Source organism: Hypomesus transpacificus, chromosome 17 (genome assembly GCF_021917145.1).
Source record: "Hypomesus transpacificus isolate Combined female chromosome 17, fHypTra1, whole genome shotgun sequence".
In the NCBI taxonomy this organism is placed as follows: Eukaryota; Metazoa; Chordata; class Actinopteri; order Osmeriformes; family Osmeridae; genus Hypomesus; species Hypomesus transpacificus.
This window is the reverse complement of record NC_061076.1, coordinates 10,436,610-10,560,294: the sequence shown is the minus strand read 5'-3', so window position 1 is coordinate 10,560,294 and position 123,685 is coordinate 10,436,610. Positions and strand designations below refer to the sequence as shown.

General features: G+C 42.1%; 1 protein-coding gene and 2 long non-coding RNA genes across 7 annotated transcripts; 2 read left to right on the top strand and 1 right to left on the bottom strand.

Annotated features, from left to right (window-relative positions):
* Nucleotides 1-52,507: 52,507 nt before the first annotated feature.
* Nucleotides 52,508-55,735, top strand: LOC124478958. Its single transcript, XR_006957340.1, has 5 exons — nt 52,508-52,841; nt 53,637-53,764; nt 53,848-54,013; nt 54,336-54,487; nt 54,763-55,735. It is a non-coding gene; the product is annotated as an uncharacterized LOC124478958 (long non-coding RNA).
* Nucleotides 55,736-59,819: 4,084 nt separating this feature from the next.
* Nucleotides 59,820-112,188, top strand: mettl22 (methyltransferase 22, Kin17 lysine). 5 transcript variants are annotated; one of them, XM_047037557.1, is made up of 12 exons: nt 59,820-60,067; nt 73,471-73,616; nt 74,043-74,271; nt 74,551-74,675; nt 74,899-74,939; nt 77,230-77,374; nt 88,622-88,693; nt 88,956-89,009; nt 89,188-89,268; nt 89,492-89,594; nt 98,742-98,910; nt 111,200-112,187. In XM_047037557.1, the coding sequence occupies exons 2-12, from the start codon at nt 73,511-73,513 to the stop codon at nt 111,314-111,316; spliced, it is 1,242 nt and encodes a 413-aa protein (XP_046893513.1). In that variant the 5' UTR covers nt 59,820-60,067; nt 73,471-73,510; the 3' UTR covers nt 111,317-112,187. The 5 variants fall into 5 exon arrangements, with proteins under 5 accessions (XP_046893513.1, XP_046893511.1, XP_046893512.1 ...); XM_047037555.1 differs by lacking the exon at nt 59,820-60,067 and adding an exon at nt 64,082-64,166 and having other exon boundaries at nt 111,200-112,186; XM_047037556.1 differs by lacking the exon at nt 59,820-60,067 and adding an exon at nt 64,198-64,255.
* LOC124479064 lies at nt 111,442-114,566 on the bottom strand. The gene is made up of 2 exons (XR_006957352.1): nt 113,543-114,566; nt 111,442-112,864 (listed from the first exon to the last, which is right to left on the bottom strand). It is a non-coding gene; the product is annotated as an uncharacterized LOC124479064 (long non-coding RNA).
* Nucleotides 114,567-123,685: the final 9,119 nt, after the last annotated feature.

The window sequence follows — 123,685 nt, the reverse complement described above, 5'->3', positions numbered from 1 at the left end:
ACACCCACACCGCAGAATCCCCTTCCTGAGCAAACTGCTCGGTGAGGGAGAGGTAAGTGGGCTGACAAGAGATGTTTTAGGAGAAGGGGGGAGCAAAGCAGAGTTCATTGCAATATGTATAGCACAAGCAGTCACCCAGGTGATCCACTTCAAACTAAACCAAACCACAGAGAACCTCGAGGAGGCTCCTCGCAAGAGGCGGGCTTTCACGTCTGATGTAACTATCGATGCCATAGGTCAGCCAAGGGGGGTGCCCAATGATTTTAAAGCTAGAAATGAGGTGGCGTCAGGGTTTGAGTCCATCTTACCCTGGATAACGGTAAATAAGAACACTGAATGGATCAATTACCTGTACTATAACCAGTTAGCTTCATTAACTATACAGACGAGGCTCTCACCGCCCTGGGCCAGCAGCTGTCAGCAACATCAGCAATGACCTGGCAGAATCGACAGGTATTGGACTGGCTGCTGGCAGAGCGTGGGGGGGTTTGCACTCTGATTGGACAGGTATGTTGCACATTCATACCGAACAACACTGCACCTACAGGAAGATTTGCACAAGCCAGGACTGATTTAAAGGCACTGAGACAAATCAAATCAAATTTATTTGTATAGCCCTTTTTACACGCAAGCATGTCACAGAGGGCTTCACATGCGCCCATAGAACTGCCCCTCAACCAACCTAAACTTTCAAGGAAGACAAGGAAAAACTCCCAGAAAAACTCCAAAAAAACCAAAAAATGGAAGAAACCTTGGGAGGAGCAATTCAGAGAGGGATCCCCTCCTCCAGAGACGGTTGGTAAGAGAGAGGAGCAGAACACAAGCTAAACATAGTCATACAGTGTCAATGGGTTTTGAAACACCAAAATCCATTGTTCGGCTTTATAGACGTTGGATGGGACCGGGAAACTCGCTGTTGGCCGTCATGGAGACTGGATTCCGGGTGACGACCTGGTTCAGCGTTGGCAGACCGACGACCAAGCAGGTCCTGACAGCTCAAACCCCCCACACCACAGGGAATGTGTGGGGGGGGGACAGAGAGGAGAGCAGGGATTAGAGAATGCCAGGAGCAGCTAACAGTAACAGTCATAATAGAATGAGATCCCCACCGGTCAAGTGTGGACTAGTGCAGCAATTTAACAGAGCAAAAAGGGTATTTGATGCAGCCCCACACACCAAAACAACGACAGCCCCCCTCAGTTGGAACATGAAATCTGTTCCAGGGGAAAGAACTCTAAAGTAGGTTATACTTATACGAATAAGGATGAAAACAACCAGTCCCCCGTTGTCTCCAACTAGTAATAAAAACTATAACAGTAACAATATACAGCAACGGAACTATAATAATAATAATACTAACAATATACAGTAACAGGTTTACTTTATTTGTAACATCTAGCTGGGCAATGTGAACACAAGCAATAATTAAAATTTAAAAGTTACATGTGATACACACATAGGCAAGCACACACCCCAGGTTTACATAGAAAGTACACACATACTTCCCTTTAACAATCATAGAATTGACTAAACAAGAACGTTTTTAATCTAGTTTTAAATGTCGAGACAGTATCAGCTTCCTTAATTGAGATGGGTAATTTGTTCCAAAGAAGAGGTGCTCTATATGAGAACGCCCTACCTCCAGCAGTTTTTTTCTTAACTTTGGGTATTACCAGATAGCCGGCATTTTGAGATCTTAGAGTCCTTGCGGGGCAATAGGGTGCAAGGAGACCGGAGAGGTACAGTGGTGCCAATCCATGCAGAGATTTGTAAGTTAGTAGTAGAACTTTGAAATCAGCTCTGGCTTGGATAGGGAGCCAGTGTAAAGAGATAAGAGTCGATGTTATATGATCAAACTTTCTAGTTTTAGTCAATAGTCTAGCAGCAGCATTTTGCACCCGCTGTAAGTTTTTTAGGTAGGTAATTGGGAGGCCAGAGAACAACACATTGCAGTAGTCCAATCGGGACGTAACAAAAGCATGTATTAGTTTTTCAGCATTATCCTTTGAGAGGAATTTTCTTATTTTGGCAATATTACGTAGATGGAAAAATGCTGTTCTGGTGATTTGCTTAATATGGTACTCAAACGAAAGGTCTGGGTCCATTGTGACTCCCAGATTTTTTACCAGCTGGCTTTGAGATACTTTGACGCCGTCTAAGTCTAAGGTTAGATGGGATAAATTATTTCGGTGTTTTTTCGGACCAAAAATTTGAACCTCGGTTTTATCCGAATTAAGAAGAAGGAAATTTGCAGTCATCCAAGTTTTCAACCCGGAAACACAGAGGTGAGACAGGAGAGGTGACAAGACAAGAGGTGAAGGATAATGCTGGACACAAAACTGAATGGTTTGAGATGATGAGACAGAGCTTCGGAGATTGGGGGTTTAGCTGGGTAAGGATAGGGATAGCTGTGCTGCTAACCTTATTGGCCATTGTATTGATTTTCTGCTGTTGCATACCCATTTTCCGGTCTCGTGTCAAAACCCACTATGCCTTCCCCATTGTAGCTAAGAAGCAGGAGTCGGATGACTCACATACTCTTTTTCCTTTTAAAAACAGGCTTTCTGCCCCGGACTTGTACCCTGTCCCAGCGTGGAGCAAGGGAGGTCAGGGAGCGGAGGGTCAAAGTGGCTGAATGATGTTCCAAACCAGGCCACACCAGGCGTTGCCAAATCAATCGAGCCGCTTCGAAGTCGTGGAACATCACTCAATGAGTATGCCAAGCACATAATTTTGTTTGTTTTATGAGTTTAATTTCTGTTTTATTATGTATAATTGAGTGATGTATATGTGACTCAGTGATCTGTGTATTAATCAGTGTAGGTTTGAGGAGGACTGCCCTCCCAAGCCCATTTATGTTGAATCATCCATGGTTTCTCCCCCAAAAAGAACGTGGCCTAGCAAGCCAGGGGGAGTTTTACTCCAGGATCTGATAATACAGGGGAACAAAGGCAATTCTGAACAGATATTTGGGCACTGCATATGTTGTTGTAAACTTCATATGTGGACTTAATGTTTGATCATATACCATCGTGTTTTTGTGAAACTGTGTTTAAGGATCAGGGGTACTTATCACGCCAAATGGAAGGTTATATACTCACACATATTGCAGGCTTACAACCATATGAGTAGACTGAACCAAGGTTTCCTTAAGACTGGGCACCTTGTTTACATGACATTAATCTGGACAGCTCCATGACAGACAAACACTAGCTTATTATTTAACCATATACTCACCTATAAGTCAAAAAATTAAAAGAAATTGTTTCTTCTGTAAGGTTTGTTTTTTCAATGTTTAAATGTTTAAAGGTTACCCAAAAAATAGATTGTTGACGTAGTATGTGAACATTTAGTTCATAAAGGGAGGTATGTTGGGGTCTTTTTTGGGCCTAATGTAGGACGAGGTGGTACGTGCAGGGAGTAGCCCAGGACAGAGGTCAGCTGAGGAGGAGAAACAGCCCCTTGTAAGGAATTAGGCTAAGTGGAGACAGTGGTGTTGTCCCATATTCACTTATGGGGTAAGAGCTCTCTGTGTGAGTCACTCTCCCCTCCCGTTAGAATGTTCTTTCCAGCAGGAGGTCAGGTCAGGATGACCTGATAGTGTGTTGCCTTTTAGTTAGGGCCACTGGTTGCACAAGAACTCAACAAACCAGAGTCGACATCTGTTTATCTTGAACAAAGTATGTGTTGTCTGATAATTGCCAAGATATTTGTGTGACGTAGGTAGGACTGTATAAAAGTACTTGTCTATTGATGACATGGCACGACTTCTCTGGCTAGAGAAGTTCCGCGTGTTCCCAAGAGCCTAAGCAATAAAGACGAAAGCCTTTGTAATCAACTTCTCGACTCCAAAGCCTGTTAATTCTTACACCACTAAGAACCACTTTTGAGCCTCCAACAAGGACACAACCTGAACTATTTTGAGGAAACTTAACCTCAAGCACTGACTATTTTGAGGACACTTAACCTCAAGCACTGACTATTGTGAGGGACACTTAACCTCAAGCATTAACTATTTTGAGGGACACTTAACCTCAAGCACTAACTATTTTGAGGGACACTTAACCTCAAGCATTAACTATTTTGAGGGACACTTAACCTCAAGCACTAACTATTTTGACGGACACTTAACCTCAAGCATTAACTATTTTGAGGGACACTTAACCTCAAGCACTAACTATTTTGAGGGACACTTAACCTCAAGCACTAACTATTTTGAGGGACACTTAACCTCAAGCACTAACTATTTTGAGGGACATTTAACCTCAAGCACTAACTATTTTGAGGGACACTTAACCTCAAGCACTAACTATTTTGAGGGACACTTAACCTCAAGCACTAACTATTTTGAGGGACACTTAACCTCAAGCATTAACTACTTTGAGGGACACTTAACCTCAAGCACTAACTATTTTGAGGGACATTTAACCTCAAGCACTAACTATTTTGAGGGACACTTAACCTCAAGCACTAACTATTTTGAGGGACACTTAACCTCAAGCACTAACTATTTTGAGGGACACTTAACCTCAAGCACTAACTATTTTGAGGGACACTTAACCTCAAGCACTAACTATTTTGAGGGACACTTAACCTCAAGCATAAACTATTTTGAGGGACACTTAACCTCAAGCACTAACTATTTTTAATTATAAAACGGTTGATTTCCCACTACTGATGGTTTGACTAGGTACGATGAGACATAGTAATCGTCTAAATTTGGTTCTGAGTTCCGAATAGCAGTACTTTGAATTAACAGGTGTCTGCTTACCTTTTTTTTATGTTGACGATTATGTCTGCCTCCTCGTGCCGGTGTATGGGTCTCTCTCCCGATCTGTCGGTCGGGCCGGAACCCTCTGGACTCCCTCTTTTCAGCGTCGGGGTCACCATTTGAGGGATTGAAAATCTTTGTGTCTAATCCAATATGTAATGATGATATCCAATGACACAAATATGTGTTCTAGAAAGAGTGATCTGGAGTCGCAGAGGTCCGATAATATCAGCTTTAATGCAGCAGTTGGAAATCAACAAGTACAGAGCTCTGGGGTTGTCTACGTTTCCCTACCCGCAACAGAGTTTGGGTTGGTTCACGAAGTCCAACTGGCTATCTGTCCCTGCCCCAGCATATATTATACAGTGCAATTGAAACAGAAATATCAAAAAGGGTTGAGCTTGTTCTCTCGTGTATCAAGGAGTTTGTTCTTCCCTACACATCCCTTCTGCTCGGGTGCTGTCTCAGCCTGGATTCAAGGTTGCTTCTGAAATGGAGAGATAACACACAAAATACAGCCTGTTTCCCACACCCTGTGTGAGACACAATGTTTTAAGCCTGAGCACACTTCTAAGTTCATTAGACATACATTTAATAATCACAATACATAACTTTAATACATGCATTCTTAATAAAGTCTTACGAGCATTCCCATTGCTATATAGTGCACAGTGCCTGTGATGTATTTGGTGATTAAGTTGCCAGAAATATTAATAACTGGTAATTATAGATAGTGCCATGCCCGTGATACAGCTAATGATTATTAATGACTGGAATTATAGATAGTGCCATGCCCGTGATACAGCTAATGATTATAGTTCTGGAGTTGTACTTTAATGTATTATAAATTCTTTACTACGTCAATGGAGTTTAGAAACTGTTTGGGGACAAAATCCAAAACAAATAAAACTTTTTATCACTGGTGGAGCAGGCACAGGAAAAATCCATTTGATTAAAGCTATACATTATGAGTTGTCAAGAATTTTAGCACAAGCATGTACAAACCCTGATGACACTACAGTGCTGTTAACAGCTCCTACTGGAGTTGCCGCGTATTACATTGGTGCAGCTACCATACACAATACTTTTTGTATTGGCACAGATGTGCGATTACCTTACCAGCCGTTAGGTGAAGAAAAGATCAACTCTTTACGAGCTAAGCTTTCCAATTTACAATTACTGATCATCGATGAAATATCAATGGTAGACACCAGACTGTTTGCATACATTCACGGAAGACTAAGACAGATAAAACAATGCGGAGATCATTCTTTGTTTAGAAAGGTGAGCATCGTTGCTGTTGGAGACTTTTACCAGTTACCGCCGGTGAAAGGGAAACCACTTTACAGTGATATGCCAGGACTGAATATTTGGAACGATCACTTTGAAATTACACAGTTGACACAAGTTGTAAGACAAAAAGATTCTACTTTTGCTGATTTGCTAAATCGCATACGTGTCCATGAAAAATCAAACCCCTATGTTGCCAGCAGACATTAAAACATTGAAACAGTGCGAAACAGGAAAAGAAATGAATGTGTTGCACATTTATGCTACTAACAAACAGGTTTACGATTACAACTCCAACATGCTAAATTCAATTTGCCAAAAAGCTGTAACCATTGAAGCACAAGAATTTGAGCGTAATCCCAAAACAGGACGTATGGAAAGAAAAAATGGCCACCACACCAAAGTTTTTAATACTTGTCTTCAGCCAAGTGTTTGGGCATACAAGCTCGAATCATGCTTACTAAAAACATTGATGTTTCAGGTGGACTTGTTAATGGTGCCTTTGGGATAGTTGTCCAAATAATATATGATACTGACAAAGATTTTCCCTCCCTAATACATGCTGAATTTGATGACAGCAAAATTGGACAGCAACAAAGAACTAAAATGCACAAACCAAGTAATACTACACAAAACATCACAATCATTAAACCTGAAGAAGAGAAAGTCTCTAACTGTGATGTATTGGTAATAGCATTGACGCACCACACCAGTAGGGGATGCTATGCTATGTTTAATTGTAGATTTATGCATGAAGAAATAAACCAGTGTAGAACTATAACCAAATGTGGTCGGTCGTCACTCAAAGTTGTCTTGCATACTGATGCTAAATAATAGTGGATAAGTACACTATAGTTGACTCGGAAAGTCACTACAAATTGGCGACGAGAAAGGTAACCTACTCATGCAGTCGGATGAGGAACGTGAGTGAGCCCCAACGCGATTTTCAAGAGGGAACCAATGCGAAAATGGCAGCGCTAATCGGACACATTGAGGCCTTCGATGAAGCCACGGAGCAATGGTCGACATATGTCGGGAGGTTTGAACATTTTGTCAGTACTAATGAGGTCCCTCAAGCGAAACTTGTGGCTGTGTTTTTGAGTGTAATGGGAGCCACTACGTATGGATTGCTGCGTAGCTTGCTAGCTCCTGCTAAACCAGCAACTAAAACATTCAATGAGATAGTGGACACTCTGAATGCTCACTTTTCTCCAAAGCCCATTATTATTGCGGAAAGATTCCGTTTTCACAAACGTAATCAGGAGGAGGGGGAGAGTGTTGCGCAGTATGTGGCTGTTCTGAAGAAGCTTTCAGAACATTGTGATTTTGGCGCTTATTTGCTGGATGCTTTGAGGGATAGACTTATGTGTGGCCTAAGTAATGAAATGTCAAAGGAAACTTTTGACTGAGGAAATGCTCACATTCCAGCGTGCGGTAGACACCGCAATGTCGATGGAAGCTGTAGCAAGAGAATCTCAGCATTTGAAAAGTTCGCTGAAACTGCACGCTGTGTCGTTCTCATCGCCACAACGCCACAACGGGGTGACAAATGCTTTAGATGCGGCAAAACAAATCACAACGAACGGGATTGCTACTTTAGGGAACAGCAATGCCACAATTGCACGAAAACAGGCCACATTGCTCGTTTATGTAAAAATAAAAGAAGTGATCAGAAAAGGAGTGATCAGAAATACACAAAGCAAAGATATGAGGCAAAAATTAAACACAAGCATGGAACTGCTAGGACAGGAAAAATTAATAAGGTCGAGGCCAACTCATCTGAAAGTGAAGGGGATTCTGATTCAGACTCTGAATTAAGATTGCATATGGTTTCAGCAATAGTTAGCGACACTGAGGCAGTGATGGCAGTAAGAAAAGGCAATGCAGCATCTTCTTCAATGATGATTAGGCCAAAGATCGAAGGCCATGTCATTGATATGGAACTTGACACTGGAGCAGCTGTGTCTTTGATTTATCTGGAGCTTTACAAAGCCAAATTCGCCCCGATACGATTACACAAGACTGATGTAGTGTTGAAAACATACACAGGAGAGTTGCTGCTTCCCGAGGGAATGTTGAAAGTATGGGTGAAATTGAATAAACAGAAAGTTTGATTGCCCTTATATGTTGTGAAAGGGAATGCACCACCACTGTTTGGTCGTGAATGGCTAAGGAACATTAGGCTGGACTGGCGTGAAATCAAGACTGTGAAAACATTTCCCAAAGACAAGGAGACTCTTAAAGACGTCCTAAATCACCATGCAAACGTTTTCAGTGAAAATTTAGGAACTCTGAAAGGCTTCCAAGCTTCCAACAGCCCAAGTTTTGTCAAGTGTGTGTAGTCCCATACGCATTAAGACCAAGAGTAGAGGCGGAAATTGAACGATTGCTCCAACAGGGAGTGATTTCCCCAGTTCAATTCAGTGATTGGGCGACCCCCATTGTCCCTGTCATTAAGAAGAATGGTGGTGTGAGAATTTGTGGGGATTTCAAAGTCACAGTAAATCCAGCTTTATGCGTTGAACATTATCCAATACCTCGCATTGAGGATTTGTTTGCATCGCTGTCTGGAGGACTTCGTTTTAGCAAACTGGATATATCACAGGCGTATCTGCAGGTGCCTGTGAGTGAAGACTCGTGGAAATATCTCACCATCACCACTCACAAGGGCATGTTTTGCTTCAATCGCTTACCATTCGGAATTACATCTGCACCCTCAATCTTTCAGAAGATCATGGACCAAGTGCTACAAGGGCTCCCCAATGTGCACTGCTTTCTTGATGACATCCTCGTCACAGGCCGAAATGATGCCCATCATCTGGAAAACCTGGAGGCCGTACTCAGTCGGTTGGAAAAATTTGGACTAAGAGTCCAAGAGGAGAAGTGTGAGTTTTTCAGAGACTCTCTAGAGTACTTAGGCCATATCCTTGATGCGAAAGGACTTCACAAGTCACCTGACAAAATGTGTTCATAGTGAATGCTCCATTGCCAACCAACACAAGCCAGTTCTTTTCTAGGACTCATCAATTACTATGCACGCTTTGTTCCGAATCTGTCCACGCTTCTCCACCCTTTAAATGGTCTACTGCACAAAGACATTAAGTGGGAATGGTCAAAGGAATGTGATGAGGCATTTACCATACTGAGCCCTAGCAAGGCAATTCCTTCAATGGCTGCAGCGAGACTGCAGTGATCGGCACTCATACTAGCAGCACATAACTATACTATCAAGTAGGGAGTCAGGTGGCTCCCTAGGAAGGCAAGTAGGGAGTCAGGTGGCTGAACGGTGAGGGAATCGGGCTGGTAATCTGAACACGCCAGTTCGATTGAATCAAATGATGTTGTGTCCTTGGGCAAGGCACTTCACCCTACTTGCCTTGGGGGGAATGTCCCTGTAGTTACTGTAAGTCGCTCTGGATAAGAGCGTCTGCTAAATGTAAAATGTAAGTACAGACGTGCTGCTGACCATGGCAACACTGACGATTTGTCTCGTCTGCCGCTTCCTGTGCAACATAAGGAAAGACCAGGGACAATTGACACGTTCCTTGTTAACCACATAGAATATCTACCAATTCGCTGTACTGATGTAAGAAGAGAAACCAGGTCGGATCTCACACTTTCACAAGTCTTGGAGATGGTGTCACCAAAGGCTCTGACAGTAGCCTGATGCCATATCTAGTACGGAAGGATGAGCTGACAATGAGTCAGGGCTGCCTCCTGTGGGGTAATAGAGTTATTGTGCCTCCAAAGTTGCGTCAACAGGTGTTAGAGAAACTTCATACAGGGCACCTCGGAGTGGTTAAGATGAAAGCCGTGGCGCGAAGCTACGTGTGGTGGCCGGGCCTCGATGCTCAAATCGAGGAGAAATGCAAGACCTGTTTGCCTTGTCAGCGCACGCAGAAAACACCGTGCCTCACTCCTCTTCACCCATGGCCATGGCCCACAGCCCCATGGCAGCGTATTCACGTTGATTTTGCTAGCCCATATGAGGGGCACATGTTTCTCGTAGTGGTCGACGCCCACTCCAAGTGGCCAAATAATAATAAAATAATAGGTTAGATAGGCTAAATAATAGTGGATAAGTACACTATAGTTGACTAGGAAAATCACTACACTAACAATGGTGGCATACGTCGTCAGTACCCATTAAACTTAGCATGGGCTTGTACCGTTCACAAAGTCCAAGGTCTAACAGTCAACAACGCAGTAGTAAACTTGAAAAAAATATTTGCACCAGGACAAGCATATGTAGCTTTAAGTCGTGTTTCTTCTCTGTCAGGCCTAGTAAATGAAGACTTCAAAGAATCCGTTATTTACTGCAACAACACCATCAAAGATGTTATTAAAACAATGCTTACCTTCATCTCAGACAACCCACCTTCAACTGAATCATTATTCACAATTGCTTTTCATAATATCCAAAGTCTCAATGCACATTTTACCGATATGCAAGCAAACAAGAGTATACTGAAATCACAGTGCATCTGTTTAGCTGAAACATGGCTGCAACTAAATATTCCAACCAACCATTTACTTTTACCTAACTTTACCTTCTACAACAACACTCGTTATAATTGCTACAGTCCTATGAACGTTATCACCAATACTTTAAAACATCAGGCAAACGGTGGGGTTGGAATATATTGTCAGACTGATCAAAACATTAAAGTCAACACACCATGTAATACTAATCTAGAATCATTAGTCTTCCACATTCCACAGTTTCAATTATTTGCTGCAGTTGTATACAGACCACACACATACCAAGTTGATCTATTCAAAGAACATTTATTACACCTTATTGATGAAATGAATACTTTTCCAGAGGGTAAGATTATCATAGAAGTTCAACGATAATCTTCTAACTTCTCAAACACTATTTGAAAAACACAATTACATTCAATTAGTCAACTTTCCAACCACTGATGCCAACACTATAATAGATCATGTATACACAAAAGATGTAAAATTCCACATATCACTTGAATTGTTGTCAAACTATTACAGTCACCATAACGCTATTCTTATTCATATAAAGTAGCCAAAGCATTATCTGCAAAACAGTAGATGTTTAACCAGAAACAAAACACAACCTAGACACATTACTATTATTATTCATTAAATACTTTATAATTTGTAATGTTGTAAACCTGCTGACAGGACATTTAAACAGTGGACCGGTGACACTATGGAGGATCTGCGGGCATGCTTGGACTGTACTGACTGGGATATGTTCACGACTGGTACCAACATTCTGGATGAACTCACAAAGGCTGTAATGTCGTTCTGGGGCGGCTGTGGCTCAGGGGGTAGAGAGGGTCGTCTGTTAATCGCAAGGTTGGTGGTTCAATCCCCGACTCCTCCCAGGCCATGTACCGAAGTATCCTTGAGCAAGACTCTGAGCCCCAAGTTGTTCCCGATGGGCAGAGCGGCACCTTGCATGGCTGCTCGCCGCCGTCGGTATGTGTGAGTGTGAGTATGAATGGGTGAATGAGAAGCAAAATTGTAAAGTGCTTTGGGTAGCGCTAAGGTATAAAAATGCGCTATATAAATGCAGTCCATTTACCATTTACATCAGCTTATGTGAGGACTGCTGTATTCCAACACGCACCAGGGTTAACTTCAACAACAACAACAAGCCTCAACAAAGCTCAGAAGGTTGCGGTCGGAAAAGGAGGAAGCATTTAGGAATGAGTCCATTCCATGTACCAGTCTGTCTTGAGTCCTCCACCATCATCCCTGTGCCCAAAAAGCCAACAGGATTTAATGACTACAGACCTGTTGCCCTGACCTTTGTGGTAATGAAGTCTTTTGAGCGCCTGGTGCTGGCACACCTCAAATCCATCACAGAGACCCTCCTGGACCCCCTGCAGTTTGCCTACAGAGCCAACAGGTCTGTGGATGACGCAGTTAACATGGCCCTCCACTTCACCCTAAAGCAACTGGACTCTCCAGCATCCTAGCATCCCAGAACAACTTAGAGCTCACTTAAGACAGTGGAGATGGTTGTGGACTTCAGGAAGAAGCCACTCACCCCCACCAGCCTGTGCGACTCCTCAATCAACACTATGGAGTCCTTCCGCTTCCTGGGCACTATCCTCTCCCAGGACCTCAAGTGGGAACTGAACATCAGCTCCCTCACCAAGAAAGCACAACAGAGGATGTACTTCCTATGGCAGCTGAATAAATTCAACCTTCCAAAGACAATGATGGTGCACTTCTACACAGCCATCATTGAGTCCATCCTCACCTCCTCCATCACCATCTGGTATGCTGCTGCCATTGCCAAGGACAAGAGCAGACTAAAGCGTATCATTCGCACTGGTGAGAAGGTGATCGGGTGAAATCTGCCTACCCCCAAGGACCTGCACACCTCGAGGACCCTGAAGCAAGCAAAGAGGATTGTGTCCGACTCCTCCCACCCTGGACACTCTCTGTTCCAGCTACTCACCTCTGGCAGAAGGCTGGGGTCCATCAGGAACAAAACCTCACGCCATAAGAACAGTTTCTTTCCATCTGCTACTGGCCTCTTCAACAAGGCCAAGGACTCCAACTGACATTTAAATATGATCTATTATAAGTCCATCCGTCCACACAAGCCACCTTGATCTCATTTGCACTATGCTGCCCATTCATATTTGTATTCTTATTTTATATATATTATTTTAAATTGTTTACATGTTTTGTTATGTCTAGATCTAAGAATTAGTTAGACTATTGTACTTTTTGTATTTTTTATTTAAGATCCGTATATGTTTAGTGTTTGCACCTTCCTGCCACAGTAAATTCCGTGTTTGTGTAAACCTACATGGCGAATAAACCTAATTCTGATTCAGATTTGCTGAAAGAAACATTACTTCATATTTATACAGTTATTTATCATTCATGTTCATATTTTTAGAGCTTCTTGTCTGACATAAAACTCTACTGGACCACAGGCTCCTATTCATATCACTTTTTTTTCTTTCAATCTTGCTGGGCACAATGCACTACTAGGTTATTGAAACTCCCTTTGCTTAACCCAATATCCAACAGTTCAGGGACGCAAGTTTGATATCAACTTTGTCAGGGACATCAATAGTTAATGCGAGCGTGCACATTTTTGTCGTATTCATTTGAGCGCAAATAGTGTTTTTTTGAGCTTCATGTAATAATGATTGTATGTTTTAGTCAAATTAACATGATCGGTAAGTCTCATTTAGAAACCATCTTTACTTTTGTAATGTTTTCTTAGCCTACCTCAATGTTCTGACATTCCATGTTCGCTCTGACATGGAATTCTGTGTGCATGGGGTTGTGTTTTCGGTTAAACACTTTTACAAGCGTTGATTGGGAGACTGCGTTTATTTTTTCCGGAGTTATCAATCTAAATTAATGCACTGACTAATGAACTAAATTGTTAGAACTCAAACTTAAGATTTTACTGGGGCACAGCAGATTTATACTTGGGCACGTGCACCAGTAAAAAAGGGTCTAATGACGCCCATGAGCGTAGTATTTGTAGCCCAATGGTTTGAAGTTCAAGCAAGGTGAAACTTGCTTTTAAATTTCCTTTGCCTTTTTGCAAACACCCAACACAATGATCAATACTACAAAACTACAACCTGCCTGATACTAACCAACCGATTTCTTACATGTTGATAAATATTTTTTATACTTTATTATTTTTACTTGGAACTTTAAAATATATTCCCTTGCCATAGGGTCTACCTTAAAACACAAGGACAAACATTTATCATTTACTAATATTTACAATAATGCAGAAAAACGTCCATGAAGACACTGGCAACTGATTACAACATCAACAACTGAAATTACAAGCCTCTAATTAGTCTGTGGCCACCTGGACTCAATGAAAACAAATTCATATAATTGATTTGAATCACTGTCAGCAAATCATACGAAGACATTCCGTGTCTTGGCAGCATGATATAGTGCCACAGTGTTAGTGCACAGGAGACAAGCAAGACAAACGTATGTTTAATTCATCCAAGACAAGCAAGAGAAACATAGCCTGTTTAATTTGCCCCAAGACTTGCCCGATGCAATTTCCAGTTGTTGTACTACATTATACAAGTAAGAAAACAATGTAGTGGTAATAAAATGTGTGATTTGAAATGTCCTATTGTTTAACAAGAATGTGCTAATTTTAGCTGTCCATTGACTCCAAAACAATAGCCTAGTTTACTACAATTGAAACTGGGAAAATGCATTACAAAAATGTTGAACTGATGCTGTGAAATGTTTTGATCCTAAATTTCACAGTAGGCCTATGTGTATTATAACTGTTATTCCTTTCATGTTTGCTTCACAACAATAGTTTTCTTGAAATTTATCAAATGGTGACTAATGGTGTGTTTCCCATGTCTACACAAGATGACGTCCCCAAAGAAGCTGAAAGTTTAGGTCGAAGGCTTTATACATGGGGTCTCTGATTTAAAGGAATCAGCCTCCAGGAAAAAGTACTTTACTGCAAGAGGCAGATAAAAACACCAAGATGGTGATATTCACACCACAACGACACAACTGCTTCAAATGCGTAGAAAAAGATGAGTAAGTGTTCTGAAAAGTATCACCTCTGCATAAATTGATCTGCTAGTCTGTTACTTTTAAGACATTGAATGGGCTCATGGATTTGACTATGCTTTGGACGAATCCCAATACTCCCCCTTACCCCTTCCCCTTACCCCTTCCCCTTAGTTTTGCGCGTTCCCGTGAGAACTAGTGGTGTCCCAATACTCTTTTGGAGCTAGGGGAAGGGCTAAGACTAAGGACTATACACCCCTTAAAACCAAGTAAGATCGGGAGCTTACTTGAAACCTAGGGCTATGTGAAAACTGCGCGACCGGCAACAATGGCGACCAAATCATCCAGAGAGTCCGATAAATGTAATATTTTCGGCTTAATTCATTGATAAAAAAATTATGACAGTCTTGTTTTGTGTTATATACAGTCATGAACATATATATTTGCAACCATTTTCCTAATTGAAACGTTTCTAAAAATCGGTAGTTTGGTACGCTAATTTTACAGTTCTGAATTGCACAACAGTCCCGCATTTTTTTGACTAGCATGTCTACAGTTTACATTTACATTTAGTCATTTAGCAGACGCTCTTATCCAGAGCGACTTACAGTAAGTACAGGGACATTCCCCCCCGAGGCAAGTAGGGTGAAGTGCCTTGCCCAAGGACACAACGTCATTTGCCACAGCGGGGAATCGATCCAGCAACCTTCTGATTACTAGCCCGACTCACTCACCGCTTAGCCATCTGACTCCCAGTTCTAAGTAAACTCCATTTGGAGCGAATTTCGTTTAATATCAGTGCATAACACTACTTGCTTTGGAGATATCAATACGTGCTAGATGACGTACCTGTAACCAAGTGGCATCCCATTTCCTAGGGCTATGTAGCCCTTACCCCTTACTTTGAGGGCCTAGGGGTAAATTAAGGGGAAGGGGTAAGGGGTAAGGGGGAGTATTGGGATTCGGCCTTTGTGTCAATTGTTTCCCTACACCCTTTATTTATGATCTTTCAGAAGCCCAGTAAAAGCTGAAGATGTCATGCTCACTCCCTCGCGCCAAAAACATGGAGGCCATGACATCCTCATTAATGAAACATCAAAGCTGACTTGCATAAGGAACCTGTCATTCATATTTGACAGAAATGCCAATGCAGACGTGCAATCTAGGAAATTGGCCGACATCTTGGCTGACCCAAGAGAGCATCAAAGAGTGAGTAAATTGAAATGCTTGCTATTATTTTAACAGTAAAACAATGTATGAAATTGAAAAGTTTCTATTTTGGCCCTGTTGTGGTTTTCAAATAATGCTGCTCATTAGCCAATGCTAAGCATTAAGAATTAAGACACTTGTCATGCAAAGTATTAATCTTGTTTCATTGTTTGCCTTTTAAGGTAAATGTGGTGGCGAAAATAATGGAGGAGAGGGAAAAAGGCAGCAGCATTACAAGATCAAAGAAACCAATGAACGGGACATCATATGCCATCTCAGACAAAACTGGCTCAATTTTATTAACCGTTTGGGGTGACGAGTCACTGAAAATCAACGAGTGGTATGAGTTCAAAAATGTTTCAGTGAGGTTTTTCAATAGCCAAGTGACTCTTACTACAACAATGGAAACCACGTTTGCAATTGTGGACAGTTAAGGAGAAGCTTTACCAGCTGAAGACAACGACACCACACAACTTCAAGGAGTCATTCTACAAGTAGCAGTGACAGTTAGCTACCTTTGTCCACGACGCCATCAACTTGCCAATGTCAACATGTCTACCTTGATGACAAAATGTGAAGACTGCAAGGCCTTTTGTAAAAACACCAAATTGACTAATGTCAATATGGGGAAAATTGTAATTGAAGATGAAAATCAAAACCCAGTTGAGTACACAATGAACAATGACTTGATTCATTCACTAGTCACCAAAAGAGATTCTGGATAAGGAAGAGAGAATTATTGCAGACACAATGCAACATCACATGGCTGAAGTGACGGCAAGAGGAAGTCGTACCATTTCTATAACTTTCTGTGAACAGCCTGAAGGTTATACGCAGACCCCAGAAGAACAAACACAAACATACCCTGGGTCTCAGGATGACACAGGAGGACTTGCTAGAAAAAGATGGCATGGATTTTACAGACTCTCTCCAAAGGATCTTTAAAGAGAACACGCCATCACCCATCTAACACACCAGCAAGACTAAAATGGCGCAAAAGTAAAAATGGCCTTGGTCTCAACTTTTTACATAATCATTGTAAAAGTGCCTTTTTGTCATTTAAAGTCGTTCACTATGCTGAAGCACTTGCCTTGTTTTAATTTTTATTTGTATAATTGCACTTCCTTTAAGCTAATTGAAGCTACCTTTTTGTTATTGCTTAACTGCCACATTGTTAGCTGTGGCCATTATTTTGGGATTTTGTCAGTGCAATTTAGACAGACACTTGTGGAATAAATACTCGTTAACTGTAATTTTTGGTGGATTTCACTTTGTTTTCAATAATGACTGTTCTCCAGTTTACAGTTAAGGTTTAGACCTAGAAGCTATAGAAATATTGCACAAACGGAAACATCTCTTATGCAGTGTTTTAATATCTGAATTTACAACACATTATTTTTATCATGTCAGTTCTTTTTGGGGATTCTGACTGATTTCTGGTCAGTCCTCCGGTTGTCATAGCAGTAATTAGTGTCACAACACTTGCAAGACTAAGCCAATGCAAAAGAAGCCTTTAGGCTACTAGGAAATTGTCATAACGGTTATGTTTAGCTGTGATGGGATTACTACAGAGCCAGAACTTTCTATTTGGTAGATAATGTCATCTAGCTAGCACATCAGATTTTTTTTCAATTGTGTGTAAACCTACGTTTGTTGTACATGTCAGAAAGCTAAGTTATTATTTATCAGAAGGTTGCCGTTTCAGTTTCCGACTGTGGAAAATGATGTGTCCTTGGGCAAGGCACTTCACCCTACTTGCCTCGGGAGAATGTCCTTGTACTTACTGTAAGCCGCTTTCTAAGAAGTTATGTAAATGTATACATGTCTTTCAAAGTAATATTTATCATAAATAAGCCCAATACAAGACAATATGGTTGGATTCAATGTCCACATTGTATGTGTTTTATAATATTTTCCAATCTTGCGGAGGAACCCGCATCGCTGCTTGCAGCTATATTTATTATTATTATTATATTTCTCCGCTAAATGGCCCAATAGCTCAAAAGGTCCTGGACCCGATTTTTTCCAATTTGGCCCAATGATACAACCGGTCACTCATTACTCCCAGACGGCTAGTGGCCCATGTACGCACATAGGTGGCGCTATAAAACACGCCCAAAGTCTACGTGATTTCCCCAGCGCCCCATTAATCCAAAATGCCTGAAAATTGGTATACATGCCTTATTTCTCATGGGGAACAAAAAAGCCTAAGGACCTATATTGTCAGACTTATGAATTTTCTTGTACTGTCCAAATTTGGTACAACCTTTAAAACCCGTGTACTCATAAACCATAGACCCAATCGACTTGAAATAAGTTACAGATGTGTAGAATACATGTCTTTACATGGCTTGGCGAGACGCACACACATCCTTTCTGGAAATGGTGTGCTGACCAAGCCCCACCCTCACCCTCATTTCGCTTCCAATCGCAGCTCGCCGTTACGAATCTAAATAATTTTTTGGCGGCCATTGTTGTTTTCAACTGGAATCACCAGAAAGCCGTGTTGGAGGCAGCCACGTTGGGTAAGTCCTATTTTTACACATTTTAAGCTAGAATCAATGATTGGGTTCGTGAAAGTACACTACTTTATTATGGAATTATGGTGAAGGTTTGAGCACTTTGTGACCTTTAGATTGTGAGTTTGAAGTGACGGAAAACCGAACTCGAAAAGTAGCTAGCTTTTTCCCTCTGTGTTATTACTGAATCATGTAGCATCTCAGCGAATACATCTAAAGGTAGAGGAGGGCAGCTTTTAGGAGAACAAGCAATTCCCCACAGAACTGTCGGCTCAGAATTTTGATTTGGGTCGAGAAAGTCTTTGTTATAAGCCTATGCGCCAGGGAGACCGCATAGGCTTGGACGGCAGCCATGTTTTGGTCGCGTCATGTTCATAAGTTCACCATTTTACAGTTCGGTCAACACCAAAAATGTGTTTGTTACCAAACCTCGAGGAGGGAAGCCTTTAGGAGATGTAGGGATTGTGCTTGTAGCCAGATGCTCTGATTATTTTTGTGATTTGCGGAAAACTTGCAAGTGGAGTGAGACTGCGTCCCGAGGGTACATTGTTCTGACTTAGCCTCATGACAGACTCGGCTCGCTCACTCACTGGCAGTGTGTAAACAATATTGTAATTCACTAAATTCTAGTCCTAAAACGTCAGGGAGGGCTGCTTTTTGTAGACAAGAGTCTACTGAAGATAGCCAGTATATAGGATCTTTCAAAACAAGCCTATTTAATTTGCCATTTTCCTGAGAAAGCGACCTACGTAAGCCAGGCTAGTTTCACTCAGTCAGCCTATTTAAAGGTCTCTGACGGTCAGAATCACTGTTTACAGGCAAAGTTCGAGCTGGTCTTTGGTCAGATGTGAATATTGACCAGTTTAGAGCTAAATACTCTTGCCAGAGCCTGGAATCGAGCCAAACGTTTTGAGTGACTATGCATGGCCGGGTCTCCATCAGTTCAACACATTTGGATTCAAGCTCAAGTAATGCCACTGCATTTCACAGTCAAAACTGTAGTTTATGTCAAGTGTAGATGTAAAAAGCTTAATTTTTCCACAACTGACATGGATCCTTTCTTCACTTTTACATGTCTGGAGGGTCATGCAGAGGCCTGCTCAAAAGAGGATGCTGAGAGAAAAACTGATCCCTTGCTGGACTACCTCCCTCTATCTGGACAGAATCAGAATCGGGACAGCTTCTCTTCAGCCCTGAACCCAGGACAGCTTCATCCAGCTGGCCTGCCCTGACTGCCTGCAGGCCCTGCTTGCCCCTGCCTGCAGGCCCTGCTTGCCCCTGCCTGCAGGCCCTGCTTGCCCCTGCCTGCAGGCCCTACTTGCCCCTGCCTGATGGTTTTCAAACCTTATTGGGTTCAAGATGACATCACTCTGAAGTACCATCAACAATTTCACCTTGGTATGTCAAAATATGATTGAATTTGAGTAGTTTGGCTGAATTCAACAACTCTTACCACAGAAACAGTTTACTTTTTTATGCAGTAACTGAACATGACAATATTCAACACTAAGAATAGCTCAATGGACAGGGACAGTGACCTGCAAAGTATAAGGTTGGCGGTTTGAATCCAGCCACAGTCTTTTAGCCTGTCTTAAATCGGAATATCTGTCTAATTAAACAGGATGACATCGTTATGAAATACCATGCATAATTTCACGCAATTCCACTTTGAAATGTCAACCGCTTCTTAACCTTTGTCCCAAAGCTAATACTTTGCCCTTTCTACTCTTTCATTCTCAACAGTTGGTGTGTAGCAGAGAGGATAGAGAGGGTGTCTTGTAAACTTATGCTCATGAGTTCAAATCCCCATTCAGCCTATTGTAGTTGGCCCAACATGAAGTCGTTTTGCTCTCTTGTTGTCCAACTCTTGACCTTCTACAATGTACATTTTTATAATATTTTGCCATTTTGCGAAGGAACCCGCATCGCTGCTTGCAGCTATATTTTATATACTATTTTTGTACTAAGTAAACTTAATTGGCCAACTTTTTAGGTCATTTAGTACACTTTAAAGTACACTCAGTGTATTTCAAGGTTTACTTTTGAATACTGTAAAGTAGCCCCTGTAGTGCACTTTCAGTTCATCAAGTATACTTCCCAAAGTACTTAAAAGTATACCTTCGAATACTCAAAAGTAACCTGTGTAGTGCACTTTCAGTTAATAAAGTATACTTCCTAAAGAGCCTCAAAGTACACTTTGCAATACTTTCAAGTGCACTTTCAAGTACCTTAGAAGTAAACTTAATACATGTAATTTTACTATGACTTTCTAATAAATTTTAATGTTTAGGGACCCGTCAAACCCCCCAGGCCCCACAAACCCCCCAGGGCTGTGTGCTCAGCCCTCTCCTGTTCTCCTTGTTCACCCACGACTGTGCGGCAACGCACAGCTCCAACCTCCTCGTTAAGTTTGCTGACGACACAACCATCGTGGGCCTCATCTCTGACAGTGACGAGTCAGCCTACAGAGAGGAGGTTGACACCCTGACATCATGGTGTCAGAACAACAACCTCTCTCTTAACATCAGCAAGACCAAGGAGATGATTGTGGACTATAGGAGGCAGCGGGAGGAGGAGCATGCACCCCTATTCATCAATGGATCGGAAGTGGAGAAGGTCAGCTGCTTCAAGTTCCTCGGGGTGAACATCAGCAATGACCTCACCTGGTCTGTTCACACGGACAAGGTGGTCAAAGCGGCCCGTAAGATCCTCTTCTTCCTGAGGACACTGAAGAAGTTTGGTATGGATTCAGTCATCCTCACTAACTTTTACAGATGCACTATAGAGAGCAGTAGAGTATATAGAGAGTTCATCATCGGCAGGAAGCTCCCAGCCCTACAGGACACCTACCACACACGTTGCCTAAGGAAAGCCAGCAGGATCCTAAGAGATTGTTCCCACCCATCCTTCAGTCTCTTTACCCCGTTGCCTTCTGGCAGGCGTTACCGCAGCATCCGGTCGCGCACACGCAGACTGGACAACAGTTTCTACCCAAGGGTCATCAGGCTTCTCAATGGACACTGATATGGACATTTTTACTGCACACTAGTCACTTATACACTGTCACTTTCAGCTACTGGTTGCTCTTTCAGTAACATTGCACTATTGTACCTCACTGTACCTCGCCACCAGGCTCCTGTTTGGTCATTGACATAGTCACTGATCTGCAAATTTGCACTATTGCACTGTACTCCACTTAGGTTCGAATAGGTTATAGGGTTGAAACTGTTTTTTTTGTGCATTAGGGTTAGTATAGCGTACTATTTATTGTTATCTGTAATTTAGGAAGTTTTAGTGTTAGGGTTAGTATAGTCGTTTATTTATTGCTATCTGTATATTTAGGAAGGTCAATTATCTAAGCTCAGCATAGATGTAAATTTGTTCCGTGTACTTATATGTTATGTTATGCCCGGTGCTTGCGTTGTCTTAAGAATTTCAGTGCCCAGTCTAACCTTGTGTTGTTCTGTGAATCTGACAAATAAAAGACTTGAAATTGAAATGCCTCAGATCTTGCGTCACATGGCGAGAACGGGGGCACTCACAAAGTCACACTGCAGATGTTGAAAGAAGCTACTTGCTGTATAGGCATTAACATTTTATGAATCAATGTCTTCTTGTGAAACAGTCATTTAACTCATGGTTACAATGGTAAACCAGCACAACAATGACAATTAACATGCAACAAAACACTACATTCTAAGCAGCCACATAAAAAAAAACGAAATTCATGAGGTTACATTTGTATTTCGAACAAACGGCAAACTTATCAGCACATTTTTACACTATTTATCGCCTTGCATCATGGGAATTGACTTGCCAATGAGCCACACTATCTTCATTATTTCGCATCTTTATTTCGTTCTTCAGTTAGTTTGACAGTATAACCTTCAAATTCTCAAGTAGTTTTTGCGTTTTTTCCATTAATACTACAATTGATAATTATAAGAGTATAGGGCTTTAGAATGTTTTGGCAGTAATTAAGGTTACAGCTTCAGTAACACAAAAAGATTCAATGTGCAATGCATAATAGATTTTCATAGACATGAAAATTAGAATGAGATGGATCAAAAAAAAATTACCTGTAATGTGCTTTAAAATTATTTTGACTGCTTTTGCTGTATAATAATAGAAAACGTACATCTTACTCCAGAAGAAATGTATAGCATTTTCTGTTTCTAAGCTAGATGGCGCTGACGATGGCAGCCGCGGTAGCTAGGTGTGCTCTGTTTTATCTTGTTTTGTCTGTTAATTCAGTGTTCTGCCAAGATTTCCGGGGTTCTCAAACAAGAGAAGCACTTCTTAACATCAGGACTACAACTCCTGTGGATTTATTTCCCACTTTTCTGCTTCTAGCGGCAGATTTAGTGGGAATTATAGTCAAAGCCACCCTCGGCTTTGTCCTAGCAACGAAGCATCGCAGGAGAGGTAAACGGGCCGGTGCTTTGGTGCGACTTCGTCGGCGCGGAGTGCGCACAGCGTTACCGGGGATATTTTTCTCCAACGTTCGTTCACTGAGCAAAAAACTGGATGAACTTCAGCTACTGATATGGAAAAATAGAGACTTTCGTTCATCTTCCGTTTTGTGCTTTACGGAGACATGGCTGAGTGAACTGATCCCAGATTCTGCGCTACAGCTAGCAGGTTTCTAACTGCTGAGAGCAGATCGTGACTTAAAAAAGTCACAATCTTTTTTAAGATAAAAAAAGATTGTGACATAAAAAAACAAATACCACTGCCTTTCCTTTTGCCAGAAAGCAGGGTTCTGGCAAAAGGAAAGGCAGTGGTATTTGTTTTTTTATTAACAGTGGCTGGTGTGAAGATGTGACAGTGATTCTGCAGCATTGTTCTCCTGATCTGGAAACATTTTTTATTAACTGTAAACCTTTTTACTCGCCACGTGAGTTTGCTTCATTCATACTGGTCGGTGTCTACATGCCCCCTCAGGCTAGCGCCAACGAGGCTCAACGTGTGCTCGTGTTAAGGAAGAATTCGTACACTCGCCAACCAGATATTGAGTGTGGAGCATGAAAATCCAGATTCCTTGGTTATTGTGCTAGGCGACTTTAACAAAGGCAATCTCACTCAAGAACTCCCCAAATACAGACAATTCATCAAATGCCCTACCAGAGAAGAGAACACTTTGGATCACTGCTACTCTACTATCAGTAAAGCATACCATGCGGTTCCCCGAGCAGCACTGGGTCACTCAGACCACGCCATGGTCCACCTGATTCCTGCATTAAGGCAGAAGCTTAAGCGCTGTAAGCCTGCTGTGAGGACATCGAAACAGTGGACCAGTGAGGCTATGGAGGAATTGCGGGCGTGCTTGGACTGTACTGACTGGGACATGTTCATGACTGCTACCAATAGTCTGGATGAGCTCACGGAGGCTGTGACATCATACATCAGCTTCTGTGAGGACTGCTGTATACCAACACGCACCAGGGTAAGCTACAACAATGACAAACCCTGGTTCACAGCTAAACTCAGAAGGCTGAGGCTGGACAAAGAGGCCACCTTTAGAAGTGGGGACAGGGACAGATTCAAGGAGTCGAAGAACAGGTTTAGCAAGGTGGTGAGAGAGGCTAAACGACTGTACTCGGAGAGACTAGCACATCATTTCTCTGCTAACGACTCTACTTGTCGACTCTGAGAGGCCTCAGACAGATCAGCAACTTCAAGCCCAGAGCCCCCCACTCCACTAACGACTCCCGCCTGGCCAATAGTGTTGCTTTCGTCAACGAACATTATGACTAAATATCGTCGTCAACGAACCTTTCTCAAGTGATGAAAACGAGACGAGACGCAACGTAAATGCTGGTGATGTGACGTTGACTATAATTAAATGTATAATGCAATATCGTTGACGAATAAAACGAGACGAAATGTAGTTTACAAAATTAAAACGAGACGAAATGTTATAACGTTATTTTGTCTCGTTTAGTCGCGTTATTATCATTATTAGCTAACTCATAAGGCCGTGCTTAATGTGTCTCATTTTTATGTTAGCTTTAGACGTTAGCTAGCTTTAAACTTTAGCCACTGGAGCTGAAACCGACTGAGAGTCTGAGACAAACGTGTGTGAGTAGCGTGTGTGTTTGTGAGAGAGTGTAAAGTGGGTTACCATGTGTGATTAGTGTGTGTAGCTACTGTGTGTGTGCCTGTGTATTTGTTTGTATGAGAGTATCTAAAGTGGGTTTGGCATTGACATGCTTCTCGAGACTACTGCTTAGACTACTTCTGTTTTGATTAAAAAGAGACTAAAATACAATTTTCATTGACTTAAACTAGACTAAATGTCATTAGTTTTCGTCGACTAAAACTAGACGAAAATAGTCATGGATAAGTCTGACTAAAATAAGACTAAAATACTCAGACATTTAGTCGACTGAAACTTGACTAGACTAAAAAGAGTATGAACATGACTAAAACTAATAAAAACCAAAATGACAGCTTGACTCAAAGACTAGACTAAAACTAAAATTAAAACAGGCCGCCAAAAACACAGCTTCCTGGGCACTATCCTCTCCCAGAACCTCAAGTGGGAACTGAACATCAGCTCCCTCACCAAGAAAACACAACAGAGGATGTACTTCCTGCGGCAGCTGAAGAAATTCAAACTGCCAAAGACAATGATGGTGCACTTCTACACAGTCATCATTAAGTCCATCCTCACCTCCTCCATCACCATCTGGTACGCTGCTGCCACTGCCAAGGACAAGAGCAGGCTGCAGCGTATCATCCGCACTGCGGAGAAGGTTATTGGCTGCAATCTGCCTTCCCTCGAGGACCTGCACACCTCGAGGACCCTGAGGCGAGCGAAGAAGATTGAAATGAAATTTTTTCTAAGTATACTTCTTTCAAAAGTGAGCTATTTTCAAAGCATATTTAAAAGTACATCAAAAGTGAACAATTTTCTAAGTATACTTCTTAAAAGTGTATTCAAAGTGAACTATTTTCTAAGCATACTTCTTAAAAGTATATCAAACGTGAACTTGCAGTGTCCTATCCATATTTTAGTATACTTATAGTATACTCTAATATACTTCTTTTCTGTAAGGGAACCCAACACTAGGGTGACCAGATATGAGTTTGTGAAAAAGAGGACACGGGGGGGGGGGGGGGGGGGGGGGGGTCATATAGTCAAATGCAATATGCTATATGATCATTTATTTATTGAACCTTAACAAAATTGCAAAGTGCAGATGTAAAACAAATCTTTTTGTTTTGCATTTAGTCCAGTGCTTATGTGGCTTTCAGTGGTTGTTTAATGTCTTTAATGTGTCTTGTTCATATATTAAAGCAATAATCATAACAAATAACACATTTTAAATAATTAAATAATACATTTTGTATATGGCCACATATTAACTTTAGAAAATAAAGACACTTTTCAGTCCTCATATATTGAAGCAATAATGATAACAAAGGCGGCAAGGTGCTCACAGTGTTGCCAGATTGGAAATGGCAAAGTATCAAACCAAAGGCTCAAAATGATCGTATTGAAAGGATAATTATTGTACATCTGGCAACATTGAGAAGGCGGTTGACCAATGACAGTTCTCTCTACAGTCAAAGCTCGCGCAAGAAGGTGGAACGTAACGGTGCGTTCACACTGCGGGGTTTTTTAATGCTCTGCACCGCTGGCCTTCCCATAGTGCACCACGCTCGGGGGTGTTTCAGACAGATTAATTCAGAGCTGTAGTTATCTTAAATCACTGTTGTAGTTCGTATAATGTCATGGCAAATGTGCAGACAAAATACAACTTTTGCACACAATAAGCAAAAATCCAATTCACGTTCTAGATCTGACATGATCTTATCTACAGCACACAATAGGTTTTAGGTGTTAGGTAAGATCTGACACCCCCCCAAAATTATTTTGGTGGCTCTACATGCCCTGTCAAGTGTGCCATAAAAAGCTTTTGATACTAGTTGCAAAAATGAAAAGGTTAGAAGGGGAGTAGGATTTTGGCAACACTGTTTTTCATACCTGCCGTAATCCTCCCCCCCTCATATCTTGGGACTGTAAGATCTGACACACCCCCAAATTATTTTGGTGGCTCCTCATGCCCTGTCAAGTGTGCCTTTTAATACTAGTTGCAAAAATGTAAAAGTTAGAAGGGGAGTAGGAGTTTGGCGACACTGTTTTTCATACCTGCCGAAATCCTCCATCCCCCAAATAAAATCTCAGGTTGGCTGTGACTGCTTCCTCAGAAGGTTCCTTCACTGTTGTGCTAAAATCCAACTGAGAGGAATATGTCTGTGCTGCCTGCCATATATCCCTGACCTGTTGTCATGGTCAAGCCTCAAACTTGTTAAAACTCTTATTTAAATGATCACAACTTCTTTCTTTTTCTTCTACCCTTTGTTAAATATATCATTATAGTTTTTGTTTGGAACCAATCAAACTGTCATCCTTCATTAGATGTTTTTCACTAGCCATTCACAAAGGGAAGGTCCAGGCTTGGCTTATCAGGTACTAAAACCAAGCAATGTACATTGCAAGTTAGAATTTACGTTTTAAAATGTTACGTTCTAAAACTGGTTGTTCCCATCCTTGATTGTGATTGGCTATATCGCGTTCCATGCCGTTGTAAAATCCAGCATAACCTCACAGGTTGTCCTCATAACATTCTTTAACATTCCATATTAGGCCTACTGCGCATCGAATATTTCAAATTGAAAAAGACGGCAAAGATGTCCATCTGGCTGTTGCGTGGCAACGATTTATATAGGAACTATACTTTGTAGTAGCGGAAGAATGACAGTTTATTATTAAACTATTTTGTTTCTAATTGTTTTTATTGATGAAACCATATCAAATATTTGTAGTAACAGTTTTAGAAAAGCAATAAGCCCCGCGAGTCCGTGGTTTACGCTGATTTTAGAACAGGTAAGGGGGTTTTCGGCACTCCGCTTCGCGTCGTGCCTAACTACTCCCCTTACCTGTTCTAAAATCAGCGTAAACCACGGCCTCTTGGGGCTTATTGCTTAATTCTAAAACTAGTTGTTCCCATCCTTGATTGTGATTGGCTATATCGCATTCCATGCCGTTGTAAAATCCAGCATAACCTCACAGGTTGTCCTCATAACAATCTTTAACATTCCATATTACTGCGCATCGAATATTTCAAATTGAAAAAGACGGCAAAGATGTCCATCTGGCTGTTGCGTGGCAACGATTTATGTAGGAACTATACTTTGTAGTAGCGGAAGAATGACAGTTTCTTATTAAACTATTTGGTTTCTAATTGTTTTTATTGATGAAACCATATCAAATATTTGTAGCAACAGTTTTAGAAAAACAATAAGCCCCGCGAGTCCGTGGTTTACGCTGATTTTAGAACAGGTAAGGGGGTTTTCGGCACTCCGCTTCGCATCGTGGCTAACAACTCCCCTTACCTGTTCTAAAATCAGCGTAAACCATGGCCTCTTGGGGCTTTTACTTAAATACTTACTAGGCTGTGGGAAGCAGGATCTATAAAATGGATATGATTGTAAACACAACAGTTGTGTGGCAAGGACTTTACTGAGAGGGAACTAGGAGTTGAATTCTGGTATGAGGGACCCGTGAGCAGGGGCCTTATATATACATTTGGAAATAATGTAGCTATACTCATGTAACAGGCGATTATATTAAAATTGGCATATAGTGCATTTAGTAAGTAGCCTATAACAGCAAGTAGGTACAACGTAATCAAGAATCAGAAGTGAATAGTTCTACTAAAAGTGATTTGTACAAATGAATACAAAGAAGGATGCTCGCTTTAACCAGACAGTGACATAACAGCAGTCGCAACTACAACATAATTCCAATATTACCCTCATTCCGATAATAGGACAGTGTAGCACAACTTCGACATCAACATTGTTTTTCAAGTGCAGCTCCAAATTACGTATATTTTCGTGAGTGAATCATTCGGATTTTACGAGTAGAATGACATACAAATCGTATCGGCTCTCAATTGCAGCACAACAAAAACGTATATTTTGATGAAACATGAATTAAATATCCTACTGACAGTTTCCTCAAAGTCTAAGACGAAGGAATTTAGGCTTGTAAAAATCACCTCGGTTCGTCAAACTACAACTAGCAATACGCTAAGAAGGCAGCCCAGCTAACACATGACGTTGCGTTACGTCGTGGCAATGTCGTAGCAATGTTATAAAGGGAATGTTGCCAGTTGGTCTCATGGACAATGTTGCCACGACGTCGTACCTCGGTCGGCTGGTTACGTTATTTTTTATGGCGAGCGGATATGGCGAGCGGAATGCTCGGGAAAGGGACATTCCTAGGCTTACCAGGAGAAGGAGGCGACGTGACGGCGACGGCATGTAAGGAACGTCTACCGGCAGCGACGTCGCGGCGACGCATGTTCGAAAGTATACAAAATTCTTACGCCTACTAAGTACGTCTGAGATAAGTACGTCGTCATTAAGCCGTCGTCGCCAAACAACACACCTACTAAGTAGCTACGTTGCCGCCGTCACTGACTTGTTTTTTCAAACCTTACTGAGTGAAATAAAGTCGCAAAATTCGCCAAACAACACACCTACTAAGTAGCTACGTTGCCGCCATCACTGACTTGTTTTTTCAAACCTTATTGAGTGAAATAAAGTCGCAAGGCTACATGTTTCATATGTTAAAATGTCTTTATTTAGAACTATAGTGTAAGAGTAGCCAACTGTGCACAGTCTGAGGATTTTACAACAGGTGCAGGGGGTGCTTTTGCACCCCCTACTGTTGGGATGAAAAAATTACATTTTCAAACTAATGTACACAAACGATTAAAGGTTTTTAGAACATGTTAAAGTGATGTCGGAGTTTTATGTTCTATCATGGTTTGTTGTACTCTAATAATTAATTATACATTGTAAGATCCAGTATTCATTTTGAGCATGTTTTAAAACCTAGCCTGTAGTATGCTAATTGTTTGTAGGCTTTTTGAACATTTTGACATTTAATAATTATAGATTGATATGTGGATATAATCATTCAAACCTTTCAAAGTGCCAAAACACACATCTGTACAAGCCCAGCATGAGGTGTGTAGCCAACCAGTGCTTGTTTAAAGCTGTCATAACCGGGTTCATATATGAAGGAAGAATAGATAGATACGTAGGCACTTCAGGCAGTGACAAGGCACAGAAAATAAGGATAACAGTGTATTTATTCAATAAAAAGGGCTTCCAAAGAAACAGTTGGATGTGAGGGTCATGTAAATTAGTAGTGAAGGGAGTGGATGTGGGATCAGTGCAAGTGTAGAGTGTGTAGAGAATCATTACAAACTAAAAAGCAAGCAGTGATGATGTTTCTGCTATAGAGAGACCCAGCATATTAAGAACCGAGGCACAGATCCCAGGTGTACCCTTGCAGCAATCACAGCTCCTCTACCTGCCTGCCGTCCTGCAACAGAAACAAAGACACAGAAACAGACAGGGAGAAGAGAACCAAACAATGCTCAGAGCCAACAATCTAACATGGTTTATGCCATCATCAGAACAGGCATAACCTCCCGATCACTACAAGTCATTCAGGTAATTGTAATGTCCTATTGACATCTGTGAACATATGCTTTCTCAAGTAGTATTTAGCCAACTGAAGAAGCTGTGCTTTCACTGAACCACAACCTAGAATAGTCTAGGTGACCACAATACAGTGTATTTGGTGCTTGTAAAGTTTGCATTCATTACAATTGTTATATTGCTTGTATTTGGTTATTTCCCAACATGTGGCAACAGTATAGTCTAGTTGTATTGAGTTTGTTTCATGTGTTTGCTAACTTGGTGGTTCTAATAAATTACTAATGAATGTAGCCTATTGCTAATGGAGTTTTAATTGATAATTTTGCCTTCTGACTACACTTTTCTGCTTAGCTATGGTGTAGAAGTGCAAAACAGCAAATTAAACATATTCAGACCATCAGTGAAGGTTTTCATTTTTTTGTGTGGACGCTACACTAACAGAACCTAGCACACTGTTATAACAGGATACCAAAGTTTATTTGTCACTAGCCTATTGATATTGCTTTAAACATGATTCTATACCATTAAATTCACAACTTTCAGGGTTAATACTGAAGATGTATTAGATAGTACCCAATTGCTGTGAAAGTACCAAGTCAATGAAGTGAATCACCAAGTACAAGTTCAAGATAAATTCAACGTATTTATTATAGATCTATAAAGTGCAGGTGTCTGCACCTTTAGTACTGGTGTCTTCCAGCTCCTCAGCTCTCTCAATACCTAGATATGTTTCCGTAACTTTTTTATTTACTAGGGCAAAAAAGGCTGCAATGTCCCTTCCACAGTTCATGATGACTACTCGAAGAAGAAAAACAATGTAATGTGTAAAATGACTAGTGAGTGTGTCGACAATGTATCAATATACATATCAATGTGCATTCAGAAGGCAACAGGGGGAAAAGACTGAAGGATGGGTGGTAACAGTCTCTTAGGATCCTGCCAACTTTCCTGAGGCATCGTGTGTGGTAGGTGTCCTGTAGGGCAGGGAGCATCCTGCCAATGATGAACTTAGCAGGCCGGACCACACTACGTAGGGCCTTGCGAGTGAGTCCCATTAAGCAGAGACTGTCTCCAGATTTTAGAATGAGAGGTGGGGACAGGGTGACACCCAGCCTTACAAGCTCTATAAATTATAATGGTGTCCAACCATCAATGTGCTTTGTAAGTGAGATGAAGGATTTATTATTAGATTCTGTATTTACAGGGAGGCAGTTGAGAGAAGCTATTAATGGAAGAAATATGATCTCTCTTCCTAGTTAGATTTACATGTTTAGCAAAATATTAGCCTAATCGTTTATACAGGTCTATCTTATTATAAGGCCTAGGCTATAAATCAGTTATTCTACTTAGTCCATAGATGTAAAGTGAAGAAAACTTAAGGCCAACTCTAAATGATCTGGCAGGCTAGTTAGTAGGCCTATCTAGCAATAGATAGAATAGGCTGTTACTTTCATATGGGCTTCTCCCGCCATCCACTCTTGGAACTGGAGTCCTAATGTTTCTAGTAATAGCACCACAATAGACATTCTCAACCAGTATTTTATCCACTGCCTGTCTTGTCCTTCTGAAGTTGTTAAATTGAATAGGCTGAACATCAACATGTAACATCAAGTATAGCCTAGACATTCCAAACGAATTAGCTTTCAATTTTACGTATGCCTAGGCTACTTGGACCGTATCCTGGCAATACATATAGAACATTATGTTACATGTTTTGCCATGATAACTGGGCTAGACCATTGAATGTTCATCATGTTCCTGTGTGTTTATTCCTTTGACTGGGTACCACAATGCGATCAGTCAACCGACTATAAAATGTTTTTAATGTCGAGCTACGACTAGTCATCTTCTGACAATGCCTTTTTTTCGTGTTAAAAGCTCCAAAATGATGAACTGGCAAAAACTTTATAACTATAAATTTACTCTAAAATGTAGGAAAGTATGGCGACAACGTTATTCAAAAGTACGTTATCCACAAATAGGTGCGACGACGTAGCAACTTAGCTCCAAAATGATGAACTGGCAAAAACTTTATAACTATAAATTGACTCTAAAATGTACTTAAAAGTATGGAGACGACGTTATCCACAAGTACGTAATCCATAAATAGGTCTGACGACGTAGCAACTTATCCAGAAGTAGATGTCAAACGTTCACACTGCAGCGACGCGATGCGAGCGACAACATGTTTTCCATTCATTTTCTATGGAGCCAGGCGAATCGCTTACGTGGTGCATTGTGGGTAGCGACGCGACAGAGTTGAGATTTTCTCAACTTTATGCAAATGAGGAGCGATTTTCGCTAGCAATGGCCAATTGGAGTGTTTTCTTGTTTCTAGTAACGTAACAACTATGGCAAACATTTCTAGCTTTCTAGGTTTCAAGGTGGAGGAGAAACTAATCGTTTGTGTGGCTGCTTACCCAGTCCTGTAAGATACATAGCTGTATTTGTACAGAGATATTAATTTAAAAAAAAAACTATGCATGGCGCAAGGTTTGCCGAAGTTGTGGGTGCTTGTACTTTCAAATTCAGTTTAGTCACATTACGTAACTTCGTTCTGTGGTAACTAGCTAGCTAGCCTGGCTGGAACTCCCTATCGTATCGACAGATTAGCACAGACTGAGGAATATATTAAAACGTTTTTTACACATGTCAACGTGTATGTCTATTAAACAGTTTTGTATGTTGTATACAAGTTGTATTTGATCGATGTTGCAACTACGTAAACCCAAGTCTGCACACTTGGCCATGACAACTACAACAGTGACTTTAGAGAACTACATTCTACATGTATCTGTTTGAAACGCCCACGAGCGTGGTGAACTGTGGGAAGGCAAGCGATGGCAAGCGATTCGCGTCAATGCAATTTGAACGCACTGTCAGGCAGGTTATCCATGTCCCTTTCCGCTCGCCATAAGTGGAAAGGGACATGGATAACCTGCCTAAGGAGACTGTCATTTCATCATTTTGGAGCTAAGTTGCTACGTCGTCGCACCTATTTGTGGATAACGTACGTGTGAATAACGTCGTCGCCATACTTTCCTACATTTTAGAGTAAATTTATAGTTATAAAGTTTTTGCCAGTTCATCATTTTGGAGCTTTTAACACGAAGCAAAGGCATTGTCAGAAGATGACTAGTCGTAGCCCGACATTAAAAACATTTTATAGTCGGTTGACTGATCGCATTGTTGTACCCAGTCAAAGGAATAAACACACAGGAACATGATGAACATTCAATGGTCTAGCCCAGTTATCATGGCAAAACATGTAACATAATGTTCTATATGTATTGCCAGGACACGGTCCAAGTAGCCTAGGCATACGTAAAATTGAAAGCTAATTCGTTTGGAATGTCTAGGCTATACTTGATGTTACATGTTGATGTTCAGCCTATTCAATTTAACAACTTCAGAAGGACAAGACAGGCAGTGGATAAAATACTGGTTGAGAATGTCTATTGTGGTGCTATTACTAGAAACATTTGGACTCCAGTTCCAAGAGTGGATGGCGGGAGAAGCCCTAATGAAAGTAACAGCCTATTCTATCTATTGCTAGATAGGCCTACTAACTAGCCTGCCAGATCATTTAGAGTTGGCCTTAAGTTTTCTTCACTTTACATCTATGGACTAAGTAGAATAACTGATTTATAGCCTAGGCCTTATAATAAGATAGACCTGTATAAACGATTAGGCTAATATTTTGCTAAACATGTAAATCTAACTAGGAAGAGAGATCATATTTCTTCCATTAATAGCTTCTCTCAACTGCCTCCCTGTAAATACAGAATCTAATAATAAATCCTTCATCTCACTTACAAAGCACATTGATGGTTGGACACCATCATAATTTATAGAGCTTGTAAGGCTGGGTGTCACCCTGTCCCCACCTCTCATTCTAAAATCTGGAGACAGTCTCTGCTTAATGGGACTCACTCGCAAGGCCCTACGTAGTGTGGTCCGGCCTGCTAAGTTCATCATTGGCAGGATGCTCCCTGCCCTACAGGACACCTACCACACACGATGCCTCAGGAAAGTTGGCAGGATCCTAAGAGACTGTTACCACCCATCCTTCAGTCTTTTCCCCCTGTTGCCTTCTGAATGCACATTGATATGTATATTGATACATTGTCGACACACTCACTAGTCATTTTACACATTACATTGTTTTTCTTCTTCGAGTAGTCATCATGAACTGTGGAAGGGACATTGCAGCCTTTTTTGCCCCAGTAAATAAAAAAGTTACGGAAACATCTCAAATCAAATCAAATCAAATTTATTTGTATAGCCCTTTTTACACGCAAGCATGTCACAGAGGGCTTCACATGCGCCCATAGAACTGCCCCTCAACCAACCTAAACCCTCAAGGAAGACAAGGAAAAACTCCCAGAAAAACTCCCACCGGGAGAAAAAATGGAAGAAACCTTGGGAGGAGCAATTCAGAGAGGGATCCCCTCCTCCAGAGACGGTTGGTAAGAGAGAGGAGCAGAACACAAGCTAAACATAGTCATACAGTGTCAATGGGTTTTGAAACACCAAAATCCATTGTTCGGCTTTATAGACGTTGGATGGGACCGGGAAACTCGCTGTTGGCCGTCATGGAGACTGGATTCCGGGTGACGACCTGGTTCAGCGTTGGCAGACCGACGACCAAGCAGGTCCTGACAGCTCAAACCCCCCACACCACAGGGAATGTGTGGGGGGGGGACAGAGAGGAGAGCAGGGATTAGAGAATGCCAGGAGCAGCTAACAGTTACAGTCAAAATAGAATGAGATCCCCACCGGTCAAGTGTGGACTAGTGCAGCAATTTAACAGAGCAAAAAGGGTATTTGATGCAGCCCCACACACCAAAACAACGACAGCCCCCCTCAGTTGGAACATGAAATCTGTTCCAGGGGAAAGAACTCTAAAGTAGGTTATACTTATACGAATAAGGATGAAAACAGCCAGTCCCCCGTTGTCTCCAACTAGTAATAAAAACTATAACAGTAACAATATACAGCAACGGAACTATAATAATAATAATACTAACAATATACAGTAACAGGTTTACTTTATTTGTAACATCTAGCTGGGCAATGTGAACATAAGCTATAATTAAAATTTAAAAGTTACATGTGATACACACATAGGCAAGCACACATCCCAGGTTTACATAGAAAGTACACACATACTTCCCTTTAACAATCATAGAATTGACTAAACAAGAACGTTTTTAATCTAGTTTTAAATGTCGAGACAGTATCAGCTTCCTTAATTGAGATGGGTAATTTGTTCCAAAGAAGAGGTGCTCTATATGAGAACGCCCTACCTCCAGCAGTTTTTTTCTTAACTTTGGGTATTACCAGATAGCCGGCATTTTGAGATCTTAGAGACCTTGCGGGGCAATAGGGTGCAAGGAGACCGGAGAGGTACAGTGGTGCCAATCCATGCAGAGATTTGTAAGTTAGTAGTAGAACTTTGAAATCAGCTCTGGCTTGGATAGGGAGCCAGTGTAAAGAGATAAGAGTCGATGTTATATGATCAAACTTTCTAGTTTTAGTCAATAGTCTAGCAGCAGCATTTTGCACCCGCTGTAAGTTTTTTAGGTAGGTAATTGGGAGGCCAGAGAACAACACATTGCAGTAGTCCAATCGGGACGTAACAAAAGCATGTATTAGTTTTTCAGCATCATCCGTTGAGAGGAATTTTCGTATTTTGGCAATATTACGTAGATGGAAAAATGCTGTTCTGGTGATTTGCTTAATATGGTACTCAAACGAAAGGTCTGGGTCCATTGTGACTCCCAGATTTTTTACCAGCTGGCTTTGAGATACTTTGACGCCGTCTAAGTCTAAGGTTAGATGGGATAAATTATTTCGGTGTTTTTTCGGACCAAAAATTTGAACCTCGGTTTTATCCGAATTAAGAAGAAGGAAATTTGCAGTCATCCAAGTTTTCAACCCGGAAACACAGGTTTCCATAGCATGTGGAAATTCTCCCGGCTTTATAGACATGTATAGCTGAGTATCATCTGCATAGCAGTGAAAATCTACCCCAAAACTTCTAATTATGTTTCCTAAAGGCAACATATAGAGTGAAAATAACAGAGGGCCTAAAACTGAACCCTGTGGTACTCCGTATTTTACAATGGAGCTCCTGGATGAGCAACCATCATAGTGGACATATTGTGATCTATCAGATAGATACGATCTGAACCACTGAAGTGAAGTACCAGAAATCCCAACATAGTTCTCCATACGTTCCAGGAGAATCTCATGATCTACAGTGTCAAAAGCTGCACTTAGGTCTAGAAGAACAAGGACAGAGCTAAAGCCCGCGTCAGAGGCTAATAATAGATCATTGACTACCTTGGCTAATGCAGTTTCAGTGCTGTGGTGAAGACGAAATCCAGACTGGAGAGGTTCATAGAGCTGATTTGAGGAGAGGTGCTCAGTGAGCTGTTTTGCCACAGCTTTTTCCAAAATTTTGGAGAGAGATGGCAAATTTGAAATGGGCCTGTAATTGCTAAGACAACCTGGATCCAGGTTTGGTTTTTTAAGAAGGGGCTTGATAATAGCTTGTTTGAAATCGTCAGGGACTTGTCCAGTTACAAGAGATTCATTAATAATACTAAGCATGGGCGGTCCAATAATATGGAGAAGTTCCCTACAAAGTTTGGCAGGGAGGGGATCGAGAAGGCAGCTAGCTAATATTCTGATCTGGACCTGATGAGGACTTGCTTGTACTCTATTTGGCTGTCCTTCCAGGCCAGGCGGAAAACCTCCAATTTAGTGGTACGCCACTTACGCTCTAATTTTCTAGTGGACCTCTTGAGAGTGCGGGTTTCCTCTGAATACCATGGAGCCAGTTTCTTGTCTATTCTTTTCCTTGGTTTGAGTGGAGCAACAGAATCTAGGGATTGCTGAAGAACCAAATTCAGATCCCTTGTTTTAGCATTTAATGATTTATTCGGGACATCAAGTGCTTCTAGTGCAGCGGATAGAATACTAGCCAGTTCCAGAGCTGTATTTGGGGATAAGCAGCGGCTAATAGAAATATTCTGGGTGCCTCCAAGGCTCTGGCAGAGATCCATTTTAAAGGTTACCAGGCAGTGGTCTGATAATATAGGATTGTGGGTATGAACAATGACATCACTAATCTTGATTCCCCGCGTGAGAACTAAATCCAATGTATGCGAGTGAAGATGGGTAGGTTTAGAAACCACCTGAGTGAGACCTGTGGAATCCATAAGAGCAGTAAAGGCCTTACTTAGAGGATCTTTTGGGTCATCGACATGAATGTTAAAATCACCCATAATTAAGATATTGTCAGTGTATGTCACAAGATCAGCACTAAAATCAGCAAATTCCTCAAGGAAGAGGGAGTATGGGCCAGGGGGCCGGTATAGAGTAACTATACAAAACGAAGGAGGGGGGGCAACAGTAGTAGAATTAGTCCTTTTTAAAGTAGTTGGTGGTTTCATACAAATTATCTCAAATGATTTAAAGGTATTGACAGATTTTAGGCTGAGGTTGAAGCTAGCTTTATTTAACATAGCAACACCACCACCTTTCTTTGAAACACGAGGGATGTGTGAATACGCAAAATCAGGAGGCGAAGCTTCATTCAGGGGGAAATATTCATCAGGTTTTAGCCAGGTTTCGGTGAGACCAATCAGGTCCAGGCTGCAGTCAGACATCAGATCATTAATCAAAACGGCCTTTGTGGATAGAGATCTGATGTTTAGGAGCCCAACATTCCAGTATGGGTTTTTGGCAGCTTTAGACGTAGATAATACTTCTGAAAAGGTGGCACTGTTATCAGGAAACTGAGTTGGAAGAGCAACGGGTGAGCAAGGCTGAATATATATTAAATTGGTATAATTCCTAATAATTGAGGGCCGGAATTTGGAAAAAGGGCGGGGGGCCGACACCGTCTCAATGGGAAAAACAACATCAGCAACCACCCTGGCTACACTACAAGCTGAGCTATCGGGGCCCCAACAGCTCACAGCATGCCTATCAACATACCTATCAGACTCTCTAAGAGACTGTAGCCCGGCTTGTTCTAGTGAGTGTCAGGTCTGCTTTAGAATAGCTTCAATATTCCTAGACAAAAGAAAAGCACCTCTCCAGCTAGGATGGAGCCCGTCACTTTTCAACAAGCCAGGTTTGGCCCAGAAACGAGACCAATTATCTACAAATCCTAAACCCTGTTCTGAGCAAAAGCGAGCCAACCAGCGGTTGAGAGAGACAAGCCTGCTGTAGATCTCGTCAGTCCCCCTAGCAGGTAGTGGGCCAGAGACTATTACTCGATGCCGACTCATCTTTTGAGCAAGGTCACATGCCCGAGCAATATTAACCTTCGTGACCTCTGACTGCCTCAGCCTAACATCATTGGTGCCGACATGAATGACAATATTCTCATACCTATCATCAGTGCGTGCGCCATGTGCCTTAGCTTGGGCATTTGCCTTAGCCCTAGTGCTAGCCAGCACCCTAAGATTAGCTTCTATGTCGGTAGCTCTGGCCCCAGGTACACAGTAAACTGTCGCTGGTCCCTCCAATCTAATGTTACGAGTGATGGAGTCACCGATCACTAACGTCTGCGGAGTCCCACTCCCACCATGCTGCAAAGGTGAAACCGGTGGGGCTAAACTTGAGTCCTCACTCACGCTAGGACTCCCTGTCTGTGATGTTGCGCCAGTCGCATCTAAAGTTACTAGCATACGTTCTTCCTCAAGCGACTGAACGCGACTCTCTAATAGAGTCAACTTTTCGAACAAAATGACACATGTAGGACAATGTGAGTGGGTGTGAGACATTATAATTAACTTACGTTAATAGTTTATGCCAGCCAAGATAATTCGTCAGAACGTTGAATTGGCTAGTTCAACAGGAACAGTAGCGTCGAGCTCCAAGGAAAAAAGCCGTGCCGAGTAAACCTATAATTGAGACAGTAGATGTATAGATTACATCGGTAACGACACAATAAATGAATAAATGAAGTAATATATAAAATATAGCAATAAACAAGACAAAAAAGTTTGGGAAAAGTTTGGAGCAGCTCAGGTGCAGCGCGGTAGGTCGTCAGACAGGAAGAAGAATATCTAGGTATTGAGAGAGCTGAGGAGCTGGAAGACACCAGTACTAAAGGTGCAGACACCTGCACTTTATAGATCTATAATAAATACGTTGAATTTATCTTGAACTTGTACTTGGTGATTCACTTCATTGACTTGGTACTTTCACAGCAATTGGGTACTATCTAATACATCTTCAGTATTAACCCTGAAAGTTGTGAATTTAATGGTATAGAATCATGTTTAAAGCAATATCAATAGGCTAGTGACAAATAAACTTTGGTATCCTGTTATAACAGTGTGCTAGGTTCTGTTAGTGTAGCGTCCACACAAAAAAATGAAAACCTTCACTGATGGTCTGAATATGTTTAATTTGCTGTCTTGCACTTCTACACCATAGCTAAGCAGAAAAGTGTAGTCAGAAGGCAAAATTATCAATTAAAACTCCATTAGCAATAGGCTACATTCATTAGTAATTTATTAGAACCACCAAGTTAGCAAACACATGAAACAAACTCAATACAACTAGACTATACTGTTGCCACATGTTGGGAAATAACCAAATACAAGCAATATAACAATTGTAATGAATGCAAACTTTACAAGCACCAAATACACTGTATTGTGGTCACCTAGACTATTCTAGGTTGTGGTTCAGTGAAAGCACAGCTTCTTCAGTTGGCTAAATACTACTTGAGAAAGCATATGTTCACAGATGTCAATAGGACATTACAATTACCTGAATGACTTGTAGTGATCGGGAGGTTATGCCTGTTCTGATGATGGCATAAACCATGTTAGATTGTTGGCTCTGAGCATTGTTTGGTTCTCTTCTCCCTGTCTGTTTCTGTGTCTTTGTTTCTGTTGCAGGACGGCAGGCAGGTAGAGGAGCTGTGATTGCTGCAAGGGTACACCTGGGATCTGTGCCTCGGTTCTTAATATGCTGGGTCTCTCTATAGCAGAAACATCATCACTGCTTGCTTTTTAGTTTGTAATGATTCTCTACACACTCTACACTTGCACTGATCCCACATCCACTCCCTTCACTACTAATTTACATGACCCTCACATCCAACTGTTTCTTTGGAAGCCCTTTTTATTGAATAAATACACTGTTATCCTTATTTTCTGTGCCTTGTCACTGCCTGAAGTGCCTACGTATCTATCTATTCTTCCTTCATATATGAACCCGGTTATGACAGCTTTAAACAAGCACTGGTTGGCTACACACCTCATGCTGGGCTTGTACAGATGTGTGTTTTGGCACTTTGAAAGGTTTGAATGATTATATCCACATATCAATCTATAATTATTATATGTCAAAATGTTCAAAATGTGAATAGCCTACAAACAATTAGCATAGGCCTACTACAGGCTAGAGGCGATTCTAGGTTTTAAAACATGCTCAAAATGAATACTGGATCTTAAAATGTATAATTAATCATTAGAGTACAACAAACCACGATAGAACATACAACTCCGACATCACTTTAACATGTTCTGAAAACCTTTAATCGTTTGTGTACATTAGTTTGAAAATGTATTTTTTTCATCCCAACAGTAGGGGGTGCAAAAGCACCCCCTGCACCTGTTGTAAAATCCTCTATGCTACAGACTGTGCAGAGTTGGCTACTCTTACACTATAGCTCTCAATAAAGACATTTTAACATATTAAACATGTACCCTTGCAACTTTATTTCACTCAATAAGATTTGAAAAAACAAGTCAGTGACGGCGGCGACGTAGCTACTTAGTAGGTGTGTTGTTTGGCGACGACGGCTTAGTGACAACGTACTTATCTCAGACGTACTTAGTAGGCGTAAGTATTTTGTATACTTTCGAACATGCGTAGCCGCGACGTCGCCGCCGGTAGACGTTCCTTACATGCCGTCGCCGCCACGTCGCCGCCAGTCTCTCGTTTGTAGTCCCATTCACTTCCATTCAAAAAATCCACACGGTCTGGCGGCGACGTATGGTTAGGCTGCTCCTTCTCCTTCTCCTGGTAAGCCTAGGAATGTCCCTTTCCGCTCGCCATAATTTTTAGGTCTGTGGGAAACGTTGCCGCGACGTTGTACCTTGGTCGGCTGGTTACGTTATTTTTTGGTCCCATGGACAACGTTGCCGCGACGTTGTACCTTTATCGAACGCCAACTTTCCCAAAACGTCTAAAATCACGTTCGTGTACACACGTCAATTTTTGACGTGTACAGACGTCAAAAACGGACGTCTGTACACGTCCGTTTTTGACGTCTGTACACGTTTTGACGTCTGTACACGTCCGTTTTTGACGTCTGTACACGTTTTGACGTCTGTACACGTCCGTTTTTGACGTCTGTACACGTTTTGACGTCTGTACACTATGGAAGGCCTAGTGGGCAAGTATTAAGACGCCCCCGTGTGTTAGCACGCGTAATTAACGCCGACTTGGCATGCAAAGTCGGCGTCTTTTGCGTCTTGTTTGACACGGCCTCGTCTCAACCACGCGTAAAAAACGCCGACTTCCATACAAAGTCGGCGTCTTTTTCGCCTCGAATTGAAGCGTGTCACGTGACACGTTGCATTTATATGGAAGGCCTAGTGGGCAAGTATTAAGACGCCCCCGTGTGTTAGCACGCGTAATTAACGCCGACTTGGCATGCAAAGTCGGCGTCTTTTGCGTCTTGTTTGACACGGCCTCGTCTCAACCACGCGTAAAAAACGCCGACTTCCATACAAAGTCGGCGTCTTTTTCGCCTCGAATTGAAGCGTGTCACGTGACACGTTGCATTTACACACGTAAATTACGTCTCAAACTTTGAGACGTGTCTAGCAAACCACACGAAATTAACGCCTGGTTTGGCACAATCAGCGTCTGGTTTTCCAAAATTAAAGTCTGCTTGCTTGAATCTCCGATGGGAAATTATGACAACAATTGTAACAACTAATACGTAAGCCAAGTAGGTCAAAGGATGCTCATGCGAGCTACTATCAAATGCAATGTTGGTTAGCTAGTTAGCTATTAGTATGAAGTTGGTGGTCACAATTGCAATCCTAAAAAGGGGTGCAGACTAGAGACAAATAAATGCAGTAATATCAGACTGGCTGGTTGTCTGGCTTGAAGCTTTGTGAACTTTCCTTGCACTGCGATTGCGTTGCCTCAGTATTGTGCGCGATTTGGTTTCACTGCCAACATTCCTTAATGTAAGAGGCAATGCGCAAACTCAGTTGGTGGCAAAATACAACTGTTGTTACTATTCATGTCAAGTGTATTTTATTGTCATTTTCAATTACATATGGTCGTACAAACGAAACAGAGTTTCCCCAGGACCATGATGCCATGTTAAAAAACATGACAGTAAGGTGCCAGCGTATATGTAGCCTACAGTGACAGGACAGTATGTACAGTGACAGGACAGTATATACAGTGACAAGAAACTATGTACAGTGACAGGACAGTATGTACAGTGACAGGACAGTATGTACAGTGACAAGACACTATGTACAGTGACAGGACAGTATGTATAGTGACAGGACAGTATGCAGTGACAGGACAGTATGTACAGTGACAGGACAGTATGCAGTGACAGGACAGTATGTTCAGTGACAGGACAGTATGTACAGTAACAGGACAGTATGTTTAGTGACAAGACAGTATGTACAGTGACAGGACAGTATGCAGTGACAGGACAGTATGACAGTGACAGGACAGGGTGTACAGTGATTGGAGGTAGCAGTTATGAAGTGACAGGTTCTCGTGCCAATATATTGTGATGCCAATTTGTTGAGCGGTCATCTTCCTTGTATAGACCTACAAAAGTGAAATACAATAAATAAAGGTTCATCGGCTGTCCTCACATTCACACAATGTTGTCCTTATAATATACAAATCATCTATGATGTCCTAAAGGCCCAACTCCTTCTCAGGTCACCTTCTGGCAGCAACCTTACAGGTGGGTTTCACTGTGCAACCAGGCCTACCCAAGCTGCTGCTGCTGGGCCAAGGGCTGATTGGAATGGCACACTGGGACTTGCAGATGACGTGAAATAACATTTTTATTTCTGCTGTGTAAGATGTAGGCCTACTGCTTTTAATTTGAGTTGAACGCTGTTAAACACTGCCATGGTCAGCAAACACAAGCCATGGCTCTACTTCAGAAAGGATACTGTTCACAGCTGTATGAATCAATAGGACATTACCATTACCTGAATGACTTGTAGTGGTCAGGAGGTTATGCCTGTTCTGATGTAGGAAATAAACCATGTTAGATTGTTGGCTCTGTGTATTGTTTGGGTCTCCTCTCCCTGTTTTCTGTTTTTGTGTCTTTGGTTCTGTTGCAGGATGGCAGGCAGGTAGAGGAGCTGTGATTGCTGCAGGGGCACACCTGTGACCTGTGCCTTGGTCCTTAATAAGCTGTGCCCTAACAAGCTGGGTCTCTCCATTACTAGCAGGAACATCATCACTGTTTGCCTTTTAGTTTGTAATGATTCTCTACACTTGCACTGATCCCACATCCACTCCCTACACTACTAATTTACATGACCGTCACATACAACCGTTTTTTTGTAAGCACTTTCTATTGAAGAAATACACTGTTATCCATATTCATGTGGCTTTCCACTTCCTTCATTTACTTCTGGAGCAATAAAGTATCAATCTAATCTTCCAATGAACCCGGTTAACACAAAATATCGTACACTGCTAATCGTCAGCTAACTAAATGGTAGGCGAATAGACAATCAAGCTTGATATGGTATAGTCATGAACTAGCACTGTTCAAAGATGTCCAACCCAAGTTCTCAATGTCTGCAGAAAAACACAAAAGAGAAGAAACCTGCTCTCGCAATGCAGTGTTAGGTAGAGGTTAGGTTAGAGGTGACCTGACGCTCAGGTCATTGACCCTTTAGTGACACCATCTATAAGGGTAACACCATTTTCATTATCTGGGAAATCATACCCTAACCTTTTGTTACATTTCCTTCTCATGTAATACACTTTCCCCTACATTCAGCCTTAAAACATACTCCAAACTAACACAATGTACCATCATTAGGCTACAGTGTCTTGGTAAAGGGGTGAAAAATACTAGATTTTAACTAAACTTCCATTCAGGATTACGACTGCAGATGCATTGATTAAAGAGAAGTTTAAAGAATTATAAGACATTTTTGTAAGTCCAACGGTAATATCTGTAGGTTGCCACCTACACTCAGAAGCCAATGCTACTAAGAAACCCTTTTAAAATCAAACACTCTAAAAGTAAGGTTATACAATTTAATTTTATGTCTTTAATTAATTCAATTATGCCTTATGTTTTACGGTGTGTGGTGGTAGGATCCAAACGCAGGAGAGTAGCCAGACTTTGCCTCAAACAAAGGGTTTATTCTTTTAAACGGGAAACAGCCAGGGTCAGTAGCGGTCCTAGCACATTTGGCGCCCTAGACTGATTTTTCACCAGCACCCACTCTTATGCCGCCCTAGGCGGCTGCCTATGTCGCCTATAGGAAAGACCGGCACTGGACAGGGTATTACGTTAACAAGGGTAAGGACAAGACAAAGACTAGACACAAAACAGGAACCTAAAATACACAGAACCAAACAAGACACAGGTGGACACGATAATACAAACAAGAACTGAAACCACTCAACGAGACGCAGGTGAAGACAATGGCAGACACAAGGACGCGGTAGGGCAGGGCAAAACCAAAAACGGGGGCACGGCTGTGGCCGTGACATTATGCCTGCCCAAAGGTGGGTGCCTGTATTATCCCAGACTTCATGTACTGTTTGAACTGGGTTGTGTGTATGGGCAGTCTCAGGGTTATGTCACAGGTGTTGGCCTCTGGGAACACCCTTGGTGCTGGGGGAGGACCAGGGGACAGAAAGATAGTCAAAATATAGTATTTTCCTTAGAGTAGAGGTGCTAGACATGTCGTAAATGGATACAGGTCACTACACAAACGTTGAATGTATTCATTCACACGAGGTAGTAGCCTACACTAAACCTTACAAAGTGCCAATACACACATCTGTATAAGCCTGGCATGAGGTGTGTAGCCAACCAGTGCTTGTTTAATGCTGTCATAACTGGATTCATAGGAAGATTAGATAAGAACTTCAGGAAGTGACAAGCCACGGTAATAAGAATAAACATGTATTTATTTAATAAAAAGTGCTTACAAAGAAACTGTTGGTAAATTAGTAGTGTAGGGAATGGGTGTGGGATCAGTGCAAGTGTTGAGTGTAGAGAATCATTACAAACTAAAAAGCAAACAGTAATGACATTCCTGATAGTAATGGAGAGACCCAGCTTGTTAGGGCACAACTTATTAAGGACCGAGGCACAGATCACAGGTGTGCCCCTGCAGCAATCACAGCTCCTCTACCTGCCTGCCATCCTGCAACAGAACCAAAGACACAGAAACAGAAAACAGGGAGAGGAGACCCAAACAATACACAGAGCCAACAATCTAACATGGTTTATTTCCTACATCAGAACAGGCATAACCTCCTGACCACTACAAGTCATTCAGGTAATGGTAATGTCCTATTGATTCATACAGCTGTGAACAGTATCCTTTCTGAAGTAGAGCCATGGCTTGTGTTTGCTGACCATGGCAGTGTTTAACAGCGTTCAACTCAAATTAAAAGCAGTAGGCCTACATCTTACACAGCAGAAATAAAAATGTATTTCACGTCATCTGCAAGTCCGAGTGTGCCATTCCAATCAGCCCTTGGCCCAGCAGCAGCAGCTTGGGTAGGCCTGGTTGCACAGTGAAACCCATCTGTAAGGTTGCTGCCAGAAGGTGACCTGAGAAGGAGTTGGGCCTTTAGGACATCATAGATGATATGTTAAGTATGAGGACAACAGTGTGTGAATGTGAGGACAGCCGATGAACCTTTATTTATTGGCTGTGTATTTCACTTTTGTAGGTCTATACAAGGAAGATGACCGCTCAACAAATTGGCATCACAATATATTGGCACGAGAACCTGTCACTTCATAACTGCTACCTCCAATCACTGTACACACTGTCCTGTCACTGTCATACTGTCCTGTCACTGCATACTGTCCTGTCACTGAACATACTGTCCTGTCACTGCATATTGTCCTGTCACTGTACATACTGTCCTGTCACTGCATACTGTCCTGTCACTATACATACTGTCCTGTCACTGAACATACTGTCCTGTCACTGTACACACTGTCCTGTCACTGTACATAGTGTTTTGTCACTGTACATACTGTCCTGTCACTGTACATACTGTCCTGTCACTGTACATAGTGTCTTGTCTCTGTATATACTGTCCTGTCACTGTACATACTGTCCTGTCACGGTAGGCGACATATACGCTGACCCTGGCACCTTACTTGTTATGTTTTTTAATATGGCATCATGGTCCTGGGGAAACTCTGTTTCGTTTGTACTACCATAAGTAATTGAAAATGACAATAAAATACACTTGACATGAATAGTAACAACAGTTGTATTTTGCCACCAACTGAGTTTGCGCATTGCCTCTTACATTAAGGAATGTTGGCAGTGAAACCAAATCGCGCACAATACTGAGGCAACGCAATCGCAGTGCAAGGAAAGTTCACAAAGCTTCAAGCCAGACAACCAGCCAGCCTGATATTACTGCATTTATTTGTCTTTAGTCTGCACCCCTTTTTAGGATTGCAATTGTGACCACCAACTTCATACTAATAGCTAACTAGCTAACCAACATTGCATTTGATAGTAGCTCGCATGAGCATCCTTTGACCTACTTGACTTACGTATTAGTTGTTACAATTGTTGTCATAATTTCCCATCGGAGGCCTAGTGGGCAAGTATTAAGACGCCCCCGTGTGTTAGCACGCGTAATTAACGCCGACTTGGCATGCAAAGTCGGCGTCTTTTGCGCCTTGTTTGACACGGCCCCGTCTCAACCACGCGTAAAAAACGCCGACTTCCATACAAAGTCGGCGTCTTTTTCGCCTCGAATTGAAGCGTGTCACGTGACACGTTGCATTTACACACGTAAATTACGTCTCAAACTTTGAGACGTGTCGAGCAAACCACACGAAATTAACGCCTGGTTTGGCACAATCAGCGTCTGATTTTCCAAAATTAAAGTCTGCTTGCTTGAATCTCCGATGGGAAATTATGACAACAATTGTAACAACTAATACAAGTCAAGTAGGTCAAAGGATGCTCATGCGAGCTACTATCAAATGCAATGCTGGTTAGCTAGTTAGCTATTAGTATGAAGTTGGTGGTCACAATTGCAATCCTAAAAAGGGGTGCAGACTAAAGACAAATAAATGCAGTAATATCAGGCTGGCTGGTTGTCTGGCTTGAAGCTTTGTGAACTTTCCTTGCACTGCGATTGCGTTGCATCAGTATTGTGCGCGATATGGTTTCACTACCAACATTCCTTAATGTAAGAGGCAATGTGCAAACTCAGTTGGTGGCAAAATACAACTGTTGTTACTATTCATGTCAAGTGTATTTTATTGTCATTTTCAAATACTTATGGTTATACAAACGAAACAGAGTTTCCCCAGGACCATGATGCCATATTAAAAAACATGACAGTAAGGTGCCAGGGTCAACGTATATGTAGCCTACAGTGACAGGACAGTATGTACAGTGACAGGACAGTATATATAGTGACAGGACAGTATGTACAGTGACAGGGCAGTATGTCCAGTGACAGGACAGTATGTTCAGTGACAGGGCAGTATGTACAGTGACAGGACAGTATGTAGTGACAGGACAGTATGCAGTGACAGGGCAGTATGTACAGTGACAGGACAGTATGTACAGTGATTGGAGGTAGTAGTTATGAAGTGATATGTTTTCATGCCAATATATTGTGATGCCAATTTGTTGAGCGGTCATCTTCCTTGTATAGACCTAGAAAAGTGAAATACACAGCCACGGTGACATAAATAAAGGTTCATCCGCTGTCCTTCACGTTCACACACCGTTGTCCTTATACTTAACAAATCATCTATGATGTCTCAAAGGCCCAACTCATTTTCAGGTCACCTTCTGGCAGCAACCATGCTTCTGGATTTCACTGTGCAACCAGGCCTACCCAAGCTGCTGCTGGGCCAAGGGCTGATTGGAATGGCACACTGGGACTTGCAGATGACCTGAAATAAATATTTGTCTTTCTGCTGTGTAAGATGTAGGCCTACTGCTTTTAACTTGTTGAACGCTGTTAAACACTGCCATGGTCAGCAAACACTAGCCATGGCTCTACTTCAGAAAGGATACTGTTCACAGCTGTATGAGTCAATAGGACATTACCATTACCTGAATGACTTGTAGTGGTCAGGAGGTTATGGCTGTTCTGATGATAGCATAAACCATGTTAGATTGTTGGCTCTATGTGCATTGTTTGGGTCTCCTTTCTCTGTCTTCTGTTTCTGTGTCTTTGGTTCTGTTGCAGGATGGCAGGCAGGTAGAGGAGCTGTGATTGCTGCAGGGGCACACCTGTGACCTGTGCCTCGGTCCTTAATAAGTTGTGCCCTAACAAGCTGGGTCTCTCCATTACTATCAGGAATGTCATTACTGTTTGCTTTTTAGTTTGTAATGATTCTCTACACTCCACACTTGCACTGATCCCACACCCATTCCCTACACTACTAATTTACCAACCGTTTCTTTGTAAGCACTTTTTATTAAATAAATACATGTTTATTCTTATTACCGTGGCTTGTCACTTCCTGAAGTTCTTATCTAATCTTCCTATGAATCCAGTTATGACAGCATTAAACAAGCACTGGTTGGCTACACACCTCATGCCAGGCTTATACAGATGTGTGTATTGGCACTTTGTAAGGTTTAGTGTAGGCTACTACCTCGTGTGAATGAATACATTCAACGTTTGTGTAGTGACCTGTATCCATTTACGACATGTCTAGCACCTCTACTCTTATATTTACATTTAGTCATTTAGCAGACGCTCTTATCCAGAGCGACTTACAGTAAGTACAGGGACATTCCCCCCGAGGCAAGTAGGGTAAAGTGCCTTGCCCAAGGACACAACATCATGTGGCGCGGCGGGGAATCGATCCGGCAACCTTCTGATTACTAGCCCAACCCCCTCACCGCTCAGCCATCTGACTCCCTACTCTAAGGAAAATACTATATTTTGACTATCTTTCTGTCCCCTGGTCCTCCCCCAGCACCAAGGGTGTTCCCAGAGGCCAACTCCTGTGACATAACCCTGAGACTGCCCATACACACAACCCAGTTCAAACAGTACATGAAGTCTGGGATAATACAGTCACCCACCTTTGGGCAGGCATAATGTCACGGCCACAGCCGTGCCCCCGTTTTTGGTTTTGCCCTGCCCTACCGCGTCCTTGTGTCTGCCATTGTCTTCACCTGCGTCTCGTTGAGTGGTTTCAGTTCTTGTTTGTATTATCGTGTCCACCTGTGTCTTGTTTGGTTCTGTGTATTTTAGGTTCCTGTTTTGTGTCTAGTCTTTGTCTTGTCCTTACCCTTGTTAACGTAATACCCTGTCCAGTGCCGGTCTTTCCTATAGGCGACATAGGCAGCCGCCTAGGGCGGCATAAGAGTGGGTGCTGGTGAAAAATCAGTCTAGGGCGCCAAATGTGCTAGGACCGCTACTGACCCTGGCTGTTTCCCGTTTAAAAGAATAAACCCTTTGTTTGAGGCAAAGTCTGGCTACTCTCCTGCGTTTGGGTCCTACCAACACACCGTAAAACATAAGGCATAATTGAATTAATTAAAGACATAAAATTAAATTGTATAACCTTACTTTTAGAGTGTTTAATTTTAAAAGGGTTTCTTAGTAGCATTGGCTTCTGAGTGTAGGTGGCAACCTACAGATATTACCGCTGGACTTACAAAAATGTCTTATAATTCTTTAAACTTCTCTTTAATCAATGCATCTGCAGTCGTAATCCTGAATGGAGGTTTAGTTAAAATCTAGTGTTTTTCACCCCTTTACCAAGACACTGTAGCCTAATGATGGTACATTGTGTTAGTTTGGAGTATGTTATTAGGCTGAATGTAGGGGAAAGTGTATTACATGAGAAGGAAATGTAACAAAAGGTTAGGGTATGATTTCCCAGATAATGAAAATGGTGTTACCCTTATAGATGTAAGGTCACCTCATAAAAGTAGAGGACGCATTGCGTTATTTGTTATGGAAAATTATCCCTAGTGAGCGGGCACTGTGAAGATAAATTAAAGTTATCACAATTATTTTATTGGTAGCCTAACACTGCATTGCGAGAGCAGGTTTCTTCTCTTTTGTGTTTTTCTGCAGACATTAAGAACTTGGGTTGGACATCTTTGAACAGTGCTAGTTCATGACTATACCATATCAAGCTTGATTGTCTATTCGCCTACCATTTAGTTAGCTGACGATTAGCAGTGTATGCTATTTTGTGTTAACCGGGTTCATAGGAAGATTAGATTGATACTTTATTGCTCCAGAAGTAAATGAAGGAAGTGGAAAGCCACATGAATATGGATAACAGTGTATTTCTTCAATAGAAAGTGCTTACAAAAAAACGTTTGTATGTGACGGTCATGTAAATTAGTAGTGTAGGGAGTGGATGTGGGATCAGTGCAAGTGTAGAGAATCATTACAAACTAAAAGGCAAACAGTGATGATGTTCCTGCTAGTAATGGAGAGACCCAGCTTGTTAGGGCACAGCTTATTAAGGACCAAGGCACAGGTCACAGGTGTGCCCCTGCAGCAATCACAGCTCCTCTACCTGCCTGCCATCCTGCAACAGAACCAAAGACACAGAAACAGAAAACAGGGAGAGGAGACCCAAACAATACACAGAGCCAACAATCTAACATGGTTTATTTCCTACATCAGAACAGGCATAACCTCCTGACCACTACAAGTCATTCAGGTAATGGTAATGTCCTATTGATTCATACAGCTGTGAACAGTATCCTTTCTGAAGTAGAGCCATGGCTTGTGTTTGCTGACCATGGCAGTGTTTAACAGCGTTCAACTCAAATTAAAAGCAGTAAGCCTACATCTTACACAGCAGAAATAAAAATGTATTTCACGTCATCTGCAAGTCCCAGTGTGCCATTCCAATCAGCCCTTGGCCCAGCAGCAGCTTGGGTAGGCCTGGTTGCACAGTGAAACCCACCTGCAAGGTTGCTGCCAGAAGGTGACCTGAGAAGGAGTTGGGCCTTTAGGACATCATAGATGACCTGTTAAGTATAAGGACAACAGTGTGTGAATGTGAGGACAGCCGATGAACCTTAATTTATTGGCTGTGTATTTCACTTTTGTAGGTCTATACAAGGAAGATGACCGCTCAACAAATTGGCATCACAATATATTGGCACGAGAACCTGTCACTTCATACCTGCTACCTCCAATCACTGTACACACTGTCCTGTCACTGTCATACTGTCCTGTCACTGCATACTGTCCTGTCACTGTACATACTGTCTTGTCACTGAACATACTGTCCTGTCACTGAACATACTGTCCTGTCACTGCATACTGTCCTGTCACTGTACATACTGTCCTGTCACTATACATACTGTCCTGTCGCTGAACATACTGTCCTGTCACTGTACATACTGTCCTGTCACTGTACATAGTGTCTTGTCACTGTACATACTGTCCAGTCACTGTACATACTGTCCTGTCACTGTACATAGTGTCTTGTCACTGTATATACTGTCCTGTCACTGTACATACTGTCCTGTCACTGTAGGCTACATATACGCTGACCCTGGCACCTTACTGTCATGTTTTTTAATATGGCATCATGGTCCTGGGGAAACTCTGTTTCGTTTGTACTACCACATGTAATTGAAAATGACAATAAAATACACTTGACATGAATAGTAACAACAGTTGTATTTTGCCACCAACTGAGTTTGCGCATTGCCTCTTACATTAAGGAATGTTGGCAGTGAAACCAAATCGCGCACAATACTGAGGCAACACAATCGCAGTGCAAGGAAAGTTCACAAAGCTTCAAGCCAGACAACCAGACAGTCTGATATTACTGCATTTATTTGTCTCTAGTCTGCACCCCTTTTTAGGATTGCAATTGTGACCACCAACTTCATACTAATAGCTAACTAGCTAACCAACATTGCATTTGTTAGTAGCTCGCATGAGCATCCTTTGACCTACTTGGCTTACGTATTAGTTGTTACAATTGTTGTCATAATTTCCCATCGGAGATTCAAGCAAGCAGACTTTAATTTTGGAAAACCAGACGCTGATTGTGCCAAACCAGGCGTTAATTTCGTGTGGTTTGCTCGACACGTCTCAAAGTTTGAGACGTAATTTACGTGTGTAGATGCAACGTGTCACGTGACACGCTTCAATTCGAGGCGAAAAAGACGCCGACTTTGTATGGAAGTCGGCGTTTTTTACGCGTGGTTGAGACGGGGCCGTGTCAAACAAGGCGCAAAAGACGCCGACTTTGCATTCCAAGTCGGCGTTAATTACGCGTGCTAACATACGGGGGCGTCTTATTACTTGCCCACTAGGCCTTCCATAGTACACGTCCGTTTTTGACGTCTGTACACGTTTGGACCATCTATGCTTCCATGCTATTGGCTTCGATATAGCCACCCCCCTTTTTATGTAGTGTCTGCGCGAGGCTGTACATAGTCCTACTGTGACCATGTGGGCTCTTAAGTAGCTATCATTTAGTATTTGGGACAGTCCATTTGTCTGGGGGAGAGCCACTTGTGCGGTTTATCAGGTATCATACTCCAGTCCAATAAGCACCTATACATTGTTTGCTAACCGCCATTCAAAGAACCAACGAAGAAGACGAACACTTAGTGTGTGATTTCGAATTCTGGTGGAGGCAAATCTCAGAAAATTACGACCACAAACTTTCTCAACAATTGTGCCCAGACTTTTTCAGAATGTACTCGACTTTTATCTTCAGATGACCAGGATTCCATACAGACTGTTCTAACCAGGTAAGCTATCAATTAGCAACGTTAAGCCAAGTTACTTGGTTTGGATAGCTGTTTGGCTAGTCCTGTCCTCCTGGGCTCCTGACTTTTCGTCAACACACTTGTAGTGCTAACTCTTAAATAATGAGCAAGATCAAATTAACGCCACTAAACTAGACCATAAGGCTTTGAATATTGTGTAACTGAATGCGATTATTATGTTACTGAAGCCAGCAATCTCAAAGAGTTGTTTAACAAGCTTTGTTGTAGTTAGCCTACCACTCGTCAACACACTTGTAGTGCTAACTCTTTAATAATGAGCAAGCTCAAATTAACGCCGCTAAACTAGACCATAAGGCTTTGAATATTGTGTTACTGAATGCGGTTATGTTACTGAAGCCAGCAACCTCACTGTTGTTTAACAAGCTTTGTTGTAGTTAGCCTACCAGTTATAGGCTCATCCCAAAGTTGTGTGTTGAATAGTCACCATGGTACTCCTGGTCTAGAAATTAATCATTAGTTTTTTTTGTGTATTCATGTATGTTTTTGTTGTGTGTGCGTGTGTGTGTGTGTGTCACTCTTAAGAAGTGTACGGGGAACATTTCATAAACACTTAGTGTACCACTCGTCAACACACTTGTAGTGCTAACTCTTTAATAAGGAGCAAGCTCAAATTAACGCCGCTAAACTAGACCTCATAAGGCTTTGAATATTGCGTTACTGAATGCGGTTATGTTACTGAAGCCAATAAGCTCAGAGTTGTTTAAACAAGCTTTGTTGTAGTTAGCCTACCACTAATATATTTTGTCATGCTAACAGGTTAGAGATAATGGCGACGAGCGTTCGCTGGAGCAGAGTGCGACTGCTTCAATCTGGAGTGGTGGATGAGATGCTTTTGCTCATTAGCGAGTTAGTTCGGGAAGCCAACGATCAACAACAACAACCTGGTAATGTACTCGTCAGATTAAACATAATCTGAAGAAGCAAGATTCAAAACATACTGCCTCTAACATTTTCTCTTGAACTGCAGTTGCTTCTGGTTTCACCGTACCTCGAATGGGAGGACAGACTGGAGGAAGGCCGGTTTACCAAATCGCCCAAGAGCAGTTGCAGATGTTGTTGTCCTTTAACTTCTCTGCTAAACAGATTGCGGAGATCGTGGGTGTCTCAAGAAGAACAGTGAACCGACGGTTAAGGTATGTGTCAATTGAAGGACTAGTTCAGGAGAGATCTGAATAATGTGAACCCTTTCTCACTGAGCCCTACACAATTATTTTGTTTATTTACAAAGCACTTGAAACACTGCAGAATTATGCTTTCTATACATTTCATGAAGAAATTGATATACTTTGATAGAACTCTTTCATATCCCATATCTTTGGAGAGAAAACTGTCATGCGCTTGTACCACATAGCTACCTTGTCACTGTTCCTTAAACGCATAGTTTTATTTAGAGTTACTAGGGATGAATGTAAAAAATGTATCTAAGTCCTAATATGTATACATTGTCTTCCATAGACAGCACAATTTCATCTTTTACAGACCAGATGATGCACTTGATCTGAAGGTGCTGCTATTCGGAGTATGTCCCACAGGCTTCGGAGGAGAACACATCGAGTGGCAGGGTCAAATTCGCTGTGGCATCTTGATCGCAACCACAAGCTCTTAAAGTAAGTGGCTTGTTTTACTGTGATTCGTTAATTTGCCCTAACTGTGTCCCTAGCCAATGACAAGCTGATTATTTTATTAGTTTTGAATTTAAAATAAGATTTTCGGTTTCACATGAATGGAATAGAGGTTGGACTTTTCTTTCTGTTAAACGCCCAACATGTTGCACAGAAACGTACACAAATCATTTTAGCTGCATTCAAGCCATTCATATTTTTTTTGTTATTTATAAAATAAGTGTGCAATTGAAATCTTTCGTTTTCCCTTCCTCTCTTAGGCGGAGGATTGTAATCCATGGAGGAATCGATGGGCTCAGCCGACTGGTGGTTTTCCTGAAGGCTTCTAACAACAACAGAAGTGACATTGTAATGGACCTGTTTTCGGAAGCAGTCGCCCAGTTTGGTGTCCCATCCAGAGTCAGATCTGACTATGGAGGGGAAAACAACGCCATTTGTCTCCTCATGGATGTCTTCCGAGGATCAACCCGAGGGAGCACTCATAATCAACGCATTGAAAGACTGTGGGGTGATGTCTGGAGAGGCGTGACAAAAAAACGCAGAGTCCTACGTAGTGTGGTCAGGTCGGCTGAGTTTATCATCGACAGGAAGCTCCCAGCCCTACAGGACACCTACCAAACACGATGCCTCAGGAAAGCTGGCAAGATTCTAAAAGACTGCTACCACCCATCTTTCAGTCTCTACCCCGCTGCTTTCTGGACAGCTGGCAGGATTCTAAAAGTCTGCTACCACCCATCTTTCAGTCTCTACCCCGCTGCCTTCTGGACAACAGTTTCTATCCAAGGGCTGGCCGGCTTCTGAATGACCATTTACATGGACAGTTCTCACTAGCCACTTTACATTGATGCATTTCTCACTAGTCACTTTACACACTGTCACTTTCAGCTACTGGTTACACTATCAGCAATATTGCACTAACTGTACCCCACTTGTCTTAGGTTAGTATAGGTGTAAGGTTAGTATAGGTCATTATCTGTATTAGAGGTCTAATATATTGTATACTATTTTGTATATTTAGGAGGTTTATAATTTATCATATTTTTTTTAGCTTATCATAAATGTAATCTAAGTACTTATTATGTTATGCCAGGTTGCTTTGCATTGTCTTGTCCCAAAAATGTCAGTGCCCAGTCTGACTTTGTGGTGTTCTGTGTAGCTGACAATAAGACTTGAAACGGATGTCTAGCACTCCTTGTTTACATATCTATATAGAAAATTAAGGAATCATTATTGCCAACAACGAAAGGCATCTTTGGGCTCTTCACTTTGTTTACCTGCCTCGTATAAAACGTGACCTGAGGACTGCCAGATACACGTCACCATATCAAATTTTTGTGCAAGGTTGTCTTACACAACAGTTGCAACATCACACTGGTATCCAAGGTATATTTGGAGCAGCCAGCTCCAGGGGGTGGCTGACCAAGGGGCGTCTGCACTTGCCTTTGACTGGCTACAAAGAGTTGTGGTTCCCCTAAACCAATTTCAACCAAGTTACGAACAGTTGGAACATCTCAGGCAACACCCAAATTGTTTGGGTAGAGATAGACAGTTTGGGAACTGATCAGGTCCTCAATGTCCTTTCTTAAATACAGTTCACACACACATAATTTAACTGTTGTAATCACATTGTCAATAGGTCTTGGAATGAGTAAGCAGTCTCAATCATGTCAATGTAATAAAGATGAGCAGACCATATACAATTTTGTTTGTGTTTAATGTTATTGCATTAGGTAACTACGCCTTTGAAATCCATCCATTTAAACAGAACAAAACACGTGTTCATGTAAGATAAAATTAATTTACGACTACATTAAGTCCTCCCCAAACTGATCTGCAGAACCTATTCTAACCTATTCCAAGATACACCTTTTAAAGGTGTCATAAGTCTCACCCACAGGTAAGTAGACTGCAGCGTATCATCCGCACTGCTGAGAAGGTGATCGGCTGCAATCTGCCTTTCCTCGAGGATCTGCACACCTCAAGGTCCCTGAGGCGAGTGAGGAAGATTGTGGCCGACCCCTCCCACCCTGGACACTCCCTGTTCCAGCTACTCCCCTCCGGCAGAGGGCTGCGGTCCATCAAGACCAAAACCTCACGCCACAAGAACAGTTTCTTCCCATCCGCTGTTGGCCTCTTTAACAAGGCCAAGGACTCATACTGACTTTAAATCACAATCTGCACAATGACACCCTGCACATTGCAATTTGCACTATTGTATCGTTTGCACTATCTGTATTTTTAGGTTATTGTAAATTAGGGCTACTTATATTTTATTTTTTATTCCCCTTAGTATTAGCTAGACCCCCCTTAGTATTAGCTAGACTTTGCTCCTTTTGTATAGTTAGTCCACATATTTAAGTTTCAATATTCCTATATATTTAATGTATGCACCTCCCTGCCAAAGTAAATTCCTTGTTTGTGCAAACATTCATGGCGAATAAAATCCCTTCTGATTCTGAAGTATAGCACCAGCGCGCACGTGTTTGCATTTAGGAACCTGGCCAGTCCATCTTCTGGGTAGAGAAAGGCGAGCTCTAGCTGTACTGGAAATATGTAATATATACATGTTATAACAATAATAATTAAGCCTCTATAGTGCGTAGGCTAATTAATTCCTAGTCAAGTCAATAACCTATATTTTGCTGTAGCCTTGTTTTGTGGTGTGTTCGGCCTCCGACAGTAAAAAAAAAAAAAAGCAGAGAACTGATGTTTAAATATACAGTGCATTATGTACACTGCATAATAGGCTATACTAACCCCCTTGGGTTAGAATATTAAGGTAGGCCCACATAATCTAAATTGGCCAACTTTAGACATTTCATAAACAATGTGTTCAACTTTATGCATAAATATGCAACTCTGAAGCCTACACATGTTAACTGAATAATTGACAACTGATTGAGCTCCCAATTATTGCTGATGCAACACATAAGCCTACAATTTGTTTTTGTAGTCAACAAAACAAGCATTTCATGGCAAACTGTTCAGTGTCATTAATTTTACAAAAATGATGCACCTCGACTTAGGAACAGGGATGAATGCAACCATAGCGTATAATGACTCAAGTGCAGAGCATGCAAAGAGATTGTACATAATTGATGAAAGGTCATATACACATTTATTAAAGATTAGTTTTGGCATGAAAAAGTATTATGCTAAAATTTTACAACCACCAAAGTATGAGTGAAAAAAGAAATGTGTGCGCTATGCCCCATGTATGGTCGAGGGGATTCAAACATTCAATTGCCTACCAAATAGGCAAAGGAATGCACCAGATTTCTGGCCAAAGGTGCTGCTCAGGCAATGCAACATAGCAGCATGGAGATGAAATCTGATCACATTATCTGGGCCATTAATAATGCCCTCCTTGCTCAGGTTTAATTAATGGCACTCTGTTCCTTGCTCCACTACTTTACAACCCCGTTCAAACATGCTCTGACTAATGCTGGGTAAACACCACAAGATAATTGGTCTGAATCGGGGCCGGGTTCCCCCTTCCGACAATCCTAGGTAATGTCCTGACAATCCTAGGTTATGTCCCGATTATCTACAGATTATTTTATCAGATTTTCCCTTGATGTGAGGTGTGTTAAGAGTGGCCGAACTTGCTCGGAAGAACGTCGGAGCCGCTCCAAAATCATGATGTGTGAGGGGAACCCCAAGGACAAACACCACACACTATAGGATCAGAAAGGTTACATTTAGGATTTTCTTGTCCTCATGTTTGTGGTCTCACATTTTAAAAATCTTAAAAGAAAAAAATAAATAAAATGTGTGTACCCAGCATGACACAAGTCTCTATCCTCTATAGACCTGTCCTGCATGTTTGAGATGTTTCCCTGCTCCAACACACCTGATTCAAATGAATGGGTCGTTATCCTGAGGACCAGGGTTGGGAACCACTACTACTGATAAGTTCCCATCCCTATCCTGGGGAAAAAAAACAGACCCTGTACATTTCATTTACTGTCAATTACATTAAAAGTATATTTTACATTCCCTGTGTTGGATATTACTTGTATATTGCCATGGGTATATTGACTAAGGCTTCTCTGCGTACTGTCCAGCTGTCTTCAACCCTGTGTATTCCTAACCTGTTTTATTGTAATATTATTTTGCTTGCTGTTGCGCCACAATTTATCCTTGGCTATACCCATCACATTGACCAGAGGCTCTGCCCTTACTATTTGTGCACACACACTGCCATCTAGTGGGTATTTTAACGAACTGAAATGTATACCTTTTTCGAAATGTGAAAATGATATAGTATACAAACGTAATAATTTTTTCAGTAACTTACAAAATAGCCTACAGTTGTTGATAATTTCACTGCCAATTTATATTAGCCTATTTCTTAACCTTAATTCAATCAAGATTGGTTGAGTGTGGACAGGTTTTCACTCTTGCAATAATCGTTATCTGGTTTCCCCTCAGAAAAAAATGAAGTGGTAGCACCCAATTTTAAACGTGTACGGACGTCAAAAACGGACGTGTACAGACGTCAAAACGTCAAAAATTCACGTGTGTACACAAACGTGATTTCAGACGTTTTGGCACAGTTAGCGTTCGATAAAAAATTGACGTGTACAGACGTCAATGTGTACACGAACGAGATTTCAGACGTTTTGGCACAGTTGGCGTTCGATAGTTATCAACTCTCTAACTCAACCCAGATCTTTCCAATCTAGAGACGTGCGCGTTCACATAAAGGGGCGGTGTTTGCATCGTATGTCCAATCGCAAACATGGACAAAACAAGAGCCGCATATTTCACGCAGGAGGAGCAGACAATAATCTTACAAACTTTGTCTACTCCTCCTGCGTGAAATATTGTTGTTCTGTTCAAGAAATGTCAATGTGTATTCAATTGTATTGAGACTCTTCTTATTGAGTTCTCTCACCTGCAATGCTGTTGACTCAAAAAGCCAGTGTTGCACCTGCTCCACCAGGAGACTTTAAGATCGACCACCTACACAAAAGCCAGTGGCGTCAGGTCCAGAGCCTAGCAGACTGCTTCTGGAGAAGATGGAGGCAGGAGTACTTGACCACGCTGCAGCCTAGGAGGAAGTGGACTGAGGCCAGACCTAATCTTCAGGAAGGTGATGTCGTCCTGCTTAAAGACTGTCAGGTGAAGCGCAATGAATGGCCGGTTGGGCTCATCACGAAGACCATGCCAAGCAGTGACAACAGAGTTCGTAAGGTCATGGTGAAGACTGCCAAACAAGGGACTGTAAAAGAGTACTTAAGACCTATTAATGAGTTAGTTGTACTTCTTCCCAAGGTTGGTAATTAATGGGAGAATAATAATATAGTGGCATAATAGTTATTACACCAGACGGGGAGTGTTCTGTTCAAGAAATGTCAATGTGTATTCAATTGTATTGAGACTGTTTTGTTAGGCTGCACTACACTAATTGTGGTGCAATGGCGACGCCTAGTGGCGAAAGAGAGATACTGTTTTTGGATGACGTTACTGTATAAGTAGATGAAGTTTAGTTTCAACATGTTTTAAACGGATAAGTACCAACGGCTGTTCTGAATATCGGATCCTCGGAGGAATACGTCCGTAAGTTTTCCTTTGGTTATTGTAGGTAGATATCGTAATTAACAGTTGTGTGAATATGTAGGCAACAATTTAATTGTTGTCAAGTTATCATATTATGTCAGCCTAGCTGAGTATTTCTTTGTGTAAATTAAGCTAGCTCCAACTGCATGTGCGCAGGCTAACGTGTGTATAAAATATGGATATTTGGCTCATTAGTAATTATACTTTTGTTTGTATTCCATAGTTTTACGATGAAAGAATTGGATTTCAATAAATCTCAAGAAGATAAACCAGCCTGATTCTTTGCCGTTCGCTATCTGTCTATGGCCATTGTAGACACAACTGCTAGGACAGAATAATTGTAATACAAGCAAATCAGGAATACAGACATATAATACAGGCAAAATTCAACAAAGTCACTGCTGCCAAGCTGGCAGAAAATAGCATACCTGTAAATGCGTAAGCTACATGACTAATTGAAGATGTGACCATAATTACACGGGTGCATTCCACAACGTTAAACTTTTGTTGCTGTATTATTTTAGTTGCAACCCTGCAGTGGCAAACGATCGTGGGAGCAAATGCTAAATAAATATAAAACCATAATTCAAAACGGTAAGTAGCAGTAGGCAATACTTGCACATATTTAAAGGCCAACAAGTACAGGGCTGAATTGCCTGAATTAGTCCCTTTTGTAGGATATTGTATATAGCTACAAAAGACTTATAGAACAATGAAATTGCCTGCAGCCAACAGGAAGAAAAATTAGGCAACTGGTGGCAGCAGGTTGGAAGCCCAGGCATATGTATGTTTCAAGTAATCTGTGTGACCATGTTCATTCAACAATTATTTATGAAAATTGTAGGAGTGAAATGTATTACTGTTCTCTGCAGTGACAGGAAATACAGTGGTGTTGCTGCCACCACCCACTGTCGTCCCACTGTGCCATACAGAGGTAACAGTGAAACTAATAGTCATACGCCAGTATGTATGCCATATGTGGTTGCTGAATATTGATCAAATATACCATTTACTTGCTCAAGTGGAGGTCCTAGATGATCAGGAAACTGTGTCTGCCTGCTCATTTTGGGGGTACACTTTTGAGTTTTATTTACCACTTGCAACACAGATGGTGAGAGTGTGTGAACGTGTGGCTGTGATTGAAGTGTCTGTAATGACTTACTAATGGTGGTGGTTTCAACATAAGACACAAGTCCTTAAAGTGCTCATTTCAAATATGACTCAATTGATTACATTTCTATGGTGTTAAACTCAGCAGGAAGAGGAACTTCTTCCTCCCCCTGAGCCTAGGGCCTCCACTTTAAGGCCAAGACAAAGACACAAGGTGTAAGCACTGAACCACAGTAGTCAAATGGACACCTTCAACTTTCTCCAAGTGTGCCTTGCAAAGGGACAATGTTCTTTATTTGTTTCAGGTTGGAGCAGACAATGTGAGGGCCCTGTATAAAAGAACCCTGGAGCTCGATTATAAGAGGCATTTAATTAAAAAAAACAAGGCTGGAGACAGAAAAACTGGAATATGAGGAGATAGTACATGACTGTATGAATGACACTAAACTAAGTTACACTGACATATTTTTCTGTGTTCCTAGGGGAGGGAGAACACATGAGGATGTATTTGTTAAACTTTTGTCTACGTTTTGATCTTATTATACCTTTTTGTGGATTTTTGTTGTGCCTTTTGAATCTTTTGTGGAGGTTTTCACCACTTCTCTCTTTCATTGTCCTATTTATTATTTTTGAAAAATGCTATAAAAGTGAATGAAACATCAAAATTCAATGAAAGTAGTGAAATGATCATTTATGTATCACTTGTGAAGAGCTTTGTACAGACAGCCATTGTTCTTTTTGGTTTGAAAGATTTTGGTTGAAAGAAACCCCAATTTTCTGATATGGAAATGATTAGAAAATTGGTCAAAGCAACCCAAGGACAAAGGGGTTAAGGGGAGACACCCCAGTGAATAGGGATAACATATCAACATGAAACCAATAGTAGGTCAAATAATGTTTTCATTACTAGTTTCCTGTAAATGTTTAAATGAGCAAAGATTAAGTTGTAAAATATGATATTCTTTGCATACATTTCCAGAACGGAACATCAGAACATTGAGTGAATACCTTGTTTCATTTTGTCAACATATTAGAGTCTGTTTTTACAAAGGGCACTTTGGATAGCCTATCTATTTTTCATCACTCCGCATCACCCACACTATAAAACTACCCATAGCGAAATAACGAAACGCTAGAAATAACGAAAAGCTAAAAATAACGAAACGAAACCGCAGAATAGCTTTGCTCGCAATCTTTCTCCGCCGCCATTACTGAACTGCTCAAACTAGTGCACGACATTAACGTCATCGTTCTCAGCCACTCCCTCTGTTCGCTGATTGGACCTACAAAAAAATTGTTTCTGGAAACCGACTTCAAAGTCAAGCTCCCAGACATAGTACAGAAGCAAAATCCAAATTGAGCGGAAGTACGTAGGAGGGCAGAGCCAGGCTAGGCTAGCCCCACCACGCTCTCCTTTTTGCCGACTATTGTTGGCGCCAGAAAGACAGATAGCCAATCAGGTCTGAAATACGAAATGACGCTGTGGTGGGGCAACTGGGTCTCAGCCCCACTTGGCATCAAATTTGTGTGATCTACTTTACATTACATTCTGAGCATGCGTATTAAAACTTTCCCACGTCCAATGTACATTGCATTGTGAGAGAGGGGCTAGCCCTAGCCTGGCTGCCAGCCCAACTTCTCCCCGCCCAAAAGAAATTTGTTCGGGAAATTGGGTCTGGAGGGTCTCGTATTGGGGACCAACTACAGAAAACCAGAATCTGGGCGAACCAGTGAAATTGCCAGGGCGGGCTTTATACGATGATGGACAGATGATCAACAGTAACGTAATCACCCACGTCACAAAAGAGCGCTTAAGTTGAATTCGTTTTGAACAAACATGGCTACCGCTGGAGATCTGGCATGTTGTGATTCTGCCATCGAGTCTGTTTTAGAAGACATCGACAGCGCATTAATTTTGAAAGAGGAACAGAGAGACGCAATCAAGGCATTTGTCGATGGAAAATATGTTTTTGCCGTCCTTCCTACGGGATTCGGTAAAAGTTGAATTTATAAGCTGGCCCCGATGGAGTTGTAATCCTAAACGGAGAACTTCGTATATGCATTGCCCTTTATTGTTTCGCTCAAAAAGGTTGACCGTGTGAACAAGTACTCTCCCTACCCTTAAATTAATTTTACAACATCGGCAAAAATCGTTTGTATTCATTCTTCAAGCATACTTCAAGTCTGCTTGTAGTTTAGTTCTGTTGACAACAACTATGCGGTGCTTAACATACGTCACATACTCTGTTGCTCTGATTGGTTGTAGATCTATCCAATTGAGCGAAGAGGCATTTGTTTTCCAGGCTCGTTTGAAACACGCCCTGTAGTCAAAGCCCAACGGAGAGTTCTCAGACTCATATTCTGACTAGAATTATGAGTATGACAACGTCAGGCTAGGCTAGCCCCACCAGAGCCCCACTTTCACGATTAGCCTATGCTAACTCTAATTGGCAGAATGCAGTCTGAAGCAGCAAGGCAGGGACCAATGAACATGAAATCAAATCTTAACACAAACGAATGAAACGAAACAATTTAGGAAGACGCTATATTCATAGATAGTAAATTATTCGAAGTAAACAAAAATACAAATGTTCGAGAAATAAAAAATAACATAATTTTGTTGCAGTTCTTTCTGTTGATAACAGGTGGGGCACTGCCACCTGCCCCTAATGACCAGTCGCCACTGAATGTGACACAATGTATTTAATTCAAGTCATAAGCAACCATTTTCAATTAGAATAAACAATGATAATTTGCCTAATGTCTTGGGGTTTCACAAAATGTGTAAAACATGTGAATTGTAACTGATTTTCTCGCATTAAATAGTTAGCATAGTTCACCTCATACTTCCAAACACTAGCTTTGTGAAAAATATAAAATCTAGTAATTTTGGTTCCGGGATGTGGTCTGTTTCTGTTTGTCGGCATGGCGTATTACTATGTTGCACTCAACCCCAGGACTTCGACGGACCTGGTTGGTGACATTGGAAGTACGCACATCTATTTGTTTCTTTTTTTGCAGTCTCAGATTTGTTTGCATAGCGCTTATCACACCTTAATGACACTATTGTACGCCAAGGTAGTATTCCTTGTAGTTTAATTATTCCTTTGCCCGCTTAGTCGTGACAAGAACGCTAGTGCTAGTTAACCTTAGTAGGGTACAGTAGCTAGCTACCTGTCGACGCCCCTTCATTAATTCACTAGCCTACATCTGCCCTGATGCTAGCTTGTCTGTTTGTGAATTGGATAGCTAACAAGGGTCCATTTAGAATAAAACATAAGCAAGTGCGCTTGTGTTCAGTTTAAAGGCAGTCCCTCCAGTCTCAGAAGAGAAGCCTCGAGGTAGCTGTATTGGCGAATTCTCAAGATACAAATTTGTGTAGGCTTTAGTGGATTTGTTGTGTCATGCAACTAGTGCTGCTCAACTTCTAGGATGAATCTCTCGTCGTCCATAATGTAAAATACTTCGACTTCTGGCCTCCTTTTGCCAATGTAGTGAAGTGAATTACGATCGGGAATCTGCACACGGTGCTTGAACGCACACAGTGTTTGAATGCACTTTAAAGTGAAAGGGGGCATGTTCCTAGCCTGACGTTGTCATACTCATAATTCTAGTCAGAATATGAGTCTGAAAACTCTCCGTTGGGCTGTGATTACGGGCGTGTTTCAACCGAACTCGTAAAACAAATGCCTCTTCGCTCAATTGGATAGACCTACAACCAATCAGAGCAACGTAATATGTTGTTTGTTGAAAACGAATTCAACCCAAGCTCTCTTTCGTGAGGTTGTTGATTACGTTACTGTTGATCATCTGTCCATCATCGTATAAAGCCCGCCCTGGCAACTTCATTGGTCCGTCCCGATTCAGATTTTCTGTAGTTATCCCCAATACGAGACCCTCCACACCCAACTTCCCGACCAAATTTTTTTGGGGACGGGGAGAAGTTGGGCTGGCAGCCAGGCTAGCATGTTCCATCAAGATTCAAAAAACTTTATTGTCTAATATGTTGCTATGTTAGAAAATGTTATTTTGATTGAAGGCAGAGTGTGTGTGATGTGTCAGTAGCATGAGCTTTGTATATGTATTGCATTGGGAATTAAGGATTTTTTGTGTAATGACTTTTTAGCCAAAGGCACTTTGAACCTTCTTCCTGATGGTAATACTCAATGCTTTGGTGGAGGGGTGTGCGGGGGAGGCGGGGGAGGCGGGAGGCATCCTGGATGAGGAAGTTGGATTTTCTTTTCACTGCTTGTATGTAAAGATCAGATGGCTGTTTTTGTGGAATGCCTATGAACTTAACGGCTTGCCTGGCTATCCTAGCCAGTTTTCTCTTGCATATGTTTGGTAGGAAGCTGTACCAGATGTGATGTTGAAAGCAATGACAGACTATCAGTGACTGGTATACTCTGGATGGAATGACCTCTCTCACTTCAAATCCTTTAAGCCTTCTGAGGAAACATGTGTGCTGTTGGGCCTTTTTATAAATTGTGTCAACATGCAGGGTGAAGGTGTGACCGTGGTCAATCAAAGTACCAAGGTACTTGAAACTTTCAACCTGTTCCTAGGGAGGACAGACCAAAAATTTCCTATCAGTTTTGCTCCGTTTTTCTTTCAATTCCGTATGTAACCTAACGTAACTTAAACTTATCCGAAGTCAGATTTCAGTTACCTCTATTAGTTTTCTCACAAATCCAGTTTTTAGGCGTGATTTTAGGTAATTTTTTGAAACGTTCCACCGCTTTAAGCCTTGAGTTTTGTGGCACCGAGAAGCTGTAAGCTTCCCTTTAAGAACGCCATTGTTCTACGTCACAGAGCTCTGCTTCTAGCCAGCGCGGGAAATATGACTTGCATTTGTCATTTAGCAGATGCTATTATCAGATTATCTGCTCTTATCCAGACTTACATTCTTTGTACATTGCGAGCTAATGGGGTGTCCAGTACTTCGCTATAAATAATTATGTTAAATCGAGACCACGAATATGCAAATGTTTGTCACGTTTAGCATTACTGCTGTAATGTAAATTGGGCCACTTGGGGGTGTATTTAACATTGAACAGGGTTTTTGTGTGTGCTTGTTGAGACATTGCCCATTATTTTCAAATACCTTGATTTGAACACGTCTGTTTGTTTATGATGGAAAAAAAGTATACACTAATTGTATTATAAATAATATACTTTATTTATAGGGATATGAAACTTATGGTCCAAAATGTAGTCATTGCCTGTGAAAAAAACCTACAGGTTGATAGCTCTCAGGCAGCTCTCTTGGGCACCTCTGCATCCATGGTGAAGGTTCAGGGGAGCAACTTGTATCTATTACTTCTATACTAGCTAGACAGTTTGGCTTAACAGGGAATCACCCCATTAATTAATATTGCAAAGCTAAGTCTGTCCTTGCCGCACAGGCCCACTTGATCAGACAACCAAATGCTAAAACCAAACAAATACTACTAGTACTTACCCAATGCAGCTATCAGATATTATGGCAGACCATTTGGCTTAACAGGGAGTCACCCCCTACTGGGGCCCCCTGTCTCATATCACAAAATGGTCCATCATGAATATCCTCAAGCTACCACAAAGCCTGAATATTACATACCAATAGCTAAATGACACACTGCAAAGCTAAGTCTGTCAGTGCCGCACAGGCCCACTTGACCAGACAACACAATGCTAAAACCAAACAAATGACTACTTACCCAATACAGTCTGAATATTACATACCCATTGCAAGACTACAAACCTATTTATAAATCCTTTCACAGATGTCCGAGCTGAGGCGAGAACTTCAGCTCTTCTATCTGGATCTAACCCTGACAACCATTCCCAGGACCTATTCTTCTTAAACATGACCATACCCTCTAATGCTATTTTACTTGCCCTGAACTTTGATCTAATCAAATAATCAAATATCACAAAATCCCTCTCGCATGAAACATTTGTTTTGGGCACTGATCTGAGGACATGATACTGATCTTCAGACACATCATCATACCGTCCTTGTTCCAAGTGGTCCGCTACCAACCTACAGCAAACTTTCACTAAACTAGCAAATACAAGTTCTAGAACTTGTTGAGTCATAGCATCAAACTCCTCTGACGTTGACTCCAACAACTTATCTAAGATGGGTCCTCTGTGGATGTCTACATCCTCAAACAGAGTGACCCTTCATAAACTGCCTGCTGTCTGCCTGCCAGTCGCTAAGCTTATAACAAGCGTTCTACACCTATCATTCATCGCTAATACATGTTCAGTAGGCAGGGCTGCCCATATATGGGAAAACTTTCTGGGGCCCTGCCGTGGTGGGGCCACACCGCGATGCCAGCAATAATCATGTTCGTCCCAAAATATTTTAAGAAATTATAACCAATTTTATTTTGAACTGAAATACTCACGATTAGGGTCTACTTAAAAAAAGCAAACATAAACATTGTATTGTTGACTTAACCGGTGAAGTCAACGAGTGGTGCGAACGCAGGGTTGGACCAAGTGTTGATTATTAAACAGAGTCAGGGTACAGGACAGACTACACAACATAACGCTAGACCAAGTTAGCCGCTAGATAATGGTTGTTGTTGCTTGCTCTCCAGTCAACTTCAAAAGATGCTCCCAGCCAGGCTGCAGAGACCATCGATATATCTATGGCAGAGACGAGCAGCAGTAGTCACGTTGCTAGCCAAGAGGAAGCTAGTTTGAGCAAAGCTGACACTGAGAAAGCGCATGTTCTGCATTGCTCATTGCTCTGAGGATATTCTGCACTTTACCTTAACCAATTCACTGTGGCAGGAGGAGAAAGGTCCTTAAGTAAACTCAAAGTCTTGCGCTCCACAATGAGCCAGGAGAGGCTCAATCACAATACTTGCCATTGAGTGTGAAATGGCTAAACAAATTGACTTTAAACACATTATAAAAGACTTTGCATCCAGAAAGAAAAGGAAGATAGCTGTATAATAGGCAAAGATGAAGGCAGGTAAATTGCATTTTATACTAGAAAATGTGGTGTGAGTGTAGCAGATCTCAGTATGTCAAATTCTTATTTTTATGTGTGTGTGTCTGGCCCGGCACCACACAAGTTGTTAAGGCCTCTCAGTTATATTTATTAAACTTTATGTTTAAGTTTTATGTATAAAGATGTATTTGTTTTTCTATAATGTAGCACCCATCGCTGAGTAAGTATCTCTCTGTTTACATATGTTTAATGTAGAGAGAGAGAGCACACACGTACATGCGTTAATATAAGTAGCCTAAAGACCTATTAGGGGGGGCTCATTCACTGGACCTTTTCAGGGGTCCAGCCATTTCTATGGGCAGCCCTGCCAGTAGGCCTACAGTATTTGGTCATTTAAATTGGTCATTTTGTCCGGTAAAGTTACATCTTTTCAATGCTTGTGGAGTTTAAAGTCATTTTTAATTATATTAAACGTTACAAGGTGCGCTGGCATTTGAAATACTAATGTGTGACAAAGCGTGATAATGTCGATCATGATCCCATTTGTTAATGTTTCTAATGGTAATTTACCACAAACCCTAAGACTATTTGGATCTAAAATGATACCTAAACTTTTGCAAGTGGCCATGTGTTGCTCCCCCTCACCTGTGAATGCAATTTCAGTAGTTCTTGTCTTTTTATCTGCCATAGAATTTCCTGTCTTGCAAAATTGATTGCTGGAAAAAAAGAATATTCGCGCTTTTTTTTTAAATAGATTTGCATTTCCTGACAGACAAAAGGGTAATGATTGGTTCCGATTGGTGCTACGTGACAACAACATTTGCATATCACGACCATGAATCATTTCGATAGAAACTTCTTTTTTTTTAAATCACCAAGAGAGTGGTTTTTATATCATCAATGTTTGTTTTTTGTTCTGCACACTGAAAAGATGCATGTAAAGTGTCAAAAATATTTATCTTTCAAACCAGTAACCATGACCGATACTTACATCCACATACGGGTATATATAATAAGGCTAGTAGTACACCAATACTGTCAATCAATTGATGTGAGCATTGGAAGCAGCCTAGCATGAGTCAAGCGCGGGAGTTCTAGAGGCTCAAAACGTCTGACGTCACAGGTTTCTGAAAGACTCATTCAGGGAGCCAAAACACAAAATGTATGTCTTTCGATTTTCTTTAAAATTTGACTGATGACGTCTTTCTACGTAACCTTGCTTTCAAGGAAGTATCAGGGTGGTGCCGACATGTGGGAAAAAGTTACAAGGGAAAAACCAACCTTTTTCTCGATAGAACGTTCAGATTTCAATGCATTCCTATGGGATTTTCAGCAACATGTCTTCAACTTGATTTTTCTCAAAATGTATATGTTTTAAAATTGACTAAATATACCTTATTTTGAAGAAAACAACCTACTCTTTCATTTAAGATATGTCTCCCGGTGGTGCCGACCTTCTATGAAAGGTAGCCAAAGCAGCAAAAAGTATAAACATTATTTTCACACACTTCCTCAATATGTATTGCAACCAACATTTGATAGCATTAAGGGGTAAGTGTCTACATGTTAACTGGCATGTTTGTTTTTAATATCTCGATAGTAGTCGCTAGTTATAGAGCTAAGAAAAGGACGTGGACCTTAAAATTCCGGTGCCAGAATTCTCAGTGGCGTTCTTAGCTACATTCAGGCTAACTTAGCATTCGATTTAATGCGTTTGCTACCGGCGTTCCACAGTATTTGACAGTTGGTTAGCCTAGGCCAAAAATGACGCGTTCTATTGTCCTCCCTACTGTTCCACTACACCTTCCAGTCACAATGGTGTGGATGAGGAGTATCAAGCAGTCAGCCCCTATGGCAACACAGTTCCTTGGTCTTGGTGATGTTGAGCTCCTGTGAGCTTCTCTTGAACCAAAGTGCCATTGTGTTGACATACTGCTTGTAAGTGGATAGGGAGTCGTCATCAGTGAGGTTGGCCACCGAGGCAATGTCATCCGCACACTTAAATAGCTTGAGTCCATTGCTGCTGCGGGTGATCTCATTTGTATAGATGGAGAATAGGACAGGTGACAACACACAGCCCTGAGGCACTCCGGTGTTTAAAATAGTGTTGGTGGACTTAGACCACAGCATGTGAGGGTAAATGGGTTGTCTTTTAAAAACTACTTAATCCAGAGTGTCAGAGTTGGGTTAACTTGCAGCTGTTGGAGGCGGTGCAGAAGAGTGTTGATGTTCACTGTATTGAATGCAGATCAGAAATCCATAAATAAGATCCTGACAAAGGAGTTGGGGGAGTCAAGGTGTCTTGTTACAGTGTCCAGAAGAGTCAGGCAGGCATCCTCTGGGGCTGTCCCCGACTAAGATTTTCTTTGGTCGACCAAGACTCGACTAAGCACTTCTGAAAATCGACTAATCGAAATTTGAAACGTTTTTTATTTTTTCTATAAATGTCACAATGTTTTTCATCAAACCATTCTGTGTCATGTTTTACCTCACTGTTTTAAAGGTCACATGAAATGCTGTTTTTGAATGCTTTTATATAGGCCTTAGTGGTCCCCTAATACTGTATCTGAAGTCTCTTTCCCGAAATTCAGCCTTGGTGCAGAATTATAGCCACTACGAGTAGTCCCACAATGAGCTTTCCTCAGAACGCGCTGTTTCTGTGTCTGTGTCTGTAGCTTTAAATGCTAATGAGGTGGAGAGAGGCGGCACCATGCGCTAATTTTTACAGTGGATGTATCGCAATGGATCCAAGACCTGTTGCTGTAAGATGCCTTTAATTTGCCCCTTCTCATCTGATAACCCTGGTTTGCAGAGCTGCACACTCAGTCATTTCAATGTGGGGAAAGGCAGATATCGCGCGCGCCATAACACAACAGCAGAACGTTATCCACATAACGCTAACAACGAAGTGTACAACACTGTGTTACAGAATGTGTATTCACACACATACTTATGGAGGATTATAGGGGCCAAAACTAAATAAATAAATATTATAACACAAAGCTTAAATAAATGACTAATTATATAATGTAATGCCTAATTGACAGACAAAATATGTAAATGACAAATTAAATGAGACACTAAATATATAAATGTTACATGTATTTGTGTGTATATATATATATTTACGTTTTAATGTGTTCACATTTATTTATTTATCCTTACATTTATTTATCCTTACATTTATTTATTTATCCTTACATTTATCCATGGTGTAACTTGCTGCAGCAAAATAAATCCGTCGTCCCACGTCACCAAGTCAGGGGGCGGGTTCAAGCCTCTTGATTGGTGGTTCAGCTTGAATCGACTGCTTTTGACTATTCCAAGATGGCAGTACCTTGTGCAGATTCAATGAATGAAATATTGAATGCTACAGTGGTCGAAATGTTGGCGGCAGCTGAAGAGATGGATGCACCTGCCAATTCACTTCTTTTTTACATCATATTGAGAGCTTTGCTGAAATTATAGGAATGATATTGGCCCTAACTGACACAGACATCAATTAAAATGTGTTCACGATCCTCAGCGAGATGATACAGCATAGGGGTGGGCAAATCGATCTCAAGACCGACAGTGGCCGGGTTGGGAAACACGGCAACTATCGATACCAACGTTGGTATCAATAGCCTGATTGATAGCGTGATAAGATCGATACTTGAGTTTCATTCCACACTGAGTACACAACTCCCTTTACATTATAGTGGTTGTGCAAACACCGTCTAACTTCGCTCAAACTCACTTTGCCCCTCCCCTGCTAGGCTGAGTTGTTGCCGTGTACGTGCAGTAACACGACTCAGCGGCACACATGAACAGTATTTACAGTGCAATGTCGCTCACCCCTAGCAGCTGTAGAGTGAGGCGATAGAGGATCCCTCTAGATTGAAGAGAGCTTGATCGACTGGTGGAGTCTGCCTGGTGTGTAATACTGTTCATTTACCAATCAGAGGCTTTGACCCGCCCCCTGACTTGGTGATGGGGGACGACGGATTTATTTTGCTGCAGAAAGTTACACCGTGGATAAATGTAAGTATAAATAAATAAATGTAAGTATAAATAAATAAATGTAAGTATAAATAAATAAATGTGAACACATTAAAACGTAAATATATATATATATACATATATATACACACAAATACATGTAACATTTATATATTTGGTGTCTCATTTAATTTGTAATTTATATATTTTGTCTGTCAATTAGGCATTACATTATATAATTAGTCATTTATTTAAGCTTTGTGTTATAATATTTATTTATTTAGTTTTGGCCCCTATAATCCTCCATACATACTTGATGCTATCTACCTTTACATTAGCAGGGCCGCGTTTGTGCAATGGGCAGGAGGGGCTGCTGCCCCGGGCCCCGGCCACTAGGGGGCCCCGGCACGGGAGATACATTTAAAAAAAGAAATATATATATATATATATTTTTGATGCATTTACCCACACGTATTGAAGTCCACGTTCTCTTAGCGTCACGTGTCGTTGTCGGTATCAAAGCATGCAAGACACTAGGTGCGTTCGACATGGACTGCGGCTGCATGAAACGACCGGCGAGAGTAGCCGCTTGCAGTCGGGGAGGAGTTGAAAACGGCTCTGTGAAGTCGGACATTTCAGCTTCTCGTGGTTTGCTGCGTTGATGTCAGTCATGGCCGATCAAGCGCTGTTTGCTTACTTTAATTTATTTATAATTTAACTTAGTCTTTCCGTAGTGAAGAGGCTGACTAAAACCCTTTCTTCAACAAATGTTTTATTCAATTAAACTTTTTTGAGCGTTGGCGAAACTGAAGGTGTCCAAATATTCCAAAACACGCGTCAAAGTTGTCGTGTGTGATTCTGGCCAATCATGAAATGGCTGTGTCGTCACTTGAACCCGTGCAGTTGTTCTTGAGAAAATGCGCTCGGCTACACAGCCGGCAGTTCTCGAATCGATCTCTCACGGTACTTTGATGGCGACGTCACAGTGACGTTTCCTCGGCGCCGTCTGAAATCAGACAAAAAGTTTAACCAGAATGCACTTCATGCGGCGCCACATGCGGCGCCGCATGAAGTCGGGTCATGTCGAACGCACCTAACAATAGGTGCGTTCGACATGACCCGACTTCATAAGGAGTTGCAGCCGGCTGCAGGCGGCTGACTTGAAAAAGTGCATTCTGGTCCCGCCTCGGTACCCATTGAGTACTTTCAGAATATGCATGACTAATTTAAATATTGTTTTAAAGCTTTGTTTTACTAAAACATCTTTCTTGTCATTCTGAGTATGAATGTCACATCCATAACGCTGGAATTGCACTAAAATGACCTGTGTATTTGTTTGTATGTGTGTCATCCAATAATTTAGGAGCAGTATTCTGAAGTACCAGAGCCATGCTAGGGCAGCAATGGACCAGATCACATACCGGCATGACACAGTGCTGTCAGATATACACACGCTTCTTCCAAATGCACGCCATCTTATGACACGCCTCAACCGTGGGGGACAGCCAGGTATTCCACATGCCCTCTGCACAGTGGTTTGTAGCCACACTCAATGACACACAGCCCTAATGAGCGCAACAGATGATGGCAGGCATGATATAGTCCGAACAATGTTTAAAGAGGAGAAGAGACCTTGAGCTCATGGCTCTATACTAAATTGGAGCTTCTTAGATCAGACGGCGGCCTTTATGCATATTCGCCTTTTATTTTCGAGTTGCACATGAAAGAGACTGACAATTAGCTAAACATACTTTTTAAATGAGTGAAACAACTAATAAAATACTGCAACTGTGTTCAAATTTCAGAATTCTTTTACTTGATATCAGGTTTCTACAATGTCATTTTGCACTCTCCTTCATTCAATTTTATGTAAAGAATTCTGTTAGCTGCTAAGGCACTTGTGTTTCTTTTCGTTTGTTTCATCTCTGCCTTCAGTCTTCATTTCTTGGTTCAAGATCATCTGGGAAGATGGAGAGAAGCAGGAAGCGTGCAACCCTGCACCCCTTTCCAGCGGGGAAGATCTTGAGAAGGACACACAGGAGAGAGATGACAGCGACGGAGATACAAAGGGGCCCGACGGAGGCAGGAATGAGACAGAAGCCAAGGGAGCACCGGCTGGGGAGCCGGTGCTGGATGATGACGGCGACCTGGAGGTGGCCCGCAGGTGGTGATCCTTGCCTCAGCCGTTAATCCATCCTTCCTCGTGACCAGACATATCTAGTATTACTGTTATGGTGTTTGTATTAGTATCAGTTAATGAGTTACTCATATTTTACTGGCACTACCTCAACAATCACACAGAAAACATTGAATAACGTGAAGCTTTAACACCCAACAACCTGTAGGTAGAATACAGTAGGACTTGTGTGTGTGCACGACAAGCGTGCTAGTTAGACCTCTACTCAGAGGCGACTAGCTAATGATAATCCTACTTAAAACCCAGAGAGAGTGTACCCATGGAGGGAAGAGAGGGCAGAGTGTTCCCAATCATCCTCAGTCAAGCTACAGATGAGTATGAAGAGGAGGATGAGGATGAAGATCAGTGCCCCAGAGATGTCATCAAGATAGGTGATATGTCGGACTTCATCTTCATCGATATGAGTAACTGTACTCTACACTTACTACTACTGCACTAACTATTTGTGTGTGTGTATTTAAATAATGTCACAGTGTGTCATGTGTCCAAGCCTCAACCGTCCGTGTGTACTCTTTTGAGTAAACCTGTGTTTGTGTGTGTTTGAGCGCTGTTAAGGGACATTGTGTTTAAACTGTGTGTCCCATTTGTCCTCAGAACACACCATGGCCACGCCACTGGAAGATGTTGGAAAACAGGTCAGTCAAAGCTCTTTCAAAGTGACTTTTCCCCGTTTTATTTATTTTTGGGGTACATTTCACACCACGAACAGGGATTACAGATGCAATTTTACACCAAACTGCCTAATTGGTGTATTTTCGTGTGTATGCGATACGGAGAAGGCTAATTGGTGCCCCAGCCAGTGTTCCGTGCTCAATGCTATATCATTTTACACTGTGGTGGAAAATCACAGCTTTTGCTTTTCCCAGCTTACAACAAACTGTCAAATTCTGTCTCTTAAATTAAAACAGCCGGATGGTGTTTTGAGCCCTCACCATCGACTCAAATTAATAGGTGACATGGTTCGACATGACCCGACTTCCTGCGGCGCCGCAGCCGGCTGCAGGCGGCTGACTTGGAAAAAGTGCATTCTGGTAAGACTTTTTGTCCGACTTGAGACAGCGCCGAGGACACGTCACTGTGACGTCGCCATCAAAGTACCGTGTGCACCGTGTGTGTAGCCGAGCGCATTTTCTCAAGAGCACCGGTTCAAGTGACGACACAGCTATTTCATGATTGGCCAGACTCACACACGACAACTTTGACGCGTGTTTTGGAATATTCGGACACCTTCAGGTTCGCTAACGCTCAAAAAAGTTTAATTGAATAAAAAATGTGTTGAAGAAAGGGTTTTAGTCAGCCTCTTCACTAACGGAAAGACTAAGTTAAATTATAAATAAAGTAAAGTAAGCAAACAGCGCTTGATCGGCCATGACTGACATCAACGCAGCAAACCATGAGAAGCTGGAATGTCCGACTTCACAGAGCCGTTTTCAGCTCCTCCCCGACTGCAAGCGGCTACTCTCGCTGGTCGTTTCATGCAGCCGCAGTCCATGTCGAACGCACCTATTGTCTTCTCTAAACTGACAAGCTTGGAGCCTCTGTTCTATGATTGGCTCAGCCGGTAGAAGGCGGGACGCGACTTCCAGGCAGCAGCTGGTTGGTGAGGGCTCAAAACACCATTGTGTAGTGTTCAGGGCACCATCGTGTAGTTTGCAGGGCAACTTGAACGTGTGATTGGAAGAAGATTATAAGTTAGTTTTGTGTAAAGAGCAACTGTTGCCCCGGTCAAGAAGACAAATCAGTGTGAAACCTCTATATGTAATTGTAAGCAATGTCACAAGTGGACAATGAAGACCAATTGCAAGCATTGTTATAGTATCATAGCCACATTTTATCTCAACATCATACATATTCTAAGGGGAGTCAGATGGCTGAGCGATGAGGGAGTCGGGCTAGTAATCAGAAGGTTGCCTGATCGATTCCACGCTGTGCCAAATGACGTGTCTTTGGGCAAGGCACTTCACCCTACTTGCCTCGGGGGGAATGTCCCTGTACTTACTCTGTGTGTAAGTCGCTCTGGATAAGAGCGTCTGCTAAATGACTAAATGTATATGTAAGCATTCTACCTTCCCCTATAGGCTAACATTTGTAGCTAAATCCATCATGGTTTACATCCTCTGTCAAACCTCTGTGAAACCTCTTTGAAAACGCTCAAATGAAGTGAAGGTTTCATCTGTATCTTCCTTCCATCGCTTTCTTTCTTGTACTATCTTCTTTTATTTTCCAGTTTTCTATTGTCCCTCATAACCTTTAATATTTACATTTGTTCATTTTGCAGACACTTCTCGAAAGCAGCGTGCATACAGTAACTGCAGCAAACAAGGACTAGAAGTTCACAGTTCTAATTACAGTGGTTAGTGCCATGGAACAGTCTTTTACTTTGTTACGGACATGCGCCTTAGTATACTGGACATTATTTCCAGTCTGGACAGGTTAATGATTATATAATATTAAATTATTATATATTATAGTATATTTTATTGTTTCCGATATGCCTGGTAGCTGAGGTGTGGTTCTTGTGGATAGAAAATACAGACTGTTCCTTGACTGACCACTTAAATACTGTAGAGCGATTCACGTCAAATCCTTGATCTCTGTACTTTTTATAGTCAATATTTCTACGTCACTTTGGATAAAAGCCTTTACTAAATGGATACAGTTTCATAAAAATGGTATGTTTGTCATGCCACACATCTGCTATACCTAAAACAAATTATATTCTGAAATTATGTCCCCCCCCTACGATAGAAGAAAATGTACTACGAAGTGTGAAGATTTCTATAATTTAACTGAACTTATTGCTATTACAATAAATTATGCCATCATTCTGGATGATGGCATACAGTCATTTAAAAGACTCAGTATATTATTTTCATAATCACCCTACTATAAACAATGGTTATCCTCCATCCCCTTCTCTGCCAGGTTTGGAGAGCGGCTTTCCTGTTGGCCGACCTCATTCTGTCTGAGCCTGCCACCTTCCGGGGAACTACCGTCCTCGAGCTGGGGTCAGGGACCGGGCTGACAAGCGTTGTCATGGCAATAATGGCTAAAACAGTTTACTGCACAGGTTGTCCCTTTTAACATTTATGGTCACCCTAACCATGTCTTTGATGTCTGGTGTACACATGTTGTCATCGTTTTCAGAAAAACATATTTTAAGGCCAGTAAATGGCTGTAAATGCCTTCTTGAAAACTTGTATGTGTCTCTATAACAGAAGACTTTCTCTTAGACAGCTGTTACGCTTAACACTATGCCTGCGCTAGTCAATGGGAATTTAAAGGGGTTTGTGAAAGATTATTTTGTTTGAGAGGGGTTAGTTGGCCTAGTGTAGCAAAAATGGTGCTCTACTCCATCTGTGCAATACTGGTTGTGAGGAAGGACTTTCGAGGAACTTAAGCGTGTGCTCTCAAAAGTGCATCCGCTCAGTCTGCCATATTACCTCGAAACCCTCAGCTGACAATGATCACGTTGTCTCCAGTTAAAAGTATAAAAACACAGGGACATCATAGACATGCAATGGTCTGATGGATCCAGTTATCCTGGCAAAATATGTGTTGTTCTTTATTTATTGTCAGGGCTCGGTCCAAGTATTGCAAATATGAGAGCCAAGTGTAACTACTTCGTAAATGTTAACATTTCTTCTGAAATCCCTTTTTATTACTGTGACATTGGGACTTCCCAGTGTGGATCTCGGGGAACGCATGAGCAGTAGCACATATTGTGTGCTAACAAAACTTTCATTTGTTAAATAGAGTTGGTGGCCTATCTACCAGAAGGACAGATAATAGACAGTTTAACATTGTCATAACAGAAGCAAACACTACCCCTATTTCCAAACTCTATTCTGTAGGCTACCTTTCTACTGCAGTTTCTAATCAGTATCGATAATTTTGTCCAGAATCTGAATAAGCTTTATTACCAAGTATGTGTACACACAGGGGCGTAGCACGCTTTTCAAAAGTGAGGGGGATGGATGTGATTTGTTTATTAACAATAGAAACGATGGATACAAAGACAGAGGTGTACAACACGTATAACATACAAGATATAAAAAGTATCCCATTTAAATGAGTGATACTAGAAAAGTATAAAAACACACTTGGAACACACGAAAAATAAGTAGAAACGCTGGTGAAAATACACAACAGTAGACTTGCTAAAGAATCAGAAATACTTGAATAATCCCAGGGGGAAATTATTTTTGTTACAAACTACAAATATACAAAAAAAATATATTAACATTACCTAGCCTGGTTGCCAGCCCAACTTCGCCCCGCCCACAAAAAAATGTGGTGACTAGAATTATGAGTATGACAACGTCAGGCTACTCCAGACCCAACTTCCCGACCAAATGTTTTGGTGGGCGGGGCTAAATTGGGCTGGAAGCCAGGCTAGTAATAATGGGCAGTGGTAAAGGAATAGGGCCAAACAGTTACAGCTGTGGCACTAGCAAACCTCAGTGAATATTGAAAAGTAATATCATGAAGTAAATGCAAACAATATCTAATGGAAATAGGCTACTGTTGTTTAATGTCAAAAATGTTCAACGTTCAGCTTTCAACTTCACTTACAGGATTTCTCTTGAAAAAAGTTTCAATATTCTCCTGCCTCTTTCTTTTCTGCATCTTGATACTGCGTGACAAAAATATGTTGCTTGTGAAGTTAAAAAGGTGCAGTTACAGTACCTTCCATCCTGTAGTTACAACTGATAAACACACCATTTTCTAAATATCTGCTAACGTTACGCATTTAGCTACAGTAACGGCATATAAAAAGAGATGAAAATGCCACCGGACATTAAACTTTACGAACACAAATGGCAAAATACAACCTAGCTAGCTAGCTAACAGCCTAATGTTAAATGATAGGTTCAGTTAGCTAACGTTAGCTCAGGTTGTATCTAGGTTACCTAATTACAGTACGATAGCAATTTGTACCAGTATTAAAGAGTTAAGCTTTACATTGATGCAACACATTAACGGTGATAACACGTGTACAGCAAACACTAAAGATACTTGCATTACATTTCTTAAAAGTACTGGACTATTGGTTAAATTCCAGTGTAGAATACGGTCTGTTAAGACCGCTGCGAAGTATAACACACCGTTGCCATGAAAAACAGAGCGTTGCTATGGACGCAGTTCTGTTCACTCAGGCAATATAATCGCTATACACAGCCTACGACGTAGCTACGGCGGCAGTTCGACGCAAGGCGTTTGTGTAAAACTGTGGAAAAACTGCAGAAAAAGTGTGGGTGTTTAACCCTCTCACCGGGAAAAGTGTGGGTGTTAAAACACCCACATCCCCCACGGGTGCGACGCGCCTGTACACAAACAAGGAATTTACTATGGCAGGCAGGTGCTTACAATAAACATAAGAATCTTAGATATAACATGTAGAACAGTTACACATTCTAAATAATAATTCTAAACAATACTGTACAATATCAAATATAGAATATAGCTGCAAGGACGGATTCCTCCCTCAAAATTGCAAAATGTTGTAAAATTGACATGGTTGTTACACTGGGATTAACCAGAAAACTTGAAAGTCTAATTGCTGTCAGAATAAAAAAAGAAAAAATATTTATACCTCTGACTGGATTAGAACCCACCACTCTTCGCACATCAGCACTACGTCTCATCGTACTAAGATATTCACGGACATTTGATCGTTCAGTTTTTGTATCAGAAAATAAGACGTTTCTCCATTGGCAGCTGTAATTTAGTCCTAAATTACTGGGACAACGGAATGACTAGGTTGCTGCTGTAAAGAATAGCTTACTCGTAGTGCTTTAAAATGGTTGTTTGGGGTGCCATAACTTGTCATGAACGGGAATTTCAAATCAGATCTAGCATCAGTGGTGATTTGTCCTAGCCTGGCTGCCAGCCCAACTTCTCCCCGCCCACAAAAAAATTTGGTCGGGAAGTTGGGTCTGGAGGGTCTCGTATTGGGGAACAACTACAGAAAAACAGATTCTGGGCGTACCAATGAAATTGCCAGGGCGGGCTTTATACGATGATGGACAGATGATCAACAGTAACGTAATCAACAACCTCACGAAAGAGCGCTTTGGTTTAATTCGTTTTCAACAAACAACATATTACGTTGCTCTGATTGGTTGTAGGTCTATCCAATTGAGCGAAGAGGCATTTGTTTTACGAGTTCGGTTGAAACACGCCCCGTAGTCACAGCCCAACGGAGAGTTTTCAGACTCATATTCTGACTAGAATTATGAGTAAGACAACGTCAGGCTAGATTTGTCCTGGCTTAGTTTACTGAAATGAATTTGCGCAACAGGCAAGGGATCCACCTGAACAATCAATATACTTCATTAAAGCTAACTCGGTTGTGAATCTGACACTACCATGCGTAGACTACAAGTAGCTAGCTACTGTGGTGAACCTGGCTTGTTTTGCAGTGGTTTACACTGTCTCGTTAAACAGATGATCGGAGTGTTGTGATGGGCTCAAATAAATACTCATTGCTCTGTTTTACAACAGGAGGATTGACCGGAAGACTAGAAACCATTCTGTCAGAAAAAAAACAACCCTTCGCATACCAGCACAATATCTCAAGCCAATTGAGCCATTCCCAGACCTGAGGCCTGTTCCATAAAGCGAGTTTACCGAATAAGCCAGACTTATCTCAGTTAGTCAGACTAATTTCTAGTTCATTCGGTTCCATGAAGCTAGCTCAACGTAGTTCAAACTCAGTTACTATGGTAACTTATGCTTCGAAACAAGCCTGGTCCGGGTCAGGCTAATTGTCAGGCTTAGACCGTGTTCTTGCTTAACCAGACGTTCCTGTTACACTGACCCAAGAAAACGATGATTTACCACGGACATTCTCATTTTCTTATTCTCATCAGTTCAATATGTAGGCTACATTTATAAAAATCAACTTAATAGCCTACATAGGCTACAACATTTAGCCTAATGCATTAAACAATGACAAATTGATTTGATACACAATATAGCCACATAAAACGTATGGCTATACTGTATGGTAGTTTGTGATTTCAAATGTTTAGGCATCACGCATAGGCCTATCTCAATCTAAATTTTCAGAGTATAATTATCATAGCGATATAATTGTTAACTGTAGCCTACAATTGCAAAATAAACCTAAATCTATAGGCTACATCTATCCTGCATTTTCCCGACACAACAACCATGTTAAAAAGTTAGCCTACTGGGTAATGTATTGATTAATAGTAGGCTATTTATTTAAAACAATGTAAAAAAAAAGTCAATTTAGATGTGTTTAGAGGGTGTCTGTTTTTTAATCAACAAAGTAAAGGTCTAATAATGAAACCGCGACCTACGTAGCCTATTGTTCATGTCAATCATGACGTCATTTTAGTTTGATGAAGCGGTGTATGAGGGAGCTGTCATAGTACACGGCTTAAAGTGAACGTTCTTTCTGGAAGAAGTTACGTGGCCGTGTGCATTGCTTTTGCCGTGGTGGATTGTATGATCCATATTTTACCTTTCGGGCTGTTTAAGAATAGGGTTCACGCGCAATTAGCTTGACTACTTAAATCTGATTTGAATTAGTAGGTTTGCGTGAGCTGAAATGGGCCTTTATGGAACCGCTTTAGCCCCGCTTGACTAATTAAACTAATTCAAGTCTGGTTTTTTGAGCGGCCTTTATGGAACAGGCCTCTGGACTTCATCTTGTTCAGTAACTGGATAATTAAATAAGACGTTTCTTCTATGGTAAACATTGTCAGATTTGGTCCAGCTGTAATTTAGTCATATTTTGACATATCAAGGTGAAACTTTGCATGGTACTTCAGGGGCGTGTCACCTTAAAGCCTATTAGGTTTGAACCATCTTTCAAAAATAAATTTGATTCAGTGACACAAACATATTGAGGCAATGTGTACATTTACATAAATACACCCCTTTCAGCCATTTTGTATTTGATTCAACTGTTTTAAGTAATGTTTTTAAATACACCAATGATACATATCTGTACAAAATTAAGTCAATTTGACCTTTTGGTTGAGAGGAGATCGATTTGGAAGGTTTTCCCAAATGATCAATGTACAAGAAAATCCATCATGGCGGTGTAGCAGGGTATACATGTTTAAGATTAGTAACACTTAATTTATAATAAAGTATATAGTTCTTGGGGGAACCACCTCATATTTGTTTAAGCTTATTGAATAATAGCCTTCGTAATAATCAGTCTAATTATAAGTAGTGAATTCTATGAAAGTAGAGCAGGTCAGATAACGTGAGGGATATGCGAGTATTATGCGCAATGATTTATTTAAAGGTGCGATTGATTGCAAAACCGATTTGACCTTGTCATAGTTGAAAAATGACAGTTTGGTGTGTTAAATAGACATATAGCGAACCTCAAAGTCCATTGAAACCTCTTTCCTGTCAAAATTTCACTTTTTGAAACTGCAACTTGCAAACGCTAGCTTTTGAAACAGAGCAAGTTGTGACGTCAATGCAAGTTGGGACGTGCAACATTAACTTTGTCATGCCCCAACATTCCGCCCTCTGGTTTTCTGGTCCAGGAACATAAACGGAGGTCGCGTAGTTCTGCGACACTTTTTTAGCTAGCGGCGCGCTGCTCTGTACTTCCACAGAATTACAAAGAAGAACATTTTTCTAGCATATTGAAAATGGACTTCGGTGGTAAATCCAGTGTTCCAGACTGTAGAGGGAACCAAACACTCGACGGGCTAGTGTGTGATGTTCGTCTATGTGAAGATCCCTGTGCAAAAATATACTCAGTCTAGTAGTTTTCGATGGACTCGAACGGGATGTGGATGGTTGGTCGTCCCCGTCCCATTAGAGGCTCCACAGCATCCAGCCGTTCCAGGACTGAAGAGAGGTTTACTATGGCAACCTCATTAATGTGTACGTCTGTGACGGCAGAGTATGCAGCCAAGCTCTCTGTGACTTGTTCTACTCGGTCACGGGCATCAGATATATTATTAGTTTCTACCAGCTCAGCTAATTCTATCAGAGTCTGCACAATTTGAGGGAGCGCCATGATCTGTGATGCGTCCTCTAAAGACCCGGCAATTCAATCAATTTCCCAGCACATTTGCCATGTAATGCAATGCGTATGTGCACACCGCCCCCTACCAAACAAGATGGATAGCTCGGTCAGCAGGGAGCTGAAGAAGAGCGGCTACTGACGTCACTCTGCTGCGCCGCTCAGAATGGATTTTCGTTTTCGAATTATGGGCAGTTCTTTGCGGGCAGAAAATGAAAATGCAATGTCCGCTCTGTTTTCTTTTTGATTATGGCATAACATGTGCAGTCTTGAGGAAGAAAATGCAAATGAAAATAGGATGATTGATTACTAATTGTATTTATGAGTCAAATAATGCAGCCACATTCTTAAAATGAAAATGCATTTCTGGAAATGCATTTTTATTTTCAAATTTTACATTTCAAATTGAATTTTGGTATCTATTTGCTGGGGCATTTTTTTAAAATTAAATTTCAAATGTCTTTTTCGTTTTCATTTTAATTAAGGGAAAGAATGAGCAGTCTTAAAGTAGAAAATTAAAATGCAAATAGGATGATTGATTTCTAATTTCATTTATGAGTCAAATAATGCAGCCACATTCTTAAAATGAAAATGCATTTCTGGAAATGCATTTTCATTTGAATTTTGGTCACGATTTGCTTCCATACGTTCTCGCCCCCTACAGTGCAATTCGGCTAAGTATACATCCTCGCTAAAATATCAAGGTGAAAGTCATCATTGCTTGCGTAGTATAGATCCAGCTCCCAACCAAACTTTGAGAATAGATTAACGTCAATATTTTTTTTATCGGCGATAACGCCGATAACGGCCCACCACTAGAATTTATATTTTCTCTTCGCTGCGGTGAAACGACCAGGGCTGCGTTTCCCGATAACGATGGATCGTAGCAACTATCGAGCAAAAAACAAAACCATCGATATTTCTTACGTGCATTTCCCAAACATGCGAGTAAGGTGTGAGCTAATCTATGCGCTTTCAAGAGTTACGAATTTCCAAGAGACACTTTAGCTACGATGTCTTTGGGACAACCCGTAAAACTAAGATTCGTCCTATAATGAATTCTACGATCAACTTAGGCTTACGACGCTTTCGGGAAACGCAGCCGAGCACTCTGCTTCTAATGATAAAAACAAAAACAATCGTGAAGGCGTGAAAAGGTCTAGAATCTTTCAAGGGGGTAACGCCGGGATAACGCCGATAACGGCCCACCACTAGAATTTATATTTTCTCTTCGCTGCGGTGAAACGACCAGGGCTGCGTTTCCCGATAACGATGGATCGTAGCAACTATCGAGCAAAAAACAAAACCATCGATATTTCTTACGTGCATTTCCCAAACATGCGAGTAAGGTGTGAGCTAATCTATGCGCTTTCAAGAGTTACGAATTTCCAAGAGACACTTTAGCTACGATGTCTTTGGGACAACCCGTAAAACTAAGATTCGTCCTATAATGAATTCTACGATCAACTTAGGCTTACGACGCTTTCGGGAAACGCAGCCCAGCACTCTGCTTCTAATGATAAAAACAAAAACAATCGTGAAGGCGTGAAAAGGTCTAGAATCTTTCAAGGGGGTGTTAGAGCATTCCAGGTTTACATTACATTACATTTATTCATTTAGCAGACGCTTTTATCAAAAGCAACTTCCAAGAGAGAGCTTTACAAAGTGCATAGGTCACTGATAATAACAGCAAGATAGCCCCAAAGCATTGCGGGTAGCCAAAACAAGAAGCACACGTTGTGAACAACCCAAAAATAAGTGCCAAAGGGAAGAACCATAAGAGCATGTAGTTAAGCAAGTTACAATTGAATCAACAACATGAATCTCTAAGTCTCTAAGTGCATCTCTAAGTGCAAGTGTACCTGTAGAAAAAAGCAAGCAACAGTAAAAAATTAAAATAAGATTAACTAAAATAGAATATTTCGCAGCGAATACAACAGTTTAAATCAGTTACCACTAACCAACAAGAGCAACAAGTCTCTAAGCAAGAGTCATTGTGATCTTTGAAGAAACTAGCAATGGGTTCAGCAAACCATTCCTAAGTACTGTCGTACTCCCGGAACAAGTGCTTCTTGAGCCTTCTCTTGAAGGTGGAGATACAGTCTGTGTCTATGATGGAGGTGGGGAGTTGATTCCACCACTGGGGGGCCAGGCAGGAGAAGAGCTTGTGTTGGGACCGGGTGGTCTTGAGCGGTGGGACCACCAGGCGGTTGTCTGAAGAAGACTGTAGGTGGCGGGTGGGGGTGTAAGGCTTTAGGAGAGACTTGATGTAGTCGGGCGCAGTCCCGTTCACTGCTCGGAAGGTCAGTACCAGGGTCTTGAATCTAATGCGGGCCGTGATGGGTAGCCAGTTTTAACTTTCAGAAATTCAACTATTTTCAGGTTTCAATGATGCATCATTTGAAAGCTTACAATCTGCACTTTAACAATCTGTAAAAACTGAGAAATTACCATAGCCAACACACTGACTCAAGTTACATTTTTTTGGCTGTTTACTAGGGTTGGGTATCGAGAACCGTATTCATTTTAGAAGCGGTTTCAAATTTCCCAGAACCATGGATTCGATACGCGCATTTCAATACCTTATTTCAGTACCTAACTTTATTACGAAGGGTATGACGATCCCTTGGTGGTAAAATTGCTAATTTGCAAGAGGTTTTTTCCACACTGTCGCTTGTACTCCCCCGGTTGAGCCTTACACATAGCTACAGGCTGATTGGTTGACTTTACAGCTCAGGCTAAACCCAAAACGCTTAGTGCCTCTCAATTAACGCATTGTTTTAACGTTGTCTTCTGACGTCGAAATGGATTCAAATGCGCACATCTATTTTTGGATGATACAACATTGTTTCAACGTTATTTTATTGGTTGGTTTATGGTTGTTTTGTGGTTTACCACTTAATGAAGTGTAGGCTCACAGGCTACACTGAGAGAAAGTAAATAGGCAGTTTCTCAGCAGGAGCAGCTACACATTAGGCCTACAGTTTTTTGGGATACCTGCACCTGTATGCCAAGGTTAATTTTTATATAGCAGATAGCTATCTAGCTGTCGCCACCGACCATCTTCTGGCGACTCCAGCTTTGACGTTTTAAAGGCCATATTGCAGGTTTATTTTTCCAACGAATTTGCGCTATTTGCTTGTTGGTAATAAACATTTAAACTGTTATCCATTGTATTTGATGTTGTTGGGTGTCACAAAACGGAATACATATTCTAAATTTGTTGCTGATTGCAGCGCCACCTAGAGGTGAAATGGCATGACCTATTTTGGACCTCTTTAGAACAATGTCCCTAGTCCTTATACCAAATTTGGTTTCAATGCAGTAAAGAGGTGCTGAGATATAACCTCACTTCTTTTATGGTGGCTTTGTTTGGCTGTTCCAGTCAAAAGGTTTAGATAATAAAAAAATCATGTGATGTCTTTTGTGTGGCTTGGTCTGAAGATGATCTGTGCCAAATTTGGTGAAGATTGGACAAACCTTATAGGAGCAGACTCAGCAGACTCTTGTCTACAAAAAGCAGCCCTCCCTGACGTTTTAGGAGTAAAATTGATTTACAATATCGTTTACACACTGCCAGTGAGTGAGCGAGCCGAGTCTGTCACTGAGGCTAAGTCAAAACAATGTACCCCCGGGACGCAGTCTCACTCCACTTGCAAGTTTTCCACAAATCACGAAAAATAATCGGAGCATCTGGCTAAAAGCACAATTCCCTCATCTCCTAAAGGCTGCCCTCCTCGACATTTTTGGTGTCGACCAAACTGCGAAATCGTGAACTTATGAACACGACGCGACCAAAACATGGCTGCCGCCTAAGTCTATGCGGTCTCCCTGGCCCATAGGCTTATTACAAAGACTTTCTCGACCCAAATCAAAATTCTGAGCCGACAGGTCTTTGGGGAATCGCTTGTTCTCCTAAAAGCTGCCCTCCTCTACCTTTTTGATGAATTCGCCGAGATGCTACATGATTCACTAATTACACAGAGAGAAAAGCTAGCTACTTTTCAAGTTCGGTTTTCCGTCACTTCTAACTCACGATCTAAAGGTTTCAAAGTGCTCAAACCTTCACCATAATTCAAGAGTAGTGTACTTTCACGAACCCAATAATTGATTCTAGCTTAAATTTCTAAAAATAGGACTTACCGAACGTGGCTGCCTCCAGCATGGCTATAATGCAATTCCAGTTGAAAACAACAATGGCCGCCCAAAAATAATTTATATACGTAACGGCGAGCTGCGATTGGAAGCGAAATGAGGGTGAGGGTGGGGCTTGGTCAGCACACCATTTCCAAAAAAGGATGTGTGTGCGTCTCGCCAAGCTCGCGCGTGTGTCAGTAGGTTGACCACCTGTTCCTCTTTGCGCTGTATAGCACAGCATTTTCAATATGCGACGTGCGGAACAAGGGGTGAAAATGCTGTGCGACACAACGCAAAGCGGGACAGGTGGTCACTCTAGTTTTAAGGAGCAGGATGAGCCTGTGAGAATTTTGAGCGCGCGTTGTAGAGCAATTCAATTGAATTCAACCAACATAGACATACCAAGGTGAAATTGTTTATGGTACTTCGGAGTGATATCGTCTTGAACCCTATAAGGTTTGAAAAACCATGAGTCAAAATTATATTAGATTTATTGACACAAAGATATTGAGACAATGTGGACATTTACATAAATACACCCCTTTCAGCCATTTTGTATTGCATTTCTTATTCCATGTCACCCTAAAGACATGTATTCTACCCATCTGTAACACATTTCAAGTCGATTGGATGTATGGTTCATAAAGAGAAGGGTTCCGAAGGTTGTACCAAATTTGGACAGTACAGGAAAATGTATAAGTCTGACAATATGGGTCCTTGGGGCTTTTTTGTTCCCCATGAGAAATAAGGCATGTATACCAATTTACAGGCATTTTGGACTAATGGGGCGCTGGGATAATCATATAGACTTTGGGCGTGTTTTATAGCGCCACCTATGAGCGCACATGGGCCACTAGCCGTCTGGGAGTAATGATTGACCTGTTGTATCATTGGGCCAAATCGGAAAAATTCGGGTCCAGGACTTTTTGAGCTATTGGGCCATTTAGCGGAGAAAAATAATAATAATATCAAGATTACTAACAAAAACAATAGGTTTCCTCCTACCGGAGGAACCCTAATAATAATAAGTAGAAACGCTCTAGGTGGCTTCGCCGCTTCGCGGCTTGGCCACCAACTAACAAAAAAATATATATATTTTAGTTGTATAGCCCTTGCTTGGCCAAATGTCTCACATCTAACCATGTGCGGCAGATATCGGGGATGACCTGCTGAGCATGTGTCAGAGGAATATGACATTGAACCAACACCTTTTAGAGCCAACAGGTAAGGGAATGTCAAAGGACAGTTCATGCAATGTTCCGCAGTGATTAGGAATGTTGGAGATTTTTGCTGACATTTTTGTACCGCAATATCAGGAAGAGGTAACACAGTGATGCAAGAAGTATAATAGTGAATATATGCATAATGTACAGGATAAAGCCTACTTTATGGGACTGTGGGTTTAAACAGAAATAATCATTACTGTTGCTGATGATGTGATGTTTTTCCCCATGAGACTGTTTTCTCTTTCTTGTCTCTGGAACAGGTGGAGATATGAGAGTGAGGGAGCTGGACTGGCTCCGGCACGATTTGTGCACAGGTGGGCAGGAGTCTCCATTACACACACATACGCAGGCACACCACGCACACACACAGAGACATGTCTCGCTGTCTCTCACACACTGTCATTTTCTCTTTTACTTAATTTCTCCCTTACTCTGCACACACATTTCATCCTTTCTTGTCCTTAACACCTTTTTACATCCCTTATTTCTCAGATGGCGACACAGAATTCGGATGGACAGAGGAGGAAGTAGCTGATCTCTATGACAATACTACCTTCATAATTGCTGCCGATGGTAAGATGGAGTCTGGGCCCAACAAAAGTTGACACACCAGTCTTCCGGCCTCCAGAACAAGGAGATCATAAATGACTATGTTTTTTAGCTAGATGAGTATCTTTTAGTGATATCAGGGAGACTGGATGTCCAGATTGCCTTTGCCGAAAGCGTGGACGCAATTGCATTGTATTGTTGGATTGTTTAATCCTTGATTAGTTTATTTGTTCTTGCCTGTCCTCAGTGTGCTACGATGATGACCTGACCGATGGGTTTTTCAAGACTGTTTACAGGCTCTGTGATAACTTCCACCAAGCCTGCACAGTCTACGTGGCTATAGAGAAAAGGTCAGTATGACTGTAAAAAGGTAGTTGACTTCTTTACCATTCCTTGTCTTTTGTTGACTACTCTTTCATAAAGAGAGAGACTGAGCGGATAGTACTTATCTAAACCTTTCAGATACATCAGACGGTAGTAGACCACGGCTCGACATTAAGGCTTGTCCGCTTGTCCGGAACAAGTGGATTTTTTTGTAGGGCAAGTGGAAGAGAAATGTACTTGCCCCACTGGACAAGTTAAAACTCAAACAAATAAAATGCCATGTTATGTTCCACTCATTATGTCTATTTTACTGATTTTATTTTACCGAATTATGCATTAGCAAAACACAAAAAAGTGGCTTTGTCCCAAGATCTCTACACACCTTGCAGCTAATTTAAAGGGGCGATTGATTGCTAAACCGATTTTACCTTGTCATAGCTGAAAAATGACAGTTTGCAGACATAGCTGACTAGCTGTAAAAAGTTGCCTGCAAATGTGCTCGCGGATACTAACAGGGCACGAGCACAAAAGTTCACATTAGCCGATAGACGATTTACATTGAGCTGAATGAGCCATAGACTTGAATGAGCACAGGGAGAAATGGCTTGAGTTGCCTGCCTTGTTGTAGCAAGTTTAGCAAATCGTTGTCACACATACACAAAATATTGTTAATATAGTTTATTCCCGTTATTTTAAAACATATTAGATTTTTTGTAAAAATGTTAATGACATATATAAATATATATTATGGTAAGCGCGAGCATAGATTGTTGACATGTCATCAAGCCAGACTGCTTGTGGGACAATGAAGGTCCTCAGTGACTATGTTTCACCCCCACTTACATCCGATGGAAACGTCTTGTAGCGTATATGGTTCTACTTCCGGCGCGCCTACGCGATGGCTGCGTCGACAAGAGCTCCGCAAAAACCCAGCTTTTTGTTAGTCTTTTTAGTGTTCGTTACTTGTTTTGTCAATGTTATATTGTCGTTTATTCAGTACGACCGGCAGACACTTCTGGACATTAAGTTGTCACTTGGCAAGGATCATTTTACGAACTTTAATTCCACTTCTCGGAGTGCGAGCTCGGACTGCAGCTGGCCCTTTGCTGTTTCGCCGTTCTGTTTACCCGCTAGACGGAGAAAGAAGAAACGTGGCCGGCGTGCTGGAGTCCTTGTTCGAACTCGGAAACGATGCTTCAAACCTGCTCTTCCAACCATCTTACTAGCTAACGTTCAGTCCATCGACAACAAAATGGATGAACTTAACGCTCGTGTCAAATTCCAACGGGACATCAGGAACTGCTGTGTACTGGCGTTCGTTGAGACCTGGCTGTCTCCGGAGATCTCCGACGCAGCGGTTACCCCGTCGGGATTCACCATATACCGCCAGGACAGAACAGCTGACTCAGGGAAGTGCAGGGGCGGAGGGGTCTGTGTTATGGTTAACTCTCTCTGGGCTACGGATGTAGCGGTATTAGCATCTCACTGCTCTCCGGTCCTTGAGCTGCTAACTGTAAAAATCAGACCCTTCTATCTACCTCGGGAATTCACTGCGGTCGTCATGAGTGCAGTCTACATCCCCCCCCAGGTAGACAAGGCCGCTGCTTTGGATGAACTGTATGGGATTATCAATGGTCTGGAAAATGTGCACCCAGAGGCAGCCTTCATTGTTGTTGGTGATTTCAACAGAGCTAACATGAAGAAAGTCCTGCCCAAATACTATCAGCACATTGACTTCTTCACACGTGGAGACCAGATCCTTGACCATTGTTATACAACATTCAAGGGCAGTTACAAACCCCTCCCCCGCCCTGCCTTTGGGAAGGCTGATCACACCTCCATTCTTCTTCTCCCCGCATATGAACAAAAGCTCAAACAGGTCAGACCGGTTGAGAGGTCAGTTCACCTATGGAGTGACGAGTGTGTGGCGACCCTCCAGGACTGCTTTGACACCACTGACTGGCTGATGTTCAGGGACGCAGCAGATGGGGACATTAACGAATACTCAGACACTGTCTCCAGCTACATCCAGCACTGCATTGATGACGTTGTCCCCAAGAAGGTTGTCCGGTCTTTCCCAAATCAGAAGCCCTGGGTTGATGCCGCGGTCCGGGCCAAGCTGAGAGCCCGTACTGTCGCCTTTAATTCTGGGGACCCTGATGAGTACAGGAAGGCCAGATACGACCTTCTGAAGGCCATCAAAGCAGCGAAAAGGGCCTACAGGACCAAGGTGGAGTCCAGCTACCATGGCTCTGACCCCAGGCGCATGTGGAGTGGACTTAAAGCCATTACAGAATACAAAGGGAGAGGCTACAATGAGACCCAGTCTTCTGTCCTACTGCCAGACGAGCTGAACTCCTTCTACGCTCGCTTTGAGAGGGACAGTGAACCCCCTGCAGTGGAGCTACCTGAAGGCCAAGCCAGTGGTGTGCCTACACTAACTGTAGCTGAGGTGAGGCTATGCTTTAAGAAGATCAACCCTCGCAAGGCACCTGGCCCAGACGGCATATCAGGTAGGGCCCTTAGGGGCTGCGCTGACCAGCTGGCAGGGGTCTTCAGTGACATCTTCAACCTCTCCCTTAACCTGTCTGTACTCCCCACCTGCTTCAAGAGGACCACCATCATCCCTGTGCCCAAGAACACCAAGGTCACATGTCTGAATGACTATCGCCCAATAGCACTGACCTCTATCATCATGAAGTGCTTCGAGCGGCTAGTCAAATCATTCATCTGCTCCTCGCTGCCCCCCACACTGGACCCTATGCAGTTTGCATACCGGTCCAATAGGTCTACAGACGATGCCATCGCTCTGACCATGCACACCGCTCTCTCCCACCTGGACAAGGGGAATACATATGTGAGGATGCTGTTCATTGACTACAGCTCTGCATTCAACACCATCATCCCCTCCAGACTGGTCTCCAAGCTTGTGGACCTGGGACTAAGCACCTCCCTCTGCAAGTGGATCTTCCACTTCCTGACGGGGAGGCCACAGGTGGTGAGAATCGGTGACCGCACTTCATCTGTACTGATCACCAACACAGGCACCCCCCAGGGCTGTGTGCTCAGCCCTCTCCTGTTCTCCTTGTTCACCCACGACTGTGCGGCTACGCACAGCTCCAACCTCCTCGTTAAGTTTGCTGACGACACAACCATCGTGGGCCTCATCTCTGACAGTGACGAGTCAGCCTACAGAGAGGAGGTTGACACCCTGACATCATGGTGTCAGGACAACAACCTCTCTCTTAACATCAGCAAGACCAAGGAGATGATTGTGGACTTTAGGAGGCGGCAGGAGGAGGAGCATGCACCCCTATTCATCAATGGATCGGAAGTGGAGAAGGTCAGCTGCTTCAAGTTCCTCGGGGTGAACATCAGCAATGACCTCACCTGGTCTGTTCACACGGACAAGGTGGTCAAAACGGCCCGTAAGCGCCTCTTCTTCCTGAGGAGACTGAAGAAGTTTGGTATGGACTCAGTCATCCTTACTAACTTTTACAGATGCACTATAGAAAGCATTCTGACTGGTTGTATCACAGTGTGGTATGGGAGCTGCACAGACCGGGACCGCAAGGCCCTACGAAGTGTGGTCCGTTCTGCTGAGTTCATCATCGGCAGGAAGCTCCCAGCCCTACAGGACACCTACCACACACGTTGCCTTAGGAAAGCCAGCAGGATTCTAAGAGACTGTTCCCACCCATCCTTCAGTCTCTTTACCCCGTTGCCTTCTGGCAGGCGTTACCGCAGCATCCGGTCGCGCACACGCAGACTGGACAACAGTTTCTACCCAAGGGTCATCAGGCTTCTCAATGGACACTGATATGGACATTTTTACTGCACACTAGTCACTTATACACTGTCACTTTCAGCTACTGGTTGCTCTTTCAGTAACATTGCACTACTGTACCTCGCCACCAGGCTCCTGTTTGGTCATTGACAAAGTCACTGATCTGTAAATTTGCACTACTGCACTGTACTCCATTTAGGTTAGATTAGTTTATAGGGTTGTAACAGGTTTTTTTTTTTTTTTTTTTTTTTTTTTTTGTGTATTAGGGTTAGTATAGCGTACTATTTATTGTTATCTGTAATTTAGGAAGTTTTAGTGTTAGGGTTAGTATAGTCGTTTATTTATTGCTATCTGTATATTTAGGAAGTTCACTTATCTAAGCTCAGCATAGATGTAAATTTGTTCTGTGTACTTATATGTTATGTTATGCCAAGTGCTTGCGTTGTCTTGTCTTAAGAATTTCAGTGCCCAGTCTAACCTTGTGTTGCTCTGTGCACCTGACAAATAAAAGACTTGAACTTGAACTTGAACTTCTGTGAATATGCCCCTTTTTAAAGGCAAATGTTCAATGAAGTATATTTTAGACACAGTTCTGAAGCTTTTATTTATTACATTATTACCAAGTCTTGTTGGATCACGTTATATCCATTAATAGGCGTTTGGTTTTCTAGGAAAAACAAACCACATTTCTACACTGATGATAAATTGAAGGCAGTGTGAATTTCATAGCATTTCGTTTGAATATAAAGTTGACAGTAAGCTATGGTAAGTCTGCATTATGGAAGATTTCGGTTACCAAAATAACTATTAAGCTTTCTTTGCCTGGCGAGAACAACGACTGAGCTGTTCATGTTAACAGTTTATTTCATCCGATACAATGCGTTGGAAATCATACTCACATCACAAAGAAAAAAAGCAACAGCTGTACCTGTCGTTCCCTCCGACCGATCCGGGGATCTCAGCTAGGATTGAGGCCTGCCTCGCAGACATCTCCGCCTGGATGACTGAGCACCATCTCCAGCTGAACCTTGCCAAAACAGAACTTCTTATCATCCCGGCCAAACCCTCCATCTCCCATGACTTCTCAATCACCCTGGGATCTGCGACGGTGACCCCCTCATCCTCTGCCAGGAACCTTGGGGTTACCATGGATGACGAGCTCTCCCTCACGGCCCACATTGCTGCGGTCTCCCGGTCGTGTAGATTCACCCTCTACAACATCCGGAAGATCAGGAGATACCTGTCTGAGCACTCCACCCAGCTGCTTGTCCAAGCACTTGTCCTCTCCAAGTTGGACTACTGCAACTCGCTGCTCGCCGGTCTCCCATCATGCGCAACCCGCCCTCTTCAGAGAATTCAGAATGCAGCGGCCCGTCTGGTCTACAATCTACCCAGACGCTCCCACGTTACCCCGCTCCTCATCTCCCTCCACTGGCTACCCATAACGGCCCGCATCAGATTCAAGACCCTGGTACTGACCTTCCGAGCAGTGAACGGGACTGCGCCCGACTACATCAAGTCTCTCCTGCAGCCTTACACCCCCACCCGCCACCTACGGTCTTCTTCAGACAACCGCCTGGTGGTCCCACCTCTCAAGACCGCCCGGTCCCAGCACAAGCTCTTCTCCTGCCTGGCACCCCAGTGGTGGAATCAACTCCCCACCTCCATCAGAGACACGGACTGTCTCTCCACCTTCAAGAGAAGGCTCAAGACGCACTTGTTCCGGGAGTACAATGGTACTTAGGAATGGTTTGCTGAATCCAACGCTAGTTTCCTCAAGGTTCACAATGACTCTTGCTTAGACTGTTGCTCTTGTTGGTTAGTGGTAGCTGATTTAAACTGTTGTATTCTTCTTTTAGTTAACCCTATTTTTATTGCTTTCCTACAGGTACACCTGCACTTAGAGATTAATGTTGTGTAATTTTAACTTGTTTAACTACATGCTCTTATGGTTTCTTCCCTTTAGCACTATTTTTTGGTTGTTCACAATTTGTACTTCTTGTTTTTGACTATCCGCAATGCTGTGGGGCTATCTTGTTGTTATTATCAGTGACCTATGCACTTTGTGAAGCTCTCTCTTGGAAGTCGCTTTGGATAAAAGCGTCTGCTAAATGAATAAATGTAAATGTAACATATGTGATTCCATATGAGTTCCATCTAGAATAGCCCTATATTTAGCCCTATAGCCTATTTACAAAAAACAAGTGAAAGGAATACTATACAGTGACAGAATACATTTCCGTTAAGTTTGCATCATGTCTCTGATTCTTATCGGACTTGTACCGCATTCTGCCCATAGATTGTGCCACTGCAATGCCTTAGCTCACACACTCGTAACCATATAAATCTATGCTCGTAACTGGTTGTCGCAAAGTATGACGTGAACAGCTAGTTGCAAGGGTGCATGATGTCATAAACCGGAAGAGTCGGAAGTGGAAAGATGACCGCGTCAGGTCTCGCGCTCTCGCTACCTCACTGCGCCACTGAGCACTTTTCATAGAAATGAATTGGGATGCTCTTTTGGAAGACAAATGTAGCTTACTCTAGTTATATCAACTCTATGGCTTGAAGGTTTCCCGCTTCTTCGGAGTGCTTGACTGAAGGTCTGTGCTCTGATAGGTCAGAAGTAGGTTCGATTGCATTGAGGCTCGATTGCTCTACCTGTCCTCAATATCCCGGATGTTAAAAATATGAATCCTGATTTGCAAGGAATGCAAGAACAGCTAGATAGCGAAAACATAGACTGTAGGCATATAAACTAGTTTAGCTTGCTAACGCAAGAGCATAGGTAGAATGTGTGATGATTTAGCCTAGTTTCTTGGCAATGGGACAAACGTTATTTCATGTTCCTGTGTTTCATTCAAATAACCTGTGTTGTCATCTACAGTACAAGATGCATGTTTGTCCAGATCAATTTTTCAGCAAGATAGCTATCTAACTGAAGCAGAGTTAAATCACGATAGTTTGTTTGCTAAGCTGTAGGCAATCCTGTTTGCACAGAACAGAAGTGGAAACAACTACCGTAATCATTTCAAATGATATCTAATCAATCTGTTGAAAACAGTGTTGCGTAGACACAAAAGTGTCTTTGTTTGTTTTTATTTCAAGTCTCCACCTTTGTTTTTTCAGTGAGTGCAGTTGGCCATTTTGCGTCTTTGCTCCGCAGCTTCACTCGTTGTAAACCAACCAATCAGCGCGCGGCTCATCTATATGTTCATGAGCATGAAAAAAGGAGAAAAATTTGCGTTTTTCCCAGGGAAATTTCACTGGATATATCAGGGGGCATAAAACAGCACCCGGGCCATTTTCAGATCAACCAATGTTACATACCCTATTCGGGGACCTGAAGCAACAGTGTGAAATTCCCCCCAAAAAACAGTCAATCCCCCCTTTAATACTCAACACTTGAACAGTGGCATATTACTTGAATTATTTACTGTGTCGTCTCAGTTCTACTATAAGGGCTTTGGAAAACTGTGACTTGCTTAAGTAGGCAAATGGTCTCAGCATTATGATAACGCTGACTACCTACAAAAACTAGATAACAAAGCAAAAAAATTGTCCGTCTACCTGTAATTTTACGTTTTCTGTAGCCCTTGCTAACTTACAGTACCTAATACTAGTGTCTGCACTGCACTGAGATGCTAGCTCGAAAAGTCAGAGCAAATTAACAAATTAGCCGTTTCATCAATAAAATAAGAACATTTTCAGCAACTACACTGCCTATTTCTCGTCACATTTTAATTCAGATGCTGATTTACACATACCGTTTAGCTGAACCATGAAAAGTAAAAACTTAGTTGTGAGGTTTGTCCGCCTCGCTTGACATCTTGCAATGACTTCTGGGAAATCAGAAGCGTTCTCGCTGGTCAAGTCACCATCCGATGCATCCTCGATAAAAGGCATAGAGTTAATATAACTAGAGTAACTTACTTTTGTCTTCCAAGATGGCGTCCCCATTCATTTCTATGAAAAGTGCTCAGTGGCGCAGTGAGGCAAGCGAGAGCACAAGACTGGACGCGGCCATCTTTCCACTTCCATGTCTTCCTGTCTAGCTTTAAACAGTGGCTCTTTTTTTCCCAAGCTCCGAAAACTCATATAAATCGGCTATCGGCCAATGTGAACTTTTGTGCTTGTGCCCTGTTAGTATCCGCCAGCACATTTGCAGGCAACTTTCATTGACTAAGCAAATAAATGGGTTGCTAGTTTACCCATTTCGGATTGGTTTCAAACTTAACAAAAATCTGGAAAAATTCTTCTATAAAAAAGCTAGTAGTATGAGCCAGGTTCGAGAATCAAACAAAAATGATTGGGGGAGATAGTTTTGTAAATGTTGAATGGAGTTAAGAGAATAAAAACGACCGGAAGAGTCGGAAACCTAACCGTACATGCAATACCACCTACATCCACCGGGGCCGTTGCTTCAAGCCGAGGGGCAAGGGGTGGGGGCTTGATAAAAGGGCGGATCAAGAACATTTCCAGGTATTTTGGGCGTTCTTGGTGACTTGTGTTCTTTGGATTGGAACCGTACTTGGGCAATGAAAGATTACGTCAAACAGGTTCGCAAGAACGGAAAAAAACGTGGATTGATAAATAGCCCCAGTGAGATGTTATACAGCTAGCATCGGTAACGACATTGGCTAACTCAACTTCGGCTATCCTCTGTATTTGCAACCTAGCTAAACTTATACAGTATCTAAAATAAGATAAATAGCCCCGAGACAAGCTTTCACGGCTGTGTTACTGTTTACACCATTAGCAGGACTACTTTCTCAGTATGAGAAATAAAAGGTTTGGCGTGAGAGCGTGTGAACTGGTTGAGTGTCTCACGGCCAATGCGTGAGTCCATTACATAACTATGTACATTTAACCAATATAAATGCTGCTAATGCTTGCTAGGGTCACAGACGCTAGCTAGCTAGAAACATGAACACAAAAAAAAAATAAACAGGTGAAATGATAAATCTTTACCCGGACAAGTGACTTTTGTGCTAGACAAGTGAAACTTGTTCAAAGGACAAGTGCCTCAAAAGGTAATGTCGAGCCCTGTAGACAGTGAAATACTGTGGAAAATACTGGACAGCATTTGCTAGAAATACTGTAGTCTCAAGTCTCAAGGTATGACAGCCTAACCTCAGGCAAAACAAGTTCTTAACAGTGGGAAGACGGTCTTGTCCAGTCACTGTAGCCAGAATAGTCCAGAGAGAATGTGATAGCAACTGATTTTTCAATTCACAGATTTCAGATAATTTTTGATTTACAGATACAAGGTACAAAGATTAATGAGTTACGTCCCCTGTGATAATGTCTGCATGTTTTTATAAACTGTGTGGGTGTACAATTGTGTGTGTGTGTGCGCGTGTATGTCTGTGTATGGTTTACCCAGGCTGAATTTCACACTGAGGCACATGGACGTGTCATGCGAGGCCTACGACCACTTCCGTCACTGTCTGTCAGAGATGCAGGAAATGATGGGTGGACGGACGAGTTTCAAAGTGCAGCAAGTTGCTCCCGCCTTTCCACAGCACCTGCAGTATGAACGCATAGAGCAGCTGGTGAGGAAAACAAAACACACACACAGCAATATCTTGTCGGCTGCCGGCTACTTTCTTTTTTTTTGGGGGGGGGGGTCATATGCACATCTATCACATACTTACTTACACTACAGCTAGCCCCAAACCCAATGACTGCATGGACACACACACACCAACACTTGGCCTTATTTATGACATAAAAAATGTGAGAGCTGTTACCTGATTGATAGGGGGGCCATTGCATTCCTTTTGAAATGCATGTCTTCCTTGAAAGTCTGTGTAAAGTATAAAATACATACACTACCGGTCAAAACAACCCAATTCTTCCAGTTGTTATTGAGATTTAAGCAGTTCAAGTCCAGTCAATAACCTGACATGGTAGAAAAGTACACAGTAAACTGACAGAAAAAAAAGGTCACCTTTTAGGTCACCAGAAACTAGGGTTGCCACCCTTCCCTTAAAATACGGAATTGTCCTGTATTTTAGAATAAAATTGCGCGTGCCGTTTTGAATCAATACGGGACGGGGTTTGTCCCGTATTTTCCAAGTTGTCTGCAATGCAGCATCCCATGCAAATCATCCCACCCGCATTCTGTGAAGACTCGTCCTATTGTGCCCGACTGGGTAATACTCGCTGCCATCGTTGGTTTGATCAGGTTTACGGCCCATCAGAGGCAGAGGAAGGCGGGTCTCTTGGCGTAGAGTCGATTTAAAAGAATGGCGGAGGCAGGTCCAGATACCTCCCACGCAATAAGAAGTACACTTATAAAAGGAAGTAGGCTTTACATGCCCCAATACTGCACACTACTACTTCTGGTCCACTGAACCAGTAATCAAGTTCAAGTCATTTATTTGTCAGGTACACAGATCAACACAAGGTCAGACTGGGCACTGAAATTCTTAAGACAAGACAACGCAAGCACCTGCCATAACATAACATATAAGTACACAGAACATAATTTAAATCTATTCTGAGCTTAAATAAGTGAAACTTCCTAAATATACAGATAACAATAAATAATACACTATACTAACCCTAAATGCACATAATACCTATAACTTATTCTAACCTAGGTGGAGTACATTACAATAGTGCAAAAATGCAGATTAGTGACTGTCAATGACCATACAGGCACCTGATGGCAAAGTACAGTGAGGTACAGTAGTGCAATGTTACTGATAGTGCAACCAGTAGCTGAAAGTGACAGTGTATAAGTGACTAGTGTGCAGTGAATCAATGTCCATATCAGTGTCCATTCAGAAGCCTGATGGCCCTTGGGTAGAAACTGTTGTCCAGTCTGCGTGTGCGCGACCGGATGCTGCGGTAACGCCTGCCAGAAGGCAACAAGGTAAAGAGACTGAAGGATGGGTGGTAACAGTCTCTTAGAATCCTGCCAGCTTTCCTGAGACAACGTGTGTGGTAGGTGTCCTGAAGGGCTTGGAGCTTCCTGCCGATGATGAACTCAGCAGAACGAACCACACTTCGTAGGGCCTTGCGGCCCCTCTCTGTGCAGCTCCCATACCACACTGTAATGCAACCAGTCAGAATGCTCTCTATAGTGCATCTGTAAAAGTTAGTGAAGATGACTGAGTCCATACCAAACTTCTTCAGTCTCCTCAGGAAGAAGAGGCGTTTACGGGCCGCTTTGACCACCTTGTCCGTGTGAACAGACCAGGTGAGGTCGTTGCTGATGTTCACCCCGAGGAACTTGAAGCAGCTGACCTTCTCCACTTCAGATCCGTTGATGAGTAGGGGTGCATGCTCCTCCTCCTGCCGCCTCATATAGTCCACAATCATCTCCTTGGTCTTGCTGATGTTGAGAGAGAGGTTATTGTCCTGGCACCATGGTGTCAGGGTGTCAACCTCCTCTCTCTAGGCTGACTCGTCACTGTCAGAGATGAGGCCCACGATGGTTGTACTGTCAGCAAACTTAACAAGGAGGTTGGAGCTGTGCGTTGGAGCGGTGCGTTGCCGCACAGTCGTGAGTGAACAAGGAGAACAGGAGAACATTATGTTCATGATGTTCATGGAAGATCATTTTCAAGTCTCCTGCACTATATATATTTTTTCCAATAGACTTTGAGTATCAAAGCATTTGTTTAATTTAAACTAAGTTAACAAGTTATGGATAAAATATGATTCTCATATGTTCCTCCAAATGCCAATTTTTTTGTTTATTATCGTCAAACCTAGGGATGAGTATTGATAAGATTTTAACAATTCCGATTCCTTATCAATTCCTGCTTATCGATTCCTTATCAATTCTCTTATCGATTCTCCCCTCGTCAGCCAACTGGGTCTGTGCGCCCTGAACCCCCGCATACACACACATACACACTTGTTCTAAACAAATTTCTCAAACTGGCTTTGACTGGCTCTGAAATGAGCTAATACCTACCACCTCTAGAGCACTTCATGCCTCTGTTTTCAAAACAAAATCTAGTCGGAGATAGAAACTTTCTGTGTCCTTGTGTTCAAGCTTCTATTACTCAACACCAGTAGTACTTACAGGGGTCTTAACAAAAGGGGAAATAACTTCAGTGTCACCTTTCAGAAAAGACCATTTACATGCATGTACTCCAAATGGTTCAACAACAGCTTTCAATGTACTTTGGGTATGTTGTTTAGGCATTTTCAGGCACATTTAACAGGACTATTAAAAGGTTTAACAATTAAAATGCTAAGTTTAACTAGAGAGGGTACAATTTCTGGGGAAATTGTCGGGTGTGCTTGCTTGCGTCGGTAGTACCATCTGCTAACTGAAAAATATGCCCCCATAAACGTAAACTAGAGAGCATACAATTTCTGGGGAAATTGTGAGGGTGTGCTTGCGGCTGCCCCAGCTGCCCATAGTCTCCTGGTGTTTACATATTTAAAAAAGCAAAGTGTATGACTGCAGTTGTGACCATTGTGTTCCCTTGATAATAATTTTGTAATCATAATTTTGTAAGAATTACATATCACTCAGATGGAGGAGAGGTGATACTAGTTGGTTGGAAGAGAAGGAGGCCAAATGTAGCTCATGAAGATGCAGCGCTCAGTAGGTAACTTAGTAATTTGTAATCAGATATAAACAACTTGTTGGTTGCCCAACAAGAGGAACACACAGCATCTGCTTCTTCAACTCCTTAATCCTCTCGAGGCACCTGTTGCACCTGGTCATGAGGTTGTAAGCTATGGGACGTCTAATATTGCATTTGTCTAATTATGTGTAGGACAGTGTTTCTCAAGTGGTAGGACATATTGATTCATAAAAGCATCTTAATGTATCAACGTCAATATATTAATGTTTTCTGTTATTTTAAAGCAAGCTCAGAGACGTATGAATGTAGAGTTGCTCGCTATATAGAGTAGGACACCGTGAGCTGAGCTCGCAATGTAGCCTATGTGACGCCGCTTTTTATGACACACCTCAAATATGTAAAGATGGTACCATTTAACCCTGTAAGACCCCATGGTTGTAAAATTACAACGGCACTTTGAACGGTCTAATTGTTCTTTTTTTTACATTTTGGATGGCTCTTAAAAGAGTCTTTGTTGTGTGTGCTGTGGCTAGCACAGGAGTCGTCAGAGACCGTCTTGGAAGTTTCCCAAGAACACATTGTTTCCAAAGTGATCAAGGTGGACACCGTCGGGTCGGTACATCCACACGAAACTGTGTCGTATTTGGGGGTGTTGAATGCTCCCCATCCCACGGTCGGCCAGGAAGCTAGACACCGCTGCGTGGACTCGACGTCTTGCCCTGTCAATACCAGAAGCGCTGGTGCTCCTCTGATACCTCCAGACGCAGCGTTCCAGAATATCCGAAAACACCAGCAGTGTTTGGAAACATCTCCATAATGGCCCCAGGTCTCGCTTCATTCGCCTCGTCAGGTCTAGCCCGGTCACTTGGCTGAGAATGTTTCCGCCGACGTGGAGCACCATTATGTCCGGGTTGGGAAGCATGCCACGCTTCTCACGGAGCTTAGGCACAAGGTAGCCAGCTAGACCATATGCTAGACGCCCAGCAGAAGTTTGAAGTAACAAAGAATGCTCGTGCAACAAAGTTGTTACTTCCCCTGCAAGAGAATAGAGATATGATGACGCCAACGATGACAGCCGTGGTAGCTAGGTGCGCTCTGTTTTGTCTGTTAATTCAGTGTTCTGCCAAAATTTCCGGGGTTCTCTAACAACAGAAGCACTTCTTAACATCAGGACTACAACTCCTGTGGATTTATTTCCCACTTTTCTGCTTCCAGCGGCAGATTTAGTGGGAATTATAGTCAAAGCCACCCTCGGCTTTGTCCTAGCAGCGAAGCATCGCAGGAGAGGTAAACGGGCCAGTGCTTTGGTGGGACTTCATCGGCGCGGAGTGTGCACAGCGTTACCGGGGATATTTCTCTCCAACGTTCGTTTGCTGAGCAACAAACTGGACGAACTTCAGCTACTGGTATGGGAAAACAGAGACTTTCGTTCATCTTCCGTTTTGTGCTTTACGGAGACATGGCTGAGTAAACTGATCCCAGACTCTGCGCTACAGCTAGCAGGTTTCACACTGCTGAGAGCGGATCGTGACTCCCTGCTTTCTGGCAAAACGAAAGGCGGTGGTATTTGTTTGTGTGAATGTGTGACAGTGATTCGGCAGCATTGTTCTCCTGATCTGGAATTTTTTTTATTAACTGTAAACCTTTTTACTTGCCACCTGAGTTTGCTTCATTCATACTGGTCGGCGTCTACATGCCTCCTCAGGCTAGCGCCAACGAGGCTCAACATGTGCTCGCCAACCTGATATTATGCGTGGAGCATGAAAATCCAGATTCCTTGGTTATTGTGCTAGGCGACTTTAACAAAGGCAATCTCACTCAAGAACTCCCCAAATACAGACAACTCATCAAATGCCCTACCAGAGGAGGGAACACTTTGGATCACTGCTTCTCTTCAATTAGTAAAGCATACCATGCGGCCATTCCCCGAGCAGCACTGGGTCACTCAGACCACGCCATGGTCCACCTGATTCCTGCATACAGGCAGAAGCTAAAGCGCTGTAAGCCTGCAGTGAGGACATCGGAACAGTGGACCAGTGAGACTATGGAGGATCTGCGGGCGTGCTTGGACTCTAATGACTGGGATATGTTCATGACTGCCTCCAATAGTCTGGATGAGCTCACGGAGGCTGTGACATCATACATCAACTTCTGTGAGGACTGCTGTATATCAACACGCACCAGGGTGAGCTACAACAACGACAAACCCTGGTTTACAGCTAAACTCAGAAGGCTGAGGCTGGACAAAGAGGCCGCGTTTAGGATTGGGGACAGGGACAGATTCAAGGAGTCGAAGAACAGGTTTAGCAAAGCGGTGAGAGAGGCTAAACGACTGTACTTGCAGAGACTTGAACACCAATTTTCTGCTAACGACTCTGCTTCTGTCTGGAGAGGCCTCAGGCAGATCACCAACTTCAAGCCCAGAGCCCCCACTCCACTAACGACTCCCGCCTGGCCAACGACCTGAATGAGTTCTACTGTAGATTTGAAAGACAATTGGACAGTCTTGAACAACCCCTTTCCACCCGTGAGGCCCCTACCCCCGTCTACAGTGACGACCCTCTCCATTCAGGAGAGATATGTGAACAAACTGTTCAAGAGACAGAAAACCCCAACGCAGCTGGGCCGGACTCTGTCTCTCAAGCCACCCTCAAGAACTGCGCTGACCAGCTGTCTCCGGTGTTTACCTACATTTTTAACACCTCCCTGGAGATATGCCATGTGCCAGTCTGTTTCAAGTCATCCACCATCATCCCTGTGCTCAAAAAGCCCAGGACAACTGGACATAATGACTACAGACCCGTCGCCCTGACCTCTGTGGTAATTAAGTATTTTGAGCGCCTGGTGCTGGAACACCTTAAATCCATCACAGACCCTCTACTGGACCCCCTGCAATTTGCCTACAGAGCCAACAGTTCTGTGGACGATTCAGTTAATATGGCCCTCCACTTAACCCTACAGCACCTGGACTCCCCAGCATCCTACGCCAGGATCCTGTTTGTGGACTTCAGCTCTGCCTTTAATACCATCATCCCCGCTCTGCTTCAGGACAAGCTCTCCCAGCTGAACGTGCCTGATTCCACCTGCAGGATCACAGACTTCCTGTCTGACAGGAAGCAGTGCGTTAAGCTGGGAACACAAGTCAAAACAAGTCTCTGATTCCCGGTCCATCAGCACTGGATCTCCCCAGGGCTGCGTCCTTTCTCCTCTGCTCTTCTCCCTGTACACCAACAGCTGCACCTCCAGTCATCCGTCCGTCAAACTCCTGAAGTTTGCGGACGACACCACCTTCATTGGGCTCATCTCTGGTGGAGACGAGTCCGACTATAGGTGGGAAGTGGACAACCTGGTGACCTGGTGCAGCCAGAACAACCTAGAGCTCAATGCTCTCAAGACAGTGGAGATGGTTGTGGATTTCAGGAAGAACACAACCCCACTCACCCCCATCACCCTGTGTGACTCCCCAGTCAACACTGTGGAGTCCTTCCGCTTCCTGGGCACTATCCTCTCCCAGGACCTCAAGTGGGAACTGAACATCAGCTCCCTCACCAAGAAAGCACAACAGAGGATGTACTTCCTGCGGCAGCTGAAGAAATTCAACCTGCCAAAGACAATGATGGTGCACTTCTACACAGCCATCATTGAGTCCATCCTCACCTCCTCCATCACCATCTGGTACGCTGCTGCCACTGCCAAGGACAAGAGCAAGCTGCAGCGTATCATCCGCACTGCGGAGAAGATGATTGGCTGCAATCTGCCTACCCTCGAGGACCTGCACACCTCAAGGACCCTGAGATGAGCGAAGAAGATTGTGGCGGACTCCTCCCACCCTAGACACTCACTGTTTCAGTCACTCCCCTCCGGCAGAAGGCTGCGGTCCATCAGGACCAAAACCTCATGCCACACAAACAGTTTCTTCCCTTCCGCTGTTGGCCTCCTCAACAAGGCCAAGAGCTCACACTGACTTTAATGACATGTCTTTAAACTATTTACATTTTGCACTACATTCAATTCCTGTAATATTCGTATTTAATATTGTAAATTGGCAACTTATATTTTATTTCATTGTATTCCAGTTAGTATTGCTAGTTTATGTATCCTTAGTATAGTTAGACCACATATTTAAATTTAAGATTCCTATATGTTTATTGTATGCACCTTCCTGCCAAAGCAAATTCCTTGTCTGTGCAAACTTTCATGGCAAATAAAATCCCATTCTGATTCTGAAGAGGGAATGGTGATCAGCAACCTCATAGTTGAATCAAAACATTTGGCCTACCGGTGTAAAAATGTACCTAGTCTCTATGACTTAAACGTCATTGTAAGTTTTTCCCTTCTCGTGATATTTTCAGGCATTTAGCCTACTCATATTGCATTCATTCATTAATAAAGAACCCCCTTTGAAGCTTATTTTAACAACAACGTTACCAGCAGTAGCTATCTCAGATGGAATCGCAATTCAAATAGTACCATCTGCTAACTGAAAATATGCCCCCGAAAACGTAAATAAGCTTGACATTTATTTAGGGGGAAATCACTCATTCATAAAAATGTCAGTGGTTGCAATCATTGTCAGTAACAAGGCAAAATGCGATATAGACCTGCTGTGTGGAGAAGCTACCCCGGTAAATTGTAGGCTACTACTACTACCAGACTGTCTTGGTAGCGATTGCGTTGGTTGAATTCGATTTAACGTTAGTAAGGGGTCCCATTATCGTCCACCTAGCTCTCGACGCTCGTTAGCAATGTTACTAAAATGTCGTTATAATACAAATTAAAAACGTTATGTCGCAACATTGTACTTTAATATATAGATACACACCTATATTATAACATTCCGGTTTTGAAATCCAATCAGGATATGCCTAGAAATGTTACTTTCCTGATTTTAGCAGTTAGCCAGGGGGTCCCATTATCGTCCACCCAACCACTTTCAATGGAGAAATGTCAGTTTGACGCTGCGGAAGGCAGATGCTACACATACGGTTTGAGAGCGTATTTACATACTCAAATCTCAAAGTAAGAAGCTGTAATTTGGTGTGCAGCAATATAAGATGTGTACATATCGATGAGTTACTTTCTTTCGTTGCTGCTGCATATCTTCTTTAAGATATTAACGGAAGAAACGGTGGACGATAATGGGGCCCCGAACGTTGGAGATTTAGAGTGGACGATAATAGGGCCCTTTACGCTAAGGGTAATTGCCAAACATTTACATTTACATTTTACATTTATTCATTTAGCAGACGCTTTTGTCCAAAGCGACTTCCAAGAGAGCTTCACAAAGTGCATAGGTCACTGATAATAACAACAAGATAGCCCCACAGCATTGCGGGTAGTCAAAGACAAGAAGTACATATTGTGAACAACCCAAAAAATAGTGCTAAAGGGAAGAGACCATAAGAGCATGTAGTTAAACAAGTTAAAATTACACAACATTGATCTCTAAGTGCAGGTGTACCTGTAGGAAAGCAATAAAAATAGGATTAACTAAAAAAGAAGAATACAACAGTTTAAATCAGCTACCACTAACCAACAAGAGCAACAGTCTAAGCAAGAGTCATTGTGAACCTTGAGGAAACTAGCGTTGGATTCAGCAAACCATTCCTAAGTACCATTGTACTCCCGGAACAAGTGCGTCTTGAGCCTTCTCTTGAAGGTGGAGAGACAGTCCGTGTCTCTGATGGAGGTGGGGAGTTGATTCCACCACTGGGGTGCCAGGCAGGAGAAGAGCTTGTGCTGGGACCGGGCGGTCTTGAGAGGTGGGTTCAGCCACCAGGCGGTTGTCTGAAGAAGACCGTAGGTGGCGGGTGGGGGTGTAAGGCTGCAGGAGAGACTTGATGTAGTCGGGCGCAGTTCCATTCACTGCTCGGAAGGTCAGTACCAGGGTCTTGAATCTGATGCGGGCCGTTATGGGTAGCCAGTGGAGGGAGATGAGGAGCGGGGTAACGTGGGAGCGTCTGGGTAGATTGTAGACCAGACGGGCCGCTGCGTTCTGAATTCTCTGAAGAGGGCGGGTTACGCATGATGGGAGACCGGCGACACATGTGCCGCCGTTTGACTTCCTACTGTACTGTAAACAGCTGTGGAGATGTTTTTGTTAGCTACAGTTGCCTACTTGACTAGGCTACAGCATTGCAGTGAGCTACACTGGTTTGAAACCACAGGTAATGATAATTTCACCCAAAAATCGTTTATTTGTAATCTAATGTCATAATAAATCCTACAACGAAAATGTATTTGTGAGTAATGTTTATTTTAACGATTGAAAACAGATGCATCATAGACCGCTGTAGTATGTGTTGCCCGAGCAACAGAGGCTAATGTCATGATGCTAATTCTTCAGTGAAATAGTAGACTACTGTTTCCGAAAGTAGATGTACTTCCTTAATAATATCAGCTTAAATTGTACATTACACATCACAATTGTGTGTCATATCACAATAAGTAAAATGGAGAGGTGGTTAGAACTTAATCTGTACTGTACTGTAGCTAGTGGTACGTGCCAGTGGAGCGAGTGGTACGTGTCAGTGCCTCCGCTGGCACATGACAGTAGCTACTGTTACGTGACAGTGCCTCTACTGGCAACTAGTGGTTTGTGTCAGTGGAGCTAGTGGTATATGCCAGTGGAGCGAGTGGTACGTGCCAGTAGCTAGTGGTACATGCCAGAGCCTCCGCTGGCACATGACAGTAGCTAGTGGTACGTGACAGTGCCTCTACTGGCACCTTGTGGTACGTGCCAGTGGAGCGAGTGGTATGTGTCAGTGCCTCCACTGGCACATGACAGTAGCTAGTGGTACGTGACAGCGCCTCCACTGGTACATGACAGTTACTATTCTGTTGATAGTGGTACGCAAGTGTCTCGTGGCAGTTGCATTGGGTGTCTTGCAGCATTTTTGTTGACTGTCGCTTAATATTTCGGCGAAATAGACGCGTTAGAAGTGTTGTTGTCATTTTGTCGTGTGAAATACAACCAAACTTTAGAACGCTTCTTCCTAGTTGCAATGTTTGCTGCAGTCTGTCTGAATAAACTGTAAAAGTTTGCGCATGCGCAACGGCACAGAGAATCGTTGACAGAATCGTTAAGGAATTTTGCTAACGATTCCAAGGAATCGATTCACTGGGAACCGGTTCTCGATACCCATCCATAGTTATAGCTGTGTATTCAGCTATGACCACATGACCACATGACCACTTGAGTTGTGATCGAGAGAGACTGAGGGCATCTGTTCACACTGATTTCAGTAGCAGATATCTTTTTATAATGTCCATGTATCAATCTTTATATTTTTTCGGAAAACATGTTTTAAATTGTGATGTACCACCACTGGCACGTCATCGGGCCTGTGGTCATTGTGGCCCTGAAGGGTGTGGCCCCTGCTGCGGCAGGCATCCCTTATTTTTCAGTATTGAAAGTGGCAACCCTACCCGAAACTGAAAAATAATGTTTATTATAGTCATACGAAAAAGAAAAAGGGAAACAAGTAATGAAGTTAACAACTTACAGATCTTCTGCAGAAGTGGAAGTAAATTAAAGCCTTGAAAGTTTAAATTTACATTTAGTCATTTAGCGGACGCTCTTATCCTAAGCGACTTACATTAAGTACAGGGACATTCCCCGGAGGCAAGTAGGGTGAAGTGCCTTGCCCAAGGACACAACGTCAAATCGCACGGCCTGGAATCAAACCGGCAACCTTCTGAGTACTAGCCCGAGTCCCTAACTGCTCAGCCATCTGACCCCCCCCACCACCAAAAACCAACTTGATATTTGGTTTTGCAACCAAGGAAATCTTACGGTTATTATGTAATAATTAGTATTCTGAAGGAATTAATTTGTTTTGAGAGTAGAGCAGATTAGATATCATGAGGGAACAAATTATACACAATAATTTATTGAAATGAATGGAAATATTATGAACAGTACTGAATATCGTTATTGTTAGTTTTAGAGTTGGGTAACAAAATGAACAATTTGAACAATGGAAAGGTGAAAAGAGCTGGAATAGGAAAGAAGAATCAGGCCTGTCAGTCTAGGCTAATAACTGGAAGAGTCTAGTGGTAAACATAGTCAGTTTTACATGTGGTCTAGTCAAAACACACACAATACAAATCACTTCATGCCAAAGTCACGATTAAGAAATATGGTTAGTCGCATTTAATTTGTCATAGTGTTGAAGCTGTGGGTCAAAGCAGAGTCCGTATTTAAACGTGTCTGTGTAATTTGATCAAAAGTCCTTTCGTCAAAGAAGTCCTTTGAATCCAGTGAGACTGCGTTGGTTATTCAGTCAGTCTTGAAGTACTTCCTTTTGTTAAAATCTATTTGGCAGTGTTGTACATACACCAGCCAAGTTAATTCATAGGAGACGTGTCTGCGACCATTTGTTGCTATTTTTATAATCTGAAGAAAGGGGTGTGGCTTGGTGCAGGTAAGACAGTTCATTGGTCAATTCCTTGGCTTGGGAGTTGGCAAAATCCATATCATGGATATCACGATATATTAATAAATGTATTAAGTAATGTGTTTCTGTTTGCATTGTCATATTTTTTGAATAACTATATTGTGATAAATACCGTAACCGTCAGAGCTTACGAATTACATTGTGATAAACATTTTAGGCCATACCGCCCAGCCCTAGTCCTGGATTCCTTTCTAGCAAAGGCTGAGGAATATTTGTCTTTTGGCTGTCCCTTCTGGGGGCGTTCTTAACCTTTTGACCGGTAGATAATGTGTTAAGAGTTGGTCACACCACAGAAAAATGTGTTTCTAACCACCCAGCCAAATTTAAGAGGATCACCAAGTAAATAAAATAAGTTATAAAAATCTTGAAAAATAAGTATTCATCACTATCAAACACTGGTCCGCTGAGAGCGCTGAAACCATGGCCACTCGAGGGAAAGCTACACCTCTCTCATCTGTCAAATACCACTACAATAAAAATGGATGAAGGTTTGTAATCTACCCAGTGTAAAATGTTCACTGCAGAGTGTTGATTGTGAACTGGCTCTTCACAAAATCAGCGTAATGTTGTATTGTAATATGTTGAAGCGATACATTTCTAACATTTATAATGCGTTTAGAAACAAATCTCGGAATTAGCTTGACACTGAATTTTTGATTCTTTTTTCTTCATTCTTTAGTCCTTCTGTGATCTCATATCTCTATGAAATTGGTCCATAAGCCATATTTGTAAAGTGTTTATGTTGGGAGTTTACCCCTATGCATCTCACCAAAGCTTGTAAGATGCATAACCTTCCAACTAATTGCTGTGGCTGCTGTTTTTTGCAGGAATTGTGGAAAGTTATCGCCACACCCATTCGGGCCATCTCAACAGGTTCTGGATCCTTCGTTCCTACTGATTCAGAACTAGCTGGAATTGGATCCAACCCTCTTGGTACACTGTAAGGGAGGGGGGGTGGAGGGGGGTAATTGAGATCGAGTCATTAAATCACATATCATCCTCTGCAACCATTTTGTTCATGGTACATATCAGTCTAATAGCTTTTCATTGAACCTGGTAAAACCTTTTCTTTATTTTTATTACCCAAAAAGAGAATTGGACCTTTTTTCCTCCTTTCTCTGAGAGTTCTTCATGACAAACACTGTGGTACAGATTGTGTACATGTAGGGGGAACTTTATATAATTAACATTTTGCAGTGTTAAATCAATTAGTGTTGCCAGTCGAATCTTGTAAATAAGACTGTTGTTATAAACCTGAGGCCTGTTCCATAAAGCGAGTTTACCGAATAAGCCACACTTATGTCAGTTAGTTAAACTCATTTCTAGTTCATTCAGTTCCATAAAGCTAGCTAAACGTAGTTCAAACTCAGTTGCTATGGTAACTTATGCTTCTAAACTAGCCTGGTCCGGGGCAGGCTAATTGTCAGGCTTAGACCGTGTTGTTGCTTAACCAGACGTTCCTGTAACACTGACCCAACGGGAAAACAATGATTTACCACGGACATTCTAATTTTCTTATTCTCATCAGTTCAATATGTAGGTTATATTTACAGAAAATTAACTTAAATAGGCTACATAGGCTACACAACATTTAACCTAATACATTAAACAATGATGAACAATGATTTGATACACACCATTGCCACGTTAAACGTATGGCTGTATGGTAGTTTGTGATTTCAAATGTTTTGGCATCAGGCATAGGCCTATATCTCACTCTAAATTATCCAAGTATAATTATCATAAAACCTAGTCTAGTGAAGGTCAAGTCTTTTTGTCTCCATTTTTCAGCCCCACCCTTACGTTTCTTAGCCTGGTTTTCAAAATTATAAACATTAAAAACATAATAATAATAAATCAAATATAAAAGCATCATCCCAGCTGACAAAATGACGTCCCCAGGACGTCCCCGAATGTTATCAGGACGTCAAGGGAACGCCCCCATTACGTTTTTTTTGTAGGGTCCCCTGAAAGTCCTGGGGACGTCGCAGACAAACGTCCCCGGGACGTCCATGTAACGTCCTCATAACTATTACGTTCAGGGGACGTTTGTCTGCGAAGTCATGGGGACGTTCCCTTGCGACATCCTGATAACTTTTGCATACCAAATGCAGAATCAATTTCTCAGCTTTAATTTATAGTCACATTTATGCATTTAATGGATATTTTTGTATACAAAGTTTAAATTGCATATTAGCCTATAGTGCAAAACTGAACTGAATGTGTACACTTAAACTCAACAATGTAATTTAACTTCTTTGTTTAAAAAAATCAACTTTAAGTATAACAGGCAGCTGCTAAGTATTGTGTATTGTAACTTCTTATGTGTATGCTTATAGAAGAAAAAACACGATTTACAGTATAAACAAACAATATTCAAATGCATTTTAAAAGCCTGAATTAATTTTCTTATATTTTAATTGTGTCAACCCCTCTTCATCCTCTCCCTACTCCTCCTCCTCGTCCTCCACCAGTTCGTCCGGAATCTACACCTGCAACATGAATTAGCTACAGTTAGACAGCAGACCATATGCAAAGAACATTAAGTGGAAGTGTATTTTATCCATATGCTCCAGGAGTTATTTTAAGGACCGTAACAAGTGAAACGGAAATCTTCCCCGACCTTTAGTATCCAGATATTTACAACCATCTAGCTAGTGCTAATCAACTTTCTTTCATCTACTCATGGTGAACATTTGTCCGATGTAGCAACGTACGTAGCATATCATTATGATACTTTTCTTGCAACACGTCTTGGTACATTGTAGCTCTAGTCTAACTGTCCAGAAGTAGCTTGCTACTCTACAGTAGAGCTAACGCTACTTGACTAGCTAGAGCTGTAGCCTTCACCTGTCCAAAAGTACCTTCAGCTGTTTTGTATTTTCTGTATACTTAAAGAGACGACTCCACTAGTGTGTAGGCATCCGATTTAGAGCTATAACTAGTGCTATCGATAATGTGTACAGTAGCTAGCTAGCTAACAATGTTAAGACGATATCTGTACTGTACGACGTCTCAATTTAGCCGACTTACAAAACCAGTGCCAACTCAAATTGGCTAGAAATGAATATAGCTACATTCATTTTCGATATGGCTATTTCACGTTGGATAAACATACACATACATAGATAGTAGAGCTATAGTTTGTATTAAAACATATTTAGTGCTACCTCATATTGTGTCCTTCAGGTGGCCCACCTTCACAGGAGTGCGCTAAATTACTCTAAACTAGCCAACTAGCGTTACACAAAGAAACACTATAAAAAACACAATAACAAAGAACTAAACTATCAACACTAAAACTTAAGTTGAACATATATCTACACAAATTGATTATCAAACGGTATTATAGCTATAAATGAAGGATGCGGGATCAAAACGTTTGCTGCCTCTCAACGACTTCTTCACTCAACAACAGGTTCACGTCACGAGCGGTGACGTCCGCGAGAGATATGCTGTAATAGGCTAGGTTAGTATGGAACATTTCTAGAGACGCAGCAGGAGCAGGTATTTGGCACATGACAGTAGCTAGTATTTTTTTTTAGTATTTTTCACCCCTTTACCAAGACACTGCAGCCTAATGATGGTACATTGTGTAAGTTTGGAGTATGTTATAAGGCTGAATGTAGGGGAAAGTGTATTACATGAGAAGTAAATGTAACAAAAGGTTAGGGTATGATTTCCCAGATAATGAAAATGGTGTTACCCTTATAGATGGTGTCACTAAAGGGTCAATGGCCTGAGCGTCAGGTCACCTCATAAAAGTAGAGGACGCATTGCGTTATTTGTTATAGAAAATTATCCCTAGTGAGCGGGCACTGTGAAGATAAATTAAAGTTATCACAATTATTTTATTGGTAGCCTAACACTGCATTGCGAGAGCAGGTTTCTTCTCTTTTGTGTTTTTCTGCAGACATTGAGAACTTGGGTTGGACATCTTTGAACAGTGCTAGTTCATGACTATATCATATCAAGCTTGATTGTCTATTCGCCTACCATTTAGTTAGCTGACGATTAGCAGTGTACGATATTTTGTGTTAACCGGGTTCATTGGAAGATTAGATTGATACTTTATTGCTCCAGAAGTAAATTAAGGAAGTGGAAAGCCACATGAATATGGATAACAGTGTATTTCTTCAATAGAAAGTGCTTACAAAAAAACGGTTGTATGTGACGGTCATGTAAATTAGTAGTGTAGGGAGTGGATGTGGGATCAGTGCAAGTGTAGAGAATCATTACAAACTAAAAGGCAAACAGTGATGATGTTCCTGCTAGTAATGGAGAGACCCAGCTTGTTAGGGCACAGCTTATTAAGGACCAAGGCACAGGTCACAGGTGTGCCCCTGCAGCAATCACAGCTCCTCTACCTGCCTGCCATCCTGCAACAGAACCAAAGACACAGAAACAGAAAACAGGGAGAGGAGACCCAAACAATACACAGAGCCAACAATCTAACATGGTTTATTTCCTACATCAGAACAGGCATAACCTCCTGACCACTACAAGTCATTTAGGTAATGGTAATGTCCTATTGATTCATACAGCTGTGAACAGTATCCTTTCTGAAGTAGAGCCATGGCTTGTGTTTGCTGACCATGGCAGTGTTTAACAGCGTTCAACTCAAATTAAAAGCAGTAGGCCTACATCTTACACAGCAGAAATAAAAATGTATTTCACGTCATCTGCAAGTCCCAATGTGCCATTCCAATCAGCCCTTGGCCCAGCAGCAGCAGCTTGGGTAGGCCTGGTTGCACAGTGAAACCCACCTGTAAGGTTGCTGCCAGAAGGTGACCTGAGAAGGAGTTGGGCCTTTAGGACATCATAGATGATCTGTTAAGTATAAGGACAACAGTGTGTGAATGTGAGGACAACCGATGAACCTTTATTTATTGGCTGTGTATTTCACTTTTGTAGGTCTATACAAGGAAGATGACCGCTCAACAAATTGGCATCACAATATATTGGCACGAGAACCTGTCACTTCATACCTGCTACCTCCAATCACTGTACACACTGTCCTGTCACTGTCATACTGTCCTGTCACTGCATACTGTCCTGTCACTGTACATACTGTCTTGTCACTGAACATACTGTCCTGTCACTGAACATACTGTCCTGTCACTGCATACTGTCCTGTCACTATACATACTGTCCTGTCGCTGAACATACTGTCCTGTCACTGTACATACTGTCCTGTCACTGTACATAGTGTCTTGTCACTGTACATACTGTCCTGTCACTGCACATGCTGCCCTGTCACTGTACATAGTGTCTTGTCACTGTACATACTGCCCTGTCACTGTACATACTGTCCTGTCACTGTAGGCTACATCTACGCTGATCCTGGCTTCTTACTGTCATGTTTTTTAATATGGCATCATGGTCCTGGGGAAACTCTGTTTCGTTTGTACTACCACATGTAATTGAAAATGACAATAAAATACACTTGACATGAATAGTAACAACAGTTGTATTTTGCCACCAACTGAGTTTGTGCATTGCCTCTTACATTAAGGAATGTTGGCAGTGAAACCAAATCGCGCACAATACTGAGGCAACGCAATCGCAGTGCAAGGAAAGTTCACAAAGCTTCAAGCCATACAACCAGCCAGTCTGATATTACTGCATTTATTTGTCTCTAGTCTGCACCCCTTTTTAGGATTGCAATTGTGACCACCAACTTCATACTAATAGCTAACTTGCTAACCAACATTGCATTTGTTAGTAGCTCGCATGAGCATCCTTTGACCTACTTGGCTTACGTATTAGTTGTTACAATTGTTGTCATAATTTCCCATCGGAGATTCAAGCAAGCAAACTTTGATTTTGGAAAACCAGACGCTGATTGTGCCAAACCAGGCGTTAATTTCGTGTGGTTTGCTAGACACGTCTCAAAGTTTGAGACGTAATTTACGTGTGTAAATGCAACGTGTCACGTGACACGCTTCAAATCGAGGCGAAAAAGACGCCGACTTTGTATGGAAGTCGGCGTTTTTTACGCGTGGTTGAGACGAGGCCGTGTCAAACAAGGCGCAAAAGACGCCGACTTTGCATGCCAAGTCGGCGTTAATTACGCTAGCTAACGCACGGGGGCGTCTTAATACTTGCCCACTAGGCCTTCCATACTGACGCTTGGCGTAGCGGCGTCCATCGTTGCAGACGTATGGCGAGCGGAAATATGGAAAGCCAAAAGGGTCATATGTACGCGTAATTTTAACGCGTATTTTTGATTGGACACCCGTTTAGGAAGCGCCTGCAGCTGTTTCATAAGCGGCTGCAGCCGTAAATGTGCAGGCGAAAGTTACACATGAATGTATGCGTTAGTTAAGGCTTGCAGGCGTTAAATAAACGCCTGCATATTTACACGTGCATTTGGAGGCGTTAAATAAACACGTGTATATTTACACGTGCATTTGGAGGCGTTAAATAAACGTGTGTATATTTACACGTGCAATTGAAGGCGTTAAATAAGCACGTGTATATTTACACGTGCATTTGCAGGCATTAAATAAACGTGTGTATATTTACACGTGCAATTGCAGGCGTTAAATAAACGCGTGCATATTTACACGTGCAATTGCAGGCGTTAAATAAACGCCTGAACGCCACATGCAAATCACTGCCCACAATTTCCCTAGCTCCTCCTGCAGTTAGCTGGGCTTGTGTGATTGGATTCCTCCCTGTATTTTCAAGTACAATGGATCATCCCCACTGTAGAAGCGGCCGATTCAAAACAAGTTTAGCCCAGCACACACAGTCAGAAGTTTAAGATGGCAAGAAGGAACTTCCTACGAAACTGCAAGCAGACCCTAAATGACTGCACTCGGCTTTTGTTATCCGATAACGCTGGACACGACGACCTTCAGTCCACGTTGACAAGGTACAGTTTTTTTCGAAATCATTATTTGTGATGCCAGCCAGCCTTAACAAGGTTAAGCTTGTTTGCCTTCAGCAGCGAGTTTGCCTCAAAATACAAACTAGATTGACTAATCGACTTTAAGTAACAATAAAAGACGAATCTCAAGAGTTTGCAGCACCGGAGGCTAACTCGTTTTGCTAGCTACATAACTAGTGGTCAGATAGTTGGATATGGACTGTCCAGCCTTAACATTGCAGCTTTCAAGGGTAAAAACGAAACGCAAATAGCTAGTCTTTATCCAACAGTATAGACTAGTCAGTTACTGGCTAGCTAGCAAGGCAGAAATATCACAGTAGCAACCATTTGCTAAAAACAAACATACAAAAGCTATCCGCAAAGCCGGTGAGCAAGTAAAACCCCATGTTAGCCTAGCTAGCCGGTGAAGATTACGATAATAATGATTCATCACAAATAATGATTTCGAAAAAAACTGTACCTTGTCAACGTGGACTGAAGGTCGTCGTGTCCAGCGTTATCGGATAACAAAAGCCGAGTGCAGTCATTTAGGGTCTGCTTGCAGTTTCGTAGGAAGTTCCTTCTTGCCATCTTAAACTTCTGACTGTGCTGGGCTAAACTTGTTTTGAATCGGCCGCTTCTACAGTGGGGAGGATCCATGGTACTTGAAAATACAGGGAGGAATCCAATCACACAAGCCCAGCTAACTGCAGGAGGAGCTAGGGAAATTGTGGGCAGTGATTTGCATGTGGCGTTCAGGCGTTAAATAAACGCCTCCAAATGCATGTGTAAAAATACAGGCGTTTATTTAACGCCTGCAAGCCTTAACTAACGCGTACATTCATGTGTAACTTTCGCCTGCACATTTACGGCTGCAGCCGCTTATGAAACAGCTACAGGCGCTTCCTAAACGGGTGTCCAATCAAAAATACGCGTTAAAATTACGCGTACATATGACCCTTTTGGCTTTCCATAATAATCATGGTTTGAATGACAGCACTCCAATGCAGCCGGTTCTGCGAACGTACCCCATGTGCATTTTCAGCCAAGGTCCTCGGGCATTCAACCCAAGTTGGTATCGCTCTCGAACTTGGTTAGAGTACTCAGCCAAACTAGCATGTTTCTGCTTCCCTTGTCGACAATTTGGAGCCAGAAATGATAAAGACATCACCTTCATTAGACAAGGTTTTACCAATAGGAAAACGGCAATGTTTATTTTACATAAAGCTCAAAAAGCTATTCTGCCTTCAAATGAAGGGCAAAAAAAGTTTTGCTCTTGCGCTATGCACGCTTGCATTTTGTCACCAAACACTGAGAAACATTTGCAAATTTATCCTCCAAGAAAAACAGCAGATTGTCCAAGAATTAAAAGACGGACTTCAATTGCAGCATAATAGGCCCTATGTTCACAAAAGCTACAACAAAAACACAATGTTTTTACATCGTTACTGACGTTACATCGTAGTTACAACTGGCCCTTTGACGGCAACCATAATGCTGATGTGGCCCTCGGTGAAAATGAGTTTGACACCCCTGCGATATAGACAAGGCTCTGGTTTTGTGAATTCATTTCTCCACCACCAAGTGTATAATCCAATGTGAAAAATGATAAACAAAAAGGCTGATATAATTGGAAACAAAAATATCCATACAAACTATGTAGGCCTACTGTCAAAACTACAATGTACTGCTCTAGGTCACTAAACTGTGGCAGTCAGTGCACAGACAACAAACTCACGTTTCTGAATTCGCTAGAGTAGAGCATAAACTAGCTCACAATAAACTTTCTACAGCGCCGCTGTAGTGGACACGCACGGTAACAGAGGCAGAAGACTCGGCAGTCGGCATGGCGTCCGCTCCGCCAACCTAGTCTCATACTTCTGCGTATCCATCATCTATGACACGGGTTTACACATCTAACATTATTATTTTTTGATCCATTTCATTCTAATTATTAATGTGTATGAAAATCTATTATGCATTGCACATTTAATCTTTTTTGGTATTGAAGCTGTAAGTACTGCCAAAACATTCTGAAGCCCTATAATCTTATACTAATAATTATCAATTGGAGTATTAATGGCAAAAAACTAAAAAGCTACTTGAGAAAGAAGCAGACAGAAGGGTTGCATTATGCATTTGAAGGTTATACTGTCAAACTGACTGAAAAACGAAATAACGAGGTGAAATAATGAAGATAGTGTGGCTCTTTGGCTAGTCAATTCCCATGATGCAAGACGGTAAATAGTGTTAAAATTTGCTGATAAGTTTGCCGTTTGTTCGAAATACAAATGTAACTTCATGAATTTAGTTTTTTAAATGTGTCTGCTTAGAATGTAGTGTTTTGTTGCGTGGTAATTGTCATTGTTGTGTTAGTTTACCATTGTAACCATGAGTTCAATGACTTACATTTCATTCGAAGAGCTGGGTTCTTGCAACCTAAGGCTGACGCAATGATTAGCTTCAATCAACTGAGGATCTGCAGTGAAATGTTTCGAGGGCCCCGTTTTGCCAAGTGTCTTAGGATCTGAGGGACCCCCAAACATTTTTATACATTAGTGTGTAATAGTAAAATTCAATTTAGAAGTTTACATCTTGAAGTACTTACATTAAATGAAAGTGCACTTGAAAGTATTGCAAAGTATACTTTGAGGCTCTTTAGGAAGTATACTTGATGAACTGAAAGTGCACTACACAGGGTACTTTAGAGTATTCCAAAGTATACTTTGAAGTACTTTAGGAAGTATACTTGATGAACTGAAAGTGCACTACACAGGCTACTTTGTAGTATTCAAAAGAGAACCTTAAAATACACTATAAGTGTACTTTAAAGTGTACTAAATTACCTAAAAAGTGGGCCAATTCAGTTTACTTAGTACAAAAAAAGTATATAAATAAGTACACTGCCAGTTTACTTTAAGTAACATGATAATATAAACTTTTTATACTAAGTATACTTACAAAATAAACTTGAAGTACACTTCTTTTTTGTAAGGGATATGATGACCTGATCGACACTCCAAGTGTAATAGACCGGGGAGAAGGGAGAAGTTCGTCTTTTGCAACCGACATGCGCAGTTGAGCCTGCTTGACAGTTGTATCAGAGCCTGTCTAAGGAGAGCCTGCCCACTCCCTATTAAGCCCCATTGTACCGAATTTTGTTGCTGTTCCACCAGAGTTCCACTGGGAGTGATCGCGGTCGAGTGCAAAATGAATGGGAGTCGATGGAGCTAAACGGCTGAATTTGTCTCTTTCGCCTGATTGTCGTTGATAAATCTCAGATTTGATTGTAGCTTTTACATGTTCAACATGGATTACAGGTCAAAAGTTGAATGAACGAGTACTAGCATTCTGCTAACGAATGCCGATTGGTTAGTGAAGGACTGACTACGACCAGAGATCCCGCTTGATGGCATCCGAAGCAGAACCAGAATGTCAGAGCATTAGCAACATTAGCAACAACATTAGCAAGCCAAAAGTCTTTCTAGCATGTCTATTGACAGGGAGAGCCTAACCTGTCAGCTGTGTTGTCGATGCCTTGAGAGAAAAGTGGAAGTAACCAGAGCCTGCCGTCAAGCAGTAGCTCTGGTCGTACGATGTGTATGACCTCAATGACATTTTCAAAGGCTTTTTAGAACGGAAAGGCGACTTAAAAAAATCTAACACCCAGCAGTGTGTATTATTTTTGCCTCCCCTTTCGAATTCAGAGTTCAAATTACTAACCAAAAAATGATATCCTGAGAAAAGTGGATTTTGAGGGGTATAGCTCCATAGACCTCCATTCATTCTGCACTCGGCCGTTCGCACCCTCATATGGAACTTGAGTGGAACTGCAACCAGTTGAGAACCCGGACGTTTCCTGAGAGTGGGAGAGTTCGCCCTTTATTAGACATTCTCTGGTTGTATGACATAGGGTGATAATTGGTCTCTACGGCAGCTTTACCTTTGTAAACGTTGCATTAGTGCTTGTGTATCGAAGGCCGATTGTGCCAAAACGAACTGAACTCTCGTTCGTGTACAGACGTGACATTTTAACCTGTAGAGACTTCAATTTTGACGTCTGTACACGTTTTGACGTCTGTACACGTTTGGACCATCTATGCTTCCATGCTATTGGTTGGCTTCAACATAGCCACCCCCCTTTTTACGTAGTGTCTGCGCTAGGCTGTACGTAGTCCTACTGTGACCATGTGGGCTCTTACTTAGCTATCATTTAGCATTTGGGACAGTCCATTTGTGTGGTGGAGAGCCACTTTTGCGGTCAGTAGGTGGCGGTGATGCACCTATAGGGCCTACCTTGTTTGCTAACCGCCATTAAAAGAACCAAAGAAGTAGACAAACACAGTGGCTGTTTATCAATCCACGTTTTTTTCCGTTATTGTGTGAACTCGTTTGACGTCATCTTTCATTGCCCAAGTACGGTTCCAATCCAAAGAACACAAGTCACCAAGAACGCCCAAAATACCCGGAAATGTTCTTGATCCGCCCCTTTTATCGAGGATGCATCGGATGGTGACTTGACCAGCGAGAACGCTTCTGATTCCCCAGAAGTCATTGCAAGATGTCAAGCGAGGCGGACAGACTTCACAACTAAGTTTTTACTTTTCATATTTCAGCTAAACGGTACGTGTAAATCAGCAAATGAATTAAAATGTGACGAGAAATAGGCAGTGTAGTTGCTGAAAATGTTCTTGTTTTATTGATGAAACGGCTAATTTGTAGATTTGCTCCGACTTTTCGATAACCTATAGCTAGCATCTCAGTGCAGTGCAGACACTAGTTAACATTAGGTACTGTAAGTTAGCAAGGGCTACAGAAAATGTAAAAGTACAGGTAGATGGACCATTTTTTAGCTTTGTTATCTAGTTTTTGTAGTTAGTCAGTGTTATCATAATGCTGCGAGTCCAGGAAAACCCTAACCATCTCAATTCATTCTCCGTCCTTGCGTCCAAGGACGCTTGCAAGAACGTTCTTCAAAAGAATGTACTTGCGTTCTCAGCGTTCTTCGGATTGATAAACAGCCGTTGTGTGTTGTGTCAAATTGTGTGTTGTGTCAAATTCTGGCGGAGGCAAATCTCAGAAAATGACGACCACAAACTTTCTAAACAATTGTGCCCAGACTTTTTCAGAATGTACTCGACTTTTATCTTCAGATGACCAGGATTCCATACAGACCGTTCTAACAAGGTAAGCTATAAATTATCAACGTTAAGCCAAGTTACTTGTTTTGTATAGCTGTTTGGCTAGTCCTGTCCTCCTGGGGGGTATTCGTTGTAGCTCGCTAAGCAGTTTAGCGAGCTAATTTTCAGGCTAAGATAAAACACGCCCCTCTTTTTGGTTCATGGAAGCAACTTTCGATAAATCACCATATCATAGTAACATATCAATTAGCACTAACCTGCTCGAGATCAGGCTAACGTAAGTGTAGCTGGATAAGCTTGCCACACCCCCGGAAAATAATTGGCAGCTCCCTATTTGAGAGACCCAGCTGACCAAGGAGATATATTCTAGTTCGATTAGCTTACCAATAGAGTTCTTCGCGATCGCCAAGATCCTTTATTTCACACGAATTAGTTCTTGTTTGAGCAATACCCAGACAGCATTTACATCTGTGCCAGATCCGTTTTCGAATCAGCAGATTCGCGTAGCAGTCGCACTCACTTTGCTGATCTGCACCAAATTTGCGCCAGACCTCTATAGCAATTCTCGCTGTGATATTCCGTCCGGCGGTTGCGGCGCCGATCCGGGGCAGCTGCGCAAACCAGACGCGCCACAACTGAATCGAGTCCGCCCGGCGGGTGTGGGCCGGATCAGAGCCATATACAAATATGATAAAAAGTATTTTTCCATGGCTCTGGGCCGGATCCGCGGGAGCTGCGCAGAACAGACGCGCCACAACTGAATCGAGTCCGCACGGCGGGTGTGGGCCGGATCCGCGGGAGCTGCGCAGACCAGACGCGCCACAACTGAATCGAGTCCGCCCGGTGGGTGTGGGCCGGATCAGAGCCCATATACAAATATGATCAAAAATATTTGTATATGGCTCTGGGCCGGATCCGCGGGAGCTGCGCAGACCAGACGTGCCACAACTGAATCGAGTCTGCCCGGCGGGTGTTGGCCGGATCAGAGCCCATAAACAAATATGATCAAAAATATTTGTATATGGCTCTGGGCCGGATCCGCGGGAGCTGCGCAGACCAGACGCGCCACAACTGAATCGAGTCTGCCCGGTGGGTGTGGGCCGGATCAGAGCCATATACAAATATAAAAAAATAATTTTCTATGGCTCTGGGCCGGAGCTACGCAGACCAGACGCGCCACAAATCACAACGGAACGCTTTTCCCCTGCATAAACCTGCCACTCTATCTGACTGCAGAGTGGAAGACCGCAGTCTGCAACGTCTTTGTGATTGTTGTGATTTGTGATTGTTGGTAAGTG

Coding starts and splice junctions, on each gene's coding strand:
- mettl22 (XM_047037554.1), top strand. Junction 77,375..88,621: donor TAAAACAGTTTACTGCACAG/GTTGTCCCTTTT, acceptor CATGTGCGGCAG/ATATCGGGGATGACCTGCTG. Junction 89,010..89,187: donor CCGGCACGATTTGTGCACAG/GTGGGCAGGAGT, acceptor CTTATTTCTCAG/ATGGCGACACAGAATTCGGA.